Source organism: Semicossyphus pulcher, unplaced genomic scaffold, assembly GCF_022749685.1.
Source record: "Semicossyphus pulcher isolate SPU_LCO1_2020_fin unplaced genomic scaffold, fSemPul1.0.p SCAF_16, whole genome shotgun sequence".
Lineage (NCBI taxonomy): Eukaryota > Metazoa > Chordata > Actinopteri > Labriformes > Labridae > Semicossyphus > Semicossyphus pulcher.
The window spans coordinates 17817405-17939300 of NW_027211670.1; the positions used below are offsets into that span (position 1 = coordinate 17817405).

General features: G+C 40.5%; 8 protein-coding genes across 9 annotated transcripts; 5 read left to right on the forward strand and 3 right to left on the reverse strand.

Moving 5' to 3' along the window:
- Positions 1-41954: 41954 nt before the first annotated feature.
- On the reverse strand, positions 41955-48798 carry LOC138593709 (carbohydrate sulfotransferase 3-like). 2 transcript variants are annotated; one of them, XM_069664797.1, is made up of 3 exons: positions 48597-48798; positions 44351-44558; positions 41955-44180 (listed from the first exon to the last, which is right to left on the reverse strand). In XM_069664797.1, exons 2-3 carry the CDS (start codon positions 44428-44430, stop codon positions 42953-42955), a joined length of 1308 nt encoding a protein of 435 aa, XP_069520898.1. In that variant the 5' UTR covers positions 44431-44558; positions 48597-48798; the 3' UTR covers positions 41955-42952. The 2 variants fall into 2 exon arrangements, with proteins under 2 accessions (XP_069520898.1, XP_069520899.1); XM_069664798.1 differs by lacking the exon at positions 48597-48798 and having other exon boundaries at positions 44351-44627.
- Positions 48799-49785: 987 nt separating this feature from the next.
- ghitm (growth hormone inducible transmembrane protein) lies at positions 49786-55904 on the forward strand. Its single transcript, XM_069664578.1, has 9 exons — positions 49786-49868; positions 50442-50600; positions 51988-52087; positions 52395-52506; positions 52601-52742; positions 52851-52959; positions 53159-53347; positions 55086-55257; positions 55355-55904. Exons 2-9 carry the CDS (start codon positions 50469-50471, stop codon positions 55440-55442), a joined length of 1044 nt encoding a protein of 347 aa, XP_069520679.1. The 5' UTR covers positions 49786-49868; positions 50442-50468; the 3' UTR covers positions 55443-55904.
- Positions 55905-62020: 6116 nt separating this feature from the next.
- On the forward strand, positions 62021-78277 carry LOC138593798 (cadherin-related family member 1a). Its single transcript, XM_069664883.1, has 17 exons — positions 62021-62081; positions 62492-62587; positions 62868-63013; positions 63097-63147; positions 63882-63971; positions 64102-64188; positions 65137-65253; positions 67437-67580; positions 67666-67744; positions 67828-67928; positions 68030-68233; positions 68742-68894; positions 71087-71251; positions 71762-71829; positions 73750-73978; positions 74745-74999; positions 77521-78277. Exons 1-17 carry the CDS (start codon positions 62021-62023, stop codon positions 78061-78063), a joined length of 2589 nt encoding a protein of 862 aa, XP_069520984.1. The 3' UTR covers positions 78064-78277.
- Positions 78278-82397: 4120 nt separating this feature from the next.
- On the reverse strand, positions 82398-84861 carry LOC138593953 (leucine-rich repeat, immunoglobulin-like domain and transmembrane domain-containing protein 2). Its single transcript, XM_069665038.1, has 3 exons — positions 84752-84861; positions 83758-84539; positions 82398-83173 (listed from the first exon to the last, which is right to left on the reverse strand). The coding sequence occupies exons 1-3, from the start codon at positions 84859-84861 to the stop codon at positions 82398-82400; spliced, it is 1668 nt and encodes a 555-aa protein (XP_069521139.1).
- A 1898-nt stretch (positions 84862-86759) lies between these two features.
- On the reverse strand, positions 86760-89519 carry lrit1b (leucine-rich repeat, immunoglobulin-like and transmembrane domains 1b). Its single transcript, XM_069664954.1, has 4 exons — positions 89398-89519; positions 88571-89031; positions 87971-88276; positions 86760-87829 (listed from the first exon to the last, which is right to left on the reverse strand). The coding sequence occupies exons 1-4, from the start codon at positions 89517-89519 to the stop codon at positions 86760-86762; spliced, it is 1959 nt and encodes a 652-aa protein (XP_069521055.1).
- A 4020-nt stretch (positions 89520-93539) lies between these two features.
- On the forward strand, positions 93540-98272 carry rgrb (retinal G protein coupled receptor b). The gene is made up of 7 exons (XM_069664903.1): positions 93540-93751; positions 94128-94284; positions 95267-95388; positions 95922-96075; positions 96171-96288; positions 96853-96966; positions 97520-98272. The coding sequence occupies exons 1-7, from the start codon at positions 93676-93678 to the stop codon at positions 97658-97660; spliced, it is 882 nt and encodes a 293-aa protein (XP_069521004.1). The 5' UTR covers positions 93540-93675; the 3' UTR covers positions 97661-98272.
- Positions 98273-104786: 6514 nt separating this feature from the next.
- Positions 104787-106892, forward strand: slc18a3b (solute carrier family 18 member 3b). The gene has a single exon (XM_069664993.1). The coding sequence runs from the start codon at positions 104850-104852 to the stop codon at positions 106416-106418; it is 1569 nt and encodes a 522-aa protein (XP_069521094.1). The 5' UTR covers positions 104787-104849; the 3' UTR covers positions 106419-106892.
- A 924-nt stretch (positions 106893-107816) lies between these two features.
- Positions 107817-121210, forward strand: LOC138593562 (choline O-acetyltransferase-like). Its single transcript, XM_069664631.1, has 15 exons — positions 107817-107947; positions 108519-108625; positions 109383-109574; positions 110239-110357; positions 112201-112254; positions 112344-112524; positions 114733-114910; positions 115009-115178; positions 115255-115355; positions 115823-115951; positions 116034-116156; positions 116251-116392; positions 116634-116696; positions 117896-118033; positions 119168-121210. The coding sequence occupies exons 2-15, from the start codon at positions 108581-108583 to the stop codon at positions 119432-119434; spliced, it is 1902 nt and encodes a 633-aa protein (XP_069520732.1). The 5' UTR covers positions 107817-107947; positions 108519-108580; the 3' UTR covers positions 119435-121210.
- Positions 121211-121896: the final 686 nt, after the last annotated feature.

Genomic DNA, 121896 nt, shown 5'->3' on the forward strand with positions numbered 1-121896 from the left:
CTTAAGTAGCTAACATAACTTATATAATTTAGAGAGAGGCCATCTTCTTAATAGAAGTAAACATTGATTAATTTGCACCCCAAGCGGACTTTCACACTATTTAGACTACGTCACCTGACTTCAATGCCACTTCGAATTCTGTCGCCCAAATCTAACCAGTTGTTTTTTCATAATCCTACTGCCAAATTAAAAACCAAAAAATCCTTTTTAAACATGTTCTCACTTCCAAATAGTCAAATGAGGCAGCCTGGTTCCCTTGCCCCTGGTAAATATGATGATCTACGGTCAAGTAATTAATAATAAATATGCTATGTCCCTGTTGAATTTAAAAATAAATCAGTTATCATAGCTTACTGACAAAAATGTTGCATGTCACAACTTTTTGGCATACAGCAACTGGAGAGGTCTGGTATCAGGGGAGTCTTACTGAATTGTGTGAGTAGCTATTTAAAAAACTGGCAACAATACACAAGTCATACATGGACATTAAAAGCGGAGTTCCTCAGGGGTCAATATTAGGCCCAATATGTTTTATTCTTTTAACTTAAGTAACTAACATAACTTATATCTTTTAGACAGAGGCCATCTTCTTAACAGAAGTAAACATTGACGGACTTTCACACTTTTTAGACTACGTCACCTGACACATTGAAACAAGGAGCCTCAGGACATTGTCCATGAATGACGCATCATATTTTGATTTGTTGGGCCACAGAGCAAGCTGCCATATTTTATGAGTTTGAAGTGAGAACAGGCCGCTTTGGTGGATATAATAAGCAAAAATTTGTATTTAATTACAGATTGAGCAGAGGGTATTGCTCGACTCAAAGGTTGTGTTCAATAGGAAGTTGTTGCTCCTCTCTAAGAACACCAAAGTGATCTTAAGAAGAAAGAAATCCACAACTTCACATTTCATTTAGAGAGGTTAATATACAGGATTACTTTGTATTGAACTTTGCAGTGTGCTGTTGTACACCAACACACTCATTAAAAGATTCTCCTTCTCACAGTCACCTGCATTAAAGCAAGCAGGTAGACTCATGGGCTGAGAGCAGCAGAACATCCTACCTTTGCTCTCCGATCACTGTGTTTGAATTACATTACACCACGGAGCACTACTGTATCTCAACGGGTAACCATTTAAAGGCTGTTACTGGGGTGCGATTTAAAGGCGTGCCTCTGCAAATTACCGCACTCAGCTGTGATAAGATGTGCAGAAAAATACAAATCAGACTTTGTTTGTTGCTGTTACCACTCGAGGCGCTCATCAAAAGGTCCGTGCACGCCTGCTTTTTGCATTTACGATAGTTTACTCATCTCAAAATGTGATAAATTACATCTGTGTAATCTTGTAAAACATGACTTATTGCTGTCACCTTCACAAAAACTTTGCAGCGCACTCCCGCTCCTTTCACAACACCCAAATCAAATCCCCTTTAAAGGTTTTACTTAATTGCACATCCATACTTAATTGTATTTACACTACCAATGCTGAGTTATATTGGATCAGTATCAAGGTCATAAAACTTGGTTGTTAACTTGGACTTCCAGACATGTTGCTCACGAGTCTCTCATCCAGCTGATTTTATTACGCAGGATCTAATTAATCGACCTCTCTTATGCTCTTTTGTTGTCACAGGTCGCCTGTAAAACACTGTGTCTGTGGAGGTGATTTTATATGGGCCGGGGAGTATTTGTGTCAACGTCAAGTCAGGCCTGGATACAACATGGCACACTCTAAAGGTTTGGTAAGTGTGATATCCTGACATGGAATCCATTTCCCTGAATCTATAAGCCTTGCCTGAGTAACTGTGTATTGTGTGAACAGATAACTCGCCCCCTCTCCCTCTCCCTCCCTCTCCCTCTCTCTCTCTCTCCCTTCTATACAAACATTCATTGCTGATGGTGCATGCATGCTACCTGAGCAAACACACCAACAATGTGTTACAACAACTACATCTCAGTTTTGCCACGTTGCCGCCGTGATGCAGATGAACTGTCAAAATGTTGCACAATTTGTTCCTTTACATTAAAGAATTGCACCATCACTCATGTAAACCTATGGGGGCCTTTTAGTGTTAAACTGCAAGGGATTTCTACTCCGATGTTTTGCTTCAACATAAATACACTACAGTACATATATAAAGTGATAATAAAGCTATGGTAAATTCTCTAGTTATCACAGTTGACAAACAAGGGGGGTAAGGAGGGCTCAAAAAATATGTTATATAGCTATATCTTGCAAGAATAGTTTGTCAATTCCTAATCTCTATTTACGTGGATTTCCGGGACGGCAAGTGTTCTGGCTTCTGTTTGCATTACGCTTGTAGTCCGAGTAATATTGACCGATCACGTATCAGCAGGCTGCAGCGTACGCAGAAAAAACAGTCCGTGTTGAGAGCAAAAGCAGGCGGAACATTATGCTCTGCAATGACATCCCGGCTCCCATCAGCGTCATCTGACAACGATTTAGCTTCTTATTAATCTCTATTAACAGACATCTAACAATCCTAGATCTAAAATTCAACTTGAGATAAATTCGCCGACTTCTTCGAATGCATCAAAAATGATCGATCCGTTCTCCGTTCAACAAACGAGCATTTTAAAAGTTTTCTTCTCCTCTTGAGGACAGAACTGATAAAGCTTCATTTTTACCCTTTACAAATCTGCATCATGATGTTGTCATTTCCGCACACTTAAAGTAAATCACAAGAAAAACTGTTTCTTTTTCTGTAAACAATGCAGCACGCGGAAAAGGATGTCTTTTATCTCTAAATGCCCCGCTATGTTCGCAGGTGCCCCCAGAGGCTATATCGTCATCAGACTATAGCCAATGGGATCCGAGATTGGCTTGTCCCTAAATCTGCTTGCACATCTTAAGAGTCTAGGAAAAGAGGCTGAAAGAAAACAACTGAAAAAGTTATAAAGCTAGATTTGCAAAATTTAAGACGTAGATCAATAAAAATAAAAAAAATTCCAGGTTAGAATTTTGTATTTCATGTTTGTCTCAATTTGAATATACCATATATTGAAACAGAGTATGAACGATCTCAAGGAAAAGTTGCATTACAACTGGGTTTAAATACACCAGAAAAAGTATTATCAGCACCATCTACTAGAAATATCAAAAGTATTCATGATGCAATAAAAGGCAGCATGTTTAGCATCAAAATGTATCATTAATTATTAACCATGTTAAATGGTAAACGGACTGCACTTATAAAGCGCTCTTCTAGTCTTCTGACCAATCAAAGCGCTTTTACACGACATGTCACACTGCTATGCAACGTGCCAGTCTCCAATCAGGAACTAACTACATTCATACACCGTTGGCGATGCCTTCAGGAGCAGTTTGGGGTTCAGCGTCTTGCCCAACTTGGAGACTTCGACGTGTAGCCTGTAGCAGTCAGGGATCAAACTGCTAACTTCTCGATTGGGGGACGACCGACTCTACCACTGAGGCTATTGATACTGATATACTGTGGCGAAAGCAGCATGGTGCAACTGACCCCTTGTGGAGATGGAATAACTCAGAAAATAGTTAAAATAACACATCACATGTGACGTCTCTAAATTACTCACCGCTTCCAACCAACAGTCCAAAACTCAAATATTATCTTATCATGATAAAAACCAAGGAAATCCAATTCACAAACAGATGCTGGCATTTTTGCTTTAAAAATGATGCCGCCGAAAAGTCTTCTCGCGAACAACTAAGCAACTGATTGCATGATGGTTGCCTCTCTACTATAGCGCACAGTGTAGCTTGCTAAAGAAGCTTGTTTTAGCTACATATCTTTTCTCCTGAAGCCAGTGAGAGCAGAAAACATGCATTTTTATACAAACATCTTCAGAAAAACAAGATGCATTTGGGATTATGTCTCTGTACGTTTTAATCTGAGCTACTTTAAAACAACTGCATCATTATTCATGGTAACTGTGTGCACTAATCTCTGTCTCTGATACCTTCAGTTAAACAAAACATAATCTGCAGGATGAAAACAGCCGTGCAGATATTGACTGATGCGTTCTTGTTGTGACACTGGTAATATTGTTCACTGTGGAGGTGACTGTGCTGCACAGCAGTGGAATAGAAAACTTAACTTAACAGACCTATGCATTAAACATATTGTAGAATACAGTGTAACATTCATCACTGTCAGGGACAGAGTTTGTATAAATTTAAATGCACTGAAGCGTTCAGAGCATTTTTTTCTCCTCTTCCTTTGTCTATAGGAGGGAGTGTGTCACTACCAAGCTGCTCTGCGGAATTAAACATAAAGATCTGAACATAATGCTCCTGTTGTGTTTAGCAAGGGTCATATTAAAATTATGTAGGATTAGGGCTGTAACACTTTGTCTAAATGTGACGTGAAGTCAATTCAATAAAAAGCCAAGCAGAGAGAATTGCATTGAGATTTGTGGGAATAGCTTGTTCAAAGATGTAGCCTAGTTTAAAACCAATCATGGCCCCAAGTGCCGAACGTAGTGGGAACCAAGACATGGCTGTGTAAGTGGCTGACAGTTTTAACATTAAAATAAATTGCCTAACCTTTCCAACATCCAGTGACAAAAACAGGAAAAATGAAAGATAATGGGTTATTATTCACTGAGGGATCCTATACATAATAATGATATCATCAATAATGGTGCACGGGGGCTCGTATACTGGAGCTCCTGTGGCTTTAAAAAAAAAAAAAAACATTTAATGGAATTACTTATTTTGAATCATCAGTCCTGGTCCGGCCGAGAAGGAAGTGTGAAACTGCAAAGATGGAAAAGATTTGTCGGGATGAAAGAGAGACAGAAAACAGGGACAGAAAGGGACAAAGGAGCGCGTTATAATTCTTTGAGGACTGTTTCCAACCTTCAGCCGCGAGTCAATTTGCCAAATAACACAAGCAGAACCACACAAAAGAGGCACATCAGTACCGGCTTAAAGTACATGGCAGTAAGTGGGCAATAGACTTACAAAGTATTGCAGCGCTCGCCTGACAAATGCAATAAACAGCATTATCCTTCAGAGGCGACGCTGGCGGTGGCGGCTTTGCTCCACAGCCCTGTGCCCACCTCCTCCTCCTCTTGCTGCGGAGGCCGGGGACAACACACAACACTCGGGAGAGCCGGGGAGCAGTGGGGGTATTGGAGCGAGGGGAGGGAAGCGGGGGGTGGTCTTATGGGTGGGGGGAGAAATAGGGGTTGCTGGTAGAGCGAGACTGGCACCGACATGTGGGGAGGTGTGTGTGAAGCAATCTACAGAACAAATGAGGGCACTATCGCCTGTCATATTTCACATTTTCTTCGTTCTAAATAAGACAAAGACCATGTGAGCAGAAAGCTCTTAGGAGGCATAAACAGCTGGAGAACGCCGCACCTCCAGCGCACTGTGACCCACGGCGCAATAAATCCGCATAAAAGTGATTATGATGAGGCAAAGTGATCAAGCAAATGAAATATCTGGGCTTTAGCATATAACTCAGTGAGGTGAGGTGAGCTTTATAGCCCCCGCTCTCAGGGAGCCATAGCTCGCATGTCCTGGGCAATTTGCTTCTCTTATTGCATGTTCTGTCTGTTCTGTGAGAGGGTTCTGCAACGTGAGCGCTTCATGTTTGAGAGCCTGCTAATGTTGTTGTACGGATGCTTGAAAACAGTGAAAATAAAGACAGAATTAATTTGTTTATAGGTTTTGGAGGCGGATGCGCTCCTACCTTGTAGCGTAAAAAATATCTTAAATGTTAAAAAACATAAATTTATTTCACATGAGTGGCGAGTTAGTCGACTTGACAGCTGGAATATAAAGTTTCTTTCCCGTGTCTGGGCTGCTCGAGCCATAAACAGCAGCTTAGGGAGGAAAATAGGACTTATTACTGGGTTTCTTCTTGGATTTTTTAAAGCGTAATTTAAATATATTTAAAGACACACTACCTAAAATTGCTGTTGAGCCGTGTTTGTAGCACCAGACTAGGATTTTGTGTTTTTATAATACACTTTTTGGAATTGTAACAAATAAGAAACTTTTGATAATGCGATGCAACATTTAAAGACTTGTACGTGTCCCCACAAATGAATGGCTTGTAAGAAATGTTTGAAAATTTGCAGATGCTATAAAAAATTTTTTGAGGATGTCATGATAATAATAACTTTATTTGTATAGCACCTTTTTAAAAACAAAGTTTACAAAGTGCATTCCATAAAAAAAATGCAACAACGACAAAAGAAAATTAAAGAAATCAAACAAATCATGGGTTACATGTGAGGTACACAGGCACAACTAAAAACTAAAATAATACATAACATCAGGGTTTAGAGATGATTTAAAGCCTCTTTATAAAAGTGCGTTTAAGCTATTTAAAAGATGAAACTGATTGTGCTGACTTAATTTTATCTGGCAGGTTGTTCCACATTACAGACGCCCTCACAGAGAAGACACACTCACCTTCTGTCCTGAGCCTGGACTGTGGACTAGGGCTGAACCATTTTGAAATATTTCGATTATTTTGACTTATATTGCGATTTCGGTATGATTTGCGATATTAAAGGGAATGATAGTTTTTACATCATAATTTTTATTGAATAATATGAATTAGTGATTAAGGTGTGATTTTTGCTGAGACCTTTACCAAGTGAAGATATTTGATACTTTCGTCTGTGTATGATGTGTAGACCAGAGCATCTCTGCAGCACAGCATTTCAATTAACGCACATTTCACTCGTAAAAAATATTTCGCCTCCTGCAATTTAAAAATTGCAGTAGCCCATATTGCGATTTCAATTAAATTTCAATTAATTGTTCAGCCCTACTGTTGAACAAATAAAAAGGTCTTGACAGAGGTTCTTAAGCTGCGAGTTGGCTCAAAAAAAGTGAAAAGGTCAGAAATAACGCCAGGGGTCAGACCTTTCTGTGCCTTAAAAACCATCAGTACAATCTACAAATCAATTCTAAAACTTACTGGGAACCAGTGCAGTTGTGATACATACTAGAGCCCCTCAATCCCTACATTTCATTTGGTACAATCACAACATTTGTATCAAAACCCCCAAAATTTGGTTGAGCGCCAACAAAAAAAATCAGCTTTTTGTTAGAATGATGTTCGATTATTCTTTCTAAAAAAACACAAAGGTTTAAACTATTCAAATATCTATTTTTGCGCAGTATGTCGACATGAGGACATACCAAAGTAGAACATCTATGCTAATGTAGTTAAAATGTGAAACAAATTAATAGACTAAAAACAAAAAAACAAAAAGATTTTGAAGGTGCTGGACTACATTTGTCAGGTTACAGGATACAAATGTTTAGCGTAGCAGGTTTGAATTTTTTAGAAATATACGTTTTTCTAACCTATTTTGGGAATGTATACAATTTTGTACCAACATGTAACTACAGCAAAATAGAGGAGTGTAATAAATAGTTTGTTGCCATGCAGATTTGCACATTTTGACACAGGGGTGGTGGTGGGGGTTCAGATCGTCCCCTAAGCCCTCTGAAAAGCTGGGACCGGCCCTGGCTTTGATGACCACAGCTCAGACTCTTTGCTTTCTCCTCCAGTCAGTCAGTCAGTTAGTGAGTTAGTGAGCCTCCTGTCAGTCGAGCCAGTCGGACTCCCGGCTCTCTCTGTGCTGCTGAGTCTATATAGTGATGATCTAGCAATGATAACTGGATCAATACCTGCAGCCATGTGGACAGCCGGCTGGGAGCTGCACCACTACCCTCACAGGCGACCGAGCTGCAAACACCTCATCTCTCCCCTCCTCATCCCTCCCCCGCTCCCCCCCCCCCCCCCGCCGAGGCTGTTAGCTTCACAACTCCTCTGACACACTTCATCATATAATTTGATCAAGAAAAGTGTCACATTAAGCAGATCTTACGGTCATAAATGAGAAATATGTGGATTTTATGATGTGTAAATGAGTGCCCCTTCATGGATGGTTATTTTAGTGTCAAAATATATTAAATACATAGGAAGGAAGGGCTGCACCTGATCACTGATTCCATACAGTCAGCACTACACTGTCGTAAGTTATTTATCTTGTTACAGTCTCATTTACTGTGAAAAATCCTACCGGATCCGTTTTTTCTTAACATTATTTTAGAATAAGCAGCCAAGGAACAAAAGATAAAATCATTTTTTAAGCTAAACTCTTATAAATGTATTTCTTTACATGTGTCCTGGGAATAAATGTCGGCCTGCAGCGTAGGTAAAACCAACGAGATGTTACTTGTAGAGGAGCGAAATTGGTTAATACAAAGGCATGTCCGTAATAACAATGTCCTTTCTCCGGTGACAAAGACAAAGTGCCTGCGTTTGGAGCGTACAAGCGCGGGAGACAAGTGACGGCTGAAGGTAGACTTTGGGAGAGCATTTGAATTTCATGTCCAAGAAGAGGCAGCCCATCATTAAAAAACCCTAATTTCTGTGTCAGGTGGAGTTACAGGTAATCGATCATCTTGTCACAGCGATTTATTTTTTTCCGCCCGTTCAAAGTGAATTCTACTTCTTTCCAATTAAACTTGTTGCAGAAAAAGAAAACGTCTCTGGCTATTAAAGGCACATTTTGCCATGTTAGGTCTTTTTTCCACTGAAGGTAATTTCTGAACATTTGGAAGAAAGGAGCCCCGGGGAGGCGGTGGCTTCCAGGCGGTTCTTCATGTAGAGCTGATCTGAACAAAGACGCCTTTTGAGGCTGGAATTGGACGTCTATTAATGGATGTGCATAGTCTTAAATCATTTGTTAAGATCTTTTTAACTGGTTCTGAACAGAAATAGAAACGCTGCTATTGGTTTATCAGTCTATGACGTAGCTGTAGAAAAGTCACATCCATTTGTTGTTAAGTGCAGTTTTAAATAGAGGTGTTCAACCCCCTTTTTTTCCTTATACCAATACCGATAGCTACACTTCACTAATGGCAGATACCAAGTACCCCTATGATATCAGTGTAATTTAAAGTATTATATTTTCTTATTAACTGCTGAATACTCATTCTGTATGGATATATTATTCCTATCATTGCTTTATAACCTAGCTGAAGAAATCCTAACTGAAAAACAAGCTAGCTAGAAACAAACTAAGCTAGCTGCAGCTCAACGTTAGCCAACTTCTGACGACCTGTGTCCACTGATGGGTGTCTGATTTTTTTCCCCCATGAAACTGATGTATGTGTTTCTCTTTCTGTAATTTTTTTAGCGTAACTTTATATTTAAGAAAAATACAGCCTTAGAATTTGTGATAGGAAAACGCTAACGTTTTGCTAGCTTTGACTGACGTGTCACTCTCCGCTAGAAGTGTACTGTTCTTCTTTGCCTCTTTAAAACAGTCGTACCAAGTGACCATGACATACTGTGTATAATATTTCTGTAAAGGCTACTGTTTTGTAGAAGAAGAAATAAGTCCATCTTTGGAGGGCTAGAAAATGATGGTATCAGATCTGTGGCTTCACTAGCATACATGCTGACCACCAATACTGCATTTTAGGCTGTATCAGAGGCATTTCTGATTCTGGTATCAGCATTAAAACGACTGTAGTTTAAATGAATCCTGAAGTAAGTATTTTTAGTTTCAATGTTTTACATTTTAAATGTTGAAACCAATGAAAAATTCAGCATTTTAGTAATTATTCCCAGATTTTAGCTTGCCACAGTAGGTAAAAAGGAAATCTATATTAAGTAAATAAATATATAAAGTGTTTAAATACAGTTAATATGATTACATTAAGGCAGCAGTGTGGTTTAACCAAGGACTGATGGATGTTTTAGGTCCTGAGAGGAGCTTATTTCAGAGACAGACTCCAGTCTCTGACAGCTTCACTCATCCTGACACTCCTGAACAGCAGCTCTTGTCCTGACAGCGTGCCACCAAATCGCTGGGATACGTCTGCATAAAAGCTATTTATTGGTACATTTCTAAATGTTAACGGTTGTCAGCTTCAGTTTCTTTAAAGACCCTTAGCTCACAGGGGGGATACGATGCCTGGAAATACTCCTCTGTCCATGACAGACGTTGACAAAAAGCCCCCCACCTCCGTTAGTGGCCTCCGCCACCAACGCTGAGGTTTCACGTGGGAGCGGGTGCTCCTTTGTCCCCGGGTCTAATTTATTTATGTGGCTAATCTTCAGGGGGTGGAGCGGCCATGCTCAGAGGTGTGTCATTTTACAGGGAGACCCACCGGAAGGATCAGTGACCTTGCAGAGGCATTGCGCGTGATTCATTTCAATTAGCACACGTGATTTGTCTTAGCTTGCAATAAACAAGGATTATAAAGAGACACGTCCGAAAGAAAAAGTCAGAGAAAAGTTCAGACACCTGTACATCACCTTTCCAAACTTAATTTCTCTTATTTGAAGTTCTCCTCAGGAGAATCTTAAGCAGAGAAGTAAATACTTTGAAGCAGTCAAAGTGAATTCAAAGTTGACTCTTATTTTGAAAGTTGTAATCTGAGAGCTGCATCGCGGAGCTCCCATAAGATTCACTGTCAGAGCCAAGCCTGCATTCATCCTCACCCCGCAGCATTTATTTGGACAGAGGTGCAATGGCAGCAGAAAAAGAGTGGAGGAGATGGAGCCTTGATTAGCAGCAGCCTTCCCAGCATGCTCGGCTATGACAAATGACTGACTTGGAACAATATCTAAGGCGATCAGGATAAAGCACCAACCATTTCAAGGCTCAGCAAAATTCTAATTCTAATTAGACTTTGCACCACACACCAAATAAAAATTGTTCCCATGGCATTTGGGCCTATCAAGTGTTTCTCCTATCGCTGAAAGAAAGGAATAAAGAAAATGATTAAAGTGATAACAAAGGCATAAAATTTAAATTATTGAGGCACCACATCTGGGATCTGTATGTCACCGCGCTGCCGTTTTTACCCTCTCATTCAGCACTCCATTCTCTCTGCATGAGGGAAACTGCAAAACAGAGGGAGGCAGTGAGAAGGGAGAGAAGGAGCAGGAAGAAACTGTAACATTAAAAGGTAGAAAGCGAGAACGCAAATAGGCCTTCAGCTTTAGCGTTATTAATGACTCTTCAAAGATCTCCGACTTTTCCAATCTCTCAGAGAAGCGCATGAAGGAGTCTGCAGATGAAGCTGACCTTCAAAATGTTCTTTGGTCTTTAGTTAAGAAATTCACTCGCCATTATGGCATCATTAAGGAAACAAGGATAAAATTACTCCATGGTTAATGGCCTATAGGATCCCCCACCAAAATTTGTTTCAGATCTAATAAAACTGTGCTTAACACACTCGAATGAATTATGAGGACTGTTATGCGGGGTATTAAAATGTGGAAAATAGATTTTCGAGAGCTTGGAGGACTGGACTTTTCGAATCAGATAGTAGGATGGGATTTTCTGGGCAATAAATTCCCCCATGTCTCAATTTAATTCCTTTCAGCTCTTAAATCTGAAGCTATGATTTATCGCTTCATCTTTAAGACACACTGTGGCAAACTTTGCTATTTCTTAGAAGATAAACACAAGCATTCACATGTTTTATTCTGCATACACGGACGCATAAACCCGCCTCTTTTCAGACACTTTAAGACTTATAGATTAAGAAAACTTTAAATACCAAGCTGTCTTGTTTGAGGCGATAGTTTATTAGTAAGGCCTTCATTGAATAGAGGTTTGCATGTGCGTTTCTTGTTGAGAGAGAGAGCGCGCAGAGTGGTTATTAGCATTTGCATCAGAGTGTAGAGAAAGCAGGCAGGAGGCTGTTATGGAGAAAAATGAAGCTGCAGGCGATCGAGGCTCTTCATTGTCCCATATACAACCGCAAAACCTGCACAACTGTGTCATTCCCACCACTTATTACCTGCTATTGTAATCCAGACCCCGATGCCATCGTGAAATACAGACTTATTATAAAGAGGGGGAAAAGTTAGCCCAAGATGGTGCCACAGAGAGGTGGTTTGTGTGGTAATGGCATTTGCTCTCTTTAAACTTTAATCTTTCCTATTAATTCCCTGCAACTGGAGAATGTACGAGAGTTAATGTTCCATGAACGTGTTTCTCACTCCGCAATCTCTTCAAGCTAATTACCTTCAGGTGCTAAATGGTGGGAAATTGCCATCCATTTGGATGAGAAAAATTTCACCTCCTGCTCCCTAGTGAAACATTTTTTTGCCGGGCACATTAAGAAAAAAAAAAGGGGGGGGGGGGGGTAAGAGGCAGGCCTGCACGAAGGTAAACAGTGGTCATAAAACTACTTCTTCCTGCTCTTTTCTGTCCCGCCGCCTCAAACAGGAAGCCGCAGTCTCTCTCTTCCAGCACGTTGCTTACCGGCGAAGGTCAGGCAGAGGTCAACAGGTGCTCCTCTTGACAAGGGGAATGCAGAACAGATGTTTGATTGGCATGAATCATCTAAACTGCCCATTAGAAACTTATGATGTGAAAGGATAGGACTCCCGGTACGAGGACACTTTTTAATTTGATTTGCAAACAGGAAGGAGATCTTTAAGTTGCTGCATTTTTAATTCGACTGGAAATGTTGGATGTCCACTGTCACTGCTGCTGTTCTGGCAGGAATTAAACAAGTTTGTTTGTTAAATCTGTTGGCAGAGAGCAGATTTTAGTTTCTTTGTCTGTCTGTCTGCTATGAGATCCTTTTTCTGTATTCAGTGGCTTTGTTACGTAGATGTATGTGCATGTTGTGTGATAAGACAGGTGAAAGTGGAACCATCGATTTAAGTTACGTGATTCATATATGTTGTGATTCTCTTTTGAAGACACTCTGTTGCATCTTGCTTTAGTTGATTTAAAAACATTCCACCTCAAGAAATAGTTCTAAGTTTCTGCGTTACCTCTCAGGTTCTTAGCAGTGACCAGGAGCCCTACTGCTCATTCTTTCGATCACTTGTTCTACAATAATTCCCTTAAACTTTGGCGGCCACAGTTTTTGTCCAAGGAGGCTGAAATTGGAGGAGGTCAAGTGTGTTCTTCCATTCATACCAACTTGCTAAAAGGGGGCGTGGTGATGGGAGTGGCCTATCTAAAAATGGCACATAACTTCCAAATGAAATCAAAGATTGCGCCATATTTTGTTGAAAAGTTGGTCATAAACTGAAGGAGAGCATTAACTGTTAATTTGTAAGTACAAATTGGTAAAAAGTGGGAGTGGCCTTTAATAAAAAGGCTCTTAGTTAAAGATTGCACTATTTTATAGAAAGTAGTAGTAGTAGTAGTTGGTCGTGAGCCTAAGGAGAGCATTAACTGTTCATGCAAATTGGCAAAAAGGGGAGGTGACAATGGGCGTGGCCTATTACAAAAGCTGTGCCCGCCATATACCACTTACATCTTCTTTTAATGAGGCTGAAGTTTGCCTCAAAGCTCAAGTGTTAGCGGTGTTGTTGGTGCGTGCGTGCGTGCAGGGACGAGCTAGTGTAAAATCATGTGTGTTTATGTGCAAATTGGAAGACACAACTCTACAACCATGCACACAAGAATTTGGACGTATTATAGACATCATTCAATTTTTGCATCCAGTCATACACAACTATGGTAATACATTAGATTTAATTAGGAACTGAAATAAGCTAACATTAAAAATAGAAAGAAGAAGTGACTACTTGTTGAAAACCTCTCTGATGCCTCTCTGGTTACCTCATGCAACCTCTGTTCAAGGTGCGTACAATGTTACTCCAGTGTTTCCATTATTTGATAAAGTCGTTAAGTATCAATAACACAATGGCCGAAAGTGGATCTTTTTTTCTTGAACCATATGTGAATATTTTGTTAATTTCATACATGATGAAGTAGATTATTTCCATGCTCCTAACAGAGATTCAAACCCCTTCGGAAGCCTTAAAACCCCGAGTCCATCCGACTGTACTGAGCCCCCTGTGAACTCCATCTGAAACCCTCGCGGTGCAGTTCAGCGGGTTCTCAGAAAGAGTCAGGAAGATGCATCATACGAGGGGAGTAAAAAGGCCAGCTGGGATGGGTGGGCCACATTGTGATCACTCACCTTCATCCCTGATTTGTAGTCATTATCCCTACCAGCGTTTGAAGATCAAAAACAAGGACAGGGAGAGTGATGGGGGACGGAGAGAGGCAGAAAGAGAATGGGGGAAATGAGTGAAGGAGGGAGGGACAAAGAGACGGCTGGATGTGTTTGTGTGTGTGTGTGTGTGTCCCACTGACTGCCATTTGCCCCTGTTTGCTGGATATAGGAGTGTACGGTGGCAGCGATGTTGGGGAGTGGGTGGGGTTGGGAGGAGGGTGGATAAGGGTGATAGCACCTTAAAACCAACCAAGCTGCAAAAGCAATGAATATTAAATTCACGCCTAAATAGCTGGGTCTATGTGAAGCATTACTGTATTATAATTTTAGATTTGTCACCGATGGGACGCCGGTTTGAGTTGGAACAACAAGGCAACGTCAAAGCAATCTTTGCCCCTCCGATAACGGCACAGCTGTAAATTGATAATCTTATCAGGAATTATTAGGAATTTCCTTTTTGGTGGTCTTTGCAATTGGACAAATGCAAATAAAGTGTTTTATTTGTGCTGGGAGACGTGTGATAAGGTAAGACAGGAAAAATAGGAACAATTAGAGGCAAATATAATTTCTCTTTACCCATCCATGTCGCAGGCAGAGTGTAAATGTTGAAGGACTCCCATCAGGCCGCTGTATAAATTAGCCAAACCCTCACTGTGCTGAAATCTATCCCCAACTGTTTGAGCGAGAAAGCCGAGATTTTTCCCTCCTTTTTTAGATTTAATTATCTTTTGTTGTTCTTTTTATCTACCTTCAAGGATTGTCCTCAGTGGGGGGTTAAAAGAATGGGAAGTGGAAAAAGACGAGGGGGGTGTCTGATAGCGAGCGCGGCGTATGCAGGGCTAGTTTGTCCTCTGTTTGATCTGATTTCCTTACAATGACACAGCGGGAAATTAAATATGAAACCGAATTAAAGCCACGACTTAATGAACGACGGGGAAATAAAGCTGGCGCCGCTCCAAATTAAGCGAAAGTCTTAACTTCTCCTCAGAGCATTAGCTCTTTAGTTCGGCTTAGTCTGAGGTAATTTTGCTCCATTTAGACGCAACATTTAGGGAAGTGTTTGATGTTTTCTAATAAAAACCCCAATTTAAACCATTTGTCTCGCAAATACACCTCAAAACAGAGCAGAGAAACGAAATCTACACTGAAGCTCGACAGTTTGAAGTAAAATAAAGCACTTGGCTCATTTTTGGTGTGAGGTGAGTTATCCACAGTGTCAAGCCGTCCCACGTATTGATTTAACAAACCCTCTGAAAGGGCTCCGCTTCCGTCCTTAGAGAGAAGCGACACATGTAGAACATCAGCTGAATTGATGTCGTTCAATAATTTATCCTTTTGCAGTTGTACAAGTGAAAGCTGAGGTACACCACTTCTTTTGGCTGTTCAATTTCTTTCTTTTCTTTGGTTTGTTCTTCTTTACATCGTTGCTCTTTGGAAAATGTTCCAGCAAACCAAAACAGAAGTACAAAAATGTAAGAGGATGGAAAGGTTGGGACGGTTGGGGTTAAATAACGTGAAGGAAGGGGCCAACTTACGTTGAAACCAGTCAAATAAACATGTTATTTTTCTTCCTCTTTCTGCTCCTAAACTAATCAGTAGCTTGTTTTAAGTCTGACAGGTGAGAATAGGGAAGCATCATTTCAAACTGAAAGCATACAGAAAGCAACAAAAACACAGTGGAATGACGCCTTTGGCAGGTGGAACTGCTCCCCTGCCAAACTGTCACCATTTAGGCCCCGATAACGCAGGTAATTGCATTTCCAGGAGAGCGGGAGCAGATGAAACATGCTGTGGACAGATACTGCTGGCACACTGGCCCCTTCTGTTGGAAAATTTCATTTTTCCACAAGGAAGCCATGAATGCTAAGGCTGAATCCAAATCCGTTTTTCCGCACTTTATCAGTGTGTGGCCCACCAAGTGGGGAGATGGAGGTAATTCATTCAGCTGAGACTCACCACCCTAATCCAATTTCCAGCCTCCCCCAGCAAGAGATAATTACAAGTATTAAAGCTGTTAGGACAGGGGGGGAAAGGGCCCGCGCTCGGAAACTCTGCTGCAGGCCCTGCAAGTATCGACCGAGCGGGGGGATTTCTGCTGGGAGAACTCAAGCTAAGGTATTGTTCAAAACTAAGAAAGTGTGTTAACTAATGAGGCAAAGGGAATCTCAAGGTATAAAAGGACACCCATAGCCACATGTCATTACAGACCCCGGGACTTTTTTTCTCTCTCTCTCTTTTGCCTCGTGCATCACTTAAGCCCGCACGAACAATTGGTCATTTCATGTGTAAAGACAAGTCGAGGTTCCTGCACAATCAGTATGCATATAATAGTCCTTGGAATGTCCCATCTCGTACACCGTATGAACTTCAGGATCGGATGTACAGCGCTGAACACTTACTTTACTGCCATTAATGCTTCTAAAACTACCAAAACAATACAATAAAGTTGATCATTATATCCTCTTAGAAGGAAAATCTGTTTTTCCTTCCCTAAGCCACTCCAACTTCCCCGCCACCTACACCCTAACAAGCTGTAAACTACACCTTTTCATCTCTTTGAACCCACAATGGACGACCGAGGGTTTCCTTTCTCCTCTCCACTGCTTAAACTTTGACTCCTCGAGGAGCGGAAGCAGCGAAAAGCTCTAATTAACGGAAGCAGAGACGCTCCTGCGCTCCCCCATTCAGCGGCCAACAATAGACGAAGCCGTGAAGCAGAACCAGGAATGGAATATCGGAGGAATGAATGGAAACGCACCCAAATAAGAGAGCCGACATCAGCCCCCTGTCCACTCGGAGTCCCCGCTCTTTATTGTGTATCTTTGTTGAGGAGGGTCTGCGGCAGGAGTCCCGTTCTTTATCAATTACTGAAGATCAAAGAGGCACGGAGGAGAGGCAGGGTGACGTTAAGACGTGGTGTTGAGTTTGAGGACTACTTTTCCTCTCTTTTTTTTTTTTTTACTTTTACAAACCTTTTTACAAATCACTTGTTCCTTGACCCGTTGTCCGAACTCACACCATCGTAATCAGTCAAAAGGTTCATCCCGGTAACTGAGAGAACAGGAAAGAAAAAACTAAACCACAACAGAAGGCACTTTGTCCCTGTAATGTGCAACTCTTTCTATATTTAGGTGTGCAAGTGTAACTGATTACTTGTTTCCTGTAACCCACATTTAAGAGACTCCCCACAGCTCCATGCATATTCATACCAGCCATTTAAGAGAGGTGCTAATCCAATTAATGGAGCTCAATCTGCTCCTCTTCCTCATTACTGTTTAGGTGTGTTCAGGCTCCAAGATGAGCCTGTTATCCCGGCTTGAATGTGCTGCTAATTCCAGGAATAAGATCCAAATGTTCCTGCAACAGGTTCCACCAAAAATAGGTCGTCGGAATTCAATGTGTTGGATACAAAATGGTCTAATTTAGCTTGTAGCGGGTTTTAATGGAAAGAAATCCCCATCTTCTGCAATCTGAAGTTATTGGTAATTTTTGCCTTAAAGTGTGTGCAAGAATACTGAGGATTCAGCGACAAATGTAGCGTCCAAGTCCCAACAAGATGAGGCAAATGCAGGGTTTTTCAATGTGTTTTACATGAGACATAAAGTCATGAACATCAAAGAACGACAGGGAGTATTGAAAAGACACATGACTGATTGTGTCATAAACAATATGCCCGGCCCAAAGAGGGCTTACAAGACACCGTTGGTAACAAAAAGACCAGAAACAAAAAGTAGACGCATAGAAATATTAAAGGAACACACCGTGCTGACGGTTCTTCCAGGCTCTAACTTATGAGCATTAAAATGAATCAAACTGTCGACCTCAGTGCGCCAAAACATTTGAGGATTTTTTAACGTACATTTCATTCATCAAGGATGCTCTTATCTCATCATGTGGAGGTAATACAAAAGAGAAATGTGATTCATTTTCTTCTAATTCACAAAGCTCACACAGCCTGTGTTCCTCCTGGATGTTTTTAAATCTGCCGACTTCAATAGCCAGAGGGAGGATTCCTGTTCTCACCTGTGTGCTGTAACGCACACTTCAGGCCCATCGACGTGTTTTCTTCAAATCTAGCAAATAACTTTTTTCTAATTGTGTTAACACTGGATAATAAATAATTCCTGTATATATAGTGTAAGTCAAATTCCTCAAAAACAGCGTGAAGCTCTGTAGAAGGACATTTTACTCCAAAGAAAAACCTTTCAATTGAACTTATTTTCTGACATGTTAAAGTGATAATCTCGAAGATTTTCATTTAAATAAATGTCTGTTAAGTCACTATCTATCTCCGAATGAGGTAACACAATGGTGATTGAGCCTATGGCCCACTGATGAAAGCCTTTGCATTCACAGTATTACAGACTGGGTGTCTGTGGCGACTTCGCAGAAAAAAATCAGAAGCAGCGCCCAGTTAGTGACGCGTTTTCCATCACTCAGCAGTGGTTGGTCTGCCAGAGAGGGTAGGCGGAGCTAAGTGGCTGCTTTACCGGCCTCTGCTAGTGTTGCGAGTAAACAGTAATCTACTATGTCTGAACAAACAAAGAAAAGATCGACGACTACAGATACAACTTAAAAAATAAGTGAAAATCCAAAGAAAAAGAAACAAATTGGACACTCAGATGAAGGCAAACAGTCTAAAAAGGAAAGCGACCGTAAGCGAGGAAAATCAAGAGTTACAACCGGAGCGACACGGTGGACGTCACACATGCAACACTGTCTGGATATCTGGGAAGTGTGCGCCCGCAATTACCGTTAATCACCATCGGTGCCGCCAAAGAGAACGAAAATGAAACCTTCGAGATTTCCTCTGTATAGATCCAGGAATCCACAACACGTCGCCCTGAGCAGCCAAAGTGGAAGCAAATGTATGAATGCCTAAAAAACATCTGAATTTTTTACTGTCTTTGAATCCCCATATAATCGAAGAGTAATTCAGTGTCGGAGAAACACATAGAGTTGCGGGTAAGTGGAATACCCAAGATCTATGATCTTAAAAGAGTAAAATGGAAGATAAAAATAGGCTAATAGGAGAAATATTTCAGATGTGCTTCAGTGAAGTGCAGAGATACAATATACGTGTAAGATTAGTATGAACCCAAGTAAGTACGTGATTGAGTTGAGGAACGATCTCACAGTAAACAGTAGTTGCCGTGTAGTAAATTGGGTTTTGCTAATTATCCGTCTCATTTAGAGTGAACCTAGAGAGGGTGTAAGAGTTGTATATTGTGTACATTGTTGCTTTAGGGGGGAGAAGTACCCCCTCTCCTTGTATCATCTGAAACACTGACACTCCTATTCTTTACCAGGAATGTTTGCTATAGTTTGCCAGCTTTATTTCCTTGAAATATTACACCTCCTCCGTGCAGGGGGGGGAAACTGCAGCGAGCCTGTGTGAACTTTTTAATATGTCACAGGCATAGTGCTGTTTGGAAACGCAGTGTATTTTACTCAGCCCCCAATAATCTATTGTGCTCAGCCAGGCGCACACATTGACAAATGTTTCCAGCATTAGGTATTTACCTAGTGGAATGTAATGGATGTAAAGAGTTTGAAAACGCCCGGCGCACTAACAGCATGGGCAGTAGCAAGACTATCTAGACTGAGGAGAAAACACACTATTCAAAAGTGAATCAATGCTGCTGAGGGATGAGGTGTGTGTGCATGTGTGTTAACTCTCCCTCTCTGTATATGTGTGCATATCTGTTTGTGCTCCAAAGCGCTGACTGCAAACTCTCCATAAGTCACTGCAGACACAGTAATAGTTTCAGCTGAATCCGTGCAGTGGAAATGTAGATATGTTTCCTAACGCAGAGGCTTTAGGTGTCGCAGACAATGAATGTGTTCTGCAGCCGTAAAGTTGAGTGGGGAGAAGTTGTGGAAAGAGTCGCAGGCAGCAGGATTTTTTAAAGGTAGGGCTGCACGTCACAAATATTTCTGATTATTCTGTCGATATTTTCTTGATTAACAGGTTCGTTTTTAGTCCCTTTAAAGTGGAAAATGGACACGAATGTTTCCCAAAGATCCTCTTGTTTTGTCAACAACTCAATGACATCATTTACTGTCCTAGAGGAGAAAGGAAGTCTGAAGATATTCACCATCAAGTTAAGTTAAGATAAGATAGAACTTTATTAATCCCGAAGGAAATTAAAGTGCCAGGTAGCTCCAAAGAATACATTACAAATAAGAGAAATACAAAAAAAACCCTCAAATATCAGTCATCTACAAAAGTAGGCAGGAAGTGATGGTGGCAGGTAAATTGACAGTTATTAAAACGGACGTCTGAAGAGGTGAAATATGACAATTTAAACTATTTTCCTTTAAGAATGAAGTAGATACTTAATAGCTAATACAACACAAGCAAAACAATCGAGAAACAAAATACAGCTCCGGAAAAGCAAATAAGAGACCACTGCTAAAAAAGTTCTTCTCTGGTTCTTCTGTTTAAAGGTTTCTGCTTGTGTAACATTTCTCACCACTTCCAAATCCAATATTCTCATTGAGGTGCAGAAAATGACGACAGCTTAAGAAAACCAAAAGATGCAAAAAAATATGTTTTTGAGAGCTTGAATAATGCAAAGCAATAAGTTCATACTCATTTTAAAACAACAGAATACAAATGTTTAACTTAGGAATTACAGATTTCATGCATCTTGTTTGACTGATATTGTTTGAAGAGTATATTAGGGTGGGGACGATATGGATTGGTGGATTGGTTTGGGGGGGGGTGTTGGTTTGATGTAAGAGACGTGTGTCTCGTCTTTTTGTTGTTAATGTGTTGTCAGTAATAAAACATTTTTTTTAAGTTTGCATGCGTCTTGAAAGACTTTCACTTTGCTGTTTTATGCGACATTCTTTGCACAAAAATTCAAACAGCTCGACTTTGTTAAATGGCCTGTAAACATCCATCTTCCTCTTGTTCACATTCAGGAGGTTTAATGGGGTTCAGATCTGGATCGGGCTGGCCATGACATGTAGAGAGAGATGCTGATTTAAGGAACATTTGGAGTGGTCTCTTAATTTTTTCCAGAGCTGTATAAAACTTTTGTTTCATTTGGTATTAAATTGCATATCTCTCATCCCAGAGCTCTCTGTCAGACACCTATTAAAGGTCTAAATGCTGTTCTTGAAGAGCCATACAATTCTGGGTGTTACATTTGATTTTATTTCTTCTTCATAGCCCAAAAATCATCCATAGTCTTTGCTAAAGTGACAAAAGTTGACTTCTTTATGTTTCAGTTGTAGGATGTTAACCACCTAGACCTGAGCTTGTGTCCTCAGCAGGGTTTAAATACCATTCAACATGTTAATACTACTGCCAAATACCGCGTTCTTATTTCTTTCCTTTGTGTTGTAACAGATGCACAAGCATGTTTTCCAGTCATCATTTATCTGATCTTAAATTAAGCACAGGAAACAAAGAATCAACTTTAACAGCAGTTTTCACCTCTAGTCGTCGTGACCAGGTGATATAGACACATTTCATCGTGCTCAGAACCCCTTCACGAGGTGGACATGCGTCCCCGGCAGGCTGAGAGATGATGGTTCGTGCTGGGACGGAGGTCTGTTTTGGGGACAGTTTGAAGGGGCTGATCCCCGGTTCAGCTTGGATTCTCTTCCTCTCATCTGTTGGCTGATCTTTTTCTCTCTCTCTTTTCTACTTTTCAGCTCTATAGAGGCCTACAGCAGCCATCCCATTCAGCACATGCAGCAGACGTACAGACGGGCAGGACACTTTGACACAGAACGGGGTAAGCTCATTTAACATACAAAGATTTTTCTACTTATAACTAACACTGTTATTAACCAAACAGTCGCACATTTACTGGCCTACATGTAAAACTTAAAATATTCATCTGGACTGTGAGACTGTTCTTATGTGCGACTGTGAATGTAAAATCAAACATGTGGGTAGGTTGGAGAGAAGGCAGGTCTGACACATCCAAAGTGCCGTATATCTTTCAGAAATGGGATTTATAATCCAGCCTACAGCAGGAGGGCTGCTGTGATGTGCAGTCAATATATGGGTGGCACAGCCCATAAAGGCCTCGGCCTTCTTTCTCTGTGTGATTTATTGTCACAGCAGCTCGGCTCAGACGGCCTCGCCAAACCTTTGTCAGGACCATAATGACGCTGTTTGTGTTATTTGGACCATTTTTAGTCTCTTTTTGTCCATTTAGCACCTTTTTGATTTGATTCTATTTTTATAAACAGCAGTGTCAAAGATTACAGAAAAGTTCACACATTTTATCTTCAATTAATATTCCGTATTTTTCTGCTGAAGGAGATTTGTCTTTGCTTTTTGGCATCAAAAGCTCCAAATGAATTCTTTATTTATTCCTCTCTGGACACAAACATGCTTTTGGAGCTCTACATACGGTTTAATTAACAAGATAAAACTGTTAATTTCTTGCTTAAATTGAACTCATAATCATGAACAGATGGACTTAGTTCTGTTTTATTCATTGACGTGAAGTAATCACGTTAGAGGGTGGATTCACTTTACACATGTACAGTCTTATTTCAGGCTGACACATCACACACATCCATCTTTTAATCTCCACGTCTGCTCTTTGTACCTTTTCAAAAAAGGATGTTTTATTGTTGTAAAATCTGCAAAAGCAGCAGAGGTTTGCTTCCCATGTTTTGACAGCAGATTTAAGGTCAACATTTGGTTAATAATGTGTCATTTTTATTGAATTCCAGATCAATAGAAACTTTTTCTATTCCTTTATTTTTGATCTGACAAAAAAGTCCAGATTCGTCTTATCCGTATGAAAGCGACCTTTTGCCAAAAATCCCCTTGTAATTTGAGCTTAATGTTGCTCCAGACGAATTAAGAGCGAGTTAATGATTAAGCTATGAATCCATCACACACTCGGTATGGGAAAGTTTCAGGGAGGAACAGCTCGGCCCCGGCTCGACGATCATTAAAACGTGCTGACAGCGATGGGAGAACAAGTTCCCACTTTGATCCGATGACAGACCTGAGCTCAGCCTCACGTCATCCTGCTGCTCTGCCAGCGCTCGCTCACTCCTGTTAACCCTAACATCCAGACACATTACGCTCTGAATACACACTTATAATACTCTTACATGAAGGTATTATGGCATATAAGGAGCATAAACAAGAGAGCACTCTAGATTGCTCCCTATATTAATTAGTTTGGGTCACATATTAGCAAAAACAGAAAGCAAAGGTAATAAAAATTGATCGGTTTCCTTTATGTATCTTAATTTTAATAGATTTATTATCAATTAAGATGCTTTAATTCAGTATTTGACATTTAAAAACCACACTCATTAATATCCCTCTATGCAAGGAACGCCAACAGGCCGACAGTAGCTCTTCCTATGTTATTCAAATATTATAAATAAAGGTTTGCATTAAAAAAATAAAGTGATTTATGAAGGAATTTTGAGTATAAATATACAGATCTGAATATTTGCGTTAAAATAATGCTGTGTCTGATGTTACGGCTACATCTGTGACCTCCTCGTGCAAGTTTCAACAAAGACGGAGGCAGAATAAGAGACGAAAGTTCCTCTATAACCTGTCCTTTGTTTGTTTGTCAGATCAAACTTTATTGTGTCTCGTGGACGGATTTATCAGCAGCCTGAGTCGTGTCCTGACTTGAGCCTGAGCAGAAGGTGACAGAGGTGTAAGTCAGCCGTAAGCAGCTGCGGCTGGAGCGAATGAAGGTCTTCTGCTGCCCCCCAGGGGTCAGTAGAGGGGATTACAGGCAGTCCTGCAGCCCCTCTTCAGGACTCATTTAAGGTGATGCAGATAAAGTATAAGTGCAGGGTCATGCTAAGAGAACAGGAGGTCTGCGTTTTTAAGAATATCATGCTTCAAACTGTCAAATTTAACTGCTAGATTCTGTTTTTTTCGTTCAAAATGTGTGAAAATATTTGGCTGTTTTGGCTGCGATTAGTATGCAGATTTTTTATTTACATTTTAATATGTGTTTCATTTAATTTCTGTTATGTTTGCATTAAAAATAATGCGAGTATAACACTGATTGTGTCCTCAAACAGCTGCTCTGAAGCGGATTTCAATCATGGATACATCAAACTAGTACTTAAATGACAATTAGAACATCCGTATAATACCCTAAGAACAATCATGGCCTTTATCACTGAGTACATATTTACTCCAGCTGCAGAAAACAAGGCCTTAACAGCGAAACCATTACTGGAGACGTCTTATTGAATCGCAGCGTGGAGCTCCTACTGACTGTAAAAAAGCTGAAGTGCATTAGGACGCAGAAATGCTCACAACATCTGTTTCCTTTGTGTTACAGAGGATATGGCTTTGTAGCGAGCAGTGTGTGCCATCAGTGACTGCTGGAATAATATTTGTGTTCCCCCGCTCAAACAGACACACTGTCACAGAAGCACTTGTCTACATTTTGTAGTTGCTCGGGGAAAATAATTGCCTTATCTGCAACTGTCAAAATGATGAATGCCCCGGAGAGCAGCGAGAATTGACTGATGGAATTGGGGGAAAATCTAATCCCTGATCTGAACACTTTGTATAATACATTAACCCCTCCGGTACAATAGGCTGCACACAAACAGATTTGTATAGACTCGGAGAAATAAATTCAACAGAGGCTGAAGGATCGATAAACATCAGGAGTTATGGCCTCGTCTGTAGCGAGTCAAACGGAGCGGCGTCATACATTATGTGTATTGAGATGTATGCAGGAGTGATGTCAAAGAAGAGATGCGAAAAATGTATTGTAATGCAAAACATCTGCGTTATCTGCCACATGTACAAACTGTAAGTGATATAGATAAAAACTGTGATGCATTAATCCCTAAAGGAAGCTGCTGCAGGAGCCGGGTGACATAGGTTTTAAACATAAATTAAAAGCCAAATAATTTACAAATATAAAAACAGAATCATTAACAAACTGACATTAGTGAAGTAAAATAAATGGGATAAAGTGTAAAATGTGTGGAATTTACTCTGTAAAAAGATAGTGCCGAGATATGTATAATGTTAAATTACTTAAAGTTTAAACCACATTAAGATTTTAAGTGTTCAGGTGTGGATCTATTTCATGTCAATTAAAGGGGTAAATTAATACATTACTGACTGATTTAAAAAAAATATTTTTTATTTATTTATTTATTTTATTATTGTATTTAATTATTATCATTATCATTATCATTATTTTATTTTATTTTATTTTTTATTTTTTTGTATTCGTAGAAATTTTATATGAGACCAGGTGGACTGGGGGAGGGAGGGGAAAAATGTAAAAAAATAAATAAATAAATAAGCCTAAATGTTTATTTCATTGTACCTGCTCATTGAAAAAATACATACTTAAAAAAAATCATTCTATTTAATATCTGTTACAATTTGTTGCTTTCTCCTCAGAGATGCACACTTTTTTAGATATCTCTTTATGATCAGATTTGACAAGCATACGCACAAGCACATACAGAATAACGAACCTGATGTTTAAAGCACTTATTGATAAGATAAGATAACATAGACTTTATTGAAATTCACTTGTTACAACACCTCAAAGTAAAGGACAAAACAAATGATGAGTAAAACAAGACAAAAAGACGATAAAACACAATAATTATATTAATAATAAATATATACACTACAGTATGACCTTTCACTTATTGCGGATGGTTACGTTTTTGCACAAAAAATATGCACCAAGTTAAAAACACACACGGTGTGTATCATGGTGATGTGGTTGATAAGTAATGTGATGTTTTGCAGAATAAATAACAATTGCATATGAGAAGTAATTGCACAGACATGATTGCACAGTAAGGATGCAGTAATAGAAATGCAGAAATATATGTACCAAAGTATGACATTATACTATAATAATATGCTACAGTAGATGTGCTTAAATAGAAAAACAGTGCAAAGTAGCTGCCATGTAGTGACTGATGGATGAGTTACAGAGAAGTGTTTTGATCAGACCGTGATGCTGATGTTAAAGAGTGATACACTAGAGAGCAATACGCTAACAAATCTTACTTACCTTTTAAATTAAAACTACTGTTAGATCACAACATGCTTAAAATATAATTTGGACCAGAAAACTCTTAAATAACAGCACAATCTCTTCACATTAGCTAACCTCGCCCCCACAACATTTACGGTTAGAATTAGCTGTAAAGTTAATTCTCACTAACAAACAGGAAGTTCTTCAAAAATGCTTGAATGCGGTCTTATCTGTAGCTGGATGTTTAGGCGACAGCAGCAAAGACAGAGTGCTTGGAATTCAGAGCTATAAATGACCACAGTGTGATATGCACAGGAGCATGATGGGAAATGATCTTCTTCCTTTATCGGCCCACGAGCAGCAGAATGGAAATCTCCCCCAGATCTGCGGGGGATCTCTCCCCTGATTAAAACCATATTAACTTTTCATAAGCTAATGTTCCAAAATGAAGTTTTCTTAAAAACGATCGGCCGGCACCGTCCTGCCAACGAGCTCTGCCTCTCCTCTTTTGTCACACTCGGCTGGAATACATTATCCCCGATACGAGGAGAGAACATACCTGTAACAGGTTAATGACCTCACACTTTCCACACCATTTCACTTAGCGGGCCATAGCCAGGAGAAGCTAAACGCTTCACTCCCACTTCACTAAATTATGAATTAGCCAAAAGGTGAGGCGATTAAAGATTCAACGCTCTGCTTTTCGACCAATAGAACGGCTCCTTTTTCAGCTTGGGTGGGATATGTTCCACCATTAGCTGGAAGATGAATTGATATCTATTACAGAGGGCATAAATATTGGAAGAGGAGAACAAATAATGCAGAAATTACCAATCAAAGAGTTTGTGACCTTATAGAGAAATTAATGTCTGTAGAATAACAGCAAAACACTCATTTACATACATTAATGAATAAATAACACATTGGAAAGCAATGAATCATGGGTATTTTGAATTATTTGTCATTAAAAAGGGGGAAAAAATCCACTGATTTCATGTTTTTGTTACAAAACAAACATTTTCTGTACAATTTACCTTAAATATTTCTACAAAACACTGATGTTTAAAAAAAAAAAAAAAAAAACGTGGCCCTGGCGTGTCAGACCTCCTCACCCGTACCCGGCGCGTAACGAGCGCTGACAGGTCACATGGCACAAACTGGTGATGTCTGAATAATTTGAACAAATGCTAAATCATTGCAAAGCAGCCAGAGAGATCAGCGACGTGAAAGTGAAGTGTTTGCGCTTCCCCAAGGCTCAGTGGCATCTGTTGTACATGTGTGCAGCAGCAACACCCATGTTTCACCAATTAATTGTGCTTGTATCAGAGCAAATATTTGACTTTGAAGCGCTAAAGCGTTAATTGGGGAAAGAAGTCCATGCGTCGATATCCCACTGCAGAATGGGAGTTATTTAACGGGAAATCCTCTCAAGACTCGTTCTTACAGAATCCCTTATTTACATTGGTCTAATCTCCAGGCCCATTTAGCACAACATCTGTCTGTTGTGGAGCAATTTCTCCAACACAAGTTTTTCACTGAATATACAGTCAATGTTAGCTTCTAACATGCTTGAATATTTTGCACTTTCAAGCTTGTTCAAAACTAAAATCGTGGATTTTTCTCGTCATATTTACAAATGCTCACACACAGCATGTCAGAAATTATATTCAAAACTTAAAATAGAGTACAAAGCCTCTCCTTGTACAAAACCAGAGGCTCAACAGCTATCTTGATATCTATTTTTAACACTGTGACATTTTGAATCGCTGATTTACTGTTCATTGTGTAACATATGCCAACCATGTGTGTTTTATTATCACACATTTGGAGCCTTTTTGACGAGCGGTTTCCTGTTGCTTAAACAGTTCAGCAGTTCTGTCACTAACATTTTGTCCTGTTTATTTTCTATTTTTTAAATGGTTAGACTCTTAACCATAAAATGTAAACTGGTTCTGTCGTGGTAATTTCTGTATAACAAACAAGGAGAGTGGGTTTTTCTTGGTTTAGTCCAGTGGACACACCAACCAGGCACAGGAAGTGCTCTGGCGCACAGAAGCTTTCTTGAGTCTGCCTTTTATTCATAGTCTCCCAAACTTATGCTGACACGTCATCACTTCTTCTCTGACACAAATCCATCTTGTCAGTTGTCCATATCATGACCATATAGGAAACGCAGACTAGTGTCTTCTAGACTCAAATTACAACGTCCAAACAGAGTTAAGCGCTGTGCAGGATATTATTCCATTACGGGTTCACAGTAAAATAAAACTTAGTCATTAGAAATAACACGTTTTTTATATTGTCTACTGTATGCAGGCAGAACTGAAGCATGATGCAGCATTTGTGATGCCTTCAGGTGACTTTATGTTCCTGCTCCATTGAAAGAAATGTCAGTTTTGTCCTGTTTTGTTGCAGTAAGTGTATTTAGAGAAGGTTTTTTTGCATTCTGAAATGTAGAAATGTAATTTAATGAGCAAAGGGTTGTTTTAATCAGACAATCGTGTAGTGTAACATGTGTATTGCTGTGTCAAAACTATCTAAAGCAAAGTCATTTCATTAATATAGCACATTTAAAAACAAGAGTAGTCGACCCAAAGTGTGTTACAGTTGATACAGGCAGTCAGAGTATATGCCAGCAAAGGTATACATGAGTGAAGCAGTAATAGATAATGTAATAAAGCAGTAATAACATTTATAACCACTATAATAATAAACTGAGAGACAGAGGAAGAAAAAAATAAGTAAAGAGGAGGCATCAAATAAGTGGCGCTTTAAACGCTTGTTAGCAACCATACAAAACTATAATGACGAAAGAATTATAATTACAGATCAGAATCTCAGTTTCCTTTGTGTCCCTCAGCCTTTGAGTCTTTCTGTTTGTCCTGAGCACAAATCATCAGAATAAGACAGAGCTGATGTCTCTCCTTAATTCAGTAAATTGGAGGGTTGTGAGTCTAATTACGGTCTGCTGGTTCGGCTCGAGGCCACCAGGGAGAGCTGTGCTTGTTTCTCAGAGTCACTTGAACACACCGTAGCCACAGTATCAGCCCTGTCATGAGGAAAGTTTTCAGTAATTACTTCTACACTCTTTTATTATTGGCTTTGCTCATATATCAGTACTTTAACAGTCATTCTGTCTGTATATGGAACAAAAACTCATGCAGCTTTAAATCACCTTCTTTTCAAATGAGGTTCTGACTAGCCCTCCTCCTTTGACCCTGATTTTCATAAAGATTCATCATGAGGCGAGGCTACAGATTCTGTGCTTTTATCCATCTCTCTGTACTTAACATTGCCGACGTATTTCGCCACTCACTCTTTTTAACCTGGCTACAGAATTATGTACATGAAACCTCTGCAGGATGTGAGGTTTGTAGGCTCCGTCGCCTCTATGGCCATTAACTGAGGATTAGTGCTGGTGGGGCACACATCCCTTTGAAGAGGTAATTCCTCACACTTCCTTGCTATTGAAAATCAGGAAGCAATCATAGAAGAATCCATGCAGATGGTCCAAACAGGGAAGCCCGTGACTATTTTTTTTTCAAAGTCACAATTAAGACCTGGAGTAGCCGCTGCCATTGTGGAAAGTTAGCACATCAGAAAATGCAAGTGGACATCAGAATTAGCAGGAAATGCTGCCAGAGCGTCACGAAATCCTGCTCAAAACTAGATGGTGGAACGGTTCCATCACATGTTACTTTTTTTTTAATGATGGTAAAAAGTGTTTACAAGCTGGCTGAGTCACTGCAACCGAGCACAGTTTCCCATATATCTGTCAACGGCACATATACGAGCATGTGTGAAGCTGTTGTACTATAAAAGCTGTCCGAGGGGAGATCAAAATGGTGTCACAGAGGGAGAGTTGGAGGAGTAAAATATATACATTTGTGAGGTTGATGACTGAGCATGAAACATTAAACAGCTGCAGAATGAAAGAGAAAGACTGAGCACACTGACATCTACAGGGTCACTACACGGTCACTGGACAAATATCTTCATTAAAGGAGAAATTCGCCCCTGGAAAAAGCCGCTGTCGGTGTTCTCTGTAATCAATAGAAGCAATAATATTTGAAATTGGCGCCATAGCTGTGGAGAAAGTTATACAAACAGCTTGCGGTTTCGCCCGTTCTACATTCCTACAACACCCAGCGTGCATTGCACCCCTCCCTCTGGTAGGAACGGCCCAGCGAGAGACACTGGAGTGAAATACTACCGTTTCGCTGCAGGCAATGGCTCAGAGCGATACAGAATCCGAAACACGACAAGAATATACCGTTGGATCGTCCAAAGAATCTTCAGGTCTGCAGTCTACATTTCAAACCTGATGATTGTGAACGAGACATGACATCGGAGGCGGGCGTCCTAGATTGAGGAAGTGTAGTTAAGCTAGCCCCCTGGTTTTCCAGGGCCCATTGGAGAAGCGGATAGCGTCCTCCAAAGGCACAGTGCGAAATTGCATTTTTCTTCTACCATAATGGCATTAGCTCCCCATAATAGCATGATAGGACTGAGGTTGAAAATCGGCGAACTGGCCCTTTAAGAGCCTGGACAGAAAATATTCTGAATAATTCTTCATAGTGATTCCAACATTTAGAGTGTAAGAAAAGCCATGACATCAACCACCATGTTAATTCTTCTTCCCACTCCAGCTCCTACAAAATAAAATGTCTCAACTCGCAAGTTAGCTTAGATCGCTATCGATTTAAGCTAGCAGCAATCAATCTTAAACAACTACTTTTCCCTTTCCAGGTCAATGAAATATACATTTTAACAACTTTTGACATCATCACAATGTATGAAATAAAATATACACACAAGAATATGATAAATAAAGGGGTGGATAAGGATTCAGTACACAGGGGAATCATGCAAAAGGCAGGAAGTCAGGGGGCAAGAGGAATTTATAGAAACCGCAGAAGAAGAAATTAAGGAGGAAAGGCTTTAAACTACAACACCAGCACATCAAATATAAACTATAACCAGGTTTTGTGTCATAGTAACAGCTAGACAGTGAGAGATAAAGGTGCATATGACCCTGTTACATATGTTTGTATGTATGTGCTCTACAGAAGCAGGTTTTCCCTGGTCGGTGGTCTCTCTGCTAAATTGTAAGCATGTCGTCCGTCCTGTGTTGTATATAGCACCGTGGTGTTTGTTCCCTCTTTCCAAGCTGTTTCTGTATTTTTCTTCCCAAATCACTGACTTTGTAAAACCAGGGACCACTTGATTTAACTCGTGAATCTAAATTGAAGGTTGCAGATCGCGCTCGTATTTAGAGTTTGCACGTAAACTGCGAGTTTTGAGGCAGTTTTAAGGGCTGCAGACGTGCTGTGGGGCTCACTGTGGGTGTTTACTCCGTTAGGTTTGACGTGCAAGTCAAAACACAAACATATGAATTATCTCTTTTTATGAGCTGCAATTCCGCCTTTACAGAGCTGGCTTTGGTTTCTCCCAGCGTGGAGTCTATAAATGCACTCACTCGTCCTGTGTCATGTATGTTGTATCTTCTTTTTGGTCATGCCAGTTGATGTCAAATCATGTGTAAAGCTGTCCTTTTAAATCAATATCTCATCACTGTTTTCATTTTCTGGTGATTTCTCAGCCGTGTTGCTCCCAAAAAACCAAAACTGAACACTAATAAAGTTTCGTGTGAAAGAAATGTAGCCAAGACATCGCTTTACTAAACTGTAAACAAATAAGAAAAGGATGTTCAATGTTTTTACAGCAGAACATAATCAGAGTTTTATTAGATGTTTTATTGGCTAACTTGTTTGCACCCAGAAAACAGCACCAACGGCTTTTTCTAAGTCCAGACTTAGTGAACATTTTATAGTATATTATGTTACACACACTCACCGGTCACTTCATTAGGTACACCTGTACAATCTAATGCAGTTCAATACAACAGCGCTTTTGTTGACTTTGACTTTTGTGTGTAGTTGAGAGTCTTAAGTGTGTAAATTCAATGATATTTAAAACTGAGGCCGTAGTTAAAGGTGGTGTTGTACTGAACTACATTATATTGTGATGTGTCTCTAATGTTTTGTCCTCCCTATTTACATACATGAGGGGGCCAGAGTATTAGAAACACCTCTGGTTATAATGCAGCTCAGCACAGCCCCATCACCTATTATGACCTTGACGTTGAAGTATCATTGAATTAACACCTCTATGACAGCTTAGAAAAAAGCCTGTACATTACAGGCAGCATAAAAGCAGATCTTATGGTTTGAGCTGGAGTATTGGATTACATTATATTTTTCAGGTGTACCTAATAAAGTGGCCGGTGAGTGTAGGTCGGTCCTTTAATGTAATGCATGTGCCACTGTAATATATTCAATTCTACTTAAGTTTGTTACAATTTTGACAACTTAAAATTCTCTTACATTTTTATCTCAACTATCACAAAAAAATGTTTAAGTCAAATTATAATAAAATAAATCATTTCAGCACCACATATATAACACAAGTAAAGTTCAGGTAAATTATGAGAGACCATATTTGACTTAATTATAAAGAGCCAAATTATAAACCATAAAAAGACACTAAAAGGAGGCACTGTGTTGGTAAATGTGGTCATTTCTGATGTATCCCAACAAAATCTGTGCAAAAAATCTAAGAGGCAAAATCTTATAATATGTATGTATATATCTGTTTGACTGTTCATATTTATTGTTTGATTTTTTCCCCCCGCAAATCTTAAAGCTCCTGTGAGGAGTTTTTCGCTGGTTATGAAACAAGACTGAAATTAATTCTGATGACTTTATATGACCTACAAAAGCAAACCAGACCATCAGCGACAAGATTGATTATTTCTATATTGTTATTTTTAATGCCTGAAACTGCTGGTGGGGGTAGGTGTCAAAAGAAGCGATTAACTGCACGCTGCCTTTGTTTACATTTTCCAGGGCAATTATTTAAAGTGAGTGATACATATGACTGTTAAAGAAAGCAGGTTTGGATTTTTGGTTAAAAACCACCACTTAAAGGGCCAGTTTACCAATTTTCAACCTCAGTCCTATTACGCTATTATGGGGAGCTAATGCCATTATGGTAAGGAAAAAAATGCAATTTCGGGTCCTGGAAAACGTCCGCCAGACTACGTAAAACACTTACGGAAAACTGTAGTATTTCACTCCAGTGTCTCTAGCTGGGCCGTTCCTTTCAGAGGGAGGGGGGCAATGCATGCTGGGTGTTGTAGGAATGTAGAATGGGCGAAACCACGAACTGTTTGTACAACTTTCTCGACAGCTATGGCGCCAATTTCAAATATTATTGCTTCTATTGATTACAGAGAACACAAGCTTTGACTGACAGTGGCTTTTTCCAGAGGGGGCGCCAAAATCAACACAAACCAAATGTTCCTCACAGCAGCTAAAAATGTATTACAAGTAAAGATTTTAGGAAATTAAATAATTCACTTGTGTGTTTGCATGTAAATTAAACATGGCCTCTAATGTTGTCTTTCTTTTAGCTGAACGTGCAGCTACTGTATGTGCCCCAGCTGGACGCCCCCCCGGGACCCACAGTCACCGCTCCCTCTGCTCCGAGCTGCTGCCATCAGATCGTCGGCCGCTGGGTCACACGTCAGTCTGCCAGGCATTTGATTAGCAGCATCTGTGTGAGCAACTGGTCATTTACGAGCCATGTGAGAGGCCTAGGTTGCTTGCGGGCACTGACTGCAACTGCCACTTTGTTTAGATTTTCTGTCATGTCATTTAACCCCAAATTTTCACACTTATTGTACAAATTACAATTATTAATTTTATAGAAAATGTGAGTAAATATATAACTCATGCTGTGATCCTACACTGTACAATCTAATATTTATCTTGTGAGACTAATTCAGTGTTTTTACCTCCATAGATCAATTCACCAAATTCCCAACTGCTTTAAACAAGAAACTAGCTGTTCAATCATCTTCAAAGCTCAGCCACTTCCCATGGAAAAGTAAAGAGAGGTGTGTGTGTGTGTGTGCCTCCCCTCAGAGGGGCCTCCTTCCTGCACAAACTAAATAAGTACCAAGGTGGTTGAAAGAGGGTGAGGGGAGTAGGGGCGGCTCTTGCTCAGGTCGTGTGAGATGGCCGTCAATGATCCCTTGCTCCTGTTGTGTGTGAACTTGTATGTAATGTAAGTCACTTAGAATGAAGTCCAAATAAATGTAACAGGGAGATTTGATTTAAAATGTGCATTCCCATGACTGTTTAAAGGCCAGCTGTACCGCACAACCATTCTTTGTCACTCATAGGAAGAGTAGAGCTTCCAGTCCAATCAGCTCGTCAGTCATCGGGCATTAATGAAGGGTTTTGGCCCCACCACCTGCTCTGCATGTTCTGGTGCCACACAGATGTTTGTGTAGCTGCAGGGGATGTTGCCGTGAGGCCAGCGGTGTCGTCCTGTGCGGTATGCGCAGCACCAGTCCAGCTTGCCCTGCCCCTGTAGTAATAATAATGATAATGTAAGTACTCGCTGTTCTTTGTTTAAAAGTATGCACACCTGAATGTCTTCTCAACAGGACACGCAGGTGCACTGCAACAAAAACAGCCATTTACTATAGGCCTACTGATCCAGTGAGGACGCAGAAACCAAGGTAAGAGGTGGAGTTCAGAAAAAAGTCACAGGCTGGCTGGCAAACTGTATAAAAGATAAAAGGATGTAATGCTTTTATTGTAACCAAAAACACAGTTACCATAAAACCTACATAATACATGGTTACTACACTTTCCCTAGTCTTAACATAAGTGTCAGAGAAACAGTGGTAAACTATATACAAACATACATATGTTTGGTATCTATCAATCTGCTTTAAATATTCATAGTGAAATATATATGATAGATTGATATAAATGTAAATGTGTAATCCAAAGGTTATTTAATCACCAAATCACAATTTTTTTAAACTTGAGTCAGAAGCTGATGTAGCAGCTACAAAGGTCTGTTAAGCTACTACACCTTAAACCATAATAGTTAAGCTAGGTTAGCTTAGTAGGAGTTTAGCTAGGTTAGCTTAGTTTGAGTTTAGCTAGCTGTCTTATTTAGTTATGTTGAGTAAGTAATTGAATTATAAAGATGTTTTTATTACAAATACTTTAACCAGGACATGGCATAACATCTTTAGAAGTCATCTCGCTAGCTTGCTAACAGCTAGTTCACCTCAACCTTGTATAGCCTCTGTTTTATTCAAGCCCCCCAGGGAGTACAGCTACACTCACAGCTCTGTTTGAATTAAATGTATTTAGTTCCTGTTTGACTCTAAAAGACGTGTAAGTGATTGTGAAGAGATTCACAGGTATATAGCAACTGAAGCAGCAGGTGACGTCAAACTTAGCAAGCAGATGGCTAGTGTTAAAGTCTCAGAGAAACAGCAGTTTACTGTATACAAACATATTTTGGTGTGCTTTTAATATTTATACTGAAATAGATATGAAAATATTCATTTAAATTCCAATATGTAATTCAAACGTAACTTAATCACCAAATCCCAAAATTTACACTTGAGTCTGAGGTGAGCTACTTAAATCTACTAAGCTAGCAAATAAACGTAGGCTAGTAGGAGTTTAGCTAGGTTAGCTTAGTAGGAGTTTAGCTAGGTTAGCTAAGTGAGAGTTTAGCTAGCTTCTGTCTTATTTAGTTATGTGGAACAACTTACTGAATTATAAAGATGTCACTTCATCATTTTTTACAGATAATTGCCAGGGATAAAATCCTGGAGTAATGTATGATTTAGCTTTAGCTAAAGCTAGCCATGGAAATATCACAGACTAGCTATAGCCTTCTTGCTTCAGCTGTTCATTATCTTTTTGTCTGAGGCAAATAAGTAGCTGCTGAGGTATTAACCTTGAAAGCAGTGCTTGTGTGGGTCTAGTCTTGTTGTCTAGATTTTACTGAACACAGGTCATATCTATTTTCATTTAGTGAAACAGAATCCGGCAGACACTCAACTCTCTTTGTGTGTAGAGCAGTAATGTGGAAAGATAGAACAGCCATCATGCTTTAAATAAAGTATTCTTAGAATACATATTTGTCTTTTATTGTAATATTCTTTATTATATATATCTTCAACACTTTCTGTTTGAAGTGTTGCTACTGTGAATGAGCTTGGTTATTCAGAGGAAATGACCGAACTGATTCCTGGGATGAGATCAACGTGCGTACAAACTGAAGGTGCCTTCTTTGTTTTGATAAGAATCTTGTAATCAGAGAAGGTAAATGTTAGCTTTTAAGGACGCATTTACCTCTTTATATAACATGTTTTTCCCCCAAAGGGAATTTCACCCACCAACCATATAAGACCACAGCCCTGTGCGCTGGAAATAGAGCCGCTTTGTGTACGAGAAATGGCCGGGGAGAAGGTATGAAAATGTTCCCCTTCCTGCTGCCCCAATCAAAGGCAGCGAGCGGCCGCTTTGGAAAGGGCTCACTTGTTTCCTCCTCTCACAGTTTGTGCAGTGTATATTTAGAGGTAGCAGAGATAGAAGAGGACAGAAGTCAGAAGAATAAAACCATGAAGGCTTTCATTTTCTTTCCGTTGTAGACATCCATTGTTAGGATTGATGTTCTGGAAGTACCTGCCCAGATTTTAGGCCTCACTTTAGATGGCTTGTGTTCTTTTCAGCACTACAACTTTAAAACAACTTTAAAAGGTTTTTAAAGACATTTAAGTAACATTAAACTTTACAAATGACCATATGAACCTCAGTTTGTTTCTTTACGAGTTAAATGCTGGCCTGCTCTGGTGTGGCTCACAGTACAGGGTGCATTCAGTTATTTTAGCATTGTGGTTTGTGGTCAAATGTGGACATGAGCATATGATTAATACAGCGCATGGCTCTATTTTTATCACTGACCCATATTAAAATTATAACGGTATAATAAATGCTAAAGAAAGGCTATTTAATGTTTGTTATGGCAACCCCGAATTCTAATCCCACAGTAGGGGCACCACAGTCCGTAATTATTGCTCAACTTATACTGAGAATAAACTGCCTCCGTTGCTCGGTTAGCGGTTCATGATATGCTATGAGTAACACAAGTGCGTCTTTGTTTCTGTAGCGTATTTGTAAAGAACACAAGTGGGAGAAAAGGTGGGAATAAAAGCTAGCAATTTGGATTTTTTGGACGCCTGCGGCGCGGTTTCTCCACCATCATTTCCGACGTGTAAAAATGGATTCTCGCCGTCTGCTTCCAGAGGTCATTCGGGTCCACTTTTTGAGCATCTTTATTGGATCCTTTCATCCGCAGCAGCCATGCAGCAGCATCACATGGCTGGTGCTCACATGGCAAAAGAAAGAGGCCTGTCATTACACTCTTGAGGCTTTGAGTTTAATCTATAATTGGTAAAAAAGCATCAGCATCAGATTGGTGAACGCTCCTGCTGCTCCTCCCGTAACTTTAATGCCTGTTTTATTGTGAGTATTAGCAGCAGAAGAAAGGCACTTACTCTATTTTTGGAGCACAGCCAGCAGAGTGGGACAAATGGAGCGACCCATTCAGTAGTTCTAAATTTTTTTTAAAGACCTCTTCGCTCTGGCTCGGTGCTGACACAAAAGGAGGTATTGATGTAAGGGAAGACTGACGCTTTGTGTTATGCTGGCTGAGGAAACAGTCCTTTCACAGACCCTAATTCAAAATGCAAATGGGGGCACATCTTGTACTCGAGAAACCTACAGTAGGCCCATTTATACTGTACTTTACTCGCACGCTACACAGAAATGAAAGAAATTGTACTTTTTTTAGTGTTTGATATTCAAGCAAAGTTTGAAGTTTAAAAAGTACAAATGTTGCTTGTTTTTCTCTTTGATTCTGGCTCTAGCCACTGTTGTCTATAAGGGGCTATTCAAGGGCCTAAATAATTCGGTGGGTTTACCTGCTGTCTCAGGAAGGAATGTGACTCTTGTGAACAAAAAAATGTGAACAAAAAAAGAAAGATTGAGTAAATATACAAATGACACCTATTCACTGATAATCTGAGCGCTGCTTTGTCATCTTGTTTCCTTTACACCACGTGCTGACCTAACCCCAACTATTTACTTAAACTCTCCCCTCACCCACAGCCATTGTTTGTACAGCAGGGGGCTGACTGCAAGTAAATGCCATCCTGGATCACTCCAACCATGAAACATCATTGTTGTTGCAAACTAGATTGGATATCTAAATTTAGAGTGGGTGTAATGCCTTATGCTTCCTTTTGGGACTGGGTACAGGGGTTGGCAGTGCTGTGCATAAACACTGAGCTCATAATGAAAAAGATAAAGGGTGCTCCAGTGAAAATACATTCCAATATATAGAAAACCATGTAGGGAAGTCAAAGATCAGACTGTGTTTGGGTAGAAAATCTCTGGTGTTTGTCATGTCACATGCCCTCTTGTACTCCAACAGGCCTTTTCTGGGATGGAGTGACTCAAACCAAAATGCTTGGTTTAATTTTTCTTAAAGGAGCGATTCTCTCCTGGAAAAGCCTCTGTCAGTCAAAGCTGGTGTTCTCTGTAATCGATAGAAGCAATAATATTTGAAATTGGCGCCATAGCTGTGGAGAAACAGCTCGTGGTTTTGCCCATTCTACATTCCTACAACACCCAGCATGCATTGCACCCCTTTCTCTGAAAGGAACGGCCCAGCGAGAGACGCTGGAGTCAAATACTACCGTTTTCACTGCAGGCAATGGCTCAGAGCGGTACAGAATCTGAAATATGACGAGAAAATACTGGTGGATTGTCTAAAAAATCTTCAGGTCTGCAGACTGCATTTCAGACAATTGTGAACGAGACATGACATCGGAGGAGGGCGTCCTAGATTGAGGAAGTGTAGTTTAGCGAGCTCCCTCGCCTCCACCAGATGACACGTTTTACGTAGTCTGGCGGAGGTTTTCCAGGGCCCATTAGAGAAGCGGATAGCATCCTCCAAAGGCACAGAGCAAATTTAATTTTTTCCTACCATAATGGCATTAGCTCCCCATAATAGCATGATAGGACTGAGGCTGAAAATCGGCGAACCGGCCCTTTAAGAAGTAGTATTTGCAGGTCCATTTTTTTTGCAAACACCTCAAAAAGGACAACTGCATGTTATTGTCAGGATGAAAACTGGGTAGTTGTTTTTCTAAAGCCACCACAGTCATCACAATCATTGTTATTTTGTGTCTTTATACATTTTGGAGGCTGTATTGGTCAGACAGTTTGAGCCTGAGACCGCGTCTTGTGGGTATTTTTCACATGTTTTGCTCGATCTAAATCCAGAGAAAATGGGCATCCATTTCCGCTCTGTCCAAAGTTTTTATAGTGCGGTGAGCCACAATGGGAGTACAAAAAGCAAAACAAAAAGATGCGTTATGTGTCATGAAACAGACATTTTAAAACATTTCTCAGTAGTTCAGAGAGAATAGACGGAAATGCAGCACAGTTGCTAATTGGTTTCAAAAGTCCTTCTTGACTCGGCATGATGCAGCAGTTCCTGAACTTCTGTTGCACACAGTGATAAGGATAAAATGGGGATGTATGTAGATAACGGTTTTGCACATGTTAAAGTCGTTTGTGTAACAGTAAAACTGTTTATACTCATTTCTACGCCGCTTTTTGAAACTATGTTGACAGAAAACATTTTAGTGTAGCTGTGGCAAGGAAACCAAACCACATCAGATCTTTCATGTCTGACTGGTCGTATGTGAAGAAGAAAAAAAACTATAACAGCACTCATAAATCCCCAGGTTACCATTTCCTGTTAAAGCTCAAAATTAGAAAAATGTCTGGCACATCATGTGACATTTGATCCCATGTCAATAAATGCCTCAGAAAAACAGGTTTTATAGCCGGCGTTTTATTTGAAGCAGCGTGATATAGACGGGGAAGTGCTTCCTATGCAAAGTTTGCCACAGAGCTGCTGATACACTGGAAAACCGCCTGTATGGATTCTATACTGTTCTGTGCGTGGCTGAAAAATGGTTAAAGATGAAAGAAAACTCTATAACGGTGACACCGTTTTATACGACTGCTCAATTTGTCTCCTCATCACTCATCACAGAGTTTTGTGCATTAAAATTCCTCGCGCAGTCGCTCATTATCACATGCAACAACCTGAGTTTTATGAATTGCATTCCTCCGTGCGAGATAATTTACTGTGTATTTAGATTTATGTCTCCTCCTCAGCCATCATAATCACCTGAAACAGCAGAGTTTTATGCCTTTAGCTCTGAGACATGTCTGAATTAACTCAATTCTGTCTGTTTATCACAGGTGTTACAGCACGGTGTCATTCGGATCCTCTGCTCGGGCTGTTTTGCATATTTCAAACCCCTTGTGGCTGATGTGGCAGGGCACCATACAACAGCAGGAGGGTGGGGTTACCTAAACACCCTCATTTTACTGCAGAGGGGGGTTTGAGGGCTTTAATTCAGTGGAAAGTGGTTATTCTATATTTGCTCCGACCGTACAGTGACTCCACCCTCCACACTTGCCACATAAAGCCACTCCAATATAAGAGTTTATGAATCCTGAAGCTCTCCTCATTAGACCCAGACGCTGAAAACCTGGGAACACTTTCTATTAAAATAGAACAACCGGCCCAAACTAACCAGATAATGATCTGTTGATATGAGAGGACTTACTTTAAGTGCACTGATGTGGTTTAGGTGCAGCAGTGTGTGAGAGCTCAGATGTGTGAAAGGAATAAATATTTAAACCGAAAAGTTTCTAGTGTAAAAGAGAAATGAGGCAGAAAGGGAGCGATTGTATAAACGACAGACTTCCTGGATTTCTGTAAGCGGGTGGGGTCAGGTGGACTAAAATGACTTGCACCACATTATATGTAAAGTTTGGGTAATTACTAGGTTTGGAGATTTAAATAGCCGGGCCCACAGTGGTAAACACACTGGAAGTCAAGGCAGCCTCCGCAGTATCCTTCCTTCTTGCCTCCTCAGAGACAAACGAGTCAGTGTGCAGAAAGTCAAACATTTAGTTAAAGTAGACCAAGAAGAAGATGGACACTTTAATTAACCCTTCAAAAAAAAACTTAAAGAGGTTTAAAAATCACTGAGCGGTTTTGTTTCACTACTGAACTATAAATATAACACTGAATGTTTCTTTTGCAGAAAGCAGCTCAACAAACTGTTTTATGTACACAAGTAAAAGTGAACCAGACACGAGAAGTCTTGCTGGTAATGGACCATGTAGTGGGAAGAGGTGCCAGTGTACTTATTATTGTCTGTCAGATGATCTACTGGCTTGGGAAACTCCTCCCTCCACATATTTCCAACATTGCAAGGGGGGGGTTAGAGTTGATACGGTTGGAAAACAAAAAAACTAGTGATGTACAAGCATGACCGAGCCCTTACAGACAAATGCAATACCTAGCAACAAAAGCTAGCTTTTTTTTAGCCACATTAGCAGAGCGGCTCTGGTAGTGTCATTTTGTTTGTCCAACTCTTTGGTCCAGATTAAAATCAAAAACTGTTGGAATTGCTATGAAATTTGGTAACAATATTCATGGTTCCTAAAGGAGAAATCCTGAATGTTAATGGAGCCTCACCACTGTCTAAGCATCACTGTGCTTTAGTTTAGCCTCATAGAGTAGCTAGCATGTCTGTAGACCCTTTTGAGAGTCAGTGAGCTGTTGATTAAAATGTGGTCATTTTTTTAAGCCTGATTTTGTGGTGTTTGTACAATTGATATGTGAAGGCTATTGTGATGAGTCAACTTGGCGCCAACCATATCTCTTTGCTAATGCTAAACAAAGACAGGCCTCAGTTCTGAAAATACCCCAAGTGACACAAATTGAAGTGGGGAAACTCCACTAGAAGCTTTAAAAAGATACTCCTGGGAAGCCGTTACTGTACACTGTTTTGATGGGTGGCTTTGTTGTACTGAAGTCGGTTGAATTGAAGACTTTTAGATAGAGTTCATGTCAAAATTGAGATGTTTTGCAGTTAATGTAAAAGAAGGTTTATTGCAACAAACAAAATGCAAAAGGAACAGACTGGAACATCAGCAAACAGTCTGGCAGGCCAGGGTATCAGGGCCTCTTTTTATCACCAGCCAACAGACTTGTGTCAACAGACAGAGGGCTGCCGACAAACCTTGCACAATCCTGCAAACCAGCTGCAGTTGGAATGCTTGCATACAGTGGCAGTGTAAACATCTGTTTTTACAGAATGGGTCCTTACAGTCCCGAGGACAACTTCAAACAGCTTTTGGCCAATTATAAACATGCGTGTACAGCGAAATACAGTATACGTGTGCAAGAAAAGTACCCCTATAGAGGGGGAGAAGAACCTGTGGAGCACATTCAGAGCTGGAGTCATTATGACTTATAGCAAAAGGCAGAAATAAATAAATTATGCATGGGTTATTATTTCTAAATCTCATGCGTAGAAATTGCCTGGCGACACATTGGTATTTCCTCTTCCTGCCATTAGCATTACTACACAAAGCCACTTATCTTTTGGTTATGTATAAACATTTCTCTTTTCAAGTTTCTTTGGTGTAAAAGCAGCTAATATCGGTAAATCAGAAGTTGCTGGATAAAACTAACTTACTGAGGTTCCTGGAAGTGTTTGAAACAAGTAATTGTTGTTCATAAGCCCACACATACAGTATCTCCCAGAGGACTTTCCTATATTTGGACAGGAATAACATTTGGACTGGCTTGCAGGACAAGTCAATAATACAGTTTGCTTTGGACAGAGAAAATAGTGCAAAAACAAAGATAGCTTTCCGTTTCCATCATGCTACAACCATATTTAACGTTTCAATATCGTCTGAAACCCCTTCCTATTTGAAAGCTTTATATGTATTTTCCACTCAGCAATACATTTTCTTCCTCACACTATTTTAAATAGTAAAAAAAACTTTAAATAGCACATAACCAGAAAATATAAAGCTCTGTATCAGGATAAAGACCCCAATAAATATAAGTCATTTCAGAGTTTTCCAAATGGTTGTTTTCTTCTGCGTCAGGGTCCATTGTTCACATTTGTCAAAGTCTAAAAAAAGTTGAACACTTTATCCTCAATCAAACTGATTGACTTATTCATAAGCATTTCCTCACTGCTTACAAATTTATACCCAAAAAGTTTCAGGGTAGGTCCACAAACTCTCTGTACAACCTGGGCTATTTTGAACGGTAAACTGAACCTCCATTTCTCGACTTGTTCTGAGGAGTTTTTCTGCGTTGAATAAACACCGCTGGTCTCCTTGGAGGCCTGGGTGTTCTTCAAAATCCAGGATTTCACCTGTGGAGTGAATGGGATCCCAGCAAACCTGTACATCTCTGTCGCCTTTCTCATGGGGAACCGAGCGATGTCCTCGTACCGCACCAGCATGTATCGCCGGCGCAACCACGCCGGCTGCCTGAGGCCAATCTCAGCAGACATCCTGATGTTGTCGCAGTTCCCTTTCAGCTTCCTCACCTCATCATCATCAATGGGCACATCCCCATCCTTGGCCCACTGCTTCCAGTTCTTGTACTTAGCAGCAAAGGCCACCATTCGAGAGGCAAGTACAGCACGAGGATCCCGAACCAGTTGAATGAACCGAACATCAAGGCGTGGATCCTCAGCCAGAGGACGAAGGTTCTCCAATTGACGTACCCTGACTGACTTGATGGCCCTGTGCTCCTTTTGAAGACAAGACTCTGATGCCATGGTTAAGTTCAGGGGCCCACAACGTCTAGTCTTGCAGCGATAACGCTCAAAGACTCCTTTGACAACAGGGCTGCAAACCGACTCCTCGCACAGAGAGCTGCTGGACTCTCTGCGGAAGAGGTTAGGGGTGATGTGGTCCACAGGAAGGGGTTCGATGAAGCTCTCCAGAAGAGAGAAGTCGCACAGGAAGAGCTTCTGGAGAACATCGCGGTACGCCTTGGCTGACGCTGTGGCGTTGGTGCCACCAGTCTCCAGTGTCAACATCTTCTCCACGTGCCACAACGGCTCAAACAGGAAGAACATGTTGTCACCCTGCTGGTTGAAAAACTCGCCTACAAACGAGGAGCCTGTCCTGGTGGTCGCTAACAGGAGGATGTGTTTTTTGCCCCTTGTAGCCAACCTCTGGTGCTCGCTGTAGTTCTCCAGGCGACGCTTCATCAACGTGAAGGCCGAGTCCATCTTATTGAGTGAGGTAAAGGAACCATTGTGCTTCAGCAATAAGTGGGAGGAACCACTGGGATGCAGAGGGGTCTGGGGGGTCTGCTTTAGGGTGAGCTTATCTGACACCCTGGAAGAGGGAGAGGAACCAGAGTTATAAATAGAAACAGAAATTTAACTTGACATTTGGAGCAATTTTATGATACTCAAGAAGTTTCCTTAAATGCATGGAAGAGATAAACCGACACAAGCTTGCAGGAAATCACAAAAGCACTCCACTCATCTCTGAAATGGTCTTACCTTGAGATAATGTTGTTTTCTTTTTCAATGATTACAAGTGTCACAAAAAAGACGACGGATATTGTGTATTTGATCCTCATTCTTGGATGCCTGGATATGCTTTTACAGACTTCTTCTTAATGGGATCTGCCAATCTTGCAAGTCTCCAGTCGCCTTCTTAAAGAGCCTTCCAGTTATTTGTATTCCCCGTTGTAGGCGATGTTTCATCCTGTAAGTGAAATGAGCGTCAACCGTCAGTTACACATTCTGCACATTTGAGCATGGCAGGCAAGTAACTACTTCTCAATTCTTTCTGTCGAAACTCTTTTGAGGTATTTTGTTTCGTAAATGGGGAAATTGACAGCCAGTTGTTGCACATCTAAAACTGAAAAGTAAGGCTGAGTCACAGTAGCGTTTCTTCCTCTATTTGTTAGCCATTCAGAGCTGTACTGTACTCTGCAAAACCAATGTTGGAGGCATTGACTCAGAGGCAAAAATACCATATCTAAAGAAGTTAAGAATAGAACATAGTTGAGTGTGTTGCACTGGAATCCACGCCTGTTCTTCCCATGAGGAAGTCCTTGTTATCTCTAAGTGTAGCAGTGCATTTCAGGAACATGCCCACCCACCATGCAAGACTGCAGGCTTGTTCACATTTAAGAGTCAGTTTTTGTAGAAGTTATTTAAAAAATGAGCAAAAAAACATCCAGAGCATAATTAAGCACAATTTTGTAATTAAACTGCAGTTCCACAACTGCAAAGCTGCATAAAAAGTCAAGTGTTGTCCGGGATAGAGTGATAATCCTACCTCCCACTGATATTTAGGAGAGCAGCCTGTGATCTAAACTGCCAGCTGCTCCTCCATGTCAACACTGGGAGGAGATCTTTTCAACAGTGGAGGCCTTCAATGACATGGCCTAGCTGTACAGTAAACCATCTGGTGGTGGGCTAATGGCTTGCTGCTTCCTCATAATATGCCTTTTGTGCTTTCTACAACTCCGACTGAGACTGAGGGGGACGCATGTCCAAGCGCTGAAAGGTATAAATGCACAGTGCGGAAATTGAAGGGGAAAGCCTGCTTGTCATGGAGCCATAAATTGTAGTGCTGTGAGCCTGCAGGCTATTCAGTACTTCAGGCAGTCTGTAGAGGGCATACAGTGGGCAGTAACATTAAGATAATAGTGGATTTAATGATGCCTATCTGGGAATTTCTTGTGCATTCCTGAAGGACTGATATAAGTTTACATTTAAGATAATGACAGCTTGCCCCAAATCCCTGACTCATCTTTGGATTTCAGCATAATCCGGCTTCATCTTGTCTTCCAGTGAAAGGGTCAATAACACAGCAAGAGTAAATGAGACACCCAGAGGAAACTGGCTAAGTGCCATTTTGATGCGCGCCTACAAAATTGCTGGGAAGTTCAAACTTAAAAAGTATTTAGGCAAGAACACAGATGTTGTACAGCCAGTCTATTTAAGTCCTGAATCAGTCGTCTGGGTTTGTGGAAAGATTTGTTTGCTGAATCTGTCAGGTGTTACACACAGTATCCTGAGTGTGTCTGTACAACTAGTGCTGGACTAGCCTCAGGGCGAAACCTATTAGTAGAAATGCAGCTATTAATCAGCAGAGCCACAAGCAACAGACCAGGCTTTTCACATGCTGCAGCGAGGAAGTCAGGTGTTCGACACGAAACAAGCAGCACTGTGCAGAGGGCTTCAAAACCTCGTTACATGACCAGGTCTTGAGGTTGAGTTCTCACATCCTGTTGTGACCTCTTGTCCTGGGCCAGTTCTGAGCGCAGCAGCCAGTCCAAGAAAGCATGTAGTCTAAACAAAAGGGATGGTTGGACACCGCCTGTGAAATTCTCTGAGAGGGGAATGGGAAGTTTACAGCTCCAATAGAGCGCTGTTGACGTGGAGGTGAACTGCTTGTTTGCTGAGGCACGTTTTCACCAGGAGGTAATGTCTGCTCTGTCTTGCACCACACTGCCGCATGCCACAACCACAAAGGTCTCTTTACACAGGAGGCACTCCAGACCTCCTTTTTGGCTGAGATCGCGGAACATAAACTGACAGGTCACTCACACGTCAGGGGGTCAGTGACTCAACTCCCCTTGGATATTACAAGTCATGAACTGGTCAGGTAGTCGTCTGCATCAAAGGAAACTACCCGGTCCTTAAGCCATACATGGTTTAGTTTCTTTGTAACTGTGCCAGAACAAATTAGACCCACACCCCAAATGATTTGGCCAAATGAATGTTAAGTGAACGATAAAATAGTGGATCTGATATAATACAGTTTCTGGTATTTTGCATTCAAGCACTTCTCTTTTAACCGTATGCGATTTAAAAATAGACAAAAAAAGAGGCGCCACCAACATATCATCATGTGCCCTGAGGTTTTTTTCATTTCTGTGGTAAATTAGATGTACACCAATTATCTCAGCTTATTACATGTGCTGTGTGAAAAAAAACCCGCACATACTCGAGCGGACATTCTTGAATATTCACAAACCACTGAGGCGTATGACACGTTTGATCATCTGCTCATAACAAAACCACCACCACTCCATTTATCATCTTCTTACAAATGCTTTTAATTTCCCTGCATTTTATTAATGTAAATCTATTAACATAAGGGGGGGTTAAGTAAACGGACCAACTTATTTGAGCTATTGCAAGTTTACGCAACAGTATTGCAAATGTAGAATGATATATTTACAGAATATTACATAGCTTTCATACTTTCATTTGTGGCCCATTGGTAAGGGGAGCTTTGTAAAACAGGATGATGTATCATTATATATTAAAATTCTAATTATTATAGTATTATAGCTGTATAATTCAATTACATACATTTTAGAACATAATAGAGTAGGAATGGACAACAACCCACAATATACTTTGAGATTACAAAAGTAAAATACATTACACATCATAAAGGTATGTAAAATAGGATAGATTGCTATGTGTTAAGACTTTTTAAAAGAGAAGATTAGCCACAAAGACATTCCTATCTCGCTTTTTTTTTTTTACTTTGAACATGTTTCTTAATTTACTTACCTGAATGTATAAAATGTATAATGATGGTCAACAGGAGTATATCGAAATCAAGATTCAGAAGAAAACAAGTTTCCATCTATTTTTTACAATTGATTAATCAAATATTTGTGTGTCAGCTACTTTAGTGTAAGAATTTCCTGATTTTCACTGTTATCTATGAAAGTAAGTAAAGTTTTTGTTGACTGTTGGTTTGACTAAATAAGTCATTTGAAGGTGTGACTTTGGGCTCTGGGAAATTGAGCTATTTTCCCAAATTTTTGATAATTTATTGACTAGAGAATTGATCATTTCAACGTGAGCTGCAGCCATTGATTGCATATATACTGTCATGTATTTTCAATAAAGTGATTTAAAGCATGTGTACCTTGGCCAGCTACCAAAGGTAAAGCTTGTTCACTTTGTGCAATCATCATCAATTCGTTTTGAGAGTGTTTTTTCACTTTACTGATGGTAATTCGAAGATTAATCCAAAAGGCAACTGGACTTGGTTGACCTTCTTGAAGACGTTTCCAAGTCCAGTTGCCTTTTAGTCATTCAATTTTTCTTTGAAAACAGTATGACTAGCCTACATCTACATGGCCTTTGGTTTTAATCAGCTTATTCATCTATAACCGCAGTCATGGAGAACATTTTAAATGTTATCAATAGTGACTGTGCATCAATCAGAGGGAGGGCTAGAGAGCAGGAGAGAGGCATGCAGCAACCACAAGTTAAATTAAGATCAGGGTGTAGGCGAGACTCATGCTGGTTTAAAAAGCATGTTTGGCACTTTGTGGTGATTTTGCACTTGGAGAGTATACTGTATGTAGTGGTCATGCAGAACATTTTTAAGTCAGAAAACGTAATCATGTATGATCTAAGTGTAAATCCAGAGATGGGACTTTGTGATAAACTTTGCTGTTCATTTTTAAATGTGTAAAAGTTGAACAGAAGCCCTTATGTGGGGGGGGAGTCAGGATTTTTAGGAGTCTCTGAAGAACATGCACTGCGTTGAAAGGTCAAACGGGCAAATCAGCCACACAAAAGTCATGCTTTGTTAATAAATGACGCTCAAAGAAACAGCCGAAATGTAGACCGTTTATGGTGTTTTATTGTCCTTACTTCCCAGGTTGTTTTTGGAGCATAACAGTCCTCCTATGTGATATTATTAGTCTAAAGATTCCAGTTACTTTAAAGGGACAGTGTGTACGCTCTTTATACCCACCATAATGATGAGCTGCGGTGTGTAAACGCGCCTCCACTCCTCCGGTTCATCCGTGAAGTTGGTCAGCCTGTCCTCAAAGAGCGACTCCGGACAGAAATTAATCCCATTACTTCCCAAGTACTTCGTTTTTGTGACAGAAAATTGAGGAATCCAAAAGGAATAGTTCAACTTGTTTTAAAACCTGCAGATCAGTTGGAGTCATGTTGGAGGTGTCTGCAGGTCGGAGTGCGCGCGGAACTGTATGACAACTCAGTGCAACAGTTGCGACTCAGTGAATCACATGGGAAACTTTTATGTCCAAAGGAGCGGAGCTTCAGACAGGAGGCGCACTGACACCAACACCCCAAATGCCCTCTGCTGCTGGTCTGTAAAAATAGAAACCATACACTTAAAGATAAGAAACGTAGTTAGGATACACAACAATAAAGCTGTTGTAATGTCCTGGTGTTATTATAGTTTATTTGGCGTCTATTTAGTAGTATTTGATGTGCTCGCAACAATAGAAGAGGCAAACACGCCACCTAGTGGAAAAATCAAAGTGTGTGTCTTAACTCGCATTAATTTTGGGAAGAGGATACTAAGGCTAAAAACACTCTGTAACGTGATTTTTATTAGCTTAATTTAAATTATAAAGCAAGTCATTCAATTAAGTACTGTAGCTTGCTTGTACTATCCTATACTTAAAGAATATTCTTTTTCCCCTCCAAATATTTGATTACTGTCATTGTATTATGTATGGATTTAATTTGCATACACCGATTAGCTCATAATATATGGTATTTTTATAGCCTATATTATCATGTTATAAACTGCTTAAGATTAACTCTATATTGACAAGATACACACTGAACACATTATAGTATCTGTGATAATTCATAAATAAACAGAATTTTAGTTCATGAGGAAATAATGTGAACGAGCCCACTGTCATTCAAGGTGTTTACTTTTAATAAGCTACGTAAGGTACCCTTTACTGATAAAACATACATAAGTAGGCCTACGTTTAGGTGAAGTAAACATTAAATGTAGTAGTTTAGCTTCGTTTTGGTTTATTGTTTGTTTTAAATTTTGTTAATTGCCCGAATCTGAAAACTTATTTAAACACTGATTGACGGATCAAAAACGCGCCTGAGAAGAACTACAACCCCCATTCAAACGTGTCGCTTAATGATGACGTATGCGAAGAGAAATTTCATGAAGGTTGCAAAACAGTTGCGTCAGAAACGTGCGCACTTGTTTCCAGAAAGGTGAACGTCGAACGCTGCTCTTTCGGTATGTAACATTGATGTAACTTTCTCGAAATACAACATACATCAAAAACATCGTTGTTGATGATAACAGTATATTTATTTGGTTAGTCTAAGTCTACTTATACCAGTAAAACCGAATATTTTGTAGCGAAATTAATCTTAAATGTTACGCAGCTTTGTGTAAGCTAACGTTAGCTAGCTTAGTTAACTAACGTGACCTGTTATAATATAAAGTTTGTTCTCTAACAACGTTATTATACGTCTATACTCGTCCAAACTTAACATGGTGAAGCAGCATTTAGCCACTGCGCTGCTTGTTACTGGAACAAACTGCCATTAGAGATTAGATGTGCTCCAAACGTAGACATTTTTAAATCCAGGTTAAAACATTTCTGTTTTCATGTGCCTTTGAATGAACCTTTGATGTCTGTTTTATTTGTGTAAAGCACATTGAGTTGCCTTTGTGTATGAAATGTGCTATAAAAGCTGCCTTGCCTTGTCTATAGTGACTATCATAACAAATGTAATGTTCAACCATTATGTCACAACACTGTTAGTCATTGTTACATTCCCTGACGCTGTGTTTGTCTTTCAGACTGATACAGGATAACATATTGTAACCATGTTGGTGGCGAGGCTGACATGCCTGAGGGGTGTCCCGCTCGTCGGGCTCCGACCTGTCCTGTCACAGGGCTCTCCTGCCCTGAGAGCACCCATCCTGAAGGCCTGTCCACCCCTGCTCAGGCCCCAGCAGGTACTGTGGAGTGAACATTGACAGGCTGGCCTTCATTTTGTTTTATAACCACACCAGTGCCACAAGATAAACTGCTCAAATTTTGTACTGTGCTAACAAACATGAGACCAGTACTTTGTTAATAGTCTTGGGTCATAATAGCTGATATAGAAATATATGTAAAATGACATGAGACAGTGGGCATTGAATGTAAAGAGATGTGACCTCTAAACATCCATATACATCAAGGTTCAAATGAATGCGTTTAAAAATATCCCAATGTTTCATTGATAATTTCTATTTTTTGAGTAAAGTGCCTGTGAGAAGTTTTTCACTGGTTATGAAACAGACTGAAATTCATTCTGATTACTCCATATGAGCTACAAAAGCAAACCAGACCATCAGCGACAAGATTGATTATTTCTATATAGTTATTATTAATGCCTGAAACTGCTTGCAGGGTAGGTGTCAGACGAAGAGATTAACTGCACGCTGCCTTTGTTTATATTTTCCACGGCAAAAAATTGACTGTTAAAGAAAGCAGGATGAGATGTTTTGTTTCAAAACAGCACTTTAGCATGTACAGGACAAAATCAGCAAAGACATAAGAGGTACAGCTTTCTCCACAGGGGGCACCATAATCAACACTCACCGAAAGTTCATCGCTGTTGCTTTAACTGCCAAATATTTGTGAAAATCCATGAAAATGTCAAACATTTGCTGGTTCCAGCTACTTAGTGTAAGGATTTGTCATTTTGTAAAATAATAAGGTTGTATTTTGAAATTTTGATTTGACAAAAAAGCAAGTAGAAGATGTCACTTATATAATCAATTAATTGCAGAAAAAAACAGCAGATTAATCTATAATGAAATTCATTTTCATCTGCAGCCCTGATCAATTTTCATCTTTCTAATGCACCTTGTTTGGGAAATGCTTTAATCGTTGAAGATGAATGGATAAAGATAAGAGCCTGCATCCACAGTTGGGCAGAAACAGATTAAATGTCAGAGAATACATTCTCACCATTTTGTTATGTGAACTTGATTTTGTCGGAATAAAGTCTGATGGCAACAAATTGAGCAATTGCCCCTGTAAGGATCAGAGCAATATAGTTAGCAGTAGAGTGACTCAAAGGACAGAAAACTGCAGGCTGATACTCAGAATGAATGTCATTACAAAATCAGAAATGTTTGCTGAGTTCTTGTCCCATCAGTTTCTTTTCTCTTCGTGCTTCTTTCAATGATGCAGCAAACACAACACACTGACTTTAAAATAGTAGAAGATTTTTGTTAAGATGTTGTATCTACACCCCTCCAATATGTGTGTTACTGACGGCCAAATGCAGGTTCCTCACTCCTTGTTTGTTTTCAGTATTGATTGGTTACATTTTTTAATCTCTTTCCACAGGGGTTTTCCTCTAAGGCCAGATTTGGTTTCCGTCGTGTGAAGACAGCCAGAGACCAGCTCAAAGATGCCGCTTTTGAACCAACAGATACCGCAATTAAAAGTAAGAAGTATTACCTTTATGCTAGTTAAATATACTATTACACGCTAACACTATTACTGCTGTACTCTTATAACTGGTTTTAAAAGTCTTTTTAAAAAAAGCCATCTTTGGTCCAAACTATAATGAACTCTCAAAGTTGCAAGCCTTCTTTCAATAGCCATCTGAAATGTGATCCTGCAAAAATGTCTTTTGAATACAAACAAATCTTTTACCTGTGAAAATCACTGTTTATCATTAACACCCTTTAAGTGTTTAATTTTATCACAAAAAACATTGTAAAGTGTCTCAAATATATTTCTGTCTTTAGTTGACAGCATGGGAAGAATGATTCTGGCTGGAGGTGCGGCTGTTGGCCTCGGCGCTTTGTGCTACTACGGACTCGGCATGTCCAATGAAATTGGCGCCATTGAGAAAGCAGTGTGAGTAACAGCTTTTTGTACCGGCGGCTTTTAAATTGTCTTCTGAAGCACAGGTCAGTTCTTATTCACCTGGCTCTTCCCCCTCTCTCTGCAGGATCTGGCCTCAGTATGTCAAGGACAGGATTCACTCCACCTACATGTACTTTGCAGGCAGCGTTGGACTCACGGCTCTGTCAGCTGTGGCAGTGAGCAGGACCCCGGCTCTTATGGGTCTGATGATGAGAGGCTCCTGGCTGGTAAGCTTTAGAACTCAAGTGGATCCCACAGAGACGGATGCTCTTCATACACCTTTTAGGTGTATTCACATGTTACTACCATGAATGCATGTTTTTTTTCTACTCCAGGCTATTGGGGCAACCTTTGCAGCTATGATAGGTGCCGGCATGCTGGTCAGGTCCATTTCATATGAGCACAGCCCAATGCCGAAACACCTTGCTTGGATGCTTCATGCAGGTTTGTAGCCTATGTCAAGTGGAAAATGACTCTGTTAACCCACCCAGCCCTGATTTTTCCAACATGCAGCTGCCTCAGTTGAACAGAAGAGGGCAGTCATGTAAAGGCTCTGAGAGTAACAGCTTCTGTTGAATTCAAACATTTACACATCACCCAGGTCTTTTTATGTAACTGTCTTTTTGCATTATTTCTTTATTAGGTGTGATGGGAGCTGTCATCGCTCCCCTCACTCTCCTGGGAGGGCCTCTGATGATCAGGGCCGCCTGGTACACAGCAGGCATCGTGGGAGGTCTGTCTACCGTGGCCATGTGTGCCCCAAGCGAGAAGTTCCTCAATATGGGAGGGCCATTGGCTGTCGGCTTCGGCGTGGTCTTTGCTTCCTCTATTGGTAATTATCATGTGGTTTCCCCCAGTACACCCTGTCTCAGGTGAACTAATGACACGACTGACTGCTGCAAGTTTTTTTATGTTTTCAGAGATGAGGTGATTAAAAATAATTGAGGAAGTCCAGTATGAGTAAGAGTTACAGAGGTTTTGTGTCTCGTTTACACCTGACGGCACTCAAACTATAGCAGCATGAACATCTTAGCTATAATAATCCGCTCCGATGACATGATGCGTACTTGTTAAACCCACATTGTTACTCTGAATGATTGATCACAGCATACAGCTAGGTGTTAACTGTGTTATTGTGTGTTTTACCTTGACTACGTCGCTGTGGTGACACATGAGAATTGTCACGGCTTCATTGGATCAAAATGCATAAAGTGATAAACTGATTAGTAAATCACACCCAAAGTGTTAAAGTTAGTCACACAACTTATTCATCTGATTATGCAAATTATTTTATTGACATCACACAAAGCGTTTAAATGATGCATACTGTCACCATACGGTGATCATACATCTTGTATTTATATCATGCAGGGTTAAAGTGATAATCTCAAAGATTTTCATTTAAATAAATGTCTGTTAAGTCTCTATCTATCGCCGAATGAGGTAACACAATGGTGATTGAGCCTGTGGCCCACTGATGAAAACATTTGCATCTGCAGTTTTACAGACTGGCTGTCTGGTGCGAAAATCACAAGCGGCGCCCAGTTAGTGACGCGTTTCTATCACCCAGCAGTGGTTGGTCTGGCAGAGAGGGTAGGCAGAGCTAAGCGGCTGCTTTTCCGGTCTCTGCAAGTGTTGCGAGTAAACAGTAATCTACTATGGCTGAACAAACAAAGAAAAGATGGATGACTACAGATACAACTTCAAAAATAAGTGAAAATCCAAAGAAAAAGAAACAAATTCGACGCTCAGATGAAGGCAAACAGTCTAAAAAGGAAAGCGACCGTCAGCGAGGGAAATCAAGAGTTACAACCGGAGCCAACCGTGGACGTCTGGTTGTCTGGGACATATTAACTCCTATCTTTGTCATCTTAATAATATAAATGACAACTCGTTAATTTTAATGGCACTTTTTAAAGATGCAAAAGCTCTGTCACAAAACATTGTGTATTTCATCACACTTTGCCATTATATGAGGATCTTTATAGTTCTTGAACTTAGCAAAAAAAGAAAAAATACGTAATGTAAAAGAACCATTTTGGCAGCAGTTGTGCACTGAAATGTTGCAGTCATGACCATGTTCAATTACTGTGACGACTCAAAAAGTGAACACAGTAGGGGCCGGTTTCATGGACAAGGCTTGAGCCTAGTCCCAGACTAAAATGCCTGTTCGAGCTGTCGTTACTCAAAGCGACTTGCATATCTGAAAATAGTCACAGATTTATCCTGTTCTGGAATAAACTAAGCTGATTGCAAGAGGGAGGACTAGAGCTACTCTAGGACTAAATTGAAGCTTAAATTAATCCTTCAAAGAGGCAGGTTTAACTTCTGCTTTGACCTGTGTGTGAAGAAGCATGGACTATATAGGAGTATCAAAGTGCACATATCTACCAGGACAGACCAATGTGGGTATTTTGAGGCAGATTTTACACGATAAAAATTCACTCTTCATTACTGATATTGTTGCTGATCAAGCAGCTACCTACATATACAGCTTATTAATGATTTAGGTGTGTATGCTCTCACTTTGAATCAAAAGTCTCACTGTGAATGTCTCCCGTCTTCTTCAGGATCGATGTTCCTGCCGCCCACCTCGGCGTTTGGAGCAGGCCTGTACTCCGTGGCCGTGTATGGAGGCCTGGTCCTGTTCAGCATGTTTTTACTCTATGACACGCAGAAGGTTATGAAGAGGGCAGAGACACACCCACTCTATGGTGTACAGAAATATGACCCCATTAATGCGTAAGTCTCCACAGTAAATGGTTATGAGTTTACCTGCAGAATAATGTAAGATATGTACCTGTCCCGAGGCATTGATCCCTTACTTGATCTCCTACAGGTGCATGGGGATTTACATGGACACGCTGAACATCTTCATGAGACTGGTGATGATTCTGTCTAACGGCGGCGGCGGCAGAAGGAAGTAAACGGCAGCGTTGTGACTTCAGCTTCAGTTTTACCTTCCACAGAGCTTAACAAATCATTAGCAGCATATGCCAGGTGTGATCTCTTAGTGGCAAGTCTTATCTAACTGGTAAACAAACATGACTGCTTTGTAAGTGTGCGAAGAAGAAGATGCACAGACAAAATGAGAGCTTTTACCTTGACTGTGGAGGTATGGTTTATCCTGGGGGCTACAGATGGGTTAAAATCTGTCTGTCTGCATAATTTGTATTTGTTATGTTTTATATTTATTTCCACTTATTGGTGTCTGTTTCTAATGAGAAGGGAAGAGTAAGAATTTATGCCGCCATAGACTTGTCCAGTGCGGTGTGCACTTTCTCCATCATGCATTGATACACTTCTGTAATGGCACTTGTTCATATATTTTTGAGAAAATATAAATTTATTTCTGCAATGGAATCATTCAATAAACAAGTCGAAACTAATACTTATGTCACTTTGTTTATCGTGTTGACTTAGTGCTTCAGTTTCAGTGGCTTGTCAATGTGCATGCTGGCTCACTGTCACGGCTTACTGGGACACTTAAAGGTAATGTTATTAGTAACGGCTATGCTATTGCTACTATGGCAAGTTAAATTATTCTTAAATCCACTATAAAATTTCATGTTGTGTTAATTTGCTTTTCAGGTAATTATTTGTTTGGAAAGCCACATCATGATGTAACATTACCACCAAATATTCCTGAATTTGAATCACCCATGGTTGAACACAAAATATAAAACTGTCTTCTACTTGCATTCTGACAGTTGCAGTATGATCATGTTGGAAATACAATGAATGGGCTATTTTATTGGAATGGACAGTTTTGACATCGTGGTTCTGCATAATTGTATTGTTAAATGACTGTGGCATTTTTGGAAAGGGTTGCACAGGATTCACGAAGCATTCTTAGGAAAAAAAAATCTTAAGCGCAAAAGTTGAGAAAAATGTATATTCCTGAATAAAGTTCTTACGCTTTTTCCTAACTTTCTTCTTATGTTTCTTCATAAGAAAAAACTTAAGAATATGTGAGATTCTGGAAAGCAAAGTTCTTCAATTTCTTCACAACTTCAAGATGACCCTACATATGTTGAGCCTGCCCTTTCCCACTTCTAAAATGAGACTGCCCTTCCCACTTCCACCTTTCAACTTCCAAATTGAGCCTGCCCTCCCAATTTCCAGCTTCTAACTTCCAAATTGAGACTGCCCTTCCCACTTCCAGCTTCAAAGTTCCCACTTCCACCTTCCAAATGGAGCTTCCCACTTCCATGTTCCAAGTGTTTTTGTCCAACATTAATTTTCATTAAAAAATAGTCATTTGAAATATTAGCAGCAGTAAAATCCATTGTAATGAGTTCGTTCTTATTATTCCAAGTGAGCGTTATTATATATAAAACTGGTTTTAGGACACTAAGTCACATAACACGGAAGTTATTGAATTTTTTTTTAATTTTTTCCAAATAAATATTAATATTAAATAAATGAATGCACGTAAGCATTTAAAATTAGAGGGCAACATGTAGCCAATTTAGTTGAATTTTCTAACTCTAAATTTTATATGTGCATGTCATGGACGTACTATAAACACATCATTTTTTGGGTCCATTTAACAGTAATTTATTGATTTGATTTATTTTAAACAAAACACCTTCCTGCCGCTAATTAATTAGCCCAAAACTTCCAGATTTTATCATTAGTCATCCTCCCTCTCAGCAGCTCTTACCAGTCTATGAGGCAGGGGTCCACCTTGTATTTGCCTATAAACAGTCAGTGTGTAGCGGCAGATGACAAAGGCTTAGTGTAGTAATCCTCTTGTCCACCATCTGGCCGCTCCTCTAAAATTAAACCTCCAAACCAGGGCACTTGCAACAGATGCTAACATCTGTAAATATGCAGGTGCTTCATTAAAGCATGTGCACGTGGAGCACACAGCTGCCGGGCCTTGTTTCAATCTCTCAGATCATATTCACGTTTAGGACACATATGATTTATATACAGTGTGAAAAAAATACCCTGCAGATGGGAGGGATAAAGAGGGCAATAATGGATGAGATTGTGGAAAGCTTCAGCATGTGGAGATCTGCCATTACTGGGGATAAAAGTTGCTCTCTGTCAGCCATTTTCAGATTGATGACCAATATTTGGTTAAAGTCCAAGGTTTGTACTGCTTCACGTAGGCTTGGCCTGTTTGCGAGGGAGAGCGAGAGAGTAAGAGAGATGGTAAACTAATCCAGAAAACGATAAGTCCATGCATTTTGTGTTATGGTTATAGCATCAGCGCTTCAAACCGCAATACCTACAGAACTCTGAGCTCACATGTTCATTCTCTTGCATAATCACTGAAAGACTTACACTTATCAGCCTAATCCCTCAACTGTACAATTTTCAGATCATTTTTTAATTCATTTTGCGTCATGCTAAATGTGTGGTTCCAGGGTTGGCTACTGTTGGTTTGTCCACTACTTCGATCCAGACTGAAATAAATCAACAACTTTTAGATGGATTTTATTGAAATTTGGTCATTAGAGAATAAATCCTGGTGGATTTAAATATCTTAACCACTGAGGAAATGTTTACCTATCCTGTGTATTGTATTGACTATCAAATGTATTGGCATTCACACAAAACAGACATGGTTCCCAGACAATGAATCCTAATGCTTTTTTTTTATCCCTCTCAGTTTGACTCTAGCACCACTGTGAGGTTGACATGTGTAGCTTTTAGTGAAATGTTGCTTTACAGTGGATTTGATGACATATTAAAATATTTGAAGATCCCCTGACTTTGCATTTAGCACCATCATTGTCCAAAAACTGGCAAACTACTCACTCTCATCAGCCTCAGCCTTGTTTTTAATGCTAATTAGCTAATGTTAGCATGCTAAATCAGTATAATGTGTAGAAGAGTCTTTCTTAATTTAAACAAGTTAATTATCTTAAAATGTATTTACAATGTTTACAAAGTTAACTATAGACCGTAGCCTACATGTTAACACATTTACTAAGATAGGGAACAAGGTAAACATTAGGCTATACCTGCTAAACATAGTCATGCTAGCATGCTAGGAGGTCAGGATTTGGCTCAAAGCACCGCAAAGAGCTGCTGACATGGCTTTAGACTGTGGTCTTGTTTTGGGTTGTACTTCCTCAAAAGACGTTAAAATTATTTCAGTATACATCAGTGTTTATTATTTAAGTATATTTTAAGGTATTTTAGTTATACTTCACTTACTACTTTTAAAATAAACTACTACGATAAATTTTATTAGCTACATTTTATAGTTAATTCAGATTTTCTGTGAAAAAATTATTACCTAAGATTAAAGATACCAACAGCAAAAATAGTTCACATGATATTCCAATTACAAAATATATATTTGTGATTTATACTTGAAATCAGCATTTTTCTATAAACAGCACTAAATATCTGTGTTGTGAATGTTCATCAGCATTAATTCTTGTGTCTAAAACACTGAGCAGTCCTTGGATTCTGTGTTTATTTCAGTGAACGGAGCGGTTTCATCATTGGCTGCCATCCGGTGAGGTGTATACGCGTGTCATTGAACGTCAGACACTATTTTTATAACTGTGAATACAGGAAGTGCACCAGTCTGCACCTCTGAGTAAGTGAATACAGCTCTCACCAATACAGTGCTCTCACATGACATCTGCATCTATAGCTTATCTGATTTAAAGAAAAGGTGTAAAACTCACCTCAGGCCAAAGTGAAAATTGTGATCAAAAATATAAAGTATGACGTTTTTCCATTCCTAAAAAGTGTATTTTTTTTTATTTTATTAAATCACATCTGTTTTTTTGTATGTATGTATTTCAGCTTTTCTAAATTGCAGACCAGCGTTCTGGTTAGACCTTCCTAAGCTGCAGTGATTCACACACAGCGGATTTCTTGTAATGTAAGACGGTGCTTAGTGGCAAACATCTTCTGGAACATGACACACTTTTACATTAAACTGAACTAAAAATATATAAAGCAGGCTTATAGGCCAAAAAATTCAAAATCAAATGAAGCCCACTAACAATATGGATTATTCTTAAAAGCTGTGTTTCGTGTCTCAAGGCGTAGTGATTGACAGGTCACTGAGCTTCCAAGGGATCGTGGACTGCAGAGGCTAGAGAAAAGCCTCTTGGCTGTTATTGCAAAACTTATCCAGAAGTGCAGCTGAGGTTTGTGTTATCTGCCAAGGAGAGCAGCCACCGGATGCTTAAGCCGGTCGGACTTGCTACATGTGACTAATGATGTTTATTGGAACATCAGCGACAGGAGCCAAATGGGCCAATTGGTCCGGACAAATAAGCTGAGCCTCCAGACCAGGATGAATAAATGAAAGAAAAAGCAGCTTTAACGTTTTTACTTATCCTGTGCAATATGTCTGCCAAAACTATTTACATTCTCATCAGTATGTGTCCTGTTTAGTGCTAATTAGCAATTGTTAGCATGCTAAGAGACATATTTATTCATATATTTGAGTCAAGTATGCAATTACAAAGTTATCCACAAAGCTACAGAAGCCTACATATTTATGCGTACACAGTTAATTAAATACATTTAGAAGTTTTAATATATTCATGGGCATAAGTTAAAATCTGCTAGGCTGCCCTGTAAGATCCTACAAAACTAAGGTGGAGTCAACTATCCCATATCCACAGTTTAAACAACCAGTTACCAGTTACGATTACTAACTGTATCAGGATCCATTTTTCAAGTAACCTTCTCAACCATGAACATGGTAAATATTAAACCTGCTTAACATTAGATTGTTAGCATGCTAATAGCAGCATTTAGCTCAAGACACCGCTGTGCTGCACATGTTGCTAGCATGGCCGTAGACTCTTAAACCCTTCTTACTCTGCCAGTTTAAGGTGGGATTACACCTCTGTTCTGTCTTCTATGTGAAATGCACGGAGGCGGGATTTTGGGGCAAAGTCGTTCTGCCTCTGAGCCGGCGTCAGAGGTTGTAACAGAGGAGAAATGGCGTCTGTGTAAGCAGCGGAGCCAGCAGGGCGGAACAACAGCTCAGTGTGCTCGCGCACGTTTTGCTTCCCCAATGCCGGAACGCTATTTAGAAACACACACTGGGGTGGCTTTACGCCGGCGTTGCTTAGTCCAATGCAGAACGTCAAAGCCTGCATGACAGCGGAAATGCAGTGTTACAAGGGCTTTAGTCTTGTTGTACTTTAAACCTACTTACTACGGATAGTAAAATTCTTTAGAATATATTAGTGTTACGTTTTAGTATATTTAACAGTACTTAGCTTGAGTATTTCTCAGTGCCACTATACACTTCATGCAATTGAAAAACACAAACTGTTATAGATGTTAGCATAAATTAGCTACCTAGCTAGCAAATGCAGAGGTTACCTGTGTTTATGTGGCCATTCTCCCTCTGACTGACCTCAAAAGACCTCAAAACAAATTCCATGTCTTCATTTTAGTCTTCCAGTCTCTCATCCTCTGAACGTCTTTGTGAAGCAGTTTCATTAAACAGCAACTGAAACATATCTAAGGGCCCAAGTGAAACTACTCCTTTTTCCTTTTCTTAAATCAAATCTGCTGTTTATTTCTGTGTCTGTATTTCCGAACTAGAGCACGCAGCTTTGGTTTTGACCTTCCTAATCTGCAAGTGATTCATACCAGGCGGATTTCTTGCATGGTAAGACAGTGCTTAGTGGCAAAAATCTTCTAGAACATGACATACTTACATTAAGCTGAACTAAAAATATAAAGTAATCTTGCAGCCCCCAAAAAATTCAAACAACGCTGACCGACAATATCGTATTTTATTTTTATACTATCATTTGTATTACACTGTACTATTTGCTATTGTTTTGTTTGTGTTGCGTGCCTCACGTCTCAAGGCGTAGTGATTGACAGGTCACCGGGTTTCCTAGGGATAGAGGACTGCGGAGGCTAAAGAAAGCCTCTTGGCTGTATTTGCAGGTAAGATCCACGAGTGCAGCTCAGGTTTACATCGCTGCCAACAGATGCTAAGGCCAGTGGGACATGCTACATGTGACTAATGTTTTTTTTTACAAACATCCTTTAAAATAAAAGAAAGAAGAGGCAAATGTGAGAGAAGCACATGACATACAGTATGTTTGTGAGAGGTTTCCAGTTGTTGTAAACTCAGCTTAAAAATTATGTGGAGCTAACAACAAAAAAAAGATGTTTTATTGATGTCTAAAACTCTACTGCAAAGCACAAGCCTCAGGAAGTATACTCTGTCACACAGTTTAAATTGTCCATGTAATTAACGCAGTTTACACACGTGTGCAGAGGTGATGATCACACCACATTGTGTTGATCCTGAACCCACTTCCCTCCTCGTGCAGTTTTTCCCGGAGAGATCGGAGTGATAGCAGCGTGGCAGAAGATGTCTGTGGAGGGAAGGGATGCGTCACTGGATTAGTGCCTGAGAATCTGTCCCAGCCTCTTCTTCCTCCTGAGCTGCTGAGACGCCACCAGAAGGGCAAGACACTCACTACTGGCTTTACCTCCACCAAGCCTTCCACATGAGCCAGCCAAGCCTTAGCTCCCCGCCAGGATGAAGAAAGAAAAGAAAACGCATGCTTTGCTGCTTCTCCTCCTGCTTCACTTTACCTCGGGTAGGGCTCTGCTTTTCTTTTTCATGTTGTTTGTTCCGTGTGGTTAAGACTTCTTGCCTCGCTCTTATCTGGTTAATCCTCTAACACTCAGAGGGCATGTCCATCTTAGAGTAGAGTCCTCACGCTGCCTGTAGTTCATATTTAAATGTGTGATTTTAATTTGTTCGTGTTGTGATAGAAACTTAAATTCAAATGGATTTATAATTACCTCCATTCTTCTCCTCCCTGCTGTCGGTCCCTGCCCTTTGTAGCAAGTGAGTGTAACAGTTATCACTTCATTAGATGACAATTTGTATTAGAAATAGAGCAAAATAAAGACAAACTGTGCTATAAATGTGACCATTTTTAAGGTTTTGCAGCATATTGAGTAGTTATCATTAGTTAATAGTCTTCTTTGCTTTCTGCTAAAGGGAAAACAGACTACGCACCATATTTTTATGACAACGGACCCAGCAGTACAGATGGGAATATGGCCTTGTTCAGCATCTCTGAGGATACACCAGTTGGTAAGTCTCATCTTATTTCAATCATATACTATCTGGTTTCCAGTTGTTTAAATGCAATCATTGTACAATGATATTAACCACACTTGTACAGTGGCTACAGCTAATCAGTGTAATACCTCATGACGAGGATGTGTGAAGAAAACAACTCGGGTGTGGACTCATCTGACCGGATTATTAATCGTGCCATTATGGCTGAATGACACTGACAAACAAAACAAAGGCATTTTTACCTCCTTAAATACATCAGAAAGTAGTTTATATTGTCCTTTTCCCCACATAGGGACGCAGGTGTACATTCTGAATGGTACTGACCCAGAGGGAGACCCAGTGCGGTACGGTCTGACTTTTGAAAAGGGCTCCCAAGAGTATTTAAGGGTGGAGCCCAAATCAGGGAACGTGACCCTGGTTCAAGAGCTCGATAGAGAGGTAAGAGACTGTTATTTTGCTGCTGTAAATCTGCCACCAGTGAGGCAGTGACACTTTGACACCTTTTTTTTTCTCTTTCGCAGAAACAAGATGAGATCTCAGCGCTCGTGAGCATCACGGACGGTCGCAATAAAGTAAGCGTTTACTCCTTATATGATAACGCTGGTGAAACCTTAATGTTGTTAATCTTAAATCCATTATTACAGTTGTGACTACACTCTCATTATTCTTGTGACTACAGGGTAAAAATAATGAGAGGGGAAAGAATCTGTGAAAAAGACCTCCTCCTACAAAATAAGAGCTGTGTGAACGTAAACAGCAGGACAATGTGTTATGCTTTCTGTCTGTGTTTGAGAGACTAATACATCCAAATATATAGAATGATCTTCTAATCACTTGCAGGTAATTAAGTCTCTGTCACGGTTATGGTAAAACAAAAAGGGAGGGGACCCAGATGCAGACAAATGATTTATTATTTAATAACTAAAAGGCAACAAAGAAAGGCTTACTGTCCAAAAGGGGGCAGGCAAACAAAAGTCAAACAAAACAGGTAACAAATAATCCCAATGAAAACACATGAGAAGGTTACACACACTGGGAGCCACAAGGAAAAACCAAAAGAGACGGAGAGGACGTAAGACGCATGACAAACGACTAGCTGACAATGAGACAGGGGAGCACAGAGACTAAATAAACTTAGGAGGTGAGGCTAATCAGACACAGGTGAGACATTCAAGAGGCAGGAAGTGCATCAACACGAGAGACAAGGTGACAAAGTAAAACAGGAAATGATAGTCTGACAGTCTCTCTGAAAAAGGAATACATTCCAGTTGGTGCAGTTGTTTCTATTTACGCTTGTGTCTTTCAGGTGATCGAGAACGTGAGAATCTTTGTCACTGATGCCAATGATGAACCACCTGAGTTTCAAAACCTGCCTTTCATCATCAACATCCCAGAGGTAAAGTACGCTGAACAAAGACAACAAATCATTACACCACAAACCCACCGCTAATCTGCTGATTGAGTATAATATATAATTGAGAATAAAATGGATTTTAGGGTTATAAAATCCCTTTTCTCTTCACTAGGACACCGTTCCTGGGAGTAGCATCTACAGAGTCCAAGCAGCAGATAAAGACATGGGCTCAGGAGGCAGCGTCTCATATTCTCTGCAGGTACAGCTTTCGATGTTACGCAGATGATGCACTGATGTGACCGTGAAAACTCTAAAGCTCCGTCCGGGTAGAGAATATGTTGTATATGTAAATTAAAACAAGATTGACAAAGGTTTTTCTTCTATTTTTGCTCAGGTTTGTGGAGTGTTGCTTGATCAAACTTGTGATACAACCACATCCACTTATTTCATGCTTTTATTTTGACGTGCTCAGCCTACTGCTTCTGTATTTACTCACTCAGGCTCTTACAGTGCCACGTGCCGAGGAAAGTGTGCTATAGTAAGCAGGGCTAAAATAGTTAATGCTATTTTAGCCCTGCTTGCGCATGGCCTCCAGTTGAATTCAAAGTTGATTGTGAGATTTGACTAATCACACGTCGAGCTGTTAATAGCCTTGCTTCAGCCTACATCTTCAGACCTCTTTACCCTGACAAGCCTGCCAAGCTTATCCCCTCAGCTCTCAAAACCTGACTTCAAAGCACGAGCAAGCCTCTTCTTTTCTCTTATGTTTTTATCTTTGTTCGATTCAATTTCCACTTGGTAATCCAGTCAAAAAACGCATCATTTTAATGAGCATGACTGCCCGGTTGTTATCCACGGAGTGATACTGTAAACGGTCTGGTTTGGCCAGAGGTCGAGCTGGAATCACGAGAGCTGTGCCTGCCATGTGGAGGGGGAAAAGGGCATCCGAGTGATGGGGCAGTGTGCGGAGGGAAAGATTAATCTGGTACCAGAGAGCAGTCTGGAAATGGTGTTACTTTAGTGGATTAAATTTCAATTACATTTGAGCAAGGCACTGAAGGCTTAATAAGGGCTTAGGTTTGGTCCGGGCCAACAGCTGACAGCACATTAGATGTTGCTGTTTGTGTTTCAACTGTGAGACACAAACGATGCTAAAGGAAGTGTGTAGAAAAAACTCTGCTAACTGTGTGGTTTTGTGCTTTCTCAGAACTCACCGATCGCCAAGTTTACCATCGATGGGCACAGCGGGATCCTCAGAGTCAAACCTGGGGAGACTTTGGACTACGAGACCACGCCCACGCACTTTGTGACAGTGGTTGCGAAGGTGAGAGGTCACTGCTGCCCCTTTGCCCTGAGTTTTGTCTTCCCAGGCGCCTTAAACACAACTGTTAGCATCTCAGATTGCAAGTTCTCGTTTGCCATGTATGCTGTACTTTATATAAATCCTTCCATACAGAGAGCAACACCTGAACCATTATTCATGAACGATTTTGCACTTGTAAGAGCGTGACATTGTCTGGAAAGTGGCTGCCAAAGGTCATGAAAAGTTCAGTCATAGATAAGCTTTCTTAACACAGACGCTATGCTAATTTTCCGCAGTCTCTGCAGGCTAAAGTGAGAAAACTGAGAGTGTGGTGAAGTGTTGACAGTGTTGCTCCCACTGTGAGTAACCTGAAGTGTAATCTCTCTGGCTGTTTTTCTACCCTCAGCTGTACGTGTCTGTCGTCTTGCATACGGCACGTAGAGCTTCTTAAGAGCCTTATTTCTGTTAAAAAAAAAATACAAATCACATAGTGAGACTTTAAACGATGGTGCAACCAGGTCAAAATACAGATTTTGACAAGCTAAGTGTGGATTAAGAGGTTTACAACCCAGTTTTAAGCAGACATCTAACCAATAAGGCCTAATCTTATTTAACCCTGCTTCATTTTCAAATGTTTGATGCTCACAATAAACTTGATTTAATTTCATTTTGCTGTACTTTTTAGAAACAGCAATCAAACCGATTCAACCATTTTAAGCTGGGTTAATTCTGACAGCGGGAGGCGTCTAATCACAGTATTTCAGTTGGGTCAAATTAGGGCTGCACAATTATAGCCAGACTGATAATCACAATTGTTTTGATTAATATAGAGATCACGATTATTTATTTATTTTAGGGACAACAGTTTTTATGTATGTTCACATGAACAAAGCAACACTCTTAGTTCAGTTTTGTGCATCACTTGCCCTAAACCCGAAATACCTACACAACCGATGACGAGCCGTTATTGGGGACCAGTGTTTTGGTTTAAAGGAGAAGTCCAGTATTTTTTTACCTGCGCCCTATTTTTTTTTACAAATTTGGGTGTCGTCATGACTCATAGGAACAAAAACTTTTGGAATCGCTCCAGTAGATGTCCTCCGCCATAGCCGCGATACGGCTGCAATGGCTGCAACATAATCCCCTGGGGCAATTGTGCCACTAAAAGTGTTTGTCTTTGCCACTGACAGGCTCAGATTGTTCCAGGTGTCTGACAACATTACGGAAACGATCCCTGCAAAGATCGACTTTTGTTTAAAGAGTAAGATCCTTTTTTGTGTAACCAGAAACAGAAGTCTCGCTCAGAAATCTTGCAGGTAGTGAGATTGATTGCATGATATTTGAGTATACGGACGAAGAGCTCATAGAAATTGAAGAGAGAATGAGAATAGAGAGAGAGAGAGAGAGGAGGGCAACAGGCAGAGAAGGGTAAAACAAATACACTAACCTACGCTTTTTGTACACCAACATAACAATCCCTACCAAATTGTCATCTGGAGAAACAATACTTTGATCGGGCGCAGGGCATTATGTTGCAGCCATTGCAGCCGTATCACGGCTATAGCGGAGGCCATCTACTGGACCGATTCCAAAAGATTTTGTTCCTATAAGTCATGTCGACACACAAATTTGGAGAAAAAGAGCCCAGGTTTAAAAATACTGAACTTCTCCTTTAAGGAGTGACTTGCGCAGCGTTCAAAACCCAACTGAGTGTCAGTACATGACACGTTTGCACAAACAACACATCAAAGACCCAACAGGTATATTTTGAAAGGCATTCACAAGGACAGCTAAGTGCTTTCAACATCTCCTGTAACTACGGCAACCACAGACGCATTCAGCTGAAAGTCCCCAGTTAACACGGTCACTCGTTGAACTGAAATTCCGATCCCTGTTGTTTACTCTTCCACTCTAAGCTGCCTCTGCAAGGTAGACGCTCAAGACATGACATGCCAGCTCCCCCAAAAGTGAGGCCAAAACCTCTCCATCGCCCCCTGGGGGAGTGGCTGTTAGATTAGGGAGCACCTGATTTCATACGCAGGAGAGTTTTCTACAGGCAGAGCATTTTAAACGTCAATGTCGTCGTAGAATAAAATGTCCTTTACAGACTGTTAAATCATGCAGTAGTTTAACACGACTAAAAGTGTAAACCAAAGTGTACACATCTTTAACTCCTCCTTCCGCCTCACTATTTATTTCCTCAGGATGGAGGCGGAAAGTACAAGGGGAAGCACCAGGTGATGACCTCCACCGCCACCATAACAATCAATGTAAGCGATACCCAAGACATGCCTCCGTCCTTCATAGGAACTCCTTACTTCGGCTACGTCTACGAAGTCTCACTTCCTGTAAGTCTTCCTCTTATTCTTTACACACCAAGGATAGCACATGTGGTAAATGTGTATAAGATAAAGTTTGTTTGGTTTCTTCCAGGGTTCTGAGATATTCACTGTTTACGCTAAAGATGGAGATCAAGGGAATCCCAACCTGATACATTACTCCATCATGAACGGTAAGAGCAGTACATCGAGAAGTTACTTCCAAAAAGATCTTTTTTATGCTTCTTACAGAAACATTCGTTTTATCACCTTTCAGGTAGTGATGGTGTCTTTGACATAAACAGCACCAGTGGATGCATCACCCTGTCAACTTATCCATCCATGCTGAACAACGAACTCTATGAAATCAAAGTCAAGGTAATCATCATCATTCATCCTTCTAATTATTCCTCCTGGATTACAGCCACGCCCTATAAATCCATCCTGCTGTTCCCTGTGTCCTGTACCTTTAACCCCAGGCGTCTGAGTTAGGACCAAACGATCGGCTGCTGGACTACGACATCACCACGGTAACGGTCCGGGTGGTGGATCTCAACAACCATCCTCCGACCTTTTACGGAGAGAACGGACCACAGAGCAAGTTCGAGGTCACCATGTACGAGCATCCTCCTGCAGGGGAGATCCTGCGAGGCTTTAAGATCACCGTCAATGACTCTGATCAGGTATACTCATTCCTATTTTACTTGTTGACCTCTTTGCATCCTTTGATTCCCTCCTCGGGGTTTATTGGTCTGTTTGAGCTAGCGTTACTTAAACTAACATTCAATTATCAAGATATTCAGGCCTACAGTTATTTGCTGTTTGCTGTCGATAGTTGCGTCAGAAGCTGGGGCTCTAATTACCAAAATCAGAGTGTTTTCAGAGTTGATGTTGAGTTTGATCCTCTGCTGAGGGATTCACTAATACCTCTGGGTACAATGTTGCATAAATATCTGCCAGCAAAGTATGTGCAGTTATGCAACATTATTAAAAACCTTCTCTAAAATCTGCTCATTAATACAAGATAAAATGTTCCTCCATCGTGCCGCAATGACTCATGAAACATTGTTCTTTTTGTTTGTAAATCCACGAGTCTGATGGCTCTTCAGTTGTCTTGTGTTTCTTCTGGGCCGCTACGTTTCTTTTTAACTTAACTAATACGACTTTTCTTTGTTCTACTTTTCTTCACAGGGAGCGAACGCTAAATTTAAACTGAGACTCGTGGGGCCGAGCCGAGTGCTGCGAGTTGTCCCCCAGACGGTCCTCAACGAAGCGCAGGTGACCATCATTGTGGAAGACACATCAGGCATCGACTATGAAAAAGGAGCAACACTTTCATACAAGGTTAATCTCCATAATTCACTTAGATATTCATTAGTATTATTATAAAATGGCATAAAGATTTAATCTCGGGTTGCAATCTTTACATTTTCAAAATCCTATGTCCAAGATGGCGTCTTAAAACTGCATCTTTTCTCTGCACAGAACCTAAAGATGTTCAGTTTACAGTGATATAAGTTGATAATAAGATCTCGGTTTTGTTCTCTTTGGCGTCTATAATGGTGATAATCGGTAATTGCAGGAGTACACTTCCCAATTTAACCAGATGTCCATGGTTGGCTCCGGTTGTAACTCTTGATTTTCCTGGCTGACGGTCGCTTTCCTTTTTAGACTGTTTGCCTTCATCTGAGCGTCGAGTTTGTTTCTTTTTCTTTGGATTTTCACTTATTTTTGAAGTTGTATCTGTAGTCATCGATCTTTTCTTTGTTTGTTCAGCCATAGTAGATTACTGTTTACTCGCAACAACCCGCTTAGCTCCGCCTACCCTCTCTGGCAGACCAACCACTGCTGGGTGATGGAAAACACGCCTCTAACTGGGCGCAGCAGACACTCAGTCTGTAAAACTGAAATACAGGACATTTGGTGTAGCTATTTATGATCCTTTGGACCTTCCTGGATCCGTCTAGCACCATGGTCAGTTCAAATCTAAAAATCTACCTTTTGATCAAACACTGTCAAACTACTGATACTCCCATGAGCCTTAGCTGTGGTGCTACATTGCAACATGCTAACTCTAACTGATATCCAGAATTTAATGATAAAAAAATGATTAATCTCACAAATTTCGAGTTAAAAACGACACATTTTTAGACTTAAAGAAGGGAAATGAAATATACACTGTATGTTGGTTGCACATTTTAACATCTATTTGTTTCGTCTACAATGATAGTACATGCTCACAGAGCTGCTGGTGTGGCTGCAGACTCTCAGGGCCATATGCTGCTCAGCACAGCGGAGCCAACAGCACGAAGCTGACTGTTATTGCTAATATGCAACTGACAGGTGGTCATTTTCATGCCCAGCTCCATGTTGTGTTAGCAGGAAATGTTCTTGTGTTATTGGACTTGTTGGTCTTAAAATTGTTCAGGCACATTGTTGGAACATTGACCAACACAAACATGGACTAAAGACTATAGTGTAGTATTTCCCTGCTATTTAAATGGTGCGATGTTTAGATTGTAAGAAGTGCTAACACAGGCACCACTCTGCACTGTGCTGGCGTGCTGGTGATGCCATTAATCGAGGACACACTCACCACTACGTCCTCTCAAGCAGGCTTGACCTCAGGGAGCTTTAGTGGATTCCCCCTGCTCCAGAGATAGTCTGCCTGCACACTTTCACTACGCACACAAGCAGCTCCGATTCCTCAGCAGAAAACTGTTTGCTTCTACAGCTTGCTGAATCCGACATTTAGTGTGACGTTTCCCCAGAAACAAAACAAGGTCGGGGTTGCAGTTTGGGAAACACTGTCCCAAAAGGGTCAAAGCAAAAATGGGCTGTTTGGGTTTTTAAAAGGTAGCGGTGGGAATAAAACTCCCCACAGCCGCTCAGTGATTCTATCAGACTGATAGACGAACGAAAGAATTGGACCCAAAACAAAGGAGAAGTGGAAAGTCACTGGAAAGAGGGGTAACCCCAGGTGGTGGAATGAGTTACCAAACTCCATTCAGGTGTAGATTATGCTGACTAGGATTTTCATAATGATGATGATGACTATAGTGACCTTGTTGATGTTGCTGTTGATGATTATTATTATTAAAAAACATTTTTTAAAACGCCCTATACACGGCCTCTCGGCACCAGTGTACGGTCGCACTTGAAGCTGTTTGTTGGCTCTTACTGACTTCGTTCCCTCCCGTCTTGATCGTTGCTGGTGTTGTATTAACTCTCTTGTCGCTTTGGACAAAAGCGTCTGCTAAATGAAAATTTAATTTTAATTCACTATCTATCTATGAGGTAACACAATGTTGGTTGAGCCCACTGATGAAGGCCTTTGCATTTGCGGTATTATGGACTGGCTGTCTGTGGCGACATTCGCACACCTGCCTTAAACGACCTCGCATCATGCACTTTAGACCATGCACTATAGAGGACGTGAATAATGCTTGTAGTCTTTTATGTAATTAAACTCATTGATTGATTGGACAAAAATTCTGTCCTGATTTGATCCCATCTTTCACACGTCTCTCTTGCAGCTGCTGGCGGTGGAGATCGACACCCCCGAGAGGTTCAGCGCGACGGCCGACATCGTGATCAACCTGCTGGACACGAACGACAACATCCCCAAGTTCACTTCAGAGTATTACATCGCCAGGGTCCCTGAGAACTCCCCCGGTGGCTCCAGCGTCGTGTCTGTAACGGTGAGTCGATAGAGATTAAACTCTCTGCTTTAACGCCAACCGAAGAGATTATATAATCCATCAATCCTGCAATAAATTCACATCACTCTGTGCAGGTCATTACATGAAAGAAGGTCGTCCCCTGTATAAGCTCAGCGCTCCCTGGCTTTGTTTTTGCTGAACTTACTTATGAAACTCGTGTGAAATTCTGGCGTATGTTTAGAAATATTGTCTCCTCCATTGTACTGCATGCATCCTGCAACCAGGCGTTATTTCCAGGCTTTGCGGTGTAGAGTAAAAAGCTTAGTTTTGCCCCAAGGTTAATCACGCTGGCCTACACGCTCATCACCACAGGAGGAGACTTACAGCCCGCCCCACCCACCGCACATGAGCTTAAGACCCTCACCACTGAAAATCATATAAACGGATCACCTTCAGTCACCTTGGATGAGTTTAGTGTCACATTGCTAAAGTGTAGATTGATTGTATGTGCTATATTTAGCCTCTAATCTCTGTCCTGTTTTGTTCCAGGCAAATGATCCAGATTCAGGGCCTTGGGGTGAAGTCAAATACACGATTTATGGATCAGGATCAGATTTGTGAGTAAAAACCTTTCACTCCTGCCAGTTTGGGTTTGGTCTGATCAGATCCTTAACTCTTACATTCCCACAAAACTAATCTCACAGACCCAAGAAGCGGTTTGTATGTGTACAAGTCTGCTCGGGATGTTAGACAAACTTGCCCAGCAGGACACCAGTCTTAATTAATCTTTTGTCTCTTTGATGGAAGCGGCAAGCAGGAAACCAGTTTGATTGGCCCCTCTGCTGCACAAACAGCTCGCTCTAAAATGGCTGCAAGATGCTGGCTAATCTCCTAATTGGATTGGAGGGTTAAAAATAGACAGCCTGGCCCGTCTCACATAGGGAGAGCCAATTAACATGCAATGTGACAGCTGGAGCCACAGAAACGGCAGCTTTGAAAAGCAAGGCAGCGTGCAGCAAAGGAAAAGTGAGAATTTATGCTCCTCTCCCGGCAGCAACCTGAGTTAATTGTGTGAAAGTTATCAGTTATCAGCAACTTGTGATATTTCACAGTGGAAAACAAGACGGGAAATGTCAGTGAGCCTGCTGCTGGAAAAGAAAGCACTCAGAAAGCACAAACCAACGGCAGTGATGTAGAAACCTTTGGATTCAATTTGTATGTGTAAAATATTTGTGTGATAATCTTTGATGTTATTCTCTTGGCGGATGTTTTTGTTTGTTGAAATTGACACAATGTTGGTGAAAATTGGTGCAAAGGAGGGGAAGTGTCAGCAGGCATCGTTATTTTCCACAGGGTCTGTCTTAAATACTAAAAAGTCAAAGTCAGAAAATTTACACTCTAAAAAAACATAAAGACATTTAGGGGAAAAATTGGGGGGTGCTCATTAGGTTAACTGGTGACTCGTAGGTGTGAGCGTGAAAGGTTCACTGTGTTAAGTGAGCCAGTGGCTCTTTAGTAGCATGCTAACGCTAGCTATTGTTGTACCACAGTGATGCCAGCAAGCTAGCTAGCTGTTGGTGAGCTAACATTACCCAAACATGGCTACAGGGTTTAATGTAATCGATTTGAAAATGAGTAGCACGTCAAACACAGCCTAGTAATGCATGTCTGGCAACACGGCAAACACAAACAAAACTTACTATCATCAGTAGAGCTTTGAAAATGTAACGAGTCCTCCACCAGAGCGACCGTCACCGAGTTTAAAGCCCCGGTGAGTCGGCACGCCGGTCTGTCTGCTCGGCGAACTGCAGCTTGTCTCCTCTGCTTCACCTTTGTATCCATAACCTTCCTTGTTTTGTGTCGCTGAATGTAGAAAAACGGACACTCTTGTTTTGGTCTCTTTGGTCCCGCCCCTTGCCCCTGATGTCAGCGGGTCACGGCTCTAAGCCAGCAAAGAGTCGGGGCCACTCTGTAACCTGTTTTCCTGGCCGAGAGCCGGTTCTTACTCGGTCGAAACACTCAATTGAGCACCGGCTCCGAACCGGCCTTGAAACTGCCTCGGTGGAAAAGGAGTATGTGTCAGTCCTGTGAATGACTGGCAACCAGTCCAGGGCGTACCCCGCCTCTCGCCCAATGACAGCTGGGATAGACTGAAAAGTTATATAAACTTGGCCAGAAATCACGAACGCCTGTGTTGGTCCTGAGGGAGGAAACACACCAGTTACAAGAGGACAAGAAACAGACAAAGGAGGAAAAATATATTTTACTTGTCAACACAAGTAAACAAGAGTTTGTTTGTTCTGAATGTTATTAAGTCACCCAGATTAACTTTAGTATATTTTTCCAACAAGTACCCAGCGCTGACAAACAGAAATGTGCTTTTTTAAAGAACAAATAATGTGAGTCATGTAGAGCTTCACAGGATGTGGTGTGAATATCTCCTGTTCTGTGAACGAGGAGGCTAATATTAGAAGCTCCTCGTTTGTAGGGACGGCGAGTGTTTCTCTGGTAATCACTGTAACTGTGTGAACCTGCAGGTTTTCCATCAGCCCGTCGTCAGGCCTCATCTCCACGCAGCCCTGGACCAGCCTGGACGCAGAGATCAGGTCCAAATTCAACTTCTACGTCAAGGCTCAGGACTCGGAGGGGAAGTATAGCCTGGCTGAAGTCTTTGTCACCGTCCTCGACATAAACGACCACTCTCCAGCTTTTGATGAAGAACTTCTGGAAAAGACCATGATAATTGGTACACCGGTCAAAGTAGAGGTACATCATGGAAAACATTTCTCTCTTGTAGTAAAATTGAAATTTTAAACGGATAGATTAAAAAAAAATAGCTGTATAAGATCACACAGGCATTTAGAGAATATTGTACGGAGGTCTAAGACTGCCAAAATTAAAATCACATCACATGTTAAAAAAAAATTGCGTTTGTAATCTAATACTAAGTTTATAGATTAGACAATGAGTGATCACATGAATGTCGATATTTTGTTATTTTTTTTAAACATCTTATTAAAAGACAAAAACAAAAAACTTTTACCTTGGTATCTAAAGCCTGATGTGGCCTTTTGACCTCAGAGCTCCACAGACATGATAGTACATCACACACTTTAATCTGCAGATGATAATTGTCCCCAGTGAGTGAAATATTATTTATACTTGTGTTGAGTAACATTTGCTAATTTTTATCTTAATTACCAGTTTTTTTTTTTACTGTAATTGTGTATTTGTGATGTAAATATTTTTTTAAAAATGTGAAAAAATGTACTTTTCTGTGTATTCTATAAAATAAGTTGCCGTTATAGTAATTTGAAATGTAAACAATACAGACAAAATATTAACTCAAGTTGAAAAAAAATGCTTTCTTTGGCCTTTAAGGTGAAATATAAGTTCCCTTTATCTCCATGGCCACACCTTTAACAGCTTGTTTTGCCAATTACAGAGAAATATAACACTGTTTATTGAATACATTGACCTATAGTTTGCAGTCCAGTATTCATGTTGTTATTCTAACATTTTTCTTTTACAGGCAGTGGATGAAGACGCAGAGTCTCCAAACAACGTCATCGAGTACTCCATCATGAAGGCCGACCCTGAAAACGCCTTCGAAATAAACTCTGACACCGGCGAGATCCAGCTGAAGCCGTACATCAAGTCCATGGAGATTGTGCAAAACATCACCAAGCAGAAGGACTGCAAGTGGTCTCTGGTGGTCCAGGCCAGGGACAGAGGCTCTCCATCCTTCAGCACAACAGCCGTGGTCAACATCGACATCACCGAGGCGGTAAGACCTTCTCTTTGGAAGCATGACCGTAGTGCTTATGAGCTTTAGGCAGCATAAGCTGTAGAATCAAGCTGTTTAACATATGATAATAGGCATTGTTGTCATGCTATGCAGCTGCTAAATCAGCATCCTCGTTTCAGCACATCACATTTCATCTGCCTCACATTCTTTAAAGGATAATGCTGTCATTTTAATGCTTTCATTATTATCAGTAAGTCCCACAAAGAGACCTGAACTAAGGGTGAATTTATCCTGGATTTATTTGGACTATCATCCAAAAACTATTAAAGCTGCACAGACTACTTTCCTAGTTGTTATGACTTAGAAACAAAAGGCTGTTTGTAAACTGTTACATGTTTACACGTTCAGATCTTTATTTAAGAGTTGTTTGCTTTTTATTTTGAGTATTTTGTCTCGTTTTAGCTCTGTTTTGGTCTCCACCACCTCCTGAAAGAAAAAAAGGATTTTAAGATGATAGTTGGTCCTCTTTTTTCATGAACCAGTTGCCAACTTTATCTGTCTGTTATTATATGTGTTGTAACAGATTTTTCACTTTCCTGCTGCAGTAACATTAAATGTGGCTTATTAGCAAAACAATCAGCTAAAAGAAGCTAAAATGCTCAATAGAGCATAAGGCACACTTAAATGTTTATTGTCCATAATGTCAATTTTTTTTAGCAATGGTTAATATAAAATGTAGGAATGCTTCATGGATTAATTCTGAATGATTAATTCTTCTAATAAGAATACATTTTGGGTTGCCAGGTTTGACATAAGCTCCTGAAAACCTGCTTTTAAATGTGTTTTTTTTCCAAATTGAGTACAGTCTAGTCCTGACCTACTTTGCTCTTTTAATAGTCATGGTGTTATAAATGTTAATAGGTCATTATTGAGTGTTAATAATCCATAAATTCTGCAATCATATATGTTAATAAGGGATTTTTCACAACTTGGCAACTCATTATATAATTCTATTTTTAAATACAAAGTTTTTTTCAATAGTTAATAAATGATTTACAAATGATTTTTAGTTGCCTGAGTGCCTTTGTGTAGTTGGCCAGTTTGATCACGTCACTGGCTACGACCAAACTCAATCTTATTAACATGTACAACTGCAGAACTTATTGATTACAAAACTGATTAATGACCTATTAACATTTAAAGCTGAAAACTTTGACCATTTAAAGAGCACAGTTGGTCAGGGCTTGGTCATACCCGATTTGGTAAAAAATGTACGTACGTCATTTAAAAGCAGGTTTTTGGGAGCTTTATTTCGCAACCTGGCAACCCAAAAAATGTCTTATTATTGCTCATGATTTATCTATGAAGCATTAGTAAATGATTTATTAACCATTGAAAACAAACATTGATTAAAACTTACAAACATAAGAAAATTAATTTAGCACTAAAACGCAGCTACTCCCCAAAGATCCTTTTTACTGGCTGTAAGAAGAACAAATTAATTCTGTTTTTGTCTCTTCCATAAATGTTAGCATATAAATATGAAATGTAAAAAAACAGCAGCATTATCCTTTGAAGTTTTCAGTCATTAACATTGAACCATGTTTCTCTCATTGCGTGTTCACCATGTATTCATTCCTTCGCTCCACATGATGAGATGACTCCATGTCTTTGGTGTTGTTTGTTGTGTATCGTGCATTTCAGGTCAAAGGTCGAATTATTTCATACTTCATGGGCCTCAGCAAGCGTCCGATGACTGTTTTGGGAATTTTTCTCAGCATTGCCGCTACCCTCATTTTACTAACAATCTGCATATCCACAATCCTGTACTGTAACGCAGTGAAAAAGTCCCGGATCAACCCTGAGAGTAACTATATCAAAGTGGTCCGCAGACTGAAATGAGGAAAATTTGACACCTGAACTTCCTTTTTTACTGGTTAGCTTTTGTGTGTGAAAGAGTCCTGGAGCACATTTAAGAAAAACATAACATTTAATAAAAGTTTTTTTCTATTTTCTTCTTCATGTCTGGAAAATGATTGTAAATGCCATATTTGATCACAAAACAACGCTTGTATTTTTACGTTAGCAAAAACCTGTCTTTGATAATCCTAAATACTTCTTGTCACAGAGCATGACTCAGACTGTTTGGCTGTGAAAGAGACAAAGACGGAGCCTTTTATGTTGAATGTAATCCTCATTCATCTCCGCCCTTCTCACACAAACATCCACCTCACTCTATTTTGACCTCATGAACCATCATCATTCTCATTTATCCCACGCCAAAGACAAACCCTAATGCAGCGCACTGCCAGACGCATTCCCAACAACTAGCGCCGTGTGTAGCTCTTAGCTTTGCCTCAGCGATCTTGTATAAGTGGACGGGTGACTGAGTGTGTGTGTGGAAGTGTCCCTTGTTGGTAGACATGTTGTTTGGGCCTCCTCTGTCAGTGCTTTGCGCCTCCATCTCTCACGCTTGCATGCTTCAGACACAAGCTGCGCTAACGCTCTGATTCAGTCCCTCGGACTTGATTTAAACTTTTTTATTTGTGCTCTTTTACAGACTCCTCTCAAGGGGCCTATGGCGGCCTTTTTATTGAAAAGTAGGGACAATCCTATGAAGGCTCTAGGCATGGTGGTAGTTATTGTTAGCTTACTGGTAGGGATGACTGTGTTGATCTCTACGGCTTTGTACATGCGCAACTCAAAGTCGAACCGGATCATGCCGGTGCGTCGCATCATTAAGAGGCGACCCAGGGAGCAGCAGCCCTGGCCCTTCAAGATGCCCGTTATCAGATTCAGCAACCCCGCGGATAAGTTCCTCATCAATGACGCAGAGAGCACCCTGCAGCGGGACACCTGCAGCCCCCGGACAAGGCCTCCGCCCCCGAGCGCCCCCTGTCTCCCCCCTCCTCCCCCATCCAACTCTCGTCCTAGCGAGAGGCCCCGGGCGGTCCCGACGATATCGGGTGCTCTGGCCTCCAAAGGCTCCAAGAAAGCGAAATGTGGTCGCCGCAAAGATGGAAACGTGAGCTCGGCTTTGGTGTCGGAGCTGAAAATGAGGCTGGAGCAGAAAATCCACGAGAGCAACAAAGGTTATTATTAACTCTGTGACACAAACGTCTTGTTTAAGGGTCCCTGGTTGAAACTTCCAAGGTCACGGTGATCTAGAAGGGTGGGCTTGCCTTTGTATTACTCATGGGCAGAGGGTTTAAAGGTCACCACAGGGATGGTTACAGATATTCTCAGTGCGTTGCATAAGTATTAACCCCCTGAATGTTTCCATATGATGTCATGTTACAAATACAAATTTAAATGGATTTTATAAGCGTTGTATGTACTGGACTCTAATCCAAAAGGCAACTGGTCTTTGCTGAAGTTCTTGAAGACGTTTCAGTTCTCATCGGACTGGTGGACGGAGCTACAAATATAAGCCTCTGCAGGTCGTTCATACTGGAAACAACTCATACATTTGAAGTGGGATATTACATGGTACTCAAAATTATTCACAAATAAAAATAGCTATAAAAAGCTTTGATTGCTTTGCTGAGAAACCAATGCCCTCAGATTAACTTCTCGTTTGACATACGTACCGTAAAAAGCCCAAATAACAGAGAAAAATGTTCAAAGTCTAATACTTATGCGAGGCACTGTATGTCTTAGGTGCTCAACTGCATCCTCATTGGCTGAGGTAAAAGTGAGGAGAGAGCCTGAGTCCGTCACTCTGATGCTCTCAAAGAGAAATCACCACACTGCCATCTTGAGGAAGATGACTTCATCTTAACAGCAAGAAGCACCACTGTAAATCCCCTGAAGGAGAGGATTACTAAGACTTAGTGTGTGTAGACATGTGTTGGATAACTTCCTGAAAAGTGTAAATATCACAGCCCTGTATTGTTTCCCACTCAGAGCTGTAATCGGAGCTTGCAGCTGAGTGACACAGTGATGTAAAACAACTCAGCTTCTTATAAAGTGCTAAAGGATGTGTGTTAATATTTTTACTGTGTTACATCAGCCGCTCGAAAAGCTGAAGAGTTGCTCTTTTGTATGATTACAATGTGCCACTTTAGGTCTTCACAGTAACAGCACGCTAACAGAGTTGCTTAGGTTTATTACAGTGTGTAGAGAAATGCTATTATGTAAATAACATGCGTCCTCTTTAAATGTACAGTATGGAATCATTTATTGTTATTTTGAACTTATGTACATAAATGATGAAATTTGAACATTTCCCAGTAAAACCATCTTACGTCCAATAGTGGGATAGTGTTGGTAAAAATGTGTCATATATTTAAGTTTTTTAAGCCCAGATTTACTATATATGTATAAGTATATATAACCTGCTTGGAGATTTCCTTGTAGATATAGAGTCAGTGTTGAACATTTAGAGTCCACACACAGTGTTACTCAATGCCTTTAAAAGGCAAATACAATAATTTCATTGCTGTAATGAATATCTGTATCTTCACTTAATTCTTCACAAAATTCACATCAGCTATATACCTTTATTATCAATCACACTTGCTTGGTCCTTCGATATTTGTACCGTCTTTGTACCGTATGGATTTTTGAATAAATATTTGAAAATAATGACGCCTGTGTTTCATTTTGTCCAGTGGCCACATTTTTTTATTTATTTAGTTGAAAACAATTTGTTTTAGTTTACTGTAGCTTGTAAGTCATTACAATGAAGCCGTTTCTAGTGGGGCTGATTGTTTATTTCAAGGTACAAAGAGATAAAACTATACAACTTTTTACAAAAAAACAAAGATTAAACAGATTTTTTTTTTTTTTATGTAATTCTAAAGAAGCTGACAAATATTTTTTTTTAACGCTGTTCTGTCGTAAAAAAAATACAAAAAAACAAAACAGATTTGTGAGGCAGAGAGAGTTGCAACAATTAAACAACTACATTAAAATGTATTTCTAAGTAAATTTGTAAGCAAATATACTGACTTGAAAAATCGTTTCTGCAATTTAAGCAAAAATGTCAATTTTTTCCTCGTTACAGCTACAGGTTACAGAATATTTGCTGCTTTTTTTTGGTCATTTTGTAAATGAAAAGTGTTTGAACTGTGGGTTTGACAAAGAAGAAACTCAAAGATGTAAATTTCCAAACTGTCTGACATTTGATGGACAAAACAATTAATCATGAAATAACCGTTAGTTGCAGCCCTAGCAGCAGAGCTTTATTTTTGTACACTGAACAAAAATATAAATGCAACACTTTTGTTTTTGCTCCCATTTTTCATGAGCTGAACTCAAAGATCTAAGACTTTTTCTATGTACACAAAAGGCTTTTTCTCTCAAATATTGTTCACAAATTTGGCTAAATCTGTGTTAGTGAGCACTTCTCCTTTGCCGAGATGATCCATCCACCTCACAGGTGTGGCATATCAAGATGCTGATTAGACAGCATGATTATTGCACAGGTGTGCCTTAGGCTGGCCACAATAAAAGGGCAAAAAACAAAAGTGTTTTTTGTTCAGTGTATTTTTCCGACGTAACCTTGGTTCTCTGAGTAAAGAGACGATCCTCCTGAACACATGAAACATGTTAAGGAGAAAAGAGATGGTCTTAATCAGATTCAGAACTTTCCTCTCACATTAATCGTTTCACGACCCCTCACATTTGTCTTGCGACTCTTTGGAGGCGCCCGATGCTTTGGTTTTGAACCACTGAACTACTTTAACTGTAAATGCAGTTAAGTCGCTTCTTAATTAATGAAAGATCTAAAAATGTGAACTGTAAAGAAGGTATATTTATGATAGATGTTTATGATATACACCTTTTCATTCATGTGTTTTCAATCATATTTAAATACATGTACATACATACAAGTGCTATGTAATTTTCATTAAACAATGCGCTGATTATGTTTTAAGTTAAAAAACTGTAAATTTTCAGATATCTTCTGATTGCCTGTACAAACTGCGTACAGACAGAGTGAGCTTGGAGCTGTCATTAAATGGAAATATCATGTCCTGCTGACTAGGATTCAGATGGAAAATCACTATAATCTGCTTACGGGTGTATGTATAAATGCTCGGGAGAACTCCGCTTATGTAACAAATCCTCTGTGTGATTGTGCTAAAAAATCAGAGTATGTCTCAGCATTTGTCCTTGAGGTCGATTTTAATCCACATCAAACATAAATTCATTCAAATACAAGAGAGTAACCTCTGTGAAAAGAAAAACATGAAAAAATACATGTTTTAAACACTATTAAATACACTTTTTTACATCCGAGTTCAGAGAATTTTACAATAAATTTACATGAAAATATACAAAGAAATTATTATTTACATTTTTTAGTCAGGATTATTTGTTTTTTTCAATTAGGTATCAAAACGTTAAAAAAATTAGAAAATATTAAAAATACATTTTAGCCGAAATCTTTTTTGTACATATTAACAAAGATGACAATTTACAATATTATTATAATAACAAATTATCTTTATAATAAGGAAGAAGACATCTCCACTGTGAGATTATAGCTTCACATATAAATAAATGTCGTCTTTTTATTTTTATTTTTTCATTTTTATTTTTTTTGTCTTCTTTATAATCTTTTATGGTCTTTCATTGCTTTTATTTTTATTTATTTATTTATTTTATTTATTTTTCTCTTAATTTGCATTGCTTATTGCTCGAAATGCCTCTGTTCCTGTTTTGTCAGTTTTATTCTTTTGAATACTCTCTGTTTAGCCTTAATGTTGAAAGTTCCTTAAATCTGTTTTGTATTCTGTAATCCTCCTGAGTTCCTGCCTTTGTTTTGTCTGTCAAAGCACTTGTTAAACATTCTCTTTTTAAAGGTGCTATATAAATAAAGTTATTATTATTATTATTAATTAATAATAATAATAATAGGTTATTAATTAATAATAATAATAATAGGAGGACTACAACAGCCTCAGTTTGTAATGTTTGTGTTTTTTCTTAAACAAAAATAATAGAACCACGCCATCTTTGAAAAACCTAGGCAACTTAGGGAATGCACCTTGGCTCTAAAGGTTATTCCAGAAAATATTTCATTCTCAGCAAAAAAAAAAAAAAAAAAAACTGCCACCAGAAACGACATACTGTATATCCTTACTCAATTTGTACAGTGAAGCAAAATGTCAAAATTTTACTACTGTTAAATTTGTCTGTTTTGGTTTCACTTTCCTTGTTTAACCAAAAGAGCAAAGGGACATGTCATTCTCTGAAAATTAAACAGGGTTACAAATTAGCTAACAGTATAACATTTATCTTGTTATCCAGATCAAAGAGTCTATGACAACCTTGGAAGTTTGGAAATACTTTCGTAACAGCGGTAAGTTTTGTTAAAAACTCTTATTAAACTGTGACACAAATGTGACGATTACACATGAGCAGCACAAACCAGGGCTATGCTCAAAACTGACAGTATTTCCATTTGGACATTTCTTGACTTTGATGCTAGTACATATAAGCTGCACTTCCTCCTTTCTCGCGTTTCTTTTTCGGCTGTTCCTCCGAGTCCCTGCACAGGCCTTCCTCGCTATTCGCCTGCAGACTGTCGAAGGTGCCCTGCCTCTCACTCCCCTGTTGGTTCTCTCTGTCTCTCTGCCGGCGCCTCTTCCACAGCTTCACGCAGCGATCCACGCAACTGAACCTGGCCTCCGTAGTGCAGGCGTACATGCCGGCCGGCACGGACAACACCATGGCGCACACGATGACAATAATGTGGATGAGCCTCTCTCTTTGCTCCAGCTCACTGATGTCACTTCCCGTCACGAACACGATGCACTGACCTTCCCTTGGCGGATGGTTCTTCAGGGTCACGCACACCTCGTATTTGGTGACAGGAAGCAGGTCGCCTACAGAGTAGCTGTTGATGCCGGGGCCGATGTAGATCATCTCCTTTTTGGGTGAATCGTACCTGCCAAAGTGGATGGTGAACCAGTCTTCTGCTGGATTGTGAGTCGCTGTGTGCCACTCCAGGGTAATACCGTAAACCGTCTGCTTGGCGATGCGGATTTCAATGTAGGTATTTTCATCGGATGACAACATGGGGACAGGTGGAGGGAGAGGAAAGGAGAAATTCAAGGAGCTGATGTCCACCATGATGCCCACAGAGGAGTTGCCGATGAAGTTGTTGGCCATGCAGGTGTAGAGTCCTCGGTCCGCCAGGTGTAGAGAGGGGATCACAAGCTGGGTGGTGACTGTCTCCTCGTCTATGTGAGTCTCTGTAGCTGCAAGGACAAAACAAAGCATCAGAGCTGATTTGAATTCAAATCTTGTTGGCATCTGAACGGTTCAGTAACAGTTACACTAATCTGTTTTAACAGATATCTGCATATGAATACAGAATCTGTTGGCAAGTGACTTTTGATTTTGGTGTCAAAAGCATTCTAGTTTCTATTTCTAGTCCAAGTAGTATTGTCCACAAGAATTTCTGTGGGCACTGGTTGTAAGCAGGAACACAGTCAGTAATGCATTTCCAAAACCCATCTGCTCTTAGAGGTCGTCTCTCAACTCCAACTCCACTCTCGCGTCTCAAGTTGCCAGTTGGACTGTGGAACAGAAAGTCTTGACCTGATGTCCTTAATCGGAACCGCTGGCTACACAGGAAGCCCTGAAAATCGACTGTCGCTCCAAGAGGCTACATTGTTGTCAGACAACAGCCGATGGGTTTCAAGATTGCAGAAACCCTAAACACGGTATAGATTCTGTATCTTTTCATAGAGCAGATGCAGCCTGAATGTTGAAGATATACCACACTAAGTGCGCCAGATCACAACAGTTTAATGGATGGCAGTCATAAAAAGAAACTTACCAGCAAATCCTCTTATAATCTTCAAACTGTACATCCACTGAATGGACGGGACGGGCCTTGCTTTGACTAAGCATGAAAGTATTGCATTTGCTCCAAGGGGTAAAGTGATGTTAGTCTCTGGGGAAGAGGCCACCGGCTTCATGCACGTTTTTAGCTGGATCTCGTGGAAAAACTTGTCAGCCTTTGAGGTGGGCCCCGAGCACTTCATATAAGAGTTCATCAGAATGATGGGAGGGCTGACCCCCTTGATGAATTCAACAAAGCCTTTGAGTCGGCAATCGCACAACCAGGGGTTGTCGTGTAGCGCAAGAACCACATTGGACACCAGCCCTTCTTTCCCCCACTCTTTCTGTGCTCTCTGGTAAAGAGGCCAATTATGGAAGACATCTTTTGATATCACACTAAGCTGGTTGAAGGATAAATCTAAGTAGGTCAGCGCAGGTAAATGTCTGAGAGCATGCTCGGGCAGGACGTCTAGACGATTGTGCTTCAAGTCCAGAATCTTCAGTTTTGGTGTGTCCTGAAACGCCGTCCATGATACTGTGGTCAACTTGTTCCCCTGTAGCCTGAGTTCAGTCAGGTTAGCCAGTCCATCCAAACTTTTGATATTCATCAGGGTGATCTCATTGAAATTCAGCCAGAGGAACTCCAAGGTACTAACTTTAGAGAAAGATCCGCGAGGTAACTCGGTCAGGTGGCAGTTTTCGATTCGGATTTTAGTCAAATCATGTGGGATGTCCTCTGGGATATGTCTCATGGAGGTATCCATACAAAGCAGAGACCTAGAGAGACAAGATGAGATACGTTTAGACAAAAGAAGTTAATGGCAATGAATGAATAATTTTATATTCACAGCTACTCATGTTTATGTGCTATTTGCACAAATGTATGGGTAGGCTTTACAATCTAGCAGGTGAAACTTAACTTAACTAAAAAGGTTACGGTTAAAACATGCCCTACTTTTAGAGTTTGGAAAGGATCAGTGGCCACCTACCTTCCAGAGTTATCATCTTTGCAGGTGCAACCATTCAGACAAGTTGACGAAATAGGGGTGATGAGACAAAATACAAAAGAGATACGTAATATGACATGAAGAACGTCCATATTCCTGGAGGAGCTTGTGAAATAGGCCTGCAAGGGCAGGACATGGCCATGGGCTGCATGGAACAAAGCCTATTACCTTAATCTGCCTTGACGTAACGCTTAAGACACTGAGTGACATGTGAGACACACTAAGAAAGGTGTATTTATAGCAATGGTCCACTTTATCTACCTTAGTCAGACCCCATCAAAAGCAAGAAAACACACCACAGATGTAGCTCAATCATGACTCAGTGGGTTACCCTTGATTGTACTGTTGATCTGCTTTTAGGTATGACCCCCAAATGCTTTGCCTCAGTCGAATTTAATTTATTGTCCCCTAACAAAGCCCAAGCATTGACATGACAGGAGGCCGATCTGTATTAAGTGGGCCGTAGCCCGCCAGGCTTAGCAGCACGGAGAGGGAGGGCTGCAGAGAGACTAAGAGACAGATGTCTGGAGAGGACTGTAATCTGACCTCGATAATCTGAACCCTGTTTGCCACACAGGTTTTTTTAAAAGCAGAATCAGCACATAAAGCAAGTGTGAAAACAGATAACATGTACAGCGCTGTAGCTGCAATCTTTACATAGAGTTATTTCAATGGCGAGCCTTCCTATAGGCAAAATCCTTGTTTAACACTTAAAGCGATGAATCAGCTGTTGGGCTTGAAGGCCATCCCAGGTATTGGGCCAATGGTAATGGTGGTTATTCCGTATTGTTGGTTTGCTAGCATAGATGTTGACTGGATTTAGGAGAGGTAAATGCTAACGTTGTCATGTTACCTATTAATAATTTCAATGTTGGGCAGGTTTGTCATGTTAACCATCTTAGTTTAGAGGGTTAGCATGCTATTATTAGCTACTTAAAGTGCTTTCAATACATTAAACTACATCTTAAAGCAGAGATGGTTATCTTTACCAAGGTGCATCTAATAGCTGTTGATTAGCAATTCTTGACTGAAGTGGTGGACCGACCAACCAACAAACCAACCTTGCCATCCACAAAGTTACGCAGCTAGCACGGCTAATGACGTACTATCACTGGGAATAATACAGCTTGAGTCTTGTGTGAGAACCTTTTTGTCACATACCTCAGAGATAATTTTTTTGGGCCATTTTTACCTTTTTTTGACAGGACAGCTGAAGAGAGACAGGAAATATTAAAGTTTGGGGGATGACAGGCAAAGGGCCGAGGAATGGGTTCCAACCTGAGGCCGCTGCACCGAATACTGAGCCTCTTCACACGGGGTACATGTTCTACTAACCGACCAAAATAAGTAATATTCTAATGTAAGACAAAGCTTGAGAACACATATCCATATAAAAATATTTATTTGTATACAGTACATTCATACATACACAGAAATTTCAGGTGACAAATATTTACACATTGTGAAATGTAATGTAATGAAGGTTTCTGACCCAACAGTAAACCTGGCACGGTAACATCAAACTGACATAGAAAATAGTCTACTAACTGCTGGTTCATATTTATCCTACATACTTGATGTTCAAAATACAGGTTTTTTACACAGTGCAGAGGTTACATTTGAAAAAATGATTGGGTTTTAGACGGGTGATTGGGTTTCCAGACATATTCCTCTACCAAACATCACCTTTAAAAGTGCATGATACATTAAAAAAAAGCTTATTTTTACACATTTACACCACATGTAAAGTTTGAAACTGTGTCAATGTGTGTATTTTCCCTTTTTTGTTGCCCACCAAATGAACGGTGGTTTTGATTCCTACAAGGCTGTAAAACGATTCCATACATCCAATGCTGACAGAGCTATGAGTGTCCTCTAATAACCATCAAAAGAGGATCTTCTGAGTCTTTGAGGACACCGGTGTATCTATTCACATCACAGGCTGTTCAAACAAAGTGCATCCTCTGGAGGTTGTGACATACATTTGGTTTTAGCAGAAGTACTCGTTAGGTGGCCCCTCAGTCCTGGCTGTGGCCTCTGAGTCAACACTGGACCTCGCTGAGAGCAGCCTGTTGGACTCATCAGGATTTAGCCTGGTCAGATACTCACCCTCCATCCCTTTAGCTTTTCCCCCGGGGCCGAGAGTCTCGAACGTTACGTACGAGTCTTGAATTTCCTTTGACTGCCGCCCCAGCAGCTTTTGACAGCGCTTTTTTATCGCCCCGCAGCACACAATCAGTGTCAGGGGAACAGCGATCACACACGCCACCGTGATCACCACCACATTAATGAGCTTCTGAGTGCCACTGGCACTTGCCGCTTCATCTGTTGAGAAGATTACACACTGCTCCTTTTTCGGGATCAGGCCTTTGACGCAAACACAAGCAATGTACTTCGTCTTTGGTACAAGTCCGTCAATAGTGATCCGATTTTTTCCGGCGCCTACATTGATTCGACGCATGTCTCTCTCGCCAAATACAGCATATAAGACACTGAATTCTGTGGTGTTTGTGGCTGTTGGGGCCCGCCAGTTCAGAGACACAGTATGGTCAGTGTCACCAATCACTTTCACCGAACGCACTATCCTTTTCTCTGGAGCTTGCTGTAAGGACGAGGCATTGGCCGCTAAGTTACTCAGAGCATCCTGCTGCATATCCATGGGCTTCTGAGGGTCTGATGCCTTGCCCCGTCCCGGAGAAGCATCGTCCGAGACACTGTAGCTCTCGATCTCGTACTTCCCAGTCACGCCTTTGCCGTTGAGAGGTTCGATGATGGGTTGGGCAGCAGTGGTGGTAGGTGGAGGAACATATCTGGCAATAAGTTTCTCCTGGTATGCCGCTCTTCCAATGCCACCAGGTTTCTTCCCTCTGGCTCTCTTAGAAACCCCGCCACCTGCTTCCTCTGATCGAATGGAATCTGTGATCACCAAAGAGATGATGGCGTCCGCAGTGCCCACAAAGTTTGTCGCTTTGCACACATACTTCCCAGAATCTCGGTAGGCGACTGCAGGCACACTCAGAATCGACCAAATGATCCCCTCCTTTGAAATCTCTTCCTGAACTGAAAGATAAAAAAGCAGGCATCCACTGAGTTAAGCAGATTGGCACCAAAAGAAAAACTTTAATCTCATTGGCACTTTGACTTGGTCAGAAATAGATACAGTTCTATCCCAAGCACATCTGGAATCTGATCAGAACTCACCAGTGCCGTTCATTTTCTTGCCATCAGCGCGGCTCCAGGACAGCTCGGGGATGGGGACTCCAACTGTGCCACAGCGCAGCAGGACGTTGTTGCCCAGCGAGCTTCGAACTCGAGCCACGGCCGTGTGCACCCGCGGGCCCTGGCACCTCTGCAGCTCCGCTTCGGTGAAAAGAACTCCTGACAAGCTTTCCGGATCAGCGCACCTCAGCCTGGTGTCGATAAGAGCCACGGATGATGATGGGGATTTTTGAAACTGGACCAGATCGTACAGCCGGCAGTCGCACAGCCACGGGTTATCATGGAGACCTGCAGAGGAAACCAAGCGTGAAACAGTGCTGTCAGGGGAAATAAATAATCCTCAGATGATCTTTTGTTTGAACCATCCAGTACATTTTAACATCACACAACTCCAACAACTCTAAGTCCAAGTATGTCTGGCAGTGAGTTAAAATAAATAGAATTAGTCTGACAACTTGACACACAATAACTATAATTAGACTAATCCCTAACTTCTTCTGGTGTAAGAGAACTGGCCGTCATGCAAGGCAGCTTAGAATGAAAGTGTTCCCGTTTCCTAATATGTCACAGCTTGATCCTCACCGAGAATTAGTTTTGAAGAATCGGTGTCCTGGGGTGGCTTCACACTCAGCCACATTGTGAGAACGTCAGCAGGAACGGTGTTCAAACTGTTGCTGGATAAGTCCAGATATGTGATATTTTTAATGTACACGATGGCTTCAGCAGGGATGGTGGAGATCTTGTTGTTGTGCAGGTCGAGCAGCCTCAGGTTTGGCATGTCAGTGAGAGACTCCCAGGGAAAGGAGGTGAGGGAGTTGCCATCCAGACGGAGCTCATCCAGGTTGTTAAGACCTCGGAAACTGTCGACACTGAGCGAGTTCAGCGAATTAAAAGACATCCACAGAAACTCCAGCTGGTTGAGGTAGTGGAAGTTGTCACTTGAAATCCGTGTGATTGCTGTCTTTTCGATGCGCAGCTTCGACGTGTCGATGGGAAAATTTGGAGGAACCACAGTAATCTCTGGATCGTTGCACAGAACACTCCTGCAAGAAAACAATCACAAATAAATTATTAAAAGGAGCTAAATTTAAGCTTTTTAAGAAATGTAGTTGTTTTGAGAAGGAATTTAGTAAAAAAAACAAATATATATTTCTGCTATTATTTGAATAAAGAAGAACATAGCGCAGCTTTTATTTGAGAAGAAACGTAGTAGGTCTATTGTGCAGTAACAAGGAAAGGAGATTAAACGGCAACTCCAAGTTAATCCTCCACTATACATAGTGACTAAACAGAAGAAAGCTGTGCTTAAAAAATCAAATTCGACACACCTCACAAAATAAGAAATGAAATAAGAAAATGATATGAGAAAAAAGATCGTAACAATTGCATTAAAAAAACCTCGTATTTACCTTGCTTTTGATCCATCGCTTAGTTTGTGGAAGAAGCAGCTGCACTGTGCAGGACATGAGCTGCTCAGCACAGGAAGAAAAACTAAAGCCCAACAAAAAGCAGCGTTTAAATGTCGACTCATCTTCTCGTCTGCAGGCTCCTAAACTCTATGCAGCTAAACTACTAATAAAAAAAGTGCGCTACAGCTCGGTCTAACGGGGCATCGGATGCATGGTGGTGGTTTGCAGGCTCACAGCTCCATACTGCTCTGCCTGGTCTGAATCCTCAGATAAAAAGGATAGGCAGGGATTAGTGAAGGACTTGGGTTATTTTCATTCACACGATTAGGCTATTGCTTCCTGAGAGCTGATAGGCTGCATAGTTTTCACTTTTATTCTCAGGGGAGTTCTTTCCAATGGCTAATTGGACGGTTAATTATGGAGACGATAAAAAAATTAGAGGAGGCTGCAGGAGGACACAACGGAATCCCTAAACCTACCTGCACGTAGTAAACACTCGGGTATATCCGAAACATGTTTACCATGTAGAAAGATTTTAATGTCGAGAATTCATGGACAGTTTTACATTTAATTTACTCATTTTGTTTTAGATAAATATGATTTTATTTTGCCTCAATCTATTTAAAGAAACATCATTGGCTAAATCTTGTAATAAATAGACTAAGATTGATAGAGGCCTCCTCACCGACATTACATCTATAAAACAAAAAACACTTTAAAATCTGATATGAAAAAAATGTTCTAAAGTTTAGCAATAATTTTAAATCACTTATTTGTTTACCTTAAACTACGGTAATTTTGATGTTGGTGAAATGTTTAATACATAAACAGACCGTATATGATGGCTGGATTTTAGCTACAAATAACCACTAGATGGCGGTGTAGAGTCGTAACCTGTATTTACTTATATTGTGTCACTCACCTTATTGTTATTAGAGCAGAAACATGAGATCAGATTTGAGCCGTTGCTTGGCAACACTATGTAACCAATGAAGTCAATCACTTTGTTTAAATACTATATAAAGTATCTTTTCTTTTATTGCGATCATATAGATTCAAACTCAATCCAGACACTTGTGTAAATCATATTAACCTGCACTCATTGTCTTCTGCTTCACAAATTAAAGTCTGTTTCTGCGTGTGACACACTTCATGAATGACCGACATGCTGTCGCGGTCTCTGATGGTTTTCCACAGGTGCAGAGGTTTAAAGATCTGACTGCCCGGCAGGATCAAATCCTTTAATCCATTGATCTCTCTGTCTCGTATTAATACATCTTTGTTCCATTTCCTTCGGCAGGTTTGTCCTGAATGAAATCAGCAAGACCTGGGACAAACCTCCTACCCTGCATCTGTCCCTGACCTCGGTGGGTGGGGACGGGGTGGATGCGTCGTCACAAGCTACATTCAAACACGGCCTCTGAAAAAGTAGCAAAAAAAAGGGATTTGCAATAAATAAATGTAATTCTTCCCTGGCATAGTTAATGAGAGTTCCTATATCCCCCGACCCCTAAATTTGATCCTGGAATTAAAGGAAAATACTTAAATAATTTAAGCAGTTTTTAAATTCCTTTACTAGTAAAAGTATTACGACCTTAAACAAAAGAATTAACAGTCTAATCATACTTCAGTGTAAATGTCTCGCATTAAAAATGTTTATTACATAAAAGTTCAGTATGTAGGAAAAGTATGATCAGAAAAATGTACTGAAAGTATTAGAGTAAAATCTGATTAGATAATCAATTGTATAATTGAATTTGACTACTTCATGTAGTACTTTGTAATAAACAGGTTAGTTTATAGTGAAGAGCATCTTTGAATAGGCTTAGCATGCGTTTCCCATGTTAAATCTTTATCTTAAAAGTAACCAAAGATGTTGTGATGAGTAAAAAGAACAAAATTTCTTTCTGAAATGTCGATAAAGTCCTATAAATATCATAAACATACCATATGAAATATATGTAATTACATACTTGTATGTATGTTAAATATAATTATGTGCTTTAAAGGGAAGCATAGAATTTGAATACTAGAAAAAGGACCTGAAAATTGTACAAACACATTTAGATTTTTCATACAAATTAAATGTTTAAGCAAAGAAGCATCAAATGCAGTCAGATCAAGAACAGAATATCTCTTTCATGCTAAACGATACATTTAAGTACAATATTTGAGTAAATGTACTAAATTACTTTTACCGAAATAAACAGAAACATTTCTGTTTCAGTGTTTCCTATCTCGCTCCTGATCATTTGAGTCTGTCGAGACAAATACAGTTCCACAGTGAAACCTTTGTTTCATTGTGAAAGCAGCAGATTAGGATGATGTAATTAACTGTTAGCCAACATATTAATGTGCACACACTGCAGGGCTGCAAACGCTCTGCAATAGATTATGACAGACATGAAACTTTGATCAGTTATAGTTGTGGGTTTTACTCCTATAGCTCGAGAGGACAGCTTTGTTCCACGGTGACAAGTGTTATTATATTGCTAAACTTTCATGTAAAAAAGTGTGGCATGTCTGTAGTTTGTTGACCCAGTGTGCAGAGTTCATGAAAATACAATACAAACCTCTTAAACAAAGATTACAAGCTACAGCAGCTGATAAATCCACTACATTCATGTTATAGAGCAGCTCTTTATCCATCACACTCAGCTGCTGTAGATTAACAGATTGCTTTATTGAATCTTTGCATTGTGCAAATCTGCTGCTTCACGTTGCACCCTCGGCTTCTGACAAACACACACGCGTTTCTCCTCATGTTGTCATTGAAGGAAGCATACACACACAATTGATATCTGTTAGATATCAACGCTTCAGCTCTTTATCTGGCTGAATGTGAGGAGGTCTGTGACTGGACGTGCGCCGAGCTTTCAGTAATATGTGAAAATATGGGCAGTTTGAGAAACAGGCTGTTACACGTCCACTGGGAGCTACAATACTTTATATTTAATGAGTTTGTTGTAATCTGTGAACAGATTAGCGGTATGAACAGACTCTCCCCAAATGTCACCAGTGTTAAAAATAGTTGATTTTATATGGTGGTTATGTTTGGTGAGCTGCTCAAGACAGATAAAGATGTAAACTCCTTGGACCTTGGTTCTCAGCCTTAACCGTTTATGGATTCTACACCTAAACTCATTAGCCTCAGTTAAAAGGTAGAAAAATAATGTTTAGTTACTTAAAGGCAACTCCAAGTCCTTTTGTCACTGCAGCTAAGCTTTTGTAACCACCAAACTTGTTACAAGACAATGGAAATTTTTCTCTACAAAGCTTATGAATAAAATCGTACACTACAGAAAAAGGGAAATAGCGTAGAAAGGCACATGCAGGTGTGGCAGGAGTGCAAAGTCTTACACTGCTGATTTATAATGGCAGTTAGAATAAATGTGGGAATAAATAGATGCAATTGGAAAAAGTTGTATAGCTGATGAGCTAAGGAAGTTTTAGTTTGCACAGTTTACACAGAGGATGTCGATTTAGAGACTTTGTGAACAGTACTCTGTAAAGTGTCTTTACTTACATTCAAACTGTCGGCGCAGCATATGAGGCTTCTATAAATATATTTTTATGTCAAGAAAAGCAAAAATATTACCATGGTTTGGTGGATAGATTTCTCAAACTGTTTTCTCCGTCATACTACGTCAACAGCCCTGGTTAACTCACTTGATTAGCCTACAACAACTATTAGCATAACCTACAGAGGCTTATATTTTTAGCTCTATCAAGCAGTAAGTTTAGCTAGTTTATTATATCTTTAAGAGGTAAGTGATTTGCTTCGTGGGACTGAACAACTGTCTCACATTTCCTCATTACCGCCTCTAAAAATCAAGCCTATCAATTACCTAGGTAAAAACAACATTTCCCATGTTCCCACTCTCCTTTCTTATCTCTCACAATAACATAAGCACCGCCAGCTGTATAAAGCAGGCCAATTAGTTGAGTTGAGGCAAAGATTTGTATGCGTTTCTGGCCGAAGCCCAAATTTACTCAAATTCACAAAATTCACATCTGAGCCTCGTCTCGACAAACCTTTCGACAGCTGCGCAGTTCACGCGCAACTTTCGTCGGTCACAAAGTTGCAGGAAGTTTGCAGGAAGTGGGCTCGTTAGGACATTCTTCAGGGGATAGAAAGAGGGGTTTATTAAGATTAGTCTCTTGATGCCTTTTCACGTGAAAGGGCCTTTATAAAGCGTCATTTTGCAGGAGACGGTGGTTCGACACACATCAGGGGAAAAGGACTTTCAGTGTAAAGTGTAACTTGTGCATTTCAACATGGCAGCGTATACGTTACCGGAGGGATTCACGGAGTTTGACATGTTTACTTTCGGAACCGCGCTGCTTGTGGGAGGTAAGTGGAGCGTTCACAAAGGATGTTTGTTCCAGATTTAAAGGGACAGTAACCTCTAAAAGCATTTGTTTACAAAGTAAAAGCACCGTAAATTATTAAAATCCAACTACGATAATCCAACTTTTAATTTTGCTTCTCTATATGTGAAGTTGAAATTAGGATTATTTTTAAACTAAATATTTATGCTAATAATATAGTGTTAATACTGAATTAGTATACTCTAAACTTAAATTGTTGACTTCTTATAGCAGTAAAAAAACATGTAAATGTAGAATATTTTAGTTATTATGTTGATAACACAGTGCTAATAAATTGAGACTGAAAACAGGTGATAAATGAAATTAAAGGAACATTTCTGTTCTTTGTTCACTTTCAGGCATGCTGGGATTCTTCCTCAATGTCATCAGCATCATGTCTTACCTCAGGGTGAAGGAGATGAGGACTCCCAGTAACTTCTTTGTGTTCAATCTCGCTGTGGCTGACCTCAGTTTGAATATTAACGGACTCATAGCTGCGTATGCAAGCTATCTCAGGTATGAAGCAGAAGACACTTGAATTCTTACAGTGTGTTTTACACCCACAGGCACTTTTTCCATCATGGTGGGGTTCTACAACTTTCTCTGCAATCTATAATAAAAAAGGAAAAAAGCTTATTTAGTGTTTAATATTATCCAATAGGTGGCACAAGCCTAATAAGCCTTTTGGGTTTCATAATCCAATCGGTAATCCACTTTATTCAGTGTGTAAAGTTCACGTTGCTGGACGTTACTTAACAGGATTCTAATTGAAATGTAGCAACTTAAAATATTTTCTATTCCCGGTTTAAATCCCTCACATATTGTATTTAGTGATGCCCGAGCTGGGCATCAGCAGGGCCGGATTAACCCACCAGCACCGCCCTGGGGACCCCCCTCATTTCCTCCCTGCTCTGTGTTTAATGTTCGTATTGTGTAAGCACAAATCCATTTAGTAAAATGAAACAATGAAAGAACAATGTGCTGAAATAATGAGGCCTCAAACCGACATTTTAACTCCCAAGTCCCAAGATCGGTTGTTATTAGAAGTATTGCCTAAAAGGCCCAATTATTGCAGTTTATAGTGTGCTTAAGTGATGCATTCAATATTTAACAAACCTGCAATGTATTCAATTAACACAGAAGGATTTCAACCTAGGAGCCTCTGGCGGTTCAGCAGCTGACTTTATTTAAACCCAGCCTTTGGCATTGGGGAGAGACATCTTCGTGATTACAAAAATAAGACATTTTTTTCATAGATTACTTTTTGTACTTTTTAACTTTGCTGTCAGATTTGACGTCATCAGGATGTAGACTGGTGTTAAAAGCAACCTATCATGAAGTGTTTCAAGTATTGCTTTGCTCTAAAGCTGACACTCAGCCGAGGTGTAAAACCATTCATCCGATCTGATCTGATTCTGAGTGATGATGTCACTGAATAACACTGTTCTTAATGCTGGGTTTAGACCACATCTCTCTGAGTCTGACTCATGTTTTCTAGATATTGGCCATTCGGAGTAGAGGGATGTAACTATCACGGTTTTCAGGGGATGGTATCGATACTGGCGTCCATCAGCTTCTTAGCCACCATCGGCTGGGACAGATATCACCAGTACTGCACCAGTGAGTACAACATTTCCCCAGTACTAACGAGTGAGTAGAGTAAAGGTCAACTCACAGGGCAGAGGATCAAAATATAGTCCTTCATAAAGCACCAATACCTCCTAATAATATTCAAGTCAGTTAAGAACCTGATATAAAGGTAAAACTACTAAGTTTAAGCTACCATCACCATTTCACTTCTATCGTGGTAACTTTATATTGTGGTAACAGGTCAATTTATAGTATTTACAGGTTGCCCTGAAGTGGCTGAAAAAATAGATATAAGTAGCGTTTTATGTAATTATACATTTTAAATTGAAAGTTAATGGTTAAACTACAGCGATCTTTGGGAAAATACTAATCCAAATACTTGAAACCATCTTATTAGTTTCTTTAGAGTTGTAAGAAATAACGCTTCAGGCATTTAGATTCTGTTACAGCTGCTTTGGGTTTGGTAAAAAGCAGTCAAAAGAACCAAAAATAGCTGCATCTAAACAATGAATATCCTAATATACTAACTTTTCTTATCCTTAAATCTTGCTTTTATTCTGCAGGACAGAAGCTGTTCTGGAGCACTACTCTGACCATGTGCAGCATCATCTGGATCCTGTCCATCTTCTGGGCTGCGGTTCCTCTCATGGGATGGGGCGTCTTTGACTTTGAGCCCATGAAGACCTGCTGCACGCTGGACTACACCAAAGGGGACAGGTACATCTGTATGAAATCTACAAAGCTATCATAGCACTTTGACAAATATTTAAAGCCTGTTTTATATTATTTTCCTATTTATTCCTCTTCCACAGGGACTATATGACCTATATGCTAACTCTGGTGGTGCTCTACCTGATGTTCCCAGCTTATACCATGTGGTCATGTTACGATGCCATCTACAGACACTTTAAGAAGATCCATCACTACAGGGTACATGTGCTGCAATATTCTTTAAATCACACCTAAAGGAACACTACACTTTTTTTGTCTTTTTAATTTGATATAAAATTAGATTTGTTTTAGCTGTTCCTGAAGTACACTGTGTTTGTTATATTAAGACAAACAGAAACACAATGCTGCCTCCAACATGTCTAAGGAACACATTAACAATGGCTGCTATTTTATCCAGCTAATGTTTGTGTTGAATTTGACTCGTAATAGATAGTTTGCTACCAAAAAAAATGTGCAAAAAGACTGAACAGTGATAAGTGACAAAGTGGAAAAGTAGCTTGATTGTTAAAGGAATAGTTTGACATTTGGGGTTACAGTTATGAGCTTTCTTTTCAAGAGATATAAGCTCAGTACCACTCTCATGTTTCTGCAGTAAATATGAAGCTTCAGCCAGAAGGCCATAACCTTAGCTTTAGCTTAGCATAAAAGCTGGAGACAGTGGCGAACAGCTAGCCTTGCTCTATGTGTTTTAGTGGGGGTTTTTTTGTGTGTCTGGGTGAACACCCCAATTACAGTTGTAACACATTAACTTTTGTCTTTCAGTTTAACACCAGTTTACCTCTGAGGGTGTTGCTGATGTGCTGGGGTCCCTACGTCCTCATGTGTATCTACGCCTGCTTTGAGAACGCCAAGCTCGTATCTCCGAAACTCAGGATGGTGAGCATCTGTTTGGTTTCTTTCAATCACAGTTTGTGGGGGAAATACAGATAGAATGATGGAAACATGTGGAACAAAATCTTCTTGAGGTCTAAATCTAAAGGCTAACTCTGTTCATGACAATTTAGCTGTTATGTTGCCATTATTCCTATGAGAGGTTATAACATTGTGGTCACAAAAATCAGCTACAAAGATCTAAATTTGTTGTTTAAAAGAACACAAGATTTAAATAAAGCTCCAGGTTTTATGCAAGAAAAGAATGACAGTCACTCAAGTCTTGGTTGAACTTTGATCTACTACATCGGGTACATGCAGTGTTTCCCTGTGCTGTGAGGGATTTTATGGACATTTCTGGTGCACTCAAATTCAGTGTAACTTCCAAAATAAATCTGAATAATCCAGCTGGAATTTCAGCTTGTTTACAACCTGTCCGATAACTTGAACACTCACATGAACACACGCTCTTTATAGGAACTTTGGTGTGAAACTTTAAAAGCCAAGCTGTAATAAAAAACTGTTCTTAAGATCAAGTACTCTTCTGTTGTTTCTGCAGGTGCTTCCGGTTGTCGCAAAGTTAAATCCCATCTTCAACGCTCTCCAGTACACATTTGGAAACGAGTTCTACCGAGGCGGCGTGTGGCACTTCCTCACCGGACAGAAGATTGTTGAGCCGGTTCTTAAGAAGTCAAAATAAAAGGAAACTCGGGATGTTCTGGCAAACATCCCAAACCATCCATTTCTTTTATTATACGATCGTCATAGTGTTGGTAATGTGTGGAACACATCAATGAGCTGTTTAGATGTTTTTACGGTCGTAATATATGGACAGTAGCTGAAACTTTGACAGTAACCTCATGTTGAATTTATCATCCATTTTCAGATTATTGGATTCTTTTTACAGCAATATTTTTACGGCTTCTCCGTCCATGCTAGACCATTTACAATTAACACATTGTGTTGCTGCTTTTTGTCTCTACACTCCGCCTACTTTAAGATGGTTTTCCACCTTAATAACCGAGCTGCTGTAAGTAAGACGCCCGATTTCCACAGTTGACCAGCATCCAGAGACGTCCTCTCATGACACAGTCATCTCAAGCCTTCACTAAGCCGTTAAATCAATTGTGTTTTTGTTAGGAAGACAGTTCGAGGTGATGTAACTGCTATATTTAGTGAGGAAACATTCACTGTGTTAAGACTGTATTATGCAATTATACCAGTGGCGACACCTGAGACAAACCCATCATAGTTCTGAGAAGCTCATTATTTTAAAGCACAAACTGATAATAAAGAGGTGGATTATGTGGTAGTTTGTTTTTTATCTTATATTGCACTACCTTGAAGCTACTCGATAAGATTTTATGGTTCGCGCTAATTTAAATTCCCCTTGATGGAGCAATTTGAACATTATGGTTGGTGTTACTTGTAACAGTAAAGCTTTCTTGTGGTCTGTTATTCTGTTTAAGCACATGCCTTAAGAAAATATGATAGGTTCAGCGACAACACTGAAAGGAAAAGACAACACAGCCCTGATCTGTGAGCACCTAAGTACACACGCTCTAGAAATAAACCTCAGCGAGACAAAGACTCTGTCACACTAACCTACGACGAGACTGACGTCTGTGCCAGGAGGCGTCAGCGGGTGAAATCCTCTCACCAACAATGGCCGTCATCTCTGCAGAGGAGAAGTCTACCAGAAGAGGAACAGTCATGCATGCTGAATCCCTACAATAGAATAATAACACCAACAAGAAAACATTCATGATTTGCAGTGTATGGTATGTAGTATGTATCAGGCAAGATATTTCCTCCAATGAAGGCATCATTTAATATGGCCATCTGATTACATAACCAGGAAAACAAGCAGCTCGAGCCCAGTCGGTCCATTATTTTGGTCAAGACTGAAATATTTAAGCAACTATAGGATGAATTCATGGCAGACATTCACAATCCCCAAAAGATAAATCCTTCTGACTTAGCAATCCCTTGATATTTTCTTCAGCACCATCATGAGGTTGACATTTCTGGTTGAAAGTGAGATGTCCCAACAACTAGGCTTAGAATATATACATATAAAGCTTGGTTTACACATTAATGTTTACCTCAGGATGAGTTAGAATCTTATTTGTTATCCTCTGTCCTGACATCTATCATTATCATCAGATTAAGGTGTTAATTTGTTACATAATTTGGTTTATAATGTAATACCTAAAAAACTAGCTAAATTCAAATAAGCAGCAACACTTATCACGGCTACTTAGCAAGCGTTAGCATGCTAACAAGCTAAACTAAATTGGCGAACATGGTTAAACCATAGATTATAAAAACAACACAGACTACATTGTCGTCACTCAATTGTTTTTCGACTAACTTTTTGAAGCTTGAAATTCGGCATTTTAGCCGTCGTCATTTAAACAGGAAGTGACCATATTTGGACGACAGAGTAGATAAACGTTGCTACGTCCCCATCCTGGTTGCCAGGTTGCTGTGGTAGCAGCTTGTTTATCACAGGTTGCATTTCTTTTTAGCATTGCCTGTAGTATCAGCAATTTAACTCAAAATAGGACAACAAATTACTGAATGAACGTCTTTCTGTACTGAAGAACACCTGAAACTAGAGATTGAGACAATAAATTCAGTAGGAAAATGTTAACTAAGGTACTAAATTTAAGTAAGAAGAAGAAGAGGAATTTTCTATTCTGGTTTCATACAATCATATTACTGAGCAGCAGTGCTGGGTGTGTTACTGCTAATTTGTAATAAAGTAAGTCATGACCTTTCCTACGATAGACACACGATATATTAGCATGCTAGGGTTAGCATACAGCCTCTCACAGTTGTTAGCATGGCAGTAGACTGTTGTACAAAGGGAACCTGTGCATTTAGATGAAATCTCTATTACAGAACCGTACTTGGGTAACTCTTTAGTGTCAGATGTCCTTCTAACACATGAATTAGCTCTTCTCATTAGCTGATACGCATCTTCTTCCTCAAACTCTAGTGATCAGGGGTTTTCTCAGGAAAGTCCAAAGAGTCCAACAGATTAGCATCCAGTTCTTGGAAAAAGTCATCCCCTTTGACTCATTAGGCCTACGATCAGAGGGACTAGAGTGATTACAAGCCAGTGTGTGCGACTAGTGATCTAATTCAGCCTGCGCTGAAGATAGCAACAGCGGCAGGAATAGTAACAAGCGTCACAGGAAGTGAGGGGAATGACATGTCACAGACAGATATAGACTCTCTGAGCTGTCTTCTAAAACATGTTACATATAAGTAATTCTGTCTACAACTAAGAGTCAGCAATTGGCTCAAAGCCACCCATGAGTTAAGGCGAGGGATTCCTGGCTGTGTTTTAATGCTACTAATAAGTTTAATCTAAAACTAGTGATAGGCAGCTGGTGTAAAAGAGACAAACATCTGTCATGGAAAACCTTTCTCAGCATTAAACAGAAGCCCCACCACACATGGGTGTGCACGTGTGACATGATCAGAGATTAAGTGACCCAGAGTCAGATTTTAACCTTAACAGGACAAAATTAACAGGGCCGTAGAAAGACATTTAGAAGTACAGGGGTCATGAGTTCCCCCTGCTGCAACCCCACGCAGTAATTCACTTATAAGTACCAAAAAATCTTTTATTTTCATCAATTTAACTGTCAAATCATACAGTCATATATATCTGTATATTGTTCCCCCCTTACATGGTGGCCAAATAGCTGTTTCAAAGCCTTCTAAACACTACGAACATAACTCAGGCTTAGAATGGAAATAACATTATCATGTAAATAATGTTAAACCTCTTGATTCTTTTTGCCTGTTCATATGACACTGTAAGACGTTAAGATGGGCCTTAAAATATGTGTAATGTGTAATTTGTGTTGAACCAATCCTTGTAGAGGGCTCAGTCATGTAGTCAAGTATGATTTTGTGCTTCCTTCCTATTTTACAGTTACTTTTATTGTAGGATATTTTGTATCGTGTTTTGTTGTATCTGTTTTATTGTTTGTCTCTTGCGTATTTGTTGTTGGTTTTATGTATTTTAAAGGCCCATCTAGGGACGTGTATTGCAAATTAGCCAAGGCTATAAATGCTTTAGTGTGTGGCATCCGTTTACTTGCTTCATATTTATACAAATAAACATTAAATAAAATAAATACCCCTAATTTCCTAGAAAAAAATGTAGTGACGGCCATCATGCCTCGTTTCCCATCATGCATTGTGCTGGACTGAATGCTGTTAAGTTGTTTTATGTGTTTTGAACATATTAATGTTACTTCATGTTTTAATGTAATTTTGCGTAAGTCTGGAGTCTGTTAGTTTTGACCGTAACTGAGGGGTCTGTTACCTTTCATGATGCCAGCTGCACTTTGTTGGTGTGCAGTTTTGTTCAAGTCTGACACTGTGGAATGCTGTTTCCTGTTGCTTTAATTGTGAAAGTTGCGATGATATTTCAGGGTTCAATAAAAGCAACCGTCCTTAAGAAGTCTTCATACTTTAAATGACCAAAACATGCACAAAATACAGCCTGTGTGTATCATTCTGAATCTCTTAACCTTATAGATTTGGTATTAAGAGTACTGTATGAAAACTGTTAACTGCAGCTGGATTAGAGTTTTACAAAAAATAATAAAGCATAAGGATTTTTTTTTAAAGGTGGATTAAGGTTGAAGAGCACTTTCTCTTACATAAAAATGATCATCTGTTCTAGTGCACAAGATCAACAGCTCAGCTGCCATTTGGGAAAGAAAAACATAAACAGAGTGTAACAGATTTAACTGAGTGGAAGGTGAAGCGCAGAGTTCAGCTGAGGGAGAGGCTGTTGCATAAACTCCAAGAGTTAATGATCGACTTTGTGCCTATCCTAGAAAGCTCAATAGTTTGTGTTGAACGATACTTTAATGATTATAAGTATGACTTCTAATGCTTGTGTAACAGACTACACAGGTCAAAGGTCAGAGCTATTCATCAGAAAAGATAACAAAATAAAAGAGTAAATATGACTTTAAACATGACAGTTTACAGTCAACAGGTCAGGTCAGTGGACTCAGTGGAAGGAGACCTGTCACATGACAAAAACAAAGATCTTATGTAACCCTGAACACTTCTGCTCATAAACAATACTGACTTCTGATTCACATACGTTTGATGATAGTATGATTTTAATGTGATCCCAAATGATGACATGTCTCTCCTGTAGATACTTTCATTAATGAGGATAGACTATAATCGGGTTTATTCCCGTCACTTGCCCTGACACAGCCTTTTCCGCCCTAATGTATAAATTCTCTCTTATTGCCTTCCCATCTGAGGACAAGCCACCTTCTGAACCCCGAGGAACAAGCTGAACTCATGACGGATGCTGCCAGGTAACTAGTATGAGTCAGCAGAGATTACCTGTGTAATCACATCTCTGCACTGCTAACGTTTGTACGTATATTTAAAAGTAACTGAAGCCTGGCTGCAGCGTGCAAGTATAAGATAGAAAGTGTTTATCTGATGGCTGCCGCTGTGCCAGGCCTCCCTCATTAGTGAAATTGGGCAGTTATTTCCTGTGGTGTGCTAATCCTCTGCTCGGTGTATTAATGTTGCCGTGTCTGCATCAAATCATCCACTGAGCACACTGGAAACACCCTCCGCTGTCTCTGCAATCATCCTAAGTGTTGATGTCAACAATGGGGGGGGGGTGCCCTTTTGGCTGCGGCTGCTGCACATACAGTTCAAACATCTGTGCATCACATTTGGTAGAAAGCATATATAAATAAACATTAGACACATAGAGTTGGTAAATGTGGGAATAAGATTTGGGATATAATTTGATGTTTTATTAATGAATATGATTGTTAATTGAAGTAAATAAGAGCTTATTAGATTGAGAAAATAAGCGTGTAAATTTGCCATTTTAGTATAATTTCTTAATGTCAACAAACATTCTGAAGCATTTTGCAGCACCAGAAAAAATTTGTCTAAATTTCTACACTTATATTTCCTCCTTAACATCTATTCGGACGACTTGGTTGTTGTGTAGTATCAGCAAAATGAGGTTGCAGTTCTGTGTTTTGAATTTGAGGGCATTAACTTCTGTTTTAGTTAGGATCATGGATTAAAACCTTTGTTATTTTTTCTGCAGGCCTTCAGCGCCCTCTACTGGCAAATAATCATAAAACACTTAAGACAAGAAAAATAAATAAACAAGCCTTCCATTGCCTTTATACTGTACATACATAACATATTATGAAATTAAAATATTGTTTGTTTTTAGAGCATAATAAATTTTGAATAATGAATATACGTTAGAAGAAAAATAAAAGAATAATAAATTAACTGAAACGATCAGAAAAGTGTCATATCGTCATTTTAAACTGTAAACAGAGATTATTTTTACGTAACACTGGTTACAATGATGTTAATTATGGACTTATTTTCCTTTCATGCATACAGTTAGTTAGAACAGATTATAGTGTGTGGTATTTTTAATGGCTGTTGTGTGTACTTGTAGACTCTCACCACAAGGTGTCGCAGGTGTCCCGTGCTGAGTTCGCCACGTTCCGCGCGCTGTCTGGCAGGACTCCATCTAAGGACACAAGAGCTGCGCACGATAGCTTTTATGTTAACAACTGTTTTGATTGGCATGAGTTGGTCTCTCGGCTGCATTTTTAAAGAAATAAAAATATTTTTGTTTTCCACGAAGTGAGTGGAAAAACTCCTCCCGTCTTGATTTCACGTGTGTCTGTGGGGACGGGAGATGTCCAGCAGCCTCGTGGTGCTGAAAACTCTTCAGCTGCTGCGGCAGTTGTGCGTTTATAAGTCAATCTATTGTTGAAAAGCTAATAACGTAAACTACAACCCTTTAAACAGCTTATAAATGTTATGATGTATTATTGTAAGAAGCTTTAGCACTATTGTGCCATTATTATTGAAGGTCTACACATATATAAACCTATATTTAAATACTCTAAAGAGCCAGAAATCAGTTTATAGTTAAGACTAAAGACATGTGTCTGTAAGTGTGCCTTCTACTGTGTTTAGGTTATTGTATGTTATCCTGAGATTAATACCCGAGAGATTTATGACTGCAGATATATCAGCTGAGCATGTGCGTAAGCGTCTATAGGAACATTGAAGAATGACACCAAAGTCAAGAGTCCCACACTGGACATAAAGAATAAGAAAGCCTTTTTTAACCTCCAGGCCCTTGTATAAGGCTCGTGCCGTGGCGCTCTCTGGCTCTTATTGGTTGAAGTGATTGCTGCCATGGTTGGATATTTAACATAAAAGAGGCAAGTGGCGAAGGGATCCACTTGGGAGCAAGCTGGTGATGCGTCACAGCGCTTGGTGAAAAGAGGAGACAAAAAAAAGGGGGACTAAAATAGCGCCGAACCTGCGGGTTAATGTGCACCAATGGCCACGAAGCCACTCGTGGTCTCAGAGCTGAGCGCAAAAGTGCCACAGGTGATGGAAGGAATGGACACGGAGCTGAGAGAGATTGCGCGTCTTAGGTGTTGCAAATAAGTAACCAAAAAAATCGCTCCAAACAAACTTTGCAATGTAAGATTTTAGCTGCTGAAACATCTTTCTGCGCGGTGCAGAAACTCTACGCTTTCATCACGTCACTTCTCGGAAGATCATGAACAGCATCGGATGCGGCTGAGGCGACGACAAGTTGAGGAAGCTGAGGAAAGAAATCTTCACCGATGAGGCAGCCAAGTTCCTCTTCTTCGCCTCTCCCTTTACGCACAGGCGAGGTGAGGACGGAGAGCATCACACCAATGTAAAGGAAGCACCAATGAGTCATCCGAGGTGCTGAGAGCGCGGCAGCAGACAGGAGAAGCACAAGTACAATTTTTTTAAATCGAAAATCTTTTTATTTTTTACACAAAAAGCACACAATGGATGAAGAAGGAGGATCATCCGGGCTGGTCAAATCAGCCGCGGTGAAACTATCCGAGATGGGAGAAAGAACCAAACAGTTAGGCACCGCCATGAAGGATCCCCACCAGCAGAGACGGATCATATTAGTGATTGTTTGCGTGGCTCTCCTGCTGGACAATATGCTCTACATGGTAATCGTGCCAATTATCCCGGACTATCTTGCAGAGCTGGAGAGTGAGCAGTCAGAGCACGTCCACGTAGTGATGCACCCCAACTCTTCAACCAACAGCACAAGCCAAGACAAAAGCAACAAGAACAATTTAGACGTGCAGATAGGAGTACTTTTTGCGTCCAAAGCCATCCTGCAGCTCTTAGTGAACCCGCTGTCAGGAACTTTCATAGACCGGGTCGGATATGACATTCCACTTTTAATCGGACTGACTGTTATGTTCTTCTCCACTTGCATTTTTGCAATCGGGGAGAACTACGCCACGCTGTTTTTCGCCAGAAGTTTGCAGGGTCTGGGGTCTGCGTTCGCGGACACCTCCGGGATCGCGATGATAGCAGACAAGTACACGGAGGAGGCGGAGAGGAGCAGGGCGCTGGGCATCGCCCTGGCGTTCATCTCGTTCGGGAGTCTGGTGGCGCCTCCTTTCGGGGGCGTCCTGTACGAGTTCGCGGGGAAGAAAGTTCCCTTCATCGTGCTCGCGTGCATCTGCCTCGCGGACGGCTTCCTGCTGCTCACAGTCATCAAACCGTTCTCCAACAGGACTAGAGAGAACATGCCAGTGGGCACCCCCATATACAGACTCATGATCGACCCCTACATCGCTGTGGTGGCCGGGGCGCTCACAGTGTGCAACATCCCCCTGGCCTTTCTGGAGCCCACCATAGCCAACTGGATGGAGTCCACCATGCACTCCTCTCAGTGGGAGATGGGTCTCACCTGGCTCCCCGCGTTCTTCCCGCATGTCCTCGGTGTGTACATAACTGTTAAATTAGCAGCAAAGCATCCAAACTTGCAGTGGTTCTACGGAGCTGTCGGCATGGTTATCATAGGCGCGAGCTCCTGCACAGTCCCCGCATGCAAAACTTTCGGGCAGCTCATTGCGCCATTGTGCGGCATTTGTTTTGGCATTGCGCTTGTAGACACTGCGCTGCTGCCAACTCTCGCCTTTTTAGTCGACGTGCGTTATGTGTCAGTGTATGGAAGTGTTTACGCTATAGCAGATATCTCTTATTCTGTCGCATATGCTATGGGTCCTATAGTAGCCGGACAGATCGTGCACAATCTCGGGTTTGTGCAGCTCAATCTGGGTATGGGTCTAGTTAATGTGCTTTACGCACCAGCTCTGCTGCTGCTGCGCAACGTGTGCCAAATGAAACCGTCCTACTCAGAGAGAGATAACCTGTTAGAGGAGGCTCCGCAGGGGCTGTACGATACTATCCGGATGGAGGAGAGGCGGTCAAAAAAGAAGGGCTACAGCACGGCAGGGAACTGTTTGCCAGTAGATGAAAACGGGTTCGATCCCTTCAAAGCACAGCGGTCCCTGTCAGAAGAGTCGTCCGGTCCGGAGTACACTTAGACCGGGCGCGCTCGGACTCTGACCGCCCCCCTGATACATTCCCCCCCGGAGAGATGTGGAGATGAGGCAGGTTATAGTCTAGTAATTTAACTTTATGTAAGTACCGATGTGCAATATAAACACCCAATCACCACAATCATGATTGTGTGACACGTTTTTCCAAAGGTTTCTTTTCTTTTTCTGACTGTGAGTTCATCGTGTCCAACAAGTCTGTGTAGTTCGTCATGGACGTGTAACTGGAGTTTTGTGAGAGATCTGTTGAATCTGTGTGTATCACTGAGTATTGTAAAAAGATATAAATAGATTCATGTGCGTTAAAGATTATATGGGACCAACTATAAGCAGCACATTTCCCCCCTTACACAAAAATAGCCTCTATTTTTAGTCTGAGGAAACTTTTTTTACTTGCACATCAAAGGCCTGATTTTCTTCTTCTGTTGTTTAAAAAAAAGTCGTGATTTAAATTTGTATGACGTGGGCCTGTTTTTATTTCTTTTGATTTCAAATGTTTTCTTTCTGTTGTTTGAAATTAAATGTATCATAATAAATGGATTTTGTACATATGTGAATATATGCACAATGTAAATTGTTAAAACAAAAAAAAATAACGTGGACCTCTACAAAAAGTGTGTGTGCGTTTATGTGTGTGCGCGCGCGTGTACGTATGAAACGTTTTGTCAAGACGTAGCTAATAAAGTCTCCTGAAGATGAACAAACATGTATTCATTGATCAATTGTCGTTTTAATAAATCTCTGTTTGGATCTGTGTGACGGCGAGGATTTTATTCTGGTTTCAAACCTCAAACGAATAAAAATCCTGAAAGTGAAACTTATTTTGTTGGAGATAATTAAGATGACGGTCCGTATAATATTTATCTTTAAAAAGTAATAAAAGAAAATGACTGAAAGAGACTTATTTTACTTTCATTATATATCAAAGGTGGGGAAATATGTAAAATAAAAACTCTAAGGTTTGATTTAGACCTCGCACATTTAAGTGCACTATAAAAATGTATAAATGAACAGAGGAAGGTGCGTAATAGTTTAAAAAATAGATATCAGCAGCAGAACACCTTTTTTCGAAACAAATGCATCCCGCATTGTCTGAAGTCAGAAAATCTGAGCCGTAAACGCACCATTAACTGCCAGCTCTGTTTCGCCGGAGGAGCGTCACAGGCATGACTGACACATGAACAACTCTCACTCGTCCTTTTATATTAAACTTATCATCGGATGTGGGCAGGGGGGGTCGAAACAAGCTGTTAGATAATATGTTCCGCGAATAGATTTCGATGGGAGGAGTTTCTTGCCTCAGGGAGGGGGGGAAGGTAGACGCAAACACCTTCAGCATCTTTTCCTGCCCGCGCCTTTAACGTGGAGTCACAGCCTGATGGTGCGGCGAGGGGACCGGGGAGCAGCCACGCGCCCGCACCGAGCTCTGCACTAATAATGGGATTTCACGGAGTGGATGTGGGAGGCGAACTTTCCACCGCACGCTCCTTTGACCTCTTGAGTGGTGTTCTGATCGGGTAAGCAAACTTTTTTTCACTTTTAAACAATCATTTTGTGTTTAATAAAAACTTCTGAGTGAGCCTCATGTACGCTCATGATTATTCAACTTTAAAAGTCATTTAAGCTTTAAAGTCCATTTTGTTTTGATAGGGAATCTTAGAAAGTGTTATCTTAATTATTCCACTTGTTTCAGTCAAACAAACAAATCTTTTTCTTGTTGTGTTGTTTCAAGACGAAACACTATTTTATTTCAAATCCTTTAAAACTGCGCTGAAAGAAAAACATTCTTCCTAATTTCAGTGACTATAAACTCGTGTATTTTAGGACAAATGAAGCTTTTAAAGCAGAAATAGAGATGAAGTGAGTTTTTGGATGCGCATCTCTCTGCAGTGGTGAGCGATGAGGCGCAGCTGGAATTCAAGGACACGCAGCAAATTGCATCAGGCTGAAATGATGAAGAATGGGAGCCTGCTGGTTCGCTTCCAGACTGAGCCATGCAGCTCCATTCCTCACTGGGCCTCATTTTATTTACTGTATTTTTTCCCCCCTTCTTTTTCTCTCCCAAATGTCTTAACATGCTCCACGCAGGGATACTGAACTCTAAGAAAGGTTTCCACATTATTTCCCCCTGACTGTTTTGGAGTGCCAAGATGCCAATCATGGAGAAGGAGGCGGCCAGAGAGAGAGACAGCCAGGTATGACATGCCATTGTTTCTATAGTGAAAGTGTTCTCTGTGGCCTCACTTTTTAATACTGAGCGCTGTCCATGGTGCTGAAGTTGGCGAACGGTTAAAGCTGGATTCCAGCACCACGGACAGAGACAGTTTCCATTACACCGAATGGCCGCTAGGGGTGAATATGATAGCAGGCCTTTGGTTTTCCGGGGGTGTAACAATCTCATTCCACACATTGACAAACTACATGTATTTTTGTGCAGTTGTTTAAGTAACACTGAGCCAGTGGTGGATTACATCAGAATTTTTGTTTTGTTTATTTATTTTATGTTGGTGTTTATTTGTTTGTTTTTCAAAGGCAAGATTTTTTAAAAATGAGAAGAAAAAAAAAAGAAAAAGAATTCTGCAGAGTTTCTCTTTCCAGGAATCCCCAGCTTATTATTTTACAATTCTAATGTCCTGGTCAATATTAACATCTTGGGTTTACTCACAGTATTATGCAAATGATCGAACATCAGACAGAAAAGATAATCAATTAGCATTTTCCATCCTGAAAAAATACCAAGATTGTTTTCCAGTCCCAGGAGGCCGCGGAGCTTGGAAACACTCGGAGCGTTTAAGATGAATTATTAACTCAAGTTTCTAATAATAAAAGTATAAAGAAAAGATGTGAGGGAATTACCCCTTTGATTAAAGGACCCTCAGTGAATCAGGGGAAGGACATGAAAATGTCATCACTCGTATGAGTGTTTAGATAACTGTGTTTTTATGTGATCAGGTGCTGCCTAAGGTCCCCGTGCCCCCCCTGAAACAAACCCTCGACACCTACTTGAAGTGCGTCCAACACCTGGTGAAGGAGGAGCAGTTCAGGAAGACGAAGGCCGTCGTGGAGAAGTTTGGGGCTCCTGGAGGTGTTGGGGAGGTTCTGCAGAAGAAGCTGCTGGAGAGGAGGGAGAAGACGAACAACTGGGTAAAGAAAAACACTATAGCAGAAAAAATACTGCAGGTGCACTGAATGGAAAATCCTTTCCTCCCTGTATCAATAAGCTTTATTAGTCTCTAGTAGCAGTAATATGTGCGTCTTATATGGAAAACTCAGTACAGTCATTATAAAATGACTGATGAGCTTTCTTCAATCAATATACTTCTAATAAAATTCATCACCATTATAAACAAAATGATTGAATTTGACCTTTTAGAATATAGTTTATGCACTCAACATTTATCTTTGTGTTTTTCATATTAATAAGATATTGAACCCTGAAAATAAGAATTAGCCCAGACTTTGTCCCAAAGTTATTAAAAGTACACATACACCATTCACAAAGAGAAACAAGAGAAACACCTGGAGATGAGGATTTATTGGAGCCTCTTGTTGTGCTTTTTCGCTTCAATCTCTCCTCCTCCTGCGTCTGCGTCCACGACTCATCCGGCTCGGTGAAATCCATCACGCTCCCACTCTCACTCCGACTCTCTCCTGCTCATGTGGCAGTGATACACTGTTATGGTTTTTTCCTCCATCGCACACAGGTCTCCTCTCTGAAAGTAATAACTCTGAGTCCGAAGCGCTTAATGAAGCAACATTTCTCAAAACGCCCCTCTCTCTCTCTCTCTCTCTCTCTCTCTGTGTTTAGGTGTACGACTACTGGCTGGAGGACATGTACCTGAACAACAGGTTGGCTCTGCCGGTCAACTCCAGTCCCGTCATGGTGTTTCCTAAGCAGACGTTCAGAGATCAGAAAGATGCTCTCAGGTAGGTCCTGGTTTCTGTAACTCTTCACACTGTAAAATGTCTGCATGTGCTGTTTACACTGAAAGACACGACTGCTGCTACATGTGAAGGTCAATTAGAAGAGCAATTAAATACAAAACCTTACCCTGACTCATTTAACAGCTATTAAACAATGGTACATTTATCTGAAAGCATACACAATCAAAAATCTATATACGGAAACCCAATGTATGGCCATCGAGGTAGGCCGCAGACGTTTTGTGGGGCACATCCTGAAACGTGCTGGGCATCAAGAACATGACAGAAGCAGCCGAAAGAGCTTCAAGATGGCTCCTGATCTGGAGAGGAGGCTCATGGGGATTAGCGAGCGCTACATGAACACAAGCCGTGGCCTGATCAACCACGGCTGGGTGTCTGATGTTCGAAAGACCCCAAACATCCTATGACCCCGGGACACATCACTGAAGATGTGATCATGAGCATCGGAAGATGAACATTTCTCTCTTGAGGACAGCCAATAGAACACAGAACAGATTTTGAAAAAGTCTGTTTGTCCAACAAAGGCCTTTCCAAGTTTCTTTTTTCTCCTGAACAAAAGTCAGAAAGCGAAAGGTACTTTACTTTCAGATGAGACAAATTAAAAGAAGAAAATCTTTTAACTTGAACTTAAAAATGTAGCAATGAGGCGGGGTACACCCTGGACTGATCGCTCGTCAATCACAGAGCCGACACATAGAGACAGACAACCTTTCACACTCACAGCAAATTTAGAGTCACCAAGAAACCTAACGAGCATGTCTTTAGGAAGCCGGAGTACCCGGAGGGAACCCACGCATGCACGGGGAGAACATGCAAACTCCACACAGAAAGGCCTCCTACGTCTGAACCAGGATTCAAACCATGAACCTTCTAGCTGTGAGGTCAACGGCGCTAACCACTGCACCACCGTGCAGCCCTAAACAATTAATTCATAACCAAGTAGTGACCGATTATTTTACTTCTAGTTGTGTCCTGGTCGACAGCGCTTAAGCGCTTGTCATGTTTCTGCACGTTCTCTGACAACTTTCAAGTCACTTTGTGGGAAAAACAAAGTTGGAAAAAATTAAGTAACTAAATCACAATACTTTATATCACATAATAGGTCACACAGAATGCACTGAATAAAAGAGATGATAGCAGCAGATTGATTGAGAGTATCTGAGGGTCAAGTAACTCAAAGAGAAGGGAAGACAACTCAGTTATATGAGCTACTGACAGGCTTTATGCTCTTCTCAGCAGGCCTCTGATTCACATCAGACTAACAGACATGGACAAAATCACAGGCATCATCTCCTGGTCCAATCTCTTCCTGTTACTAAAAGAGCACCAGACATTACACGGGTCCCTCCAGCCCTGTAACTCAACATTAGCTTTTGCCAGCTCGTGCCGCACTAACTGAATATTTCCAGAGCAGCGCGAGCTGGTAATCTACTGACACAGACACTTATTAGATTGGGAGTGACAGGACCAAGCTCTCCGCAGAGACTGCTAGTCAGGCCTCGTTTAGGGGTGTGGTGCGCCGCGGCCGCCTCCTTCGCATCGATCTGGCTTTGAGCGTAATAACACTGAGACAAATGACACACAACACGAGAGCTGACAGGGCTCTGTGTTTTCCCTGCTCGCCCTCACCGCCCACTCAGACTCACTCTCTCTCTAACGCTGATAAACACACACTGCTCTCCCACTGTTTCCCAGTAATTAACCATAATGTGATTACTGTTAGAGAGAGGACAGTATATCTAGTTGTAATACGTCTGTATGTTCAGTGTCTTATGGTTAAATCTGCATCCTTTTCTTCTAATTCTAAACTTCTCACTCTTTTAAGATTTGCTGCTCGTATCATCAGGGGAGTGTTGGACTATAAGGCTCTCATTGATGCGTAAGTTTAACCTGTAATGGATCATAAAGATGAAATATAATAAGTGAAGTCCTGAGAGGCTATTTAATGTGTTTAATAACGTCCCTAAGGCGAGCCCTGCCGGTGGATTTTGCCCGAGGCCAGCTAGCCGGGACGCCTCTGTGCATGGAGCAGTACTACCGCCTCTTCACCTCGTACCGCTACCCCGGGCTGAAGACGGATGCGCTGAAGGTCCAGATGAACGCGGCCTCCTCAGTGCCGGAGCACATCATCGTGGCGTGCAAGGACCAGGTCAGGACGCAGGCCTCTGAGGACACTTTCACTCTCCATCACACTTCTAACTGTAGACAGCGTCCGTTCAATATAAGAGACAAATAAGGAAGTGTAGGATTAGGAACTGTATCTTGGTTTGAATATCAGAGACGTGGTGCAGCAATGCTGACCTCTAGTGCGGTTTAACTGTTCCTATATCAGGTTTAAAGAGAAGGTCTATTTTGATCATCAACTGGCTACAATCTAAGTATTATTATTTATCTATCATTGGCAGTGTTGTGACCAAGTCATCTTTGCTTAAGTCTCAAGTCATAATGGGTCAAGTCTCAAGCAAGTCTTGAGTATTTTTTTCCTGGGCAAGTTGAGTCAAGTCACAGGTTATCTCAGGTTAAGGCAGGTCAAGTCCCAAGTCAAGCCACCTAAGATCCAGCACTCTTACCTGTAGTATCTGGTCTTTATAAAGAGAAAAGACAAGGTGTTAGTAGCTCGTCTAATAATGATATTATTGGCCAATTTATATAACCTGTACCATATACCACATCTCTAGTCATTGGCATTTGGCTAGTAAAAAATCCTCCACCCAATCTAACCTCATCAGCACTGATACAAGGCTTGTTTTCCAATAACAGCCAGGGGGAGCTTTACTTTATAAAAAGCTTAATTACTTACTCGACTCAAAGGACTTTAAAGAGGACGAGCCTGCCTACATTAAATAAATAAGAAGTTAATTACAACACAAACTAAAGTTTGGAGAAAAAAAAGTGGAGAATGTGAGTGAAGCTTACATGAACTACCAACTGTACATCTAATCCTTACCCTGTTAAAGACCCCTCCTATTCAGGGAAAGCTAAACAATACTATTCTTATTAGAGGGTAATTATGTGACTGATCATATCTATATCTTGCTTTTCATGCCTTTATTTTTAGAGAGGACAGTGGATAGCGGTGGAAATGGGGGAAGTGAGAGTGGGGATGACACACAGCAAAGTGGAGCCGGGAGTTATAGCCTCTGTATGTGGTCGCAGATTTAACCCCTGACCTTAACCGACGCCCTATCTTACATTTTTACATCACAGGAACTGCAGAAGTAGGCTTGGCTGCTTTTAAAATTTTCAGTTTACCTTCATAAAATTACAAAGTGTAATTCTATTCACAGATGTTAAAGAATCCATGTGAATGTTTTAACACTTCAATGGTCATGTTTGTGTCTCATCTGTCGTTTCTGTGCTACAGTGAAGCAAAACTAGAGATTTAAGCTGCTCTGTGAATGTGACATTTTCCTTACACGTATGATGGAAGCTTAATGCTGCTACAGTGTGTCTGTGAAGGTTGACGTTCTTGAGGACGTTTCACCTCTCATCCGAAAGGCTTCTTCAGTTCCGAAGAACGAGAAGCCTGAACTGAAGAAGCCTTTTGGATGAGAGGTGAAACGTCCTCAAGAACTTCTACCAAGTCCAGTTGCCTTTTGGATTAGGCTTAGAAGCTGCTACAGTGCAAGTTTTCCTACCCCAAATTTTAACAGAGGAAGAACACATGTTTTCTAAGTTAGTGACTGTATATCCCTAAGGTCATTTCTCATACAGTAGATGGTCTGAGTTGCCAATGCAGAATCTGAATTTGATGTCATTAAACGTTCGATCCCTAACTGTTATAATCACATGTCGAAGTGTCCTTGGGCATCGGGTATCAATGAGCAAAGATACTGATTGGAGATGGGCATCAATTTGTAAATGTGAAAGGGTGAATGTGACATGTAGTGGAAAAGCGCTGTGAGTGGTCGGAAGACTAGAAAAGAGCTATTTAAGTACGGCCCATTTACCATTTATCATTCCCATAAACACATAAGACCCCGGCCAACATCTGCAGGTCTTGGATCTCAGGCTACTTTCATTACAGTTAGTTCAGGGATTGTGCCTTTAAATGGCCACAGAAAGAGGCGGGGTGGGCGCTCTTACCCTGAAATGGTTCTGGGAACTATCAATCTGTGGCACATAAGGGCCGTCTCTTTGGAGATACAGGCTGGTAACTAAATTAATGTTGATTAAATCTGCTAATTTGCTTCCGAGAGATGCATGTTTAACTGATCGCAGAAGATGAGTCATATTTTAAGCAGTAATTAGCTTTATTTGGCCCCTTTCATAGACATAAAGGACTAATACCAGGCAAGGACACACAAGTATTCCCCATTGAAGATGCACAATTTCTCTAATCTTTTTGTCTGAATAGTTTTTCGTGTTGGATGTAGCTGCAAACAGCAAGCAGCTCAACGAGACGGAGATCTTTTCCCAACTGGAAAAAATCCTGAAAATGTCAGAAAACGCTGAAGAGAGACTCCCTCCTTTCGGTCTCCTGACGTCTGATGGGAGAACCGAATGGGCACAAGCCAGAGATGTCCTAACAAAAGGTCTCAGCTGGAACGTTTCTCTCATTTTTATCACTTTTAGAAGTTTTAAACAACTGTAAACAAATCTAATATCGACTCTTGTACACTCTTTTGTCCAGATCAAACCAACAGGGACTCTTTGGCGCTGATTGAGAGCTGTATTTGCTTGGTGTGTCTGGATGAGCCCAGCCGTCTGGAGCCGAGGGATACAACCAGGGCTCTGCTGATGCTGCATGGCGGAGGCCGGGAGAAGAACGGGGCAAACCGCTGGTATGACAAGTCAATGCAGGTAGGACCACTTTCAAGGCACTTCAATCCACTGTGAATGTAGAGTTTGGTCTGTTACATGATCCACCTTCTCTCAGTTTGTTGTAGGAATGGACGGGATTTGTGGAGTCGTGTGCGAGCATTCGGCATTTGAAGGGATAGTCCTGGTGCAGTGCTCAGAATACGTAATGAAATACATGTAAGTCAGTACACTTAGATATAAGTTTACACCGGTTAGTAGAGTCAAAGTATAAGAGAACAGCCCTGGAATCAAAACTTCACGACTGGTCGAGACCAGAACAGCATGAATATTGCTAAATTCCTCGAACATATTCCAATGAAAAGGTCTTGGTCTTCACACAGTCTCGATCCCTCAAAGCCTTGGTCTTGAGACTGGACTCAAGATCATTTTTTTAAGGTCTCTGTTTCATCTTACATTCAGCCAAATTTGTACTCAGTCTTGTCTCGGCCTTAGCACTCGAAATTTAACTTAACACAGTCTCAATCCCTCAAAGCCTTGGATCAAAGGTCTTTGCCCCGGTCTCGGTACACTCTTGTCTTGGTCATGACTAGGTCATGGTTTAGGTGGTCTTAACAACACCTCTGATTATCGTAAGTCTCCATTCATTCTGCTGAGGCCAACATGCATTTGTTTTTCCTGAACAGAACAGGGACTCCATCCAAGATGGCCGCAGCATCCAGCGTCAGACAGCTTCCCCCTCCCAAAAGGCTGCTCTGGAAATGTAACGCACACATCCACGGACTCTTAACGGCATCTGGGGACAGACTCCAGAAGTAAGAGCAACACAATTAACCAGATTATTCCAAGTCTTCCTTTAGACATTAAGTCTTTAATTTTATACTTGTTCTCCTTCAGGCTGGTGAATAATCTTGACATGGATGTTTTCAAGTTCAACACTTATGGGAAAGACTTCATCAAAAAACAGAAGATGAGTCCAGATGCGTTCATTCAAGTGGCCTTACAGCTTGCGTTTTTCAAGTAAAGTTTACAATTCATGATCTCTATATCCGGACTTGTTCAATAATATGCTCTTTCAAATGTGCTGATATTGCTGTGATCATATCTGCCACAGGTGCAGGGGAAGGCTCGTGTCCACTTACGAGAGCGCGTCCATTCGGCGTTTCCAGGAAGGTCGTGTTGATAACATTCGCTCGGCCACCCCCGAGGCCCTGGCTTTTGTTCAGTCCATGACAGATGAGAGGGTCACTTTCACCGTGAGCCATTTTTCTTACTTTGACCACAATTACTGAGTAACTCCCACATCAGCCAGCTTAAATGAAACAGGTGCGAGGAGCCACTTAGGCCTGCCAAATCCAGTGTCCCCGTTCAGGCAGATGATCTCCCGTCAGATTAATCGGGTCTATAAAAAGTGAATTTACTGGCTTTACTGCACTCTTTTTGTCCGGTGATAAAAATACTGTGTTCTCCAGAATCATTTCTTCACTTTTCCAACAGGATTCAGAAAAAATGAAACGACTGAGGGATGCAATTAATGCCCAGACAAGTTACACAATTGCAGTAAGTACATAATTGTTCAGACTACACAACACATGCTGTTTAAATGTTGCTCCACAAAGCATCAGACGCTCGCTCCAAAAGCTCCAGCCTGGAGACAGTTAGCTTGGCTTACCACAAAGACAGGAAGCAGAAGGAAGCAGCTTGTCTGGCTCCGTCCGAAGGTGAAGCGTCTCTAAAGCTCACCAATTAACATCAATTCTGTGGACTATTTCTTGGCAAGGTCGATGACTTGGCGGAGTCTTGCCCTCCCAGTGAAAGTTGTCAGGCATCCAGAGAAGACTCCATGAAGTCAGACAAACAACCCCCCCGTAAAACCCCAACATGCGGTTCACATTCACACACACATTCATACACTGATGGCAGAGGCTGCTACGTAAAGTGCCCAACTGTCAATCAGATATCACATTCATACCCTATGCCACTGCGAGCAATTAGGGGTTCAGCGTCTTGCCCAAGGACACTTCGACATGTAGCCTGAGGGAGCTGGGGATTGACCCTCTGACCTTCCGATTGAAAGACGACTGACTCTACCACTGAGCCACAGCCGCCCCGAATAATTGAGCAAACTCATTGAGCTTTAGAGGTGCTACTAGACATTTTTATTAATGCTAAGCTAAGCTAATTGTTTTTTTGGATGCAGCTATAATTATAATGGCAGAATGATTAGGATTTGTCCGTTGCACTTTGTAAACACAGGAGGTAAAGTTTGCCCTCTCCCCCCCAGCAACCAGTAGCTTCTTGGATGTGGGCTTAGGCTCTGGCAAAGAGTCTGATACAGAGGCTGCCACACACTTCTTGTGGGCTTTCCTACTCATTCTCAATCCTATTCATTCTGCCCTAACACTTAAGGTATGACAGTGCTTCTAATTTTAACTTGCAGCAAGAAAGCCAAAAAGTGTACTTACCAAATGGGTTGTACGATGTTTTTTCATCATCCTTATCAGCAAGCAGCAGCTATTGGTACTATATTGTATTATTATTACTGCTACAAAAGTGACCACTCTTAATGGCAGGGAAAGGGAATGATATACTTAGGCGGGGTATTGTTCAAAATCTTTTTAAGGAACAGTCCACAAAACAGAGTCTACATCCTTTTTGGTCCAACAACCGTCCAGGTATTTCAGTGAACATGGTGTGCAATCCAATATCATGTGAACTGGATTAAAAAGAACTGTACTTAAAAGTCTACAATCTTTCAGGCTATCACAGGAATGGCAATCGACAATCATCTCCTCGGGCTTCTGAGGATCTCAAAGGAGCTCAACATGGAGAAGCCGGAGATCTTCTGTGACGAGACGTTCGCGGCCAGTAACCATTTCATCCTCTCTACCAGTCAGGTAACACATCCTGTTCTACTGTAAGATATCTTCAGATATCGGCTCTGATTTAAAGTCCATGATTGACAGCGGACAGGAAGTAAAGTTTATGTTCATATATATTTCCCAGAAGCCCTGACTCATCAAGTTCTACATTGTACTGGCTCAGCATGCAGAAATGTTGGTGCTGACAATATTTGCTGCTTTGTATAAATTCTATACTGACTGCTATGGAAATAAGATATACAGATATACATACAAAAGCTCATATTTGAACCTTATTAAGCTGTGAAAAGCTGTTTAATTCTTGGAGCATATTATATATAATTCAACGTGACAAAACAGGTCCAGGTTCCACTGGCAAACCTTTTGTGGTTTAGTGAAAGACGTCAGAAAAATGTAATTAGCGCTAAGCTGTACAGCCACGAGAGAGCCAGGTTCAAACGGCTAATGGAGAGGCCTTTCAAAAAGTGTCACAGGACCCTATTGTAGTCCTTTTAAAGGGGACTGATAATGCAAAAGTGCACTTGCAACACAGCAAACCCTGACAAAAAGTGCGGAACTAATTAAAAATGTTTCGTTTATGTTGGAGTTTTGTATCCTCACTGAGGGCTCTGTGCTTCCTCTCATTAGCGACCCTGCCAGTGTTAATTTCTGCCCTCAGCATTTAATTACTCGGACCATCTCTTTATGTAGTGTTAACTTTCCTGAAAGCACTTGAACTCACCTTAATTGTCTTTACTAAATGCACTGTTTTAAGGCATCCACATACATGTAGTATACGTTGAGTGGACAAACGCTACCCGATCATTGCATTCACTTTAAGCTGCATCGAATTTAACAGAGAGATGCTCTTACAAAGAACTTGTTTATCCAAACTGTAGCTTGTCAGAATAACGTTGTTTAATTGTAATCTTTAGTGATCATCTGTTTGAGAGTTCTTACCTAGAAAGAATAGATAACAACATGCACGTTATGCATTAAACAAATGTGAAACTATGACATGTGGAGGTAAAGACATCACAGGGTTTTCCAGCTGCTGCACTTCCATGGTGCGGGGGTTTTTGGGGGTAATCTCCCAAGTTAACATCACTTAAATTGATTGAAATATTTGACTTCTATACACCGCTCTAACGCCTATTGTGTCCTCCCCAGGTCCCCACCACAGTGGAAATGTTCTGCTGCTACGGCCCCGTGGTGACCAACGGCTACGGCGCCTGCTACAACCCGCAATCAGACCACATCCTCTTCTGCGTGTCCAGTTTCTGGGAGAACACGGAGACGAGCTCGGCCGTGTACGTCAAAGCCCTGAACGAGGGCCTGCTGGAAATCAGGGACCTTTGCAATAGAAGCAGCGCCGCGGCTAGCAAATCGGCTAGTAGCGGCCGGGGAGCCGGGCCGCCTCATAAATCAGGGAAGTAAGCCATAGTGAGAGAGGACGTGTACTCAGCTGTAGACTTTAGACTCAGTAGTCGAGATGCCTTTGTGTGTCTTTGGTGTTTGTGCAATATTGTTCCTTTAACAACTTAATTCAAAGCCTTAAAGTTAATATGTAAATATAGAAAAAATGTGACAACTAGAGAAAATGTTTTTTGTGTGCGTAGACGTCAGAATGATTCTCGGCAGACTGAGATTAACCGGTCTGCTGCCTTTAGGAAACTGAAGCCATGCCTGCTTTGTAGCACTGATACGAGGGGGACCTCCTCGATCAGAGTGTGAATCAAATGAGTGATCCCATGTATATCTTACATATAGAGTAGTAACAGGCGTATGTAAAATAATAGCTACAGTATATTTAGGTGACGTGTAACAATCATCACATCCTGTAAATGTGATCCTGTTTCACTTTGTGTGTGTGCCATTACGCTACCGACAAACTGGATCAGTTATATTTAAAGATCTATTTAACGTGCATAAGTTCATCTACTGACATTGTGAGGTTGCCAAAGAGGTTGTGTGTATGTGAAATCTGTCTGATACGGCACTTTAAGATATTTATTTAACGACACGATATAATGTGTGTAGAGGGAAACATGTTATATGGTTTCAGTGGCACATTAGAAGTCGTCTAGTGGTACTGTGCGTATGTGTTCTATATCATAGCAATAGTTAGATTATGTAGAGTGTAATGAAGAGTATATTTCTGAAGTAAAATACAGTCCAGTGGTGACTGAGGCAACCCACTGTGTTCTTGTGTATATAAGTGATTTTAATTTGCACTTCGAGGTAGAATGAGGGTATGAATGTATTGTAGGGTTCTTTGTGCAATAATAAAATAATGAGTGCGAGGAGGGTATACGTGCAATCTGCCAAATCACTTCATTAGGTGCATGAGGTTAGGTAATATTAGATTAACAATGGTTGCTATTTTTGATATTGAAATATATCAGAATTTATCTGTAACTTTAGAAACTTGAATCATGCATGTTTTCGTCAAAGATTGTCCACGTAGAGTTATTGTGGCTTGGATTCTGTAAATCTGTGATTCTCAAGGTACAGCAATCAAATTAGTCGTCTTTAGGGGTGAAATCGTGCGGATATATGTCGTCCTGTGTCCAGGTGTTTTTATTTGAATCTATCCATCATCAGCCAAAGTGAATGTGAACCATGTAGATGACTTCTAAATCCATGTTAGGAAAACACGATACATGACACATGCATGTTTATTCTTTCATACTAACTGTATTTTTATATGTTTAAATTAAAGCTTATATAAAATGATATACTTAAAAAAAAGGGGTATAGTTAAGTGACAAACTGCCTTAAAATAAAGTGATGCAATGTGTTCTCCTGCCAGATGTAAAATTATATAAATGTTAAATGTTTTACTTCTGATTATAAACTCATCCGTCTGAATCTGGGTGATACATGTAACAGAATGTAATGTTTGTGTTATTCAGTGGGTCTCATTCATAAAAGTAATCCGTCTGTAATTGTACTACAGCATTGTATAAACGTGCTCTGACAAATTAATGTTACACTCTTCCACGGTAACATTTTTGTGAATTGTAAGCGTAATTGAAAGGTAAAATATAGTGTTTTATCGAGCCTTTCAATAACCAGTGAATGTTCTGTAAAAATGTCCATCATTAAAAAAGGAAAAAGGCTTATTTATTTTTTATAGCTTATAACAATATTATGTAGACAGAAGACATTGGCAATTTAAGCTGTCATAAACTATGGTGTAGAACAAACTGATACTTAATGCCAGAAATAAAATGAACCTAAAACTATTATAACTAATAGTGTCTGTGTTTCCTGTTAAAATGAAGCTCAGTCGAGCTAATTTTCATTTATATATATATATATGATTCTCAATTTAATTTGGTGGCACAGTCCGGTATAATGGCTGCAGACACAGTAAAAATCAAAAGCTACAATGTTGCATTGCTCTAAATTAAAGGGCTTACTTTTTCGCTAATTTATTTGTTTGGCCTTTTATGCCTTTATTTATAGAGAGAGGACAGTGGAAACAGTGAGCGAGAGAGTGGGGATGACACGCCGCAGGGGGCTGATGGTGCGAGTTGAACCCGGGGCCGTCACATTGAGGACTATGCCCTTTGTATATGGGGCGGCAATTTAACCGCTGAGCCAAACCAGAGCCCCTGTCCACGTACTTTTATCACTGTTTCACAACACTGCATACACTAAGACTCAGAATCAAAATTTTAATAATAATACTAATAATAATTACTTCTGTATTGGCATACTGAATGTAAGGGATGATCCTCACCTGACTTCAACATCTTAATAAACTTGCAAATAGCAGAGTCAAACTTTTACACGACCCCCAAGAAGCGATCATTTCACTCATTGTTTAATCAATGACCGAAATGCCTGACATTTATCCAAATTGATGGATCAATTTTTGTTACAACTGCTGT

Coding starts and splice junctions, on each gene's coding strand:
- LOC138593709 (XM_069664797.1), bottom strand. CDS start 44,430: ATGAGGATCAAATACACAATATCCGTCGTCTTTTTTGTGACACTTGTA. Junction 44,181..44,350: donor GAAAACAACATTATCTCAAG/GTAAGACCATTT, acceptor TCCCTCTTCCAG/GGTGTCAGATAAGCTCACCC.
- ghitm (XM_069664578.1), top strand. CDS start 50,469: ATGTTGGTGGCGAGGCTGACATGCCTGAGGGGTGTCCCGCTCGTCGGG. Junction 52,743..52,850: donor TGATGAGAGGCTCCTGGCTG/GTAAGCTTTAGA, acceptor TTTCTACTCCAG/GCTATTGGGGCAACCTTTGC. Junction 53,348..55,085: donor GGTCTTTGCTTCCTCTATTG/GTAATTATCATG, acceptor CGTCTTCTTCAG/GATCGATGTTCCTGCCGCCC.
- LOC138593798 (XM_069664883.1), top strand. CDS start 62,021: ATGAAGAAAGAAAAGAAAACGCATGCTTTGCTGCTTCTCCTCCTGCTT. Junction 63,148..63,881: donor TCACGGACGGTCGCAATAAA/GTAAGCGTTTAC, acceptor TGTGTCTTTCAG/GTGATCGAGAACGTGAGAAT. Junction 75,000..77,520: donor ACATCGACATCACCGAGGCG/GTAAGACCTTCT, acceptor GCTCTTTTACAG/ACTCCTCTCAAGGGGCCTAT.
- LOC138593953 (XM_069665038.1), bottom strand. CDS start 84,861: ATGGACGTTCTTCATGTCATATTACGTATCTCTTTTGTATTTTGTCTC. Junction 84,540..84,751: donor AAAGATGATAACTCTGGAAG/GTAGGTGGCCAC, acceptor TTGTCTCTCTAG/GTCTCTGCTTTGTATGGATA. Junction 83,174..83,757: donor GATTATAAGAGGATTTGCTG/GTAAGTTTCTTT, acceptor TTGTCCTTGCAG/CTACAGAGACTCACATAGAC.
- lrit1b (XM_069664954.1), bottom strand. CDS start 89,519: ATGAGTCGACATTTAAACGCTGCTTTTTGTTGGGCTTTAGTTTTTCTT. Junction 89,032..89,397: donor AGCGATGGATCAAAAGCAAG/GTAAATACGAGG, acceptor GTTTTCTTGCAG/GAGTGTTCTGTGCAACGATC. Junction 88,277..88,570: donor TTCTTCAAAACTAATTCTCG/GTGAGGATCAAG, acceptor TTTCCTCTGCAG/GTCTCCATGATAACCCGTGG.
- rgrb (XM_069664903.1), top strand. CDS start 93,676: ATGGCAGCGTATACGTTACCGGAGGGATTCACGGAGTTTGACATGTTT. Junction 93,752..94,127: donor AACCGCGCTGCTTGTGGGAG/GTAAGTGGAGCG, acceptor GTTCACTTTCAG/GCATGCTGGGATTCTTCCTC. Junction 96,967..97,519: donor TATCTCCGAAACTCAGGATG/GTGAGCATCTGT, acceptor TTGTTTCTGCAG/GTGCTTCCGGTTGTCGCAAA.
- slc18a3b (XM_069664993.1), top strand. CDS start 104,850: ATGGATGAAGAAGGAGGATCATCCGGGCTGGTCAAATCAGCCGCGGTG.
- LOC138593562 (XM_069664631.1), top strand. CDS start 108,581: ATGCCAATCATGGAGAAGGAGGCGGCCAGAGAGAGAGACAGCCAG. Junction 112,255..112,343: donor TATAAGGCTCTCATTGATGC/GTAAGTTTAACC, acceptor AACGTCCCTAAG/GCGAGCCCTGCCGGTGGATT. Junction 116,157..116,250: donor TTACAGCTTGCGTTTTTCAA/GTAAAGTTTACA, acceptor TATCTGCCACAG/GTGCAGGGGAAGGCTCGTGT.